The sequence below is a fragment of the Amphibalanus amphitrite genome, unplaced genomic scaffold (assembly GCF_019059575.1).
Source record: "Amphibalanus amphitrite isolate SeventyFive unplaced genomic scaffold, NRLGWU_Aamphi_draft 000390F_arrow, whole genome shotgun sequence".
Taxonomy (NCBI): domain Eukaryota; kingdom Metazoa; phylum Arthropoda; class Thecostraca; order Balanomorpha; family Balanidae; genus Amphibalanus; species Amphibalanus amphitrite.
In genome coordinates this window covers 6,770-150,948 of record NW_024881884.1, presented here as the reverse complement: position 1 = coordinate 150,948, position 144,179 = coordinate 6,770, and the positions used below count along the sequence as shown (strand labels likewise).

At 49.0% G+C, this 144,179-nt stretch overlaps 4 protein-coding genes and 2 long non-coding RNA genes across 7 annotated transcripts; all 6 read right to left on the bottom strand.

The window, feature by feature from the left end:
* Positions 1 to 50,989: 50,989 nt before the first annotated feature.
* On the bottom strand, positions 50,990 to 51,915 carry LOC122390295. The gene is made up of 2 exons (XM_043383058.1): positions 51,679 to 51,915; positions 50,990 to 51,149 (listed from the first exon to the last, which is right to left on the bottom strand). The coding sequence occupies exons 1-2, from the start codon at positions 51,882 to 51,884 to the stop codon at positions 50,996 to 50,998; spliced, it is 360 nt and encodes a 119-aa protein (XP_043238993.1). The 5' UTR covers positions 51,885 to 51,915; the 3' UTR covers positions 50,990 to 50,995.
* A 1,864-nt stretch (positions 51,916 to 53,779) lies between these two features.
* LOC122390299 lies at positions 53,780 to 71,436 on the bottom strand. Its single transcript, XM_043383063.1, has 5 exons — positions 71,147 to 71,436; positions 60,425 to 60,562; positions 59,235 to 59,444; positions 58,650 to 58,698; positions 53,780 to 53,789 (listed from the first exon to the last, which is right to left on the bottom strand). The coding sequence occupies exons 1-5, from the start codon at positions 71,307 to 71,309 to the stop codon at positions 53,780 to 53,782; spliced, it is 570 nt and encodes a 189-aa protein (XP_043238998.1). The 5' UTR covers positions 71,310 to 71,436.
* A 42-nt stretch (positions 71,437 to 71,478) lies between these two features.
* Positions 71,479 to 88,697, bottom strand: LOC122390294. 2 transcript variants are annotated; one of them, XR_006258127.1, is made up of 3 exons: positions 88,536 to 88,697; positions 72,150 to 72,478; positions 71,479 to 71,622 (listed from the first exon to the last, which is right to left on the bottom strand). It is a non-coding gene; the product is annotated as an uncharacterized LOC122390294 (long non-coding RNA). The 2 variants fall into 2 exon arrangements; XR_006258128.1 differs by having other exon boundaries at positions 71,479 to 71,619.
* A 22,195-nt stretch (positions 88,698 to 110,892) lies between these two features.
* LOC122390298 lies at positions 110,893 to 112,635 on the bottom strand. The gene is made up of 3 exons (XM_043383062.1): positions 112,622 to 112,635; positions 111,788 to 112,009; positions 110,893 to 111,084 (listed from the first exon to the last, which is right to left on the bottom strand). Exons 1-3 carry the CDS (start codon positions 112,633 to 112,635, stop codon positions 110,940 to 110,942), a joined length of 381 nt encoding a protein of 126 aa, XP_043238997.1. The 3' UTR covers positions 110,893 to 110,939.
* An 8,250-nt stretch (positions 112,636 to 120,885) lies between these two features.
* LOC122390297 lies at positions 120,886 to 129,349 on the bottom strand. Its single transcript, XM_043383061.1, has 5 exons — positions 128,908 to 129,349; positions 128,157 to 128,472; positions 127,371 to 127,505; positions 124,309 to 124,995; positions 120,886 to 120,895 (listed from the first exon to the last, which is right to left on the bottom strand). Exons 1-5 carry the CDS (start codon positions 129,347 to 129,349, stop codon positions 120,886 to 120,888), a joined length of 1,590 nt encoding a protein of 529 aa, XP_043238996.1.
* Positions 129,350 to 132,795: 3,446 nt separating this feature from the next.
* On the bottom strand, positions 132,796 to 142,311 carry LOC122390293. Its single transcript, XR_006258126.1, has 3 exons — positions 142,189 to 142,311; positions 133,410 to 133,738; positions 132,796 to 132,882 (listed from the first exon to the last, which is right to left on the bottom strand). It is a non-coding gene; the product is annotated as an uncharacterized LOC122390293 (long non-coding RNA).
* Between the last annotated feature and the right edge of the window lie 1,868 nt (positions 142,312 to 144,179).

The window sequence follows — 144,179 nt, the reverse complement described above, 5'->3', positions numbered from 1 at the left end:
AATCAAAACTGATATTCGCAGCCTGTGACACATGTTTTATGGGTAATTTGGGGCGTAGAACACGATGGTGACATTCATTTTATCATATATGTACGTGTTTGGCTCAAAAAGTTCAATTTAAGAAATGCATGTATCATGGTCGTAAAGTAGTCACGAGAAATTGCCAAGATTCAGTTCAAGATTTTGGAAAATGCGGAACGATAATCAATAATCGAAGATAGCCATTTGATTGTTCATGGTATTGGCAGTCTAATGGCGTTTACGGCATGTCTGTATGTCTATTGTGTGATTTTATATGATTTTTTGAACATATGCCGTTTTTGGTCGAAAACTCAGAAATCATGACGTCACTAAAACCTCGATATCTCAAAAATTTTCCGACCGATATTTTTGAAACTTTGTCACAATACACTTCACTCAATTCCCTACAGGTACCCAAAATTTGGCGTGCCTGCGGCGCGCCGTTTTTATGCTATGGCCCGGCGAAAAAAGTGGGGGCGTTTAACGCCCCCCCCCCCAGCAACTCGCGGGTTAAGTGTAGTCCATTTTGGGATTTTCAATTCTATTTTTAGTGTTTTTGTGTTTCTCTCGTTTTCTTCAATTTCGGCATGAGTTTTTGTTATATTTTGTTTTATTTTTCTGGGTTCTATCAAGGCCAGAGGAGGGTCGATGAAAGAATGAGTCGGTAAATGTCCGTTATTATAGGATGGTTGAGGGTTGAATGAAACATGGACTGCTGGTAGACGTGGCCTTGGTGGATGTTTCTTTAGGTTTGGGGGATTGGGCGTGGTGGTTTTGTTGGTTGGATTTAGCTGTACTGGTTTTTCTTCCTTCGGAACAGAACCCCGGACTTGACCATTATGCACTCCTTGTGAGTGAACTTGATGTCAGCTCGTGCTTTCGCGGCGTAGCAGCTCAGAGCGCACTGCCTGGCCGGCGTAGGGTATAGTGGCTACGTGGTGTTTGTTGGCCGCTGGTTGTGCGGAGTTACTGTTAACGCCAGACCCCTTGAGACCCTAATTTTTCGCGATTGCTTTTAAATGCGTGAAGGAATTTCAACCAAGCTCAGGACTTGGCCGTTTCAAGACAGGCCGAAACTTTTACAATTTAGATATTTTATCGCCATTTCAATATTTCAGGCACTTGTCATTGACTCGTAATGTTAAATTTCGAGCAAGATTTTCATCCGGTGTGTAGAGGCTATCACCAGTCAGTCTGTGATACGTTATGACGTCACAGCTAAGCCCCGCCTCTGTGGTCTTGGCCTGCGGCGGTTTCGGGCCGGCGCGCGGTCACTCCCCCTGTGGCGGGGAGCGGGGACGGGCGACGGTCGAGCGGTGCCGAAAGCCGGCGGAGTTGTGCGTAGCGTCTTGGCTGACAGTGCCCAGAGAGCGACATGATGACTAAGGAGTCATAAATGCTCAATGCGCATTGCTTCTACAATGCTGATATGTTTGATATATATATTTTTTTATAAGCTGCATATGAGGGCAGATGGCATATAACTGACATAAGGTTAGGAAATATTCACCTGTATTTAAAGCCTATGGCGTTGCAGATAATGCGATAATGGGATGTCGGATGTCACCAAGTAGCTGCCGATTTGTACATCGCTATGCAACCATCGAACAACGCAATAATAAGTTAATTGCCTGAGCTTCACATCATACGGCTCGCTCGTATCTCAAACAGATACCCTACATCGAAAATCGTATTTGTTAGGAATCGTTAACGTTTGTTCGAAGCACGACTGAGTAGTAGGTTGAGGAGTGATGGTCCTCTTGGTCCTATATACAAGAGTCAACAAGAGCCTAACATTTACTTGACCGTCTGCTGCAATTGACTCATAGCACGTGAAGCGTCAGCGAAATTCATAGTCCTTCACAGATGGCAGGGGTGTCGTTTGTACAGAGGTCGCTGATGGGCACGGGTCAATGCCGCAGTCGTGGGCGGAGCCTAATGTCATATGACGTAGAAAGCCTCTATCCAGGATGGAAAAACAGTTAACATTACGAGTCAATGACAAGTGCCTGAAATATTGAAATGGCGATAAAATATCTAAATTGTAAAAGTTTCGGCCTGTCTTGAAACGGCCATGTCCTGAGCTTGGTTGAAATTCCTCCACGCATTTAAAAATAATCGCGAAAAATTAGGGTCTCAAGGGGTCTGGCGTTAACAGTAGTAGAATTGCCGTTGTGGTGCCTAGTGTTGGTTGAAACGTGGCTCCCATACAGGTGAACGGTTACTGGCGTAAGGTGTGCCAGGTGGGCGTACCCCGTGGAGAATGAGCTGCTGGTGATGTTTGGCTCTGTCCGAGCGTGTCCGAGCAAGGTTTCTTTTAGTAGCGTAGGATGGGGTAACTTGACTGGCCGACCCCGCCTGTACAATATAAGACAAACGTCAATGAAATAAATCTAGCTTTTATTCATTTGTCATTGATGGACCAAACCCATGGATAAATTTTCAAACCTCTCCCTCGTAGTTTTATTCAAAATCAATAAAACATGAATTTCATTGGAAAATGGTAAGTTTTACTTCCTAATTTTTAATCGTTTGGATGGTTGGCATGAGTGAAGACATTATAGTCAAAATTGATGTGAACATGATCAATAACATGCCAAAAATTGTATTGGTTCTTTAGTTTACCAAAGAGAAACAAAAGAGACAAGCTTCCAACAACACTGTCATCATCAGGTCTGAGTTTTTTTTTAATTCCTGCACACACTTTACAACATACAAAAACATATTCGCACGGTACAATGCTAGAAATGATGGAGGAATGTTTTCCATCATTGTAGCGTGCGAATATGTTTTTGTATGTTGTGAAGCCTGGTTGTGAAGTGTGTACAGGAATTTAAAAAACTCAGACCATGATGACAGTGTTGTCGAAAGCTTGTCTCTTTTGTTTCTCTTTGGTAAACTAAAGAACCAATACAATTTTTGGCATGTTATTGATTATTTTCACATCAATTTTGACTATAAAGTCTTACTTCCGTTCTAAAAATTGTATGGCATGTAGAATTCGGGTTGTGAACGACTGTCGGTATTGAGGTGCCATTCTTTAGGTTATGCAGCGTTTTTAAGAGCAATTTCTTTTATTTCCGTATAACAGTAACGACTTTATAGACAAAACTTTTCAGAATGACATTGCGGGGTAATTTAGCTAGGCCTAATAGAGAAGCTTGGCCGGTGCTGTTAGGATCGTTATGCTGGGACGGCCGGTGTTGTGTATTTGCCTTGACCAAGCTGGCCGGCAGGACTTAAGCTATTGCAGTGTTTTAGAGGACGTGTCAGTTGTTGTCTTCCTTTTTCACGGGGCCTCTCTGTTGCCCATTTATGGTTGGTTGTTGTCAAGGTTGTTGTGTGTCCGACGTAGTGCCAGGGCCTCCTCTAACATACCCACTGGGTGGGCAAATGCCTACCCAGTCACCACAATTGCCCACCCAGTGGCGTCGATTTGCCCACCCAGAAGCAAATGCAAAAATAAAGGTCCGGCCAGACGTCCGGTAGGAACTACCACTTCGGTTTCCCGGGGGAAAAAAAACTTGCTAGCAGCCAGTGCCCCAGCCCCCAATCACTGCAGTGCAAGTTATTTTTTACAATGGATGCATCTGAATGCAGGGGCGGTAGCAGACTTGGCGTTTGGGGGTGGGGGCAACTTGGCAACTTTGCCAACCCTCGGAGGGGGGGGGGGCGGTGCTAGCTTACAGGGGCCCATGGCCATAGCGGCCTCAAAGGCCCGTATGGAACCCCAGAGGCCGATGTGGGCTCTCAGAGGCCAGTGCGTGACGCCTAAAGGTGTAAGCCATGGGTCCCCAGCCAGACAACAAAATAGGGCCATCAGAGACCTTATAGGCTGATTGGGGACTAAATAGGGCCTCAATTTGGAGCCATCAGAGGCAAATGTGGGCCTCAGATATCAGTGTGAGGTCCTTATAAGACTGACATTGGTCCTCAGAGACCGGCATCGATCCTTCAGAAGCCAGTACGGGGCCCTCAGGGGCACAAAAGGGTCAGTCTTGGATCTCAGAGGCAGAAAATGGGCCATCAGCAACCGGTGTGGGACCTTTAGAGGTCGGTTTGTGCCCTCAGAGGCCAGTTTAAGGCCCTCAGAGACCAGTACAGGGCCTGAAAATGGCAGTTTGAGGCCATCAGAGGCCGACTTAGGCTCTCAAAGGCTAATGCGGGTCCTTGAGGCAAGGATGGGACCCTCAGGGGTCAGTGTGGCACCCTAAAAGACAGGCTTGGGCTGGTGTTGGACCCCAGAGTCCAGAAAAGGCCAAGTTGAGCCCTCGGAGCCGATGCAGGTCCTTAACCCGCGCGGGGCTGGGGGGGGGTAAATTTTACCCCCCCTCGCGAATTTTTGCGATATCTCAAAAACGGCGGCGCGCAGCGCCGCCAAACTTTCAGTACCTTTTCTTACATCAATTTGACACGTTCCCTGAAAATTTGAGCGAAATCCGTCGGAAATTTTTTTGAGAAATTGACGTTTTAGTGACGTCATGTTCGCCATTTTCGCCTCAAAAACGGCAAAAGTTCAAACGCCGCTAACATCTTCATTTTTAAAGGAATCAAGACGTAACAAAAAAGGTTATACGTGATTTGACTTTGTCTATCAAATGGCTATCTCGGTTTTTTGAAAATTTTGGATTTTGGCCTAAATTTTTTCAAAAAACTGACTTTTTTGGGAAAATCATTATAAAATCCAAAATTTTGAGTGTATCAAAAAAACCGGAATATATGTCAGAGAAGTGGTCTATGTGCACCTACATACCAAATTTTGGAAGAATCGGTTCAAAAATGTGGGAGTTATTCAAAATTTTATGACGTCACGACACACAAAATTTTTGAAAAATGACTTTTTTGGAAGTTCTAGACCTCGCACGGAAACAAAAATAGCACCATTCGATTCGCCGTGAAAAACTGCATCAGATAGACACCTTTTTAGGCCTTAACAACCAACTTCAAAATTTGACCTCACTTGACCTGACCTTGACCTGACCTCGACCTGAAATTCATCCAGAGGTGGTCCATATCACTTATTGAGTGTGCCTATTGAATTCTATGAGTAAAAAGACCCATAAAACATGTGTCGCACATGCCCTTTTCTATATTTTGTTTTTTTGGTGACCTGACCTGACCTGACCTGACCTTGACCTTGACCTCTGAATGACATTGTATGCAACGAATATTGTCTTGGTAGCCTAAGAACACGTTTTGGGCGATCAGTCTCAGTCCATGACTCCATTCTTCGGCAACTACGGTGCAAGGCCGATACTGTAGAAACTTGCAATTTGTACCCTTGACCTGACCTTGACCTTGACCTCAAACTTTAAATTAAGTACATGTTTTTAGTAGTTCGTGATGAGAGCTTTCGATTGGCGTTTGAATTTTCCAAATCGGACCATTAGTTCGGGAGATAACAGGGGGGGTAAAATTTACCCCCCCCCCAGCCCCGCGCGTTCGGCTGGAGACCCCAGCCCCGCGCGGGTTAACCCGGCAGTTGCTGCCGCAGAGGCGTCGTTTTGTATAGGCCTGGTAGGGCCCGAGCCCTACCAATGTTTATATGGGCCCTATCAATGTTCCGTGAGCCCTACCAATCTTTTGTCAGATATCACTTAATGAAAAGGGCAGTTATGAACCGTTCGGTCCCTGATCGAGGTAAAGCTTCGCGGAAAAAAACGAGCGTGTCCTCTGACACAAATGCCTCTATAAATGCATGTTTTGTGCATTGGTTCGGTAGTACCAAGATTTCCAAGAAGTTTTGTGTTTTAGTTTTGATTGTCAAATTCAGTTTTCAAATTTCAAATTCAAAGCGGAAATATAAGTGGCCGAAATCCGATGAGAAAGGCAAATTTGGGGGTACCCTACCTTTGTAAGCACGTCATAAATGGCCGTCCACCGTTTTTGAGCCCTACCAATCATTTTCATAAAACGACACCCCTGGCTGGGGTATTTTGCCACCCACCGTTTGCTGGGGGGGGGGGGGGCGTTAAACGCCCCCAGCCGATAACTCGAGAAGCAATAGGCGCAGCGAAACGCACGAGGCGGCAAACGAAAGAACGCGAAGAGACGCTTCAGATGAGTACTTTAAAGTTGAATTTTGAGGTCACAGGTCGGGTCAAGGTCAGGTCAAACACCTGAAATCGGGCTTTCAGTAGCATGGACTTCAGGACTTCGCAATGAGTGTCTATCGCCATAAACTCTGTCAAAACGGTGCACAATCCATCTTATAAGGCCTACAAGAGTGTCAGCTCCATGTAGGGGTCAGTCAAGCGTAGGTCAGGGTCAAGGTCAGGTCAACCGGGTAGGCACATATCCCCGAAAATCAAAACTGATATTCGCAGCCTGTGACACATGTTTTATAGGTAATTTGGGGCGTAGAACACGATGGTGACATTCATTTTATCATATATGTACGTGTTTGGCTCAAAAAGTTCAATTTAATAAATTCATGTATCATGGTCGTGAAGAAGTCACGAAAAATTGTCAAGATTCAGTTCAAGATTATGGAAAATGCGGAACAATAATCAATAATCGAAGATAGCCATTTGATTGATCATGGTATTGGCAGTCTGATGGCGTTTACGGCATGTCTGTATGTCTATTCTGTGATTTTATATGATTTTTTGAACAAATGCCGTTTTTGGTCGAAAACTCAGAAATAATGACGTCACTAAAACCTCGATATCTCAAAAAAATTTCCGACCGATTTTTTTTTGAAACTTTGTCACAATAAACTTCAATCAATTCCCTACAGGTAACAAAAATTTGGCGCGCCTGCGGCGCGCCGTTTTTATGCTATGGCCCGGCGAAAAAAGTGGGGGCGTTTAACGCCCCCCAGCAACTCGCGGGTTATGATATGGTCAACTGACGCAACAGTGAATGAACAAGTAAGAAGAATGGGAAAACGTGCAGAAGAAGAAGCAGTGAACAAGGTGAAGTGGCAGAACAAAGAAAGAAATGAATCACTGAAGGAAAGAAGGAAACCATGGAATGTAAATGAAAGAAAGGGCCATGAAGATAAGAGGACATGGAAAAATGCAAATGGTCAAGGGAAGACATGGAAAATGAAAACAATGAAGAAAACAGGAAGTGGAAGTTAGAGAAAACTGAAAGGAGACATTGCTTCAGGTGTGGGAAAACGAACCACCTGATCAAGTTCTGCAGGGTACCACCCCACGTCAGATGCCACAACTGTGGGAAACAAGGACATCGTCACATCTGAAAGCAGCGTGCAGAAATGGAAAAACGCTGAATGTGGAAAAAGAAGACCAAGATGATGAAGTTGAAGAAAATCTGTGTGTGTACCAAAGCACATCAAAAGGGAAGGAAGCCATCAAAGTGAACATGGCTGTCAATGAGAAGAACGTCACGTTCATTGTGGACACTGGCTGTCCGCTAACCATGATTCCAGAAGAGCAGGCTGAAGGCCTCAACTTGAAGAAAACCAGATGTAAGCTCACATCGTACACAGGACATGAAATACCTGTCAGGCCAACACGATGCTGCCAAAATCGCGGCTCTGCGGCTGTTTTTTGCGAAGTTATTCACCAAAAACTGAACCGTACCTTGGGGCACTTGACCTGACCTCAGAGATCACCGGTTGACCTAGGACCTTAAAATCGGGTACCAATCTCTGCGTCTCGTAACGGCGCACACGCTCGTTTTTTCGGCGACGCGCTAGCTCCACCAGGGGCGAAACGGCGAGGGGGGGTCGTACCCCCCTCGGCCGGCGCGTATGTAGAAAACCAACAGGTCCGGCGAGGGTTAAGCATTTAGACCAGGTCGGGTCAGGTCAACCGGTAGGGGTTGTGACGGGTATTCGTAATACGTGTCAACCGCCTCTGACAGCTTCGTAACATGTTACGAAGGCACCAAAACTACTTCGTAAATGTTCAAATGTTTGCTAAATTCGAATTCAGCTCCAAAAACTAGCCTAGAAACATGTAAAACTCGAAAAAGTGAACCGAGGTCACCCGAGGTCATGAAAGATCAATGACCTGACCTGACCTTCAGGTGACCTTGAAACCCACCCTAATGTATGGGAGCAACATCAAATCACATGTTTGAACGTTTGAAACCACGAAAAGCTTGCAAACGCGCGGCTAATGCGAGCCGACATACGCCGAATCGCGATTCCGGCCAAACATGGTCTCGGAAAAGAGGTCACAGGTCAAAGGTCATTTAGTGTATAATTGATCAATGCGAGGGTACTGAAAGTTTCGTTGCGATCGGCCGCTTTTTACGCGAGTTATTCGCGAAAAACCTTAGGGGGGGGGGTGCATCAACTTCCCCTCCTGTGCCGGCGAGGGTTAATGAAATAATAGGCGGGGGTGGGAAAAGCTCAGCTGACAACTAAGTGACTGCGGCCGCAACCTTCATCTGGAAGAATTCCACCCCCCCTCCGCCTCCACTATGGGTTGCGAAATAAGATATAGGCGCGATTGGTGAGGTGTCTGTCATGAAGAAATTCTTTTATGACCTTGCACTAAATTTCCCAATAATCATCAGGTAGAAAACAGCTTTGACTTTGTGCATTGATGAGTACTTATCAGTTGTATATCATCCCTATACCCCAATACCAACATTTTCTAAACGTCATCCAGTACTTACAGCACTAGCTTCACTTTTATCAACTAAATACAAAACAATATGATTTACTTTATCAACGCAACATGACATCTCTCAACTCATGGCCTCTCAACCTGAGGACTGCAATTTGTTAGGGAATATCCAAGGCAAAATAAATACCTATCTATTAGATATAACCTTTTTCTTATGTTTGCTTTCTGCACCATATGATAATTACTAGCCATGGGCGTATAATTAAAAGGTCTACATTGGTTAGAGTTAACCTCACCTACTAAAAAAAGTGTATCATTCGACGCGCCTGAGCAAGGCAAGTACAATGATGCTAAAAATCACGGCTCTGCTCTGCGGCCGTTTTTTTTTTTGCGAAGCCATTTTCCAAAAACCGAACCCGTATCCTAGTCCACTTGACCTGAACTTAGAGTTTACGGGTTGGCCTGAGACCTTAAAATTGGGTACCAATCGCTGCGTCTCGTAACGGCGCTGTTTCTGCGAGGCTCCAGCTCCATCAGATGCGAAACGGCGAGGGAGTGGGCTCTTAGCGGCCAACGTGGGCGCTTGACCGCCACTAAAGTTCCCTCAGAGGTCAGTGTAGGACGCTCAAAGACCGGTGTGGGAGCTATATTAACCCTCGCCGGACCTATTGGTTTTCTACATACGCGCTGGCCGAGGGGGGGGGGGGCGGGTACGACCCCCCTCGCCGTTTCGCCCCTGGTGGAGCTAGCGCGTCGCGGAAAAAACGAGCGTGTGCGCCGTTACGAGCCGCAGAGATTGGTACCCGATTTTAAGGTCCTAGGTCAACCGGTGACCTCTGAGGTCAGGTCAAGTGCCCCAGGGTACGGTTCAGTTTTTGGTGAATAACTTCGCAAAAAAACGGCCGCAGAGCCGCGATTTTGGCAGCATCGTGTTCGCCTCGCTCAGGCGCGTCGAATGATGTATGTACTTTTTGTTCGGGTCAGGTCAACTTAGGGTGTTGACCTCAGGTCAAGGTCAGGTCAGCACCCCCCAGGTCACGAAGTTGGTCGAAAGAGGTCATGTCGCATATCATTCGATTCGGCAGGTCTTCCTGAGTCCATTGCTGGCTTTCTTAACCCTCGCCGGACCTATTGGTTTTCTACATACGCGCCGGCCGAGGGGGGGGGGGGCGGGTACGACCCCCCCCCCCTCGCCGTTTCGCCCCTGGTGGAGCTAGCGCGTCGCGGAAAAAACGAGCGTGTGCGCCGTTACGAGACGCAGAGATTGGTACCCGATTTTAAGGTCCTAGGTCAACCGGTGACCTCTGAGGTCAGGTCAAGTGCCCCAAGGTACGGTTCAGTTTTGGTGAATAACTTCGCAAAAAACGGCCGCAGAGCGCCGATTTTGGCAGCATCGTGTTCGTCTCGCTCAGGCGCGTCGAATGATATACTTTTTGTCCGGGTCAGGTCAACTTGGGGTGTTGACCTCAGGTCAAGGTCAGGTCAGCACCCCCAGGTCACGAAGTTGGTCGAAAGAGGTCATGTCGCATATCATTCGATTCGGCAGGTCTTCCTGAGTCCATTGGTGGCTTTCCCGACTCGCTAGCTCAATTTGATCAAGAGTTATTGACGAAAAACTAATATGACCTTGATGACGTCATAAATGACGTCACGCAAGGTCAACATTGCAAAAGTGACGCATCTAACCTTGCAAGGAATGCATCAAATCACGATTCTGTGTGCTTGAGATAGTTGGAGATCGTTCCCGGCGCCAGGATAGCAGTTTGAATTTTTCCCCATTGACTTATAATGGTGAGGTCACGAAAATGACCTGACCTCATATGACCTTTAGGAAAAATCCGAGATATACAAGTTATGGGACTCATAATGGATACTAGATCCTGCAAGTTTCATTTCCCTGTGACATCTCCTCTGGCAGTGAGGGCGTTGCGAAGTTGCGACATCTGAAGACCGTGCAGAGGTTCACTTATGACGTCATAGGTCAGTGACCTGACCTGACCCAAAAATGCGGTTGGTGTCAAAAGATGCGGCTTGGATCAAAGGTCAGGTATGCCAAGTTTCAGCTCGCTATCGCCAGCGTGTTCGGAGCTATCGCGAAAAAACCCTATGGGGGGGGCGGCACCCGCCCCCCCCCCCCCCCTCGGCCGGCGAGGGTTAACTCGCTAGCTCAATTTGATCGGGAGTTATTGACGAAAAACTAATATGACCTTGATGACGTCATAAATGACGTCACGGAAGGTCAACATTACAAAAGTGACGCATCTAACCTTGCAAGGAGTGCATCAAATCACGATTCTGTGTGCTTGAGATAGTTGGAGATCGTTCCCGGCGCCAGAATAGCAGTTTTCATTTTTCCCCATTGACTTATAATGGTGAGGTCACGAAAATGACCTGACCTCATATGACCTTTAGGAAAAATCCGAGAGATACAAGTTGTGAGACTCATAATGGATACTAGATCCTGCAAGTTTCATTTCCCTGTGACATCTCCTCCAACAGTGAGGGCGTTGCGAAGTTGCGACATCTGAAGACCGTGCAGAGGTTCACTTATGACGTCATAGGTCAGTGACCTGACCTGACCCAAAAATGCGGTTGGTGTCAAAAGATGCGGCTTGGATCAAAGGTCAGGTATGCCAAGTTTCAGCTCTCTATCGCCAGCGTGTTCGGAGCTATCGCGAAAACAAACCCTATGGGGGGCGGCACCCGCCCCCCCCCCCTTCGGCCGGCGAGGGTTAATAGCTTGGAGTGTTTTTTTTTTAGCCTCGTGACGATCGAATAAGGGCCAGGGCCCCATACACCTATGGAGACCCATCGGTTGTTTGAGGGGGGGGGGCAAATGATATGATGGCCCCCTTTATTGGCCTTTGGGGGGCATGGCCCTGATGCCCCTCCCCCCACGCGACCGCCACCGTGTACACATTACACACAGGCCTCTGAGATTGCATACTAGCTCATGCAAACTCTATGCAGGCCCCGGAGGTCCCACGCTAATCCTTAACCCTCGCCCTGGCAGGGGGGGTCGATGCGACCCCCCCCTAAGGTTTTTCGAAGATAGCGTAAAAACGGCGGCGCGCAGCGCCGCCAAATTTGGCACAGCCTATGGGGCAACCTTTTTACATATGACCTGAAAATTTCAGGTCCGGGTGACCTTAGGTCAGGTCACCAGGTCAGAAAAACCGGTACAAGGTCATGGTCAAATTTCAAATTTCTTTTTGCACCTGTCCAACTCACAGTTTTGCACCGATTTCCTTCAAACTTTCAGGATGTGCTAAGTTCACCGAGTTGTATAACATATAGTTCGGGTTTTTTTAGGTCACTGACCTGAGGTCAGTTAGAGGTCATTACGTCGTAATGTTAAGCCTATGGGAAAATACTAAATTCGGAAAATACTGGAGATATCCGCTTCGTTCTATCACTTTTGCGCTTTGAAACCACAGTACTCAACAGCAGGTCACTTGGTGCTTCTTTGCTTGGTGTACTTATCCATGGGTCAGGTCAAATGAGGTCAACTGAGGTCAAATGACGTTTTTGCCAATAACTTGGCACATAATGACGCTAGAGCTTAAAAAATGGTACCATTGTGTTCCTGGTGATCAGCCGAATCGAATGATATGCGATATGATGCAATTTGGTTAACTTTAACTTAATTTATTAATTTAAGTTTACTTAAAATTTAAGAAAAACTTTAAGTACACTTAAGCAAGATAAAAAGTATATCATTCGACGCGCCTTGACGTGCTGAGTTCACTGGTGCTTTTCTTTTTGCTCTATCTTAATTAGATCAAAAGTTATAAGCGAAAACTTTTGACCTGTTTTTAGCGAAATTTTTACATTTATACCCCCCAAAACCCCCCTAAATATTGACCTAGAGCAACCAAATTTGCACAGGGGCGAGAACTCCAGTGTGCCCACCTACCTGCCGAATTTGGTGTTTCTAGGTGCCATAGTAGCCAATCGCGAGGGGGGGTCGCATCGACCCCCCCCCCCTGCCAGGCCGTGTTATGAAAAATGCCCTGCCAGGGCGAGGGTTAACCCGCGCCCCGTAGGGCTACCGGCGGACCCTACCACCCGTAGGGGGGGGAGCCGTTTCGGCACCCCCCCCCTAAGATCTCGGAAAGTTACCGGCCGATTTTCAAAATTCAAACGGCGTTCGATAGCCCCACCCCGGAACTACCTTGTGACCAAATTTCATTGACCTAGGTCAAACCGATGACGTCACAGGTCAGGTCAGAGGTCAGATTTTCACCGTTCACAGGCATTTCAAGAAATGTGTTGTGAAATCGAGTTAACCCTCGCCCATGTAGGGGGGGGGGGTTGGTGCAACCCCCCCCCTGAGGTTTTTCGGAAATAGTGTAAAAACGGCGGCGCGCAGCGCCGCCAAATTTTGGGTACCTTATGGGGCAAACCTTGCGCATCTTTTGATAAAAAAAATTTGACCGGGTCATGTCAGGTCACGGAGTTATGACGTCACAAAGGGAACAGCCTCCGGCCGGATTTTCACAAACTGAGTGCCAACGCCCGAAGTTTCCTGCCGGTGGTACGGACATCGGTTGATGGATCGTGATGAAACTTCCCATGCATGTTGGGGCAAGTATTGGCTATCATATGGTATAAGAAACTTGACCGGGTCAGGTCAGGTCACGGAGCTATGACGTCACAAGAGGAACAGCGTCCGGTACTATTTTTGAAAAGCGCCCGAACCACTATTTTGCTAATTCTTGTCACCTCAATGGGAATATGCAGCAATATTAGCTTCTATAGGGAGCAAATGGACCTCCCAAATCCAAAAATACAATCAGATTTCAAAAATTTAAATTTTGATTTTTCGAATTTCTGCCGCCGACTGTGACCTTGCCGACTTCCGGCGCTCCCAACGCGCCATTTTTAGAGCTAGGGAAACGAAATACATACCAAACGATAGAGAATTGATCAAGGAACACGATAGTGAAGGTTTCAAGTCGATATCGCCCACCGTTTTGCCGCAATCGCCGCCGAAAGTTGAAAAAAGTCTATTTTTCCGAAAATTTGACCTTTGACCGGTCAAAAGTAGGTCAAATGTTGACCTAGGACCAAAAAATATACCACCAATCGCGAGATCTCGGCGAGAGCAATCCGATGGTCTTTTCCGCTAAGCTCTACGACGCTCCGTTTTCAAACGCCAAGGGGGGGGTCGCACCAACCCCCCCCCCCCCTGCATGGGCGAAGGTGGCAGATCGCCGTTTACGGGCGAGGGTTAATTGGTAATTTATTGAAAACCATCGATGGTACATTGTTCGTCAAACACATACTTTGCTATCTGAGGTCACTGATACCAGGTCAGGTCACAGCGAGGTCAGGTCACCGGGGGTCACAATATGAAAGTGTCGTGTGATACATGTTTTATGGTCCATTTTACATGACAAATGCGATTATGTGGGTTAGGCAGCCTTTGGGGCCAGCCTAGGTCACGTTTTGGTGAAGGTTAGGTCAAGGTCAGGTCAAATTAGGTCAAATTTCAAAGTTGATATTTTTGCATAAAATAGGTATCGATTCGATGCAGCTCGTCACGGGGAGTCTAATGGTGGTCTTTGTTTTGCTCTACGACGTCTAGAAGCGCCAACAATTGAGTTTGAAAAATTTGACGTCATCATTTTTGAACAGTTTTTTCGCTATAACTTGGCCAAAAAACGAGGTATTGATCTGAAATTTGGTATGTAGATAGAAGACGGTAGGTACTATCACATATATTCCGGTTTTTTTCGAAACTCAAAAAACTTTCGGATTTTTTTTGCTAATATATCCAAAAAATGCTTTTTTGATTTTTGTGGGTCAAAACTCAAAATTTCAAAAATCCCAGACAGCCGTTTTGTAGCCCTGTTAATTCTACACCTTTTATGTGTTGATCATTTTTCTGTATTTTCAAAGCTGTAGGCCTGGCAGGTCTTCTCGCGATGGTCTTTTTTCGGTCGAAAATGACAGAACATGACGTCATTCTGACGTCATTTGTGGTCAACCTATCATAGCCTCTGGAAAAATTTTTGGTCACAATTTGTAAAATTGATGCCCGGAAGGGTCCTGAAAGTTTGGTAACGATATCTCCAGCCGTTTAGGAGATATTGACCGAAAAGGACAGGGGGGGGGGGCGGTTTCGGCCCCCCCTTATGGGGCGCGGGCCCGCGCCCCGTAGGGGGGGGGGGGCGAAACCAAGCCGGCATACGGCGTCACCACCGGGCTTCTGAGGTGCACCGCACCAACCCATGAGGTCTTACTTTAGTGTCGTAGAGCCACGCTCATTTGGCAGGGCCCACCCGCCACTGCCGAAGAGGTTCTCATGCCAACCATTGCTGGGCCTACGAGAGCCTCAAGTAAACCCACGCTGATATTCCATATAAGATCCGGCCTTACTCGTGAACCGGTGCCAGCGATGCTGACCGCCAAATTGACAGAATGCGAAGCTGAGCCCACTCATGAGTAAAATTTACGTCCTTTGATGGCGCAAGAAAGAAAATGAAACATACAAAAAGCTTTCTAGGACTTTTGCTCGATCTGAAAGGTGGGGCCAAAAGATAGTATGGCCCCACCTTCAGCACCAAAGGGGGGTCATGGCACCCGTGGCCCCCTGGGACCGCCTATGTATCTATCAAGTATCTATGACCGTGACTGGGTGGCAGACGGTGCGGCACACACTGTTATTAGAGTTGCAGGCGTGTCCTAGACATGAGCCTCGTTGAGCAACAACGTAGTTTGGTAGGAACCCACATTCGTGTCATTAAACCATCAGCTTCCGCTGCAAACATTATCTGGCCTCTACCAACGATGAAAAATAGTTCTTCCTGTAAATAAAATATATTTAAAAATTTATCTAGTGAATATTCATTATTTGTCGCAAGTCGCAAATAATCTGAGAAAAGTGATATGCTCCCCTAAAAAAAGTCAGGCCCGTTGTGGGTTATACAGGAGCGAGAAACATGTAGTAGTTTAAAAAAAATGCTATCGATTTTAGTCCATCATGTCGATGACGAAGACCAACAAATATGTGGCCTACATCCGTTGAGAAAAGCAGATTTGGGGGTACCTTACCTTTAAAAGTACCTAACCACATACTAGGAATATCCCAACCCCCACTGGTCTGGACCCCCTGAAATTTTGACAGATCTCCACCTCGACCGATCTAGATCTGTGGAGATCTGAATAGCGGGAAAACGTCGGGGGGGGGGGGCGGATATCCGCCCCCCCGTCGGTGCACGTGTTAAAGGGACTATCCCACCTTTAACATGGGGTTTGAGTTGAGATAGCCAAGTTTGCGGCGAGGTTCAGAAACCACTATCTATCTAGGTTGCAGCCCCCGCGGCCTCTTGGTGTTGAAGAAATTCGTTCCCTTCATTTGAAAATGGGCCTTGCGCAAGGCCCTATCTTCAACATGGAGCGACCGTTAGTGTGACGTCACCTCGTTTAGTCATTCTGATTTAAATGGGTTTGTTCGTTGAAAAAATCGCTTAAAACTTGGTCTGAACTTTGTTGTGGCGCCTACAGAGTAAAAAGAATCAGCTTTATGACAGTAATGTGGCCTGGGGAAGGAGGTAATTTTGGGCTGTGACGTCACATATTTGAAAGTTTGTGTTTGGAATATGGGAAGCCTAAGATGTTTAATGAAAAATAAATGCCAGAACCGTGTTCCTGGTCATCCAATCTATAAAGTCGGGCACAATTTAACTGGTTTTAACAACATTTTAGAAGGTGGGATAGTCCCTTTAAGCTTCAAATGGACCCCTGTGGCGCCTGCTTTATTCGTTGCCTCGTCTCGATGATGCAATAACCACGTGTGTCGCCGGCCGGCACGGGAGTCCCCGGGCCGGCGCAGACCGATTCGCGCGCCGACTTGTTGTGACGTTGCTACCCCCCCCCCCCCCGGTGCTGGGGGCGGCCCAGGGCGCGCCAGTGAACATTGTACCCTTTCACGAGGCGACCGCGTGTCTGCAGCCTGCATTGCAGCAGTCTGCTGACCAATCCGCGCTCGATCCGTCGCCGCGTGGTCTCCGAGTGTTTCTGCGCATGTCTGGGGCCCAGCCCGCTGCGTCGGGCCGCGCGCTCCCCCGATATTCTAGGCCGAGCTCTTGACCCGAGCAGACGCGTCACGTCTCCATTAGGCCCGTTCTGTCCGGGATTTAGAACTGAGATTAGGCAGGGATATTTGGCAAACTTGGATTCCGTTCTCGTCTTTTGGTCACTCCACTGCATGATTCGTTGTTTCGGTTTTTGCCTTCGTTTTGGAACTTAAAATAACAACCCGCTCTTTTAATTAATTCTTTTACTTGGGGCCGTTTGGATCGAACTGATTGAATTTTTGGAACACGCACCAGGTTGATATTCTCCATTTCTGATTAACGTAAAAATCCAGTCACTGATATGTGGTGAACTGCCCCACAGCACCACATATTGGTGACCCCGACGTGATCACGTCGGGTGATCACGTGATCACGTGATCACGTCGATAATTACAGAAAAACATATGTTTTTCTGTAATTATCGCTGACGAAGCTCCAGGAGCGAAATATTCGATAACTTTAAATAACCTTTTGGCTCCTATTTCTGATTTATTATGAGGTTACTGGTTATTCTTATATTATTATTAAAAGTGAATGGGACGATAGTTCGAGGCCTGATCTATATCGCCCTTCCCCTTATATATAGGCACAATCTCGGCGATTTTCCACGCGTCCGGGAACGAGCATTTTATCATTGATGTGTTGACAATTTTCTGTGACTGTGGAGATCTGAATAGCGGGAAAACCTCAGGGGGGGGGGGGCGGATATCCGCCCCCCGTCGGTGCACGTGTTAAGCTTCAAATGGTCTGTAATGAGCCCTCACAGACCTGAAATGGGCCCTCTTAGGCCCGAAATGGCCTTCTCATGCCGTGGAACGGGCCCTCCTATGTAGGCCTTGGATTAGCTCAATCGGGCCTTGGATGTACCCTCCTAAATCATATAATGGGACTATAATCCTAAAGGCCTGAATCGTCAGGCCTGAAAAAGGCCTATCGTCAGGCTGAAAACTGTTTTTCAGTCCTATCGGACTTGACATTCGATGAAAAAAAAAATTGTCAGGCTGCATAACGTTACAGTTCGAATCGACGGTGGGCCCCTAGGATAAGAGACGGGGGTGAGATCTTACCCCTTTCACCCCCCTGGCTGCGCCACTCGGTACTAGAGTAAGTGATGGAGTTTGACAAGCAAAAGTATATTATCGGCCGCCGCGTCTGGCCGGTCACCTGAGCTGCCCACCGGCTCCAGCCGACATTGACAGGTCAGCCGGGCCGGCTCCGGCCGACATTGACAGGTCAGTCTCCGGCTTTTTTTTTGAAAAAAAAACGAGGCTAAATAAGGCGACAAGTAATAAATATCAGGCCAGTCGTAATCATTACAAATAAAAATAAGTTAAATAATATCAATCTTACGGTGCTTCCTCGTGGGCGAGTCACAATGGTCTGTATCAAGGCTAGCGAATTAACTATCATGTTGATAGTATCAACAGACAGACGAAACGGAGGCGGGCGCGAGCGGAAATGACGCAGTAAATAAAGACAATGCGCAGCTAAATCATAATACCCTTTCAGCGGTCACACTTACCTTACGTCTTCCAGCAGCACACATTTCGTCCTAGACCTCCAGTCTCTGTCTGGAGTCACAGAGTTTAAAGTTTAAACTGCTCAGTGCCTCCACCTGTGTCCCTTTGTGATGAGGCTGAACTCAGGGCGGAACATAGAGCATTGGGCGGAACTAGCCCATTGGTCCGGTGGGACGGTGCAATTATTTGATGACGTCAGCAGAGTGACCATGGTAGCGTGACAACACGAGCCGAGCGGTGTGCAGGCACCACCCTCCCCGGATATGCGGCATACCTATACCTACTTTCAGTGTTGGCAGCACATGCCAAGGCCCGTAAAAATGGGCGCAGCCCTACGCCGCCCAGGTGGTCGACTCGAGTGCGCTCGCCCTGACAACAAAGTGCAAACTCAGCGAATGTCAATGCTCAATAGATATAAGTGGAGGACGATAAATATACAAGGGAGGGCGATAGATATAGAACGGAGGACGATAAATACGTCATTATAACTTTACTCCGAACCTTTGGAATGGAAGGATTCACAAGGACAGAGCAGAGACTGCGAATTGCATTTCTGAGAGAGTGTGCCAGATATCGCGGGGGCCTCCTGGCCAAAAAGGGCCTTTTGTGTACCTATAGGGGCCTCCTATAGATCTGGTGAGTGAATGGACGGAGGGGTAAACGTATATCATCTAACCAGTGACGTCGCCACCGATTTTCGAGTGGGGGGAAGGGGCAGAGACTCAAGTAGCCAAACCTAGGATGCCCCAAATCCTGTTTTCTCACCGGATTTAGGCCGCTTATTTTTCATCACAGCCCTCTCACCATGAACTTTTTTTTTGAAACTAAAGAAAAAAATAGGCCATCCGATCCATGTTTTTACATTAGTTTGTAACTTCCTCACATTGCCCCACCAGACAGTAATATTCATACAAAGAAAGAAACCGTAGTTTTTTGAACCCACTTCACCTTTTCTTTTAAGCCGGTCATCTTTTGCCATTTTAGCCTCCCGTTAATCGGAGTTTCAATTTGGAGTTAAAAAACAATGGATCAATCAATCAATCGGAGAATCGGAGTTCAAAATGGAAGGAGCCAACTATGCTCTCTGTCGGCTCCAAATCAGCCTCTGTAGTCTGTTGGCCAACTGATAGCCAACTGACGTAACGCCAACTGACTACCGGCCAACTGGCCAACTGACGTAACGCCGCCGAGCAGCCGTAACGAGTGCAGTGTCTATGAGCGTGCATGACGGGCTCCGTGAAAGCCAACAATCAGGTCACGGACGATAAATTTCCGGACCTGCCCGTTCCATCCGGCGCCGGCCGCGCTCATACGATCGCCGCACAGGTGCGTCACAAACGCCGCCAGAGCGCCAGCCACCGCGAACGGCGGCGGATGCGCCGACTGAACGACGCTTTTGATTTGCTGCGCCATAGACTGCCTCATAGTGTTGCCTTTCCTCTGTCGAAACATGAGACTCTCCAAATGGCAGTGGAGTATATCATGGCGCTGAAACGTCTGCTGGCGAAATAAATGCCTACATACGGATGGCCCAGTCATTATCTCTCGGAAAACATGTTTTGGATAATTGTAACGAATCCATGACAGATGTAAAATGACGATAATAACTCAAGTTTATTGTATGTACAAGACAAAGCTTTCGATACATAGAGTATCTTGATCACTGTCAATGAGATGTAGAATATTTGAAAATTCACAAATAACAAAAACCGTAAAACGCCTTTTGGGCGAACAACGAGCGAGCGAGAGAGTGAGCCCTGCACGTGAGGAAGGGTGAGAGGGTACTTTCAACTGGCTAAAACGCCTTTTGGGCGAACAACGAGCGAGCGAGAGAGTGAGCCCTGCACGTGCGGAAGGGTGAGAGGGTACTTTCAACTGGCTTGTGCACGGCACCCTACTAGCCGGTCACTAGGGGGCCAAATTTGGAGGCAATCGACCCAGCTGTTCCTGAGATCTGGAAGCGGCACCTTGCACGTGTGCACGTGCAAACTGGGTCCAAAGTGACTTTTGCACGGCACCCTACCAACTGGCGCCTAACCGCGTTTTACGCCAAAAGGCGTAAAACGCCTTTTGGGCGAACAACGAGCGAGCGAGAGAGTGAGCCCTGCACGTGCGGAAGGGTGAGAGGGTACTTTCAACTGGCTTGTGCACGGCACCCTACTAGCCGGTCACTAGCGGTGTGCCAAATTTGGAGGCAATCGACCCAGCTGTTCCTGAGATCTGGAAGCGGCACCTTGCACGTGCGCACGTGCAAACTGGGTCCAAAGTGACTTTTGCACGGCACCCTACCAACTGGTGCCTAACCGCGTACCAAACTTGAGCGCAATCGGCCCAGCTGTTCTCGATATCTGGAAGCGCCCCCTGCACGTGCGCACGTGCAGTAACACCCTAATCGTAACACATGAGAATGCACTGCCTGGTGGGTGCCTACCTACATGCCAAGTTTCAGCGAAATCGCCCCAGTAGTTACCGAGTTATTGTAATGGGAACAAATTTGACACCTCTTATTGTTGCATTTTGCACGTGCAGTGGGGGTGACCCACATGCATTGCCAAATTGCGGTGTGCCAAATTTGGAGGCAATCGACCCAGCCGTTCCTGAGATCTGGAAGCGGCACCTTGCACGTGCGCACGTGCAAACTGGATCCACGTGGATCCACGTGCAAGCGGTGTGCCAAATTTGGAGGCAATTTGGAGGCAACTGGATCCACGTGGATCCACGTGCAAGCGGTGTGCCAAATTTGGAGGCAATCGACCCAGCCGTTCCTGAGATCCGACCCAGCCGTTCCGGTCCAAATTTGTCCAAATTTGTTGCCAAATTTGGAGGCAATCGACCAAGCCGTTCCTGAGATCCGACCCAGATCCGACCCAGCCGTTCCGACCCAGCCGTTCCTGAGCACGTGCAAACTGGATGCACGTGCATCGGATGCACGTGCATCCGACCCAGCCGATCCGACCCAGCCGTTCCTGAGCACGTGCAAACTGGATGCACGTGCATCGGTGCACGTGGATGCACGTGCATCCAGCGCACGTGCAAACCGGATCCACGTGGATCCACGTGCAAGCGGTGTGCCAAATTTGGAGGCAATTTGGAGGCAACTGGATCCACGTGGAATGCATTGCATTGCCTGGTGGGTGCCTACCTACATGCCAAGTTTCAGCGAAATCGCCCCAGTAGTTACCGAGTTATTGTAATGGGAACAAATTTGACACCTCTTATTGTTGCATTTTGCACGTGCAGTGGGGGTGACCCACATGCATTACCAAATTGCGGTGTGCCAAATTTGGAGGCTCCAGTTTGCACGTGCGCACGTGCAAGGTGCCGCTTCCAGATCTCAGGAACGGCTGGGTCGATTGCCTCCAAATTTGGCACACCGCTAGTGACCGGCTAGTAGGGTGCCGTGCACAAGCCAGTTGAAAGTACCCTACGCCAACGACGAAGTGGCGATTTTGAGAGGCCCATATCTCGGCAACCGCTAGGTCGATTGACTTGCGGTAATTTTTGTAAGGTAGTTGCATCCCTTCTACCAAACATAGGATACTCTCAATGCATGTGGGTCACCCCCACTGTACGTGCAAAATGCAACAATAGGAGGTGTCAAATTTGTTCCCATTACAATAACCTCGGTGACTACTGGGGCGATTTCGCTGAAACTTGGCATGTAGGTAGGCACCCACCAGGCAGTGCATTCTCATGTGTTACGATTTTAACATCAGTGTCATAGGGTGAATGTCACATGTTAGGAAGAAAGAAATGCAACGACTTGCGTCGGTTTTGGTTATTTGTGAATTTTCAAATATTCTACATCTCATTGACAGTGATCAAGATACTTTATGTATCGAAAGCTTTGTCTTGTACAATAAACTTGAGTTATTATCGTCATTTTACATGTTTGGATAAGTTGGTTTGCCGTTGGCTGACCTTCCACGTCAGGTCAGTGACTGTAAGATCAGGGAAATCGGGACCTGCTAGAACGTTTTGAGGTGAGCTTTTTTATGTGGGTTATGGAACCTTTGAGGCCAGTTTTAGGCTACGTTCTGGTGAAGGTCAGGTCAAGTTCAGGTCAAACTAGGTCAAATTTTAAAGTTGATATTTTATAAAATAAGTATTGATTCGATGCAGCTCGTCACGGGAAGTCTAATCGTGTTCTTTGTTTTGCGCTACTCGGTCAGAATTGCTAAAAATGTGTTTTGGAAATCATGCGTCATCATTATAATTTAAGAACAGTTTTTTCTGCTATAACTTAGCTAAAAAGAGAGGCATATATCTCAAATTTGGTACGTGGATAGAAGACGACAGGGACTATAATATTTATTTTGTTTTTTATTCGAACTTTGAAAACCTTGTGGAATTTTTTTTTTGCTATTTTATCCATCCTTTATTCTAAGTGGTCAAAATCCAAAATTTGCAAAAGTATGAGATAACAGGTTTATAGTTCTATTAATTTGCACAACTTTATTTACAAAATAAACTTTTTGTGTCTTCAAAACACAAAACGTCTTTCTGACGTCATTTGCGGCCAGCCTATCATAGTTTTCGGGAACTGTTTGGTCACAATGTGTAAAATGAATGCCCGGAAGTGTCCTGAAAAATTGGTGACGATATCTGACAAAACTGGTGTCTGGGCTGTATCAACTGGCGTCCGCGCTGTCTGCACTGCGGCCAGTGTCGCCCCGCCCTACTGTGATCACGTGATGATGTGACCGCCGGCAGGGTCAGTTCCCTGGCTGGCCGGGTCAGTTGGTGCTTGGCAGGCAGCCAATACAGGTCTCTGGTGGACACGGACCCTACACCCACGATGGCCTCACTGAAGGCCTATGCTGACCTCACAGGGCCCACGATGGCTCATGAGAGCCCTTGAGTAAGTCTCTGATGGCCCCCTCCGCTCTCAGGGAACCCATGCCGGTTTTAGTAAGCCTGTGCCGGCCTCTGAGAGGTCATGCAGGCATCTAGGGGTCCGTCTCGACCTCAGAGGACTTAAACATGCATAATGGCTAGTCTGACCGTCGAGGCCCTCGAGGTGGCCTCTGATGTCCCAACGCCTGCCTCTGAGGGCCCAGCGACAGCCTTATAATTCAGAGGACAGAGGGCTCCACGTTGCCAAAAAAGGCCCACATTGTCCTCAGATAGCCCCAAGCTGTTCTCAGAGGGCCCCAACCTGACCTCAGAAGACCCCACGCCGCTGGTCTTAGAGGAATCCACACTGGCCATAATCACATTTGTCAGGTAAAATGGACCATTAAACATTTATTACACGACACTTTCATATTGTGATCCTCAGTGACCTGACCTCTGTTACCTGACATGGAATCAGTGACCTCAAATAGCAAAATATGTGTTTCACGAGCAATTCGTGCGCGCGCGGGCTAACAAAAGGATCCGTTTTTTTTAACCTTCGCCCCAGTGGGGGGGGGGCATATGTTACCACCCTGTCGCGTTTTTTGCGTGTGAATAAAAAACCGCGGCGCGTAGCGCCGCGCCGCTTGGGGTAGCTTTCGGTACATCAATTTTGGACAATGTGTGAAATTTTTGACCCCAGGTCATGTCAGGTCAGGTCACCAGGTCACGTTGGTCAATATTGGGGTCACCAGAGGTCATCAAACTTCAAAATTTGTGAATTGTCATTATATTTTTCAGAAAACATGCCATATCTCAGGCACTATGATAGCTACAAAAACGCTGGGAAAAGCAATCGATAGCTTTTGAGCTCTTCTTTTGTTAAGGTCATCATCAAAATTGACCTCAGGTCAACGGTTTAGCCTCCAGAGAGCAAAAACTCTAAAAATAGCTGTTTCTACGAAAAGTGTTTTTCGACAATCACTTTTGACTTAAAAAAAGCTAGGACATTTATATTGCCAGAATCGTGTTCTTCTCGCCGAGACGCGTCGAATGAACTATAATTTGACCTTGAAAGATCAACTTCAAAATTTGACCTCAGGTCAAGGTCAAGACCTGACCGGAAAAGGTCATGTTGCACATCAGTCGATGCGTCTCAACAAGACAAACACAATGAGGCCAACCCCAGCATTCTATCTCTTTCCAATCGCGAGTTATTGACAAAAATCTGTTTGTAGCCTCAAATGACCTCGGATGACCTTTCTAGAGGCTATCAGCAAAAACGACACCTTGGTCGTCACGGGTGGTCCAAGTAATTGTGATTCTGAAATATTTGGACTGTTCCTATGCGTACACACGGATCTAGAGGCATTTTCATTTTTCTCCATTGACTTATAATGGTAAGGTCACGCCACTGACCTGACCTTAGGTCACGGATATAAAAAATCCGAGATATACAAATTGTAGGCGCCCATAACATTATGCAATCCACCAAGTTTAAAACCTTTCTGACAAACACTGCAGGCTGGACATGATTGCAAACTTTTTTAGGCTTGGTCAGCTAACTTGACCTGGTGACCTGACCTGACATGACCTGGAGTCAAAAAATTTACACATTGTCCAAAATTGATGTGCAAAAAGCTACCCCAAGCGGCGTGGCGCTACGCGCCGCGGTTTTTTATTTACACGCAAAAAACGCCCCCCCCCCCCACTTGGGCGAAGGTTAACATTTTTCTCTATCTTCAAAACTTTGGGTTTGACAGCTCTTCCCACCAAACCTCTTTTGGGTCGGAAAGGCCTGAACATGACGTCACTCTGACGTCATTTACGGCCAACCTATCATAGGCTGTGGAAAAAAGGTCAGAATGTGTAAAATCGATTTACAAGAGGGTACTGAAATTTTCGCGACGATCGGCGCATTAGTTTGAGAGATAATGCGAAACGACTGGAAGTGGGGGGGGGGGGGGGGCAAAAACACCCCCCACCAGGGTGCGGGCTAAAAAGTTTCCACTGGGTACCCTAGGGTAAAGGTAATCTCAAGATTGTGGATACGCCGCTGGATGTTCTCGTCGATATTAGACTAAGAACAGTGTAAACACGGGCGACAAAATATGAAAATGAAACAGAAAATTGATTGACTTTCACATCGGGTTTGACAGCTTGGAAAATATTTGAAGTGCCTTGTATTTACTCCTACAGGGTGTGCAAAATCTCGTCACTGCAGGGGCAACTGACAGCCACTGCGGGACATTTGCCCCCTTGCAGTAGCGCGGAAGACCTTCAATTAAGGGGGGGGGGCATTTTCGACTTTAAGTTCCATTTTTTTCATGCAACGCCCATAGGGCTTATGTTAAAATGCCGAAATCAAGGGGACACGGTTCCCCGTTGATAAGCGTTCTGCCGCTTATGCCCTCCCCTCCCCCCTAGTTAATGCATGTAAGCACAGACATCCAAACACTCAGACGGGTACCTACTACCTAGCACACGGGGCATTCCACGTCAAATCGAACAAAAATCGGCTGTTTTGCACCTTACCATCAGCGATTTCATTATAAATTTGTGGGCGAGTTCCTGTGTCGCCCCGGACATTACATTGATGTTTTTTGCACATTCTGACCACAGGTCTTCTAAATATAGCTCATCAAATTTTTACAAAATGTTGCATCTTCTTATTTTTGAACGACCATAACTTTGGTTGTGCTTGTTTGATTTGAATGAAATAAACCTTACCGTTTAGGTAATTTCTTATGCATTTGTTAAGAATTGCACCTACTTAAATATATGACCTTGAAATTTGCTTAACTCTGTTCTTAAGCACAAAAATTGAAATAGCAAAAAACACGCCACCTTCGATTTGGCTCATTTTCATATATTTTATTGCCAACCATATTCTTAACAACCTGTGAAAAAATTAGAGTGGGCCATTCATAAGTTTTGAAGAAAATGGCACATATGCAAAGGTATGTTAGCACGCGCAGTGGAGGGGGAAGAGCGAATTTCGCCCCACCCCTCCTGTTTTTCGCCAATATCTCATAATAGTAATGCGAAATTAATTATGGCTACCTGTCCAGAATTGAATTGCACATCTCATCGTGCAAGCAATAAGAAAATCGGTTCACAACTGGTCTAGTAATAGCGGTGTAAAGTGAACATCCTGTCGCCGCGGCGACGCGGCGACTCGGCAGCCGGCGCCAGCCGCTACGCCCCGCCTGAATTGTAGACTGTGCCGGGACGGAACGGAACGGTTCCGTCTTTACATCGCGCTCCTTACCGCTGATTACGTTCGATTCGCGTCAAATTTTGTGAGAAGACTAAAAACGGTACAGGCAATCTTATGGTGAAAGAATTTTGAAAATCGATTGGTAAACAATTGAAAAATGAACGTGTAAACAAAAAATTGTGATTGCTGCGTTTCCCGCGTCGGCCGATCCCGCCTCAGCCGGCGACATATACTCTTAGCAGGCCTGTAACTGCCATATTTATTATTGGATTAACTAGAAATTCCCCATACATACTCAAAAATGTATGTTCTTCGGTATAGCGAAGATAAAAAGACGTGAAGACATCGTTGCGTGATAATGTTTCCGTTGAATTTACTTCATGATGCATTTCCACACGGCTCAAAATTCACCGCAAAATACCGTTTGCCCGAGACACTTTTACTATGGAACTTGAACGCTTGACTACGATGACTATGCATTTCCATTCTCGCAGAGTTTGGGATATCACTAATCAGCAATCATTCATTTCAGAAAGTGTACACAACCAAGCATGTCTTGACTCTGTCATAGGTGTCGATTTGTATACTTTTGGGGGTGCCCGGGCACCCCCAATGCTGAGTTGGGCACCCCCCAAGGGGCTCTGGGCACCCCCAATCAAAGTTGGTACTGGCATCACTGTTACGATTCTTTAAACGCATTGTTTTCTCTAATTCATTCATAGGCGCGGGAACGGGGGGAGGGCAGTGGGGACAGTCTACCCCCCCCCCCCCAACTCTGGGGCCGTGAGGGTGGTGCCCCTACAGCTTTAAGACGGAATATTGCACCTTTTTGCAAATGTTTTCTTTTTATGAAAACGCCAAGGGATGAAAAATAAGTGGTCTAAAACCGGCGGGAAAACTAGGTTTGGGGGTACCCTAGGTTGGTTTCAATTATGGTGTGCCCCCCCCCCCCCCCCCCGTCTGAAAGAAGTTCCCGCGCCCCTGCTCTAATTACCGTACATCAGAATGCGTTGTAAAAAAATGGACACAATTTTTCGCTTTATTTATACCAGACAGCAGCACTTGGTAGTCATCGACGTATTCGTGCCGCGTCAATGGGTTTTCGGTTCCGGACGTCCTGAAGTTTTGCTTTGAGTGGCGAGATAGTCTTTTGGTCCGAAATAGCACCAACGGGGATCCGCATTCCGCGCTAACGTCACACCGACGGGGGGCGGATACCTGCTCCCCGTGATATCTCGAGAAGGAAGCAAGATGGAAACAAGCAGTAAATGGCATGGGAGACGGACAAAGTCTACAACGTTTACTGAAGTCATTTTCAGGTCAGGTAAAAAATGACATCACAGGGGTAAACAAGTCAAAATAGCGGCGCTAGACAGTTTTTTCACGAATAACGATTGAAGTACCAAATGTCTGTCACACCCACACCGAGTGGCTGATTGCTTTGAAAATTTCACCGATTGATAAGGCCAACAGTTTGTACAAAATGTATATCTCGAAACTTCGTTACCGGTGACCTAGGGTCAGGTCAATTTTGCCACCTCCCCATTACCTATAAGTCCATGGGATAATTCTTTGGAATGCTTGAGACGAGGCATTAGCACCACGGATGTTAGTTATCGGACTTTCATTCCCGTCTTGAGTTGAGATGTTAGTTTCACTGAAAATGACCTCAGGGGGCGAAAGTCCGATATCTATCATCAGTGTCAATGGAAGGAAATTAAAATGCGTTTTTTTTCTGGACGGACACCATTCTGAACACTTCCAAACACCTATTAACAATTCAACACGACACACTGAACTGGAAAATGACACCCGACGTGAAAATGACGTGACCCTTTCTCATATTCCTGAGGTCATCTCAGGTCACAAAAGGGAGCCTTAACAGTTTTTCGTTAATAACTTCTGGTAGGCGCATGTTAGAGCGATGATCGACTGAACGGATCGACTGACATGCAACAGAACCTTTTCCGGTCAGCTCCTGACCTTGACCCGGGGTCAAATTTCAAAATGAAATTTCAAGGTCAAACTATAGTTTAGGTATTCGACGCGTCTTGGTAAGAAGAACATGATGGCTGGCAAAATAAATGTCATGACTTTCTCGAGTAAAAAGCTATGGCAGAAAAAAAAAACTTTTTCATAAGTGGCTATTATTGGAGTTTTTGCCCTCTGGAGAGTTTATGCTAAGCCGTTGACCTGAGGTCAAATCTGAGGACTACTTTGGCGAAAGAGCGTTGAAAGAGCTATCGAATGCGCTTTTGCGCGGCGCTGCAGCTCTATTAGTTCCCAAATGATGCGCCAGGTTTTCGAAAATGTTTCAAACAATCCAAACTTGACCTTTTATGACCTCTGGCCACCTGAGCTTTGACCTGACCATATAAAGACCAAGTATTCTCGTCATTTTAACTGTCTTTCCAATGCCGCCTACCGCATGTCGCTACGCGGCCCAGGGGCCGAGTTAGACGGGGGTGTTCAGAGACACACCCCCGACCCGGCGCGGAAGGCGCCGAGCACCGGCCCAGCGCGGGTAAAACTGCTCCGTCTCCGTCTTTACTGGGTGGGCAAACACCATCCACTGGGTGGGCAAAAACTGCTACTGGGTGGGCGATTGCCCACCCAGCGCGATTGCCCACCCACTACCCAGTTAACATGTTATCCGAAGCCCTGGTACTAACACAATGCAGTTTTATCTAAAAGAATAGCATATGAGGTCTGCCTTAACCCTCGCCCGTATTGGTGTTTTTCCAGCCGCGAACGTACCTATAAGAAGGGGGGTCCGTTGACCCCCCCCCCCTTGCCGTTTCGCCCCTGATCGAGCTAGAGCGCGGGAAAAAACGAGCGTGTTTTCCGTGACGAGAGGAAGCCGATGATACCCAATTTGAAGGTCCTAGGTCATTGGTTGACCTTCCAGGTCAGGTCAATGACCCAAAAAAGGAAAATCGGGACCTGTTAGAACGTCATAGTGTGGCTGCTATGGGATTTTCGGGGTGCTGATCACGAATATTATGTTAGTTTTGATCACAAAGATGTCGTCATGCATTTAGGCCAGGTGGGGTCAGGACGGGTCAGGTCAACCAGTAGTAGGGGTTCTGCCGGGTATTCGTATTAGGTGTCAACCGCCTCTGACAGCTTCGTAACATGTTACGAAGGCACCAAAACTACTTCGTAAATGTTCAAATGGTTGCTTAATTCGAATTTAGCTCCAAAAACTAGCCTAGATACATGTAAAACTCGAAAAAGTGAACCGAGGTCATCAAAGGTCAATGGTCATCAAAGGTCACTGACCTGACCTGTCCTTCAGGTGACCTTGACACCCACCCTAATGCATGGGAGCAACATCATATCACATGTTTGAACGCTTGAAACCACGAAAAGACTGCAAACGCGCAGCTAATGCGAGCCGACATACGCCAAATCACGATTCCGGCCAAGCATGGTCTCGAAAAATAGGTCACAGGTCAAAGGTCATTTGGGTCAGGGTCATGAAATTTCAAGGGTAGGTGTAAAATTGATCAACGCGAGGGCACTACTGAAAGTTTCGTCGTGATCGGCCGCTTTTTACGCGAGTTATTCGCGAAAAACCGAGGGGGGGGGGGGGGGTCCGCTCGACCCCACCCCCCAATGCATACGGGCGAGGGTCAAAGCTCTGGGCACCCCCAACCATTTTCACAAATCGACACCCCTGTGACTGTCTTTCAAGGTCACGCGCGGTTGCGTGATGTTGATGCATAAAAACGGCGTTTGCCGCGAAAGTTATGAATGGCCCACTCCAATTTTTTTACAGTAGGAACATTGTGACGGACATATTATGTAAAAATTACCCAAATTGAAGGTGGCGTGTTTTTTGTTATTTAAATTTTTCTGTTTTAATTCAAGGTCAAATGTATTTCAAGGTCACTTTAATTTAATTTTATAATTAAAAATCAAAGCCTTATCAATTGCCTACAAGACCCTGTTAATATCATTTTGATACCAGAAAAGGAACCAGAGTTATAGACATTTAAAAAATTGATGTGTGGCATTTCTGGCTATATTCGATGACTTATATCTCAGCGACACGTTATCAAATTTCGAAAATATTACACGTAACTCAGTTTTGAACCATGCCCAGTCTGCCTACAAATTTTCAGAAAAATCGAAGGGGATGACGGATTTCGGTGTTTGATTTGATGTGGAATGTCCCACACAGAGAAGACACACAAAGACTCACAGAAACACATACACACCGTTACACAAACACATATAGTCTGACTATAGACACAGACGCACAAAACACACTCAGACAACAGACACAGGGACACACAGACCCCCCCCCCCCCCACACACACACACAGGTCGGTCCTGCTCACCTGATATTCGCCGCCTCCGCCGTGGTCGGCTCCGGTGGACAGAGCTCAGTACCGTCCACACACTGTTGGACCACCCGCTCTGTCCACTGACCCGGCCGGTGGACGCAGTGCAGCTCGTGCGGCTCCGGCTCCTCCGTCGGCCTTTGTCCCCGTCTGGAACTGCGTCGGACATCAACACCGCGAGTCGGTGTGTCGGCAGAATCGATCGTGTTCAGTGAGTCGGCGGCGCGGTGTCCTGGCCTGATGACGTCAGTGGGGGGTCACCAGGGTTACAGGGACAACACGGACCGCCGGTCGATGTGCAGTCCCCCCACCCCTCCCCTTCCCTTCCCTTCCCCAGTACCCGGGACAACTCTGCAACTCGGCAAAACAAAACATAGTGACGAGCAGACATGTGCAGGGATGGAAGAGGCGGGTCTATGATCTCAGTGGATATCTCGACAAAATGGAGGGTTCGGACCTACATCTCAGCCCTCGCCCGGTCAGGGATTGGGGAGGGGGAGATTGATTAACCCTCGCCCGCACATGGGGGGGTGGTAACCACCCTCCCCCCAGGCATAAGGTGGAGCTTTTCCAGGGAAGTTGGTGGGGCAAAAAGTCGTCAAACCCACAATGTCCGATTATAAAATTGCATTAAATGCCACACTGAATCAATTCCTATCATGACAGAATATTATTTTGCATTAAACAGACATTCGAAAGCTCTTCAATGCGAAAAAGATTAATTTGCAAAGCAACAAAGTCTTAGAAATCAGCTCAAGTTGGTGGGGAAAAACGTTTATTGGTGGGGCAAAATACCAAGTTGGTGGGGCAGCCACCAACTGTATAGGAAGCTCCGCCCCTGTCCCCAGATAGTCTTTCTGTTCTGCACTCAACATTTTTAGAGCTAGAAGCCTGATTTTTCGTATAGCTGCTCCTCTATACTTTCTTGATGTCCACTATAAATTTAAAGTTTCTGTGGTTTTTGGTTTCGGAGATAGGAGAGGGTGGCCATATTGCGCCACGTTAAGCGAAACTGGCTTCAGCTTGGAATACAAAGACAGCACAGGTTAGTTGTTTTCACATTATATTTAGAAACCTTTTTCCTACCTTTTTTAGACACTAATTTATCGCATACTTCAACTCATTACTAATTCATTAGCCAGACACGGTCTTTTTAGAAAGCGTTGCAAAGGGCGCAATTGTCGATTACCTTCGATAAATGCGCCCCCACCATGGCGCAATTGAATTCAAATGCGCCCACCGTAAATACATGCATAAGCTATGGGCTGTAAAGATAAGAGTGATAAGTAGGTAAGGCGTTGTATGATGTGTCATAATTTCATTAATTTACCATCTGTTTTTGAGAAATTTTATTAGAAGTGCACAGTGACCTTAAATTGCTTGTGTTTTTGTCATCTGCCTAAGCCTTTAGAATATTAGCCATCATTATTAATGTTACCCATTTCATTAACCCGCGCCCGGCTGGGGGTCCTGGATTTCCACGCCCTGCTGGGGGGGGGTGTTTGAACACCCCCCCCCCTTCTAACTCGGCTCCTGGGCCACGTAGCGATACGCGGAAGGCGGCGTTCGAAAGAGCGTCAAAAATAATGAGGAAATCACTTCGGTCAATTTTTTGGTCAGGTCAAAGGTCAGGTCACCAGAGGTCATTGAAGGCAAAATTTCGCCGATTTCCAGGTCGAATGTCGAAAATTTCCAAGAAGCCAACGCATAACTCGGGAACCAATAGAGCTACAGCGCCGCGGAAAAGCGCATTCGATAGCCCTATTAACGCCCTTTCTGAGTAATTCTCTCAGATTTGACCTAACGTCAACGGTTTTGCCTGCAGGGGGCAAAAACTGCAAAAATAGACGATTTTTTCGGAAACAGTTTTTCTGCAATAACTTTTGACCCAAGCATTGTACGAGCTTACTTTTACCGGCATCGTGTTCCTCTCGTCAAGACGCATCGAATGAACTATAACTTGACCTTGAAAGGTCAACATGAAAATTTGACCTCAGGTCAAGGTCATGACCTGACCGGAAAGGGTCATGTTGCATATCAGTCGATCCGTATCGTCGAGCTGAACACATCTAGGGCATTTTCATCGCTCTAGCATGCCTCTATCAAAAGTTATTTGCGAAAAAACTGTTAGATACCATTCGTGACCTAAGATGACCTCAGGGCATAAACAGGGGTCACGGACACCATTTTCATGTTCAGTGTGTCTAAACCACTTGTAATTCAGTGTTTGGGAGTGTTTATAATGTCTTTCGTCCAAAGGAGGCGCATTTCAATTTTCTCCCATTGACTTATAATGGGGAGGTCGCAAAATTGACCTGACCTTAGGTCATCGATATCAAAATTCTGAGATAAACATTTTGTACATGCTATTGCTCTTAGCAATCGCTGAAAGTTTCAAAGCGATCGGTCACTCGGTGTAGCTATGACAGACATTGAAACTTTTTATGAGGTGAGGTCACTTCAAGTGACCTGGTGACCTGACCTTGAATGACCTTGGTCTGAAATTTTTACAAAATGTGTAGAATTGATGTATGATAAGGTGTACCAAAAACGGCGGCGCGGAGCGCCGCCGTTTTTGAGATATTCGCGAAAAACCACAAGGGGGGGTGTTCAAACACCCCCCCCCCCCCCAGCAGGGCGCGGGTTAACATTAGCCCGGGTGTGGCGCATTTACCCCGGTCGCATTTGAAAAAAAAAAACGTAGTGGTGTGACAGTCGACAGAACATGGCGTCCCTATACACAGCAGCCACAATCTCTTGCATGGAGGTGCTCAAATCATTCAAAATAAACCATCTGTCCGAAAAATTAGCAGCACATGTGTCTAAACATTCACTAAACCTTATTCTACAGCTTTGAAGAATGTTTTTTTTTCGCTAAGAAACCCCAACATTTAAACAAAATCGTTACTTAAACCGGCGGTTGCTGGGGTATTTCGCCACCCACCGTTTGCTGGGGGGGGGGGGGGGTGCGTTAAACGCCCCCAGCCGATAACTCGAGAACCAATAGGCGCAGCGAAACGCACGAGGCGGCAAACGAAAGAACGCGACGAGACGCTTCAGATGAGTGCTTTAAAGTTGAATTTTGAGGTCACAGGTCGGGTCAAGGTCAGGTCAAACACCTTAAATCGGGCTTTCAGTAGCATGGACTTCAGGACTTCGCAATGAGCGCCTCTCGTCATAAACTTTGTCAAAACGGTGCACAATCCATCATATAAGGCCTACAAGAGTGTCAGCCCCATGTAGGGGTCAGTCAAGCATAGGTCAGGGTCAAGGTCAGGTCAACCGGGTAGGCACATATCCCCGAAAATCAAAACTGATATTCGCAGCCTGTGACACATGTGTTATGGGTAATTTGGGGCGTAGAACACGATGGTGACATTCATTTTATCATATGTGTACGTGTTTGGCTCAAAAAGTTCAATTTAAGAAATGTATGTATCATGTTCGTGAAGTAGTCACGAGAAATTGCCAAGATTCAGATTAAGATTTTGGCAAATGCGAAACGATAATCAATAATCGAAGATAGCCATTTGATTGTTCATGGTATTGGAAGTCTAATGCCGTTTACGGCATGTCTGTATGTCTATTCTGTGATTTTATATGTTTTTTTTTAACATATGCCATTTTTGGTCGAAAACTCAGAAATCATGACGTGACTAAAACCTCGATATCTCAAAATTTTTCCGACCGATTTTTTTTGAAAGTTTGTCACAATAGACTTAAATCAATTCCCTACAGGTACTTAAAATTTGGCGCGCCTGCAGTGCGCCGTTTTTATGCTATGGCCCGGCGAAAAAAGTGGGGGCGTTTAACGCCCCCCCCCCAGCAACTCGCGGGGGGGGGGGCTCATGCTGCTTACCTCTGCCAAGGTTCCACCGGAAAGGGAAGCATGATCGAGGTGGGCAACTTTTGCAACCACCACTAGGTACTTACGGTGTGCCAATTTTTCTGGAGCTTGGGAGGGCGCATTTATCTCGCGGGCGCAATTAGGGTACTCTCCCCTATGAACTTGTTTTTAAGGCCATGTCATGACCCAAATGACCAATTCTCAACATATTGCGTTGGCTATGGGCCTTGTGAGCATTTGTCACCTTGATTTTGGCCTTTTTTGCCAGTCTTACCTTCCACCTATCATGGAACATGTTGTTCGACGATGTACAGATGTCAAAGTCAGGGTCAAGGTCAACCTAGGTCATCTAAAATAATTGCGTTTTAGGCAAGCTGAATTTACTTTTCGTGAAGTTTTTTGACTGCATTTTTGGTAAAGCTTCTCAGATCAGGATTTCATGAAATATGGGCACATAAACAATCGGTGAACATATCAGTATACACACAGACACACACAGACATACAAACATGTGACGTGCTTCTCAGAATCGATGGTACCACCTTTCTCCGAAATTCCGAGGACGGAATTTTTCACAGGTTGTTTCTGATGTGACACGCCGTACTTTCTTTTGAACCGAAATCGATGTTATCACATTTTTTTTTCGAAATTCCGAGGACGGAATTTTTCCAAGGTTGTTTCTGATGTGACACGCCGTACTTTCTTTTGAACCGAAATCGATGTTATCACATTTTTTTCGAAATTCCGAGGACGGAAATTTTCCAAGGTTGTTTCTGATGTGACACGCCGTACTTTCTTTCGAACCGAGTTTCATGTAACACGCTGCCCTATCTCCGAGCCGTGTGGGCCGATCGATTCCAATCGATTCGCTCCGCTGCTCCCTATAAAAGCAGCGGCGACGCGGACGCGGGGGCACTACGCATTCGTTCACTCACGCTGGAGGACTGTCAGTCATTCGCGGTGTGTGATCGTTCGGTGTGAGAATCGGGGCTGACTGGTCGGCTTCTTGACCCCCCCTGCGACCGACAACTATCATGTAAGTCCGGCAGCGCGTCGCCGGTCATTCGGCGGCATTAGATTCTCCAGCCTATCGAATGCTTTATTTTTGGCCCACTAACATAAAATCTGAATCTGTCAATTGATTCAAATATCTCGGTAAATGGTCACTTACTCGTGGAGTTCAGACTTCTGCATCATTTTTGTGTGCGTACTGTTAACGTCGTCATAAAGAGTTGTGCAAATCTCGTACCCACTATAACGCCTTGCTTGCTCTGAAGTTAGTTTATGTCTGTGTGCATTCACGTGTGTATGACGCGGATTGTGCATGTCAAATATGTCGTGCTCCCACTGCCACCCCTCCTCCCCCCTCCTGAAATTAGCACGTAACATACAATATAACCCACTGACGAAACTAGACTGTGATGGCGAATGAGGGGCTATAACGAAAGGGAGATGATCGAAGCGATGGGTTGACGAGGTCGGGTAGATGAGTAGAGTAGAACGGGTTTCAGTAATTGTGGTCTATAATTGGGTAGCAAGGCTAACAAATGATATATCTCGGTCAAATATCAAGGGGAGTGGGTCGATTTGAGCGTTGAGGATCTGGGGGTTGTCCTCTTATTACTTTGCTATTAACCTGCCGTCATTAGCTCATTTTAACGCTTGGATGACGTCAACTGACAATACCAGATAATTTCAGTAATCAACATCTTGTTAAAAAATATCTTCAGAGCTCAGCATGCCATTTGACGGTAGTTTCCTGTATGCATTCGCAATTATCCGGATAGTTGTTACTTGCTAGTAGGTCTCAGTTCGCTTATTCATCAATTGCAGCTCAAGGAGGTTCAAAATGAAACACCTTCCCAGATTTGAAGTAATGATTGAGCGTTCGATGTTTCTGTTTTGTTTTTCGTAGATGACTCGTTAACGGATTAACGTATATTGTCGAGTAATTTAGGGTTCTAAAAATCTGCAACAAGTAATTCAATGGATTGTGTACAATTATAATTCACTGAGCCAAATCGAAACCGGTATACCATGGTGGCAATAAAATCGTTCAAGTAACCGGCCCGATTTACTGATTTCCGCGGTTCGAACTAAACATGTTTCGCCACATTCCCTCCTACATTGACGAGAGCCATATTTCATTTTGTACTAGCATACTTTACAATAGCGTGGTACTCAGAAACTTTGCAGTAAGTTCATTATTGATGAATTAAAAATCAAAGGCTGATTTTAACAGAACGAAAAGTAATGAAAACTTGAGTTACAGACCGTAATTACTAACAAATCGTGATTACAATCCACGAAACCTCTCAACATGTTACAAACAAGTTACGACAACCTTATAAATTACTAACTATTTCACCAAGAAAACCTTGCAAATTGACAACGAACCCAGAATCTATTATACGAAGTTTCGGAAGTTTAAGCAAACATGTCAAGTAATTTCCGCCATAAACTGAAAATTCCCCCTGGTACTACTTTTTCGTAGTTACAATCGTGTGAACGGGCAGCGATGTAAAACAATGAACAATTCTGGCTTAATTATTTATTACTATCATTTAAACTCCTACGTTTCCAACAAAGCAAATTACGCAATGCTGTCAGTCAATTACGCCCTACACACGCATTCAATGTTTTGCGGCTGAACGTTTTGCATTCTATTTCATATAATACGGCATGGTTAAGTGCGGAGTACGTTGATTTCCAACTTTACTATATTTCTCGGTAAAGGCACGTTTTCTAGATGAAACCCAGGCATAGAAAAACGCATGATCAGGAACGGATACAGTGTCTAGTTTTATTACTGGTTAGCTTTCCCTCAAAACGAAATCGCGATGCCCGCTTTAATTTTGTGATGAATTCTACCTTCGGTGCAGTGACTCTCAGCAGTGAAATTGATGCCAATGGGGCATTACGTAGATGTCAATTTATTCTATTGCCAATTTGTTCTGTTGTTCTTGTTGAAGAACCCTCTTATTGTCATTCAGTGTGACTGGTAGATTTGGTTAACTACGTCAATATAACTTTGCCTAATTCAGTAAAACTCCAGACGCGCCGTTCACCCAATTAGTCGCAGCCGCTTAGTTTCGGGGACGCCGTATCATTATCATTTAGTAATGTCCTATACTTGCTTAAGGACTATTCACCTAATTGACATTCAGTGCGTCTGGCACATTTGGTAAACTACGTCAATATCACTCCGCCAGACTCAACAGAATTCCAGGCGCGCCGGTTCGCCTATTTAGCGTCAGCCATTTGGTAGGGGACGCCGCATCGTTATAATTTATGTAAATTGTTAGTGCAGCAGATAACCGAACGATTTTGGGACCAAGTCAATAAGATAAACAATCATTGTCAGTTGGCTCCATCAGCGACTAATTTACGGGACAACAATTGTAGTGGTTAAGAGAGACGTAACGGCCTGGCGTTACACCAGCCGCCCTTACCAGGAAAATAGTTCAGTCGTTACCATTATATCGAATAGGGTAGATCATTACTACAAATAGTCAATATTGGCATCATGCCCTGCACCAGTGAGAGCTGCGACGAGTCCACTTCTAGGACACATGTAATAGTGTGTGACGCTTATTTACTGTAAAGTTTCTACAGCACCAGCCCAGATCTCCCGACTGCTCTGTGAGCGCTGGGTTTACTGCCCCCATAAATGAGACAGCGACGGCTGGCCATGCGTGGCCGTAATTACCTCTCTATGGAAGCGAGCTGAAGCGTGGTGGTATACGGTATACACAATCGATTGATTACACTTTTCAATTGCCAGGGAATGAAAAATAAGTGTGGTCCCCCCTGTTCTGGTCAAGGTAGTGCAACTGTACTTAGGCAGTGTTGGTCGTTGCATGGAGATACCACTTGCATGTCTCCACACATTTCTGAACTTTGGAGATGTGCCGTTGGCTGACACAGGGTCAGATCCAGTCTGGGGCCCGTACTGTCGTGACGGGCCGGCGTCGTTATTCGATTGCCTGTGCTGCCGCTGGTGAGGGGCGGCGGTACAGTGTGCGTGTCTCATTCACTGGCCCAGACGGGGGTGAGGATACGTTGACGCCGTTGTTAGATATTCCGGGTGCGTCCCGCGGTTATCATTCCGGGTACGTTCCGCGGTTATCAGTCCGGGTACGTCCCGCGGTATCATTCATTCCGGGTGCGTCCCGCGGTATCATTCATTCCGGGTGCGTCCCGCGGTATCATCATTCCGGGTGCGTCCCGCGGTATCATCATTCCGGGTGCGTCCCGCGGTATCATTCATTCCGGGTACGTCCCGCGGTATCATTCATTCCGGGTGCGTCCCGCGGTGTCATTCATTCCGGGTACGTCCCGCGGTATCATTCATTCCGGGTGCGTCCCGCGGTATCATTCATTCCGGGTACGTCCCGCGGTATCATTCATTCCGGGCACGTCCCGCGGTATCATTCATTCCGGGTGCGTCCCGCGGTATCATTCATTCCGGGTACGTCCCGCGGTATCATTCATTCCGGGTACGTCCCGCGGTATCATTCATTCCGGGTACGTCCCGCGGTATCAGTCATTCCGGGTGCGTCCCGCGGTATCATTCATTCCGGGTACGTCCCGCGTGGTTAGAGTTCCGTGATCCGCAATAGGTCACGACAAAGGGGTATCGCATGTAACGGGGCTATATGGTGGTGCCATAATTAGCCGTATGGAGGGGGCTATTAATTTCTGGGATCCACTTCCGAAGTATGGTTGCTGTGTGAATGTGGTTATTACTAGCTCGTCCCGGAAGCTCCTAATTGCCTTCAGAGTAGGCCAACTCTGTCGTCAATTTTGGCCATAGGCTGCTCCCAGTATGACCTAAATAATGAGCGAAAGGTGTATACATGCAATAATGTCAGTTGCGGAAGCCCAGAGATAATGACGCTAGCTGCCCATCCCGACCGTTTAACATGTGCCAATAGGTTGAATGGACTGCTCCATATAACCGGATCGATATTGTTTTGACCGCACTGAGCGGGCCTGTATTGCCCGGGTGTGTCCACCAGTCGCACAGCATCACCAGCTGCTCGTTATGACGCTGAACAGTGAAATCGATACGCAATCCCAGGGAGAATAGCACGGCTCTCAGTAAAGCCGACCGACAGTGTGCAGGTGCCACTGCACTCATCGCTTGGTAACAATCCAAATCGGTAATCGTTTTACAGCCGCGCCGAGCCGCGCGCGCCGCAGGACCGGCGAGGCGTCATTTTATTGTGATTGTTGTCTCGTTCCACCCAGTACAGAATTGACAAGTGTCACCACCACGTACTTGACTGATACAACTTTGGCTCGGAACGAATGAATTAGTAACTTGCCTTTAGCCTGCTCTCTCCGCGCGTCTAACAAAGTCTCATCAGGTCACCAAAGCCAACAAGTTTCGAGAGGAAACTGGTACTTGGACAAGTGTGGCCGTGATCACTCGTCGTGTCCGCCAGCCGTTTTATGGCATAAACGCCGAGTCGATAGTTGTCGAAACTAAACAGCCTCCTCTCTCTCCCTCTCTCCCACTCTCTCTCTCCCTCTCTCTCTCTCTCTCTCTCTCTCTCTCTCTCTCTCTCTCTCTCTCTCTCTCACTCACTCACTCACTCACTCACTCACTCATTCACTCACTCACTCTTATTCTCTCTCTTTCACTCTCCCTCTCCCTCCCTCTGTCTTCACAGTTCCGTAACGTGCTTGTAGCGGAACAGTGAATGAGGCTATTGAGTTTTCCTGGCATTATTGGTGCGCTTTGTTTGGTTTAATTTACCTATGATGCGTAGGCACTGAACGTTTACCGAGATATGAGAGTGCAAATTGACACAATTCAGACTTTAACAAAATTAGTCAGTCACGACAGCTTGTTGCTTTTATGCATTTTGGGCTTTGGGAATCTAAACTGCTTAATGATCTGCCGACAAACTGACGGGCGAGCGAGAGGCGTTACGCGGCGGCGATGATGTCGAACAAAGAAAACAGGAAGACTAGTTGAGAGCATCACGACCAGAACCAAAGGAAACAGGAAGGAGACACGACAAAAATCAGCATCGACACCCCATCTCATAAAAAAAAAATCAATGCGAAACGCCGCGTAACAAACACATATAATTGACCTTGACCTAACTTGACCTGAAATGACCTCAGCAGCAAAAACCTGGTCGGGTAGTGTGACAAAGAGGTTCAAGCTGGCTTGGCACCAGAAAACGGCATCATCATCGGTATATGATAAGCAGTAAGCACCGCACTTGATATCCAACGGTGACCCAAAACAGCAACATTTTTTAGTTTGACCTGACCTGGATTGTCAATGGCTGACCTGAGAAGGTAAAAATGGGTATCATTGGATTGGTCTCTTTCCAAATAATCCTTTTGGTCTTTACCGCGAAGCTCTATCTCCAACAGGTACGAAATGGCGCGGGGGTGGCAACTCCCCCCCCCCATGTGCGTTCTAGGATGGGAAAATGGCATGTGCGGGCGAAGGTTAAACCCCCGATCTGTTTTCGCTGATAGCGTGCCCCGCAAAATCATGCACACCGTCTGGTGCATCCTTTTGACATATTCTCTGAACATTTCGCGTCCTATCACTTTAGGTCAGGTCAAAAGGTTAACACCTGGTTTTGTTACTGCGAAACAGGGTTGTGCTCGACTAAAACAAATTGCCGACTCGACTTATCATTCAACTTCAGAAAGCCCTGACTCAACTCTGACTCAAACAAGAAGCTGATTTTTCCCTTGACTAGACTCATGACTTAAGCGGCTCAATGAAAATATGAGTCGACTCAAACTTGACTCAAATTTTTTGTTGAGTCAAGTGAGTTGACTCAAAATTGACTCAGATAAAAAAGTTGCTGACCGGGGGGGGGGGGGGGAAATCCGGCAGCAGGGCCTGGGCTAAGTTGTTAAGCGGGAGGGGGGGAATGAAAAGCTTTTATACATAAATCAGAAAAAGTATGTTCTTGAATGAAATGAAAACGGTTAAAAAGCACAAAATACGGTGGTCACAAATTCGTTTCACTGAATCGTTCTCGTAGGGCCGCGTCGGCCACGTCGTGCACCGGGCCGTCGCGCACCGGTGGAGTCCCGTCGAAGACTGTCGGGCCCCCGTCCCGTCTCAGCCCTCGTGGTAGCACAACACGTGGGCCTGAGAACCAGGACAGGGGCCAGATGACACATATGTGCGCGGCGCGGCGCGGCGGACCGATCGCCGCGCTCCGAGCGCCGGCCGTCTCTGCGAAAATACCTAAAAATACCAACGTATGTGCTCGCTAACACCTAAGTTTACCAATGTTGTACAGGAGGGACATTTTTATTGGTCCACCTAGTACTTCCCTTTAAATATCGTGTTTCTAGATGCCATATATGTCAATCGCCAGGGGGTCATACACCCCGCCTCCTGGCCGCTCGCGTTAGGAAAAAAACGCTCTGGCATTGAAAATAATCTGACACACCTACAGCGTTATGTCGGACTTACAGCGAAGTGATAGGTACTGTGTATTGCAGGGACCGTGACATTTTACACCGAATCATGTCACCTTGCATATCAAAACAATGTATTTCCAAACGAACAAAGAAGTAGCTGTTCAAACTACCTATGCATCAATGGGGGACGTACCGGCTGGGGACGTACCGGCTGGGGGCGTACCGGCTGGGGACGTACCGGCTGGGGACGGCTGGGGACGTACCGGCTGGGGACGGCTGGGGACGTCAGATTTCCCGGGTGTTTCGGAGACCATCTCGTCCACGACATGTCATCCCGGCCCCACCCCGTGCCGTGCTGCCACCACACCACCGAACGCCACTGACCAGCCCTAAGGTGTCGGCGGGTGTGCCTCTTTTCTACGGCCATCTTCCAGCGGCCGGCCGGAGCCAGTCGCGGGAGGCGCTGCTGATTGGTCCGTGCGTAACGCGAGAGCCGCAGAGGCGTCTGCTGATTGGTCTGTGCGTGGCGCGCGAGCCGCAGAGGCGTCTGCTGATTGGTTTGTGCGTAACGCGCGTGCCGCAGATTCTTCTGCTGATTGGTCTGCGCGTGCCGCACTGGCGTCTGCTGATTGGCCAGCTGCCTGGGCTGCGCCGTCTTCTGGCCGCCTTGGCCGGGACGCTCCACCTCCTGGTCAGTGGACGTGGCGCCAGCCGAGCGTAGCCGCAGCTAGGACCAGTGGCGGCCTCTGGTCCTATCTGTCCGTATAGTTTTGAGACACCAATCCGTGTTTTTTGTTCGAAAAATCAGACTTCTTTGTTTGAAAGAATGGCTTTTTACTACAGCAATAAAGAGTAATTTTCGCATCATTCATTTTCGCTGATGATAGGTAGCCGGGGAGGAAAGTCAATGAATTTATTATTTTTTTATGTGTATTCTCATTGTTAGCGATCAAATGCTTTGCTTTAGGTATTTTCGCAAATACGGCCGGCGCTCGGAGCGCGGCGGTCGGTCCGCCGCGCCGCGCCGGGCACATATGTGTCATCTGGCCCCTGTCCTGGTTCTCAGGCCCACGTATTGTGCTACCACGAGGGCTGACACGGGACGGGGGCCCGACAGTCTTCGACGGGACTCCACCGGTGCGCGACGGCCCGGTGCACGACGTGGCCGACGTGGCCTTACATACGACGCGGCCCACGTGGCCTACGAGAACGATTTAGTGAACCGCATTTGTGACCGCCGTATTTTGTGCATTTTAACCCGCGAGTTGCTGGGGGGCGTTAAACGCCCCCACTTTTTTCGCCGGGTCATAGCATAAAAACGGCGCGCCGCAGGCGCGCCAAATTTTGGGTACCTGTAGGGAATTGATTGAAATTTATTGTGACAAAGTTTCAAAAAAATCGGTCTAAAAAATTTTGAGATATCGAGGTTTTAGAGACGTCATGATTTCTGAGTTTTCGACCAAAAACGGCATATGTTCAAAAAATCATATAAAATCACAGAATAGACATACAGACATGCCGTAAACACCATTAGACTGCGAATACCATGAACAATCAAATGGCTATCTTCGATTATTGATTATCGTTCCGCATTTTCCAAATTCTTGAACTGAAACTTAGCAATTTCTCGTGACTACTTGACGACCATGATACATGCATTTCTTAAATTGAACTTTTTGAGCCAAACATGTACACATATGATAAAATGAATGTCACCATCGTGTTCTACGCCCCAAATTGCCCATAAAACATGTGTCACGGGCTGCGAATATCAGTTTTGATTTTCGGGGATATGTGCCTACCCGGTTGACCTGACCTTGACCCTGACCTATGCTTGACTGACCCCTACATGGAGCTGACACTCTTGTAGGCCTTATATGATGGATTGTGCACCGTTTTGACAGAATTTATGACGAGAGGCGCCCATTGCGAAGTCCTGAAGTCCATGCTACTGAAAGCCCGATTTCAGGTGTTTGACCTGACCTTGACCCGACCTGTGACCTCAAAATTCAACTTTAAAGTACTCATCTGAAGCGTCTCGTCGCGTTCTTTCGTTTGCCGCCTCGTGCGTTTCGCTGCGCCTATTGGTTCTCGAGTTATCGGCTGGGGGCGTTTAACGCCCCCCCCCCCCCCAGCAAACAGTGGGTGGCGAAATACCCCAGCAACTGCCGGGTTAACCGTTTCCGTTTAATTCAACAATAGACTTTTACATATATGATCAATAACTTTATGGTCCTCCGGGGGACGAAAGAGAACGAGTACAAGAACGAGTGAAGGATCACGAGCACGCACGAACATTTACGCATCGAACGGGTGAACTAAACGATTCGCGCGAACACTCATAGCTATGCTCTTTGCGAGGACGCTAAGAAGAATATCTAACTAATTAATTGGCGTTCATGAAATGCATACGGCTGTTTAGTATCGACATAGCACCAATAAAAATATATGCAAAATATAGGTGGAGAATTGTCATAATACCAGGGGGTGCTTTTTAAGCACCTGGCGAGGGGCAGAGTCAAATTATTGCGCAGCAAAGCACATATTAGCACGCTTTTCAACAACATCACTATTATCGCGACTTACGCAGAACATCTTGTGTCTCAGATGAAATGCAAGCAACCATTGGAGCATTATTACGTGGTAACCTTTGAATTTCAGGGGCGTGCTCGAGCACCCCCAAAATCCCTAATTCTCCACCCCTGATATGCACAGATGTAATTTATTCATATGACTCTTCTAAGGAAAGGCGTATCTTCAAAGGCTGCATTTTATTGTTCTTGGGACCCATCCATATGACAAAAAAAAATCGAGTATTACATAAGCATAGACGTCATTCAAATTGCAGTATCATACCACAACTGCGCTGTGTATCGTTATGCCACAGGCGATACAGTGGTCATGTCAACTACGATCAGACGTACGTACCCGTGAGTCCATCTACCGCTCGCTAAGCCTGTTGTATGTGAGTGAGTGGTCCGTACGGGGAGGCCGATGGCACGCCGCCGCCGGCCCGGCCTGACCAGTGCAGCGTCTGGCTATCGTCCAGCCGTGCACGGTGTGTTCCGTTTCCGGCGGGCTGAGTCCCTCGGCCGGGCCGGGCCGGCCGTGGCGCGTCTCGCCGTGGCCGTCTGTCCGATCGGCCGCGTCCCCCTCACCGACCCCTCCGGCCGAGACGGGTCGGTCTGGCGAGACGTTCCGAGCGGTGTGTCCATGTGGAGTGAATGCACTGCTAGCCACTGCAGCTATTTGGTGCCCGGCTGCCGGAAAAGAGTGTCGGAGCGGCGGCAGAGGAGTGACGGCAGCTGTTTGTGGTGGATTCTGACGGAGCTGACCACCGGCACAATAAGACTGCAGCGGCACCAGCCACGGGGAGGGGGCTGCAGCTGGGAGTGTCACCGGACCGCTCTCCGTGCCGGCAGCTGACACTGACCGGGGGCCGGTCTGACACTGTCAGGGGCTGCAGTGTCAGTGTGTCAGTTCAGCTGACAGTCGGAGCACCAGCAGCTGGACACAGCTGACACTGTATATGTATAGACCACTGTCACTCCGACACTGACACGGACTGGGACGGCACGACTCGGTGTGACGTCACACTGGCCTCCAACACGGCCTCCAACAGCTGCACCCGGCTGTGGGCACGGACACACCGGCTGCAGCCAGTAACGCTCGCCGCTGTGCTGGAGCCGCCCGCTGGCCACAGCAGCGACGGGGGCTGACAATCGTCCCGCACGGCAACGGAAAGGCCACACGACGGCAACGGGGGTGACTGCTGTGGTGGGATTTTCCGATAAATACGGGAATGGTTGTGAGCTCGGTGTTATTTTGTGTGTATTTGACGAGAGGTCATAGGGTGATTTTGTGAGTGCGTTGATGGACAGGCGAGGGTGATAAGTTGATTTTGTGAGTGCGTTGATGGACAGGCGAGGGTGATTAGTTGATTTTGTGAGTGCGTTGATGGACAGGCGAGGGTGATTAGTTGGTTTTGTGAGTGCGTTGATGGACAGGCGAGGGTGATTAGTTGATTTTGTGAGTGCGTTGATGGACAGGCGAGTGCCCGTGGTTGACAGCGAGACAAGCCCGCTGCTGGATGTGCTGTGACAGTGTGTCGGTGCTTGTTGTCGGTGTCGGGTGGTGCAGCTGGCGGCGGCCCGCTGCCATACGGGAGCGGTCGGTCGGCAGGCCGCTCGGCGGCTCGTCCAGCCGGTAGTTGGTGTCAGATCTCTGAGGCCGGTGTGTCAGAGCCGGTGAGCACGGTCAGGGCACGGCCGGCGCACGGCCACGGCCCCGGCGGCGGCACGGCGTGCTTGTCAGTGGGCCGGCCGTGACCTGGCGGTGACCGGTCGGTCTGTCTGCCGACCGACCACCGGTCGAGCCCCGACCGACCACTGGGACGGCACCGGTGGATGATCAGGGGGCGGGCGGGACATTTGAGACCATTGCGTTATGGAAGACCATCGTTATTCGTTCGTGACTGCTGATTACATAGTTCAGAGCGTATGTTGTGTATGTTTCTCGATAAACAGGGGATGTGTGTTGTATGTGAGTGAGTGGTCAGTACGGGGAGGCCGGCTGGCCGGCGGCCGATGGCACGCCGCCGCCGGCCCGGCCTGACCAGTGTAGCGTACTGGGAGCAGCGAGGTCTGAGGATGTCACCTCGGCGCCGCGGCCGGGGCAGCGTCGGCCGGCCGCCGCCTGCCCTGTCCTCTCCGGTGTGGACGGAGACGAACATCGGACATAGGAGCGTCCCCGGCGGCCGTTTGTCCCAGTTGTGGGGCCATGCCGGCGCGTCGGACGGCACGGAGGGGAGTCGGGTCGTAGTCATGTGACTGCACGGTGGTGTGTAAGGTCGATCGACGAATACAAGGTGCATTGGATAAGACAGTCCAGTTGACCACGTGACCTCGAGCGACCCTGCACAGCGGACTGGGGAGAGGAGAAGGACAGGGTTGGGGGCTCAGCGGCCGCCGCAGAAACGGACACTCACATATAGGGTAGGGACAGTCGGCAGAGACAGTCCCACCGGTCCCACTCATGGGGTAGGGACAGTCGGCAGAGACAGTCCCACCGGTCCCACTCATGGGGTAGGGACAGTCGGCAGAGACAGTCCCACCGATCCCACTCATGGGGTAGGGACAGTCGGCAGAGACAGTCCCACCGGTCCCACTCATGGTGTGGGACAGTCGGCAGAGACAGTCCCACCGGTACCGCCCTCAGAGGCTGATGGGCGACTCCCACTACCAGTCCCCGGTGGGTGATGGGACCGGTGTGCGACTCCCACCACGAGTCCCCGGTGGGTGATGGGACCGGTGGGCGACTCCCACCACGAGTCCCCGGTGGGTGATGGGACCGGTGGGCGACTCCCACCACCAGTCCCCGGTGGGTGATGGGACCGTCGGTGACCCGCCGGGCCGACGGTTGTTCCCGCTGCCCTCTGCTACCGCCGGCCGACAGCCAGCCGGCAGCTCTCTTGTGGCGGCCGTCGGCGCCGCTCAGTGACCCACGGGGCCGGCGCTGAGGTGCCGCGGCGCGCCGCCCCCCGAGCTACCCAGTGGCGGCCCGTGGACACGCGGCTGGTGACACACCGCCCCGCCGCGCCCCACCTGGGCCGTGACCTGGCCGGCGGCGGCGGCGGCTGCCGCGGCGGCGCGCCGGACGGTCACCAGTAGAGCTCCGACAGAGTCTCAGACCGACCGGACCGTGCAGCGAGCAGCGAGCCGGGCAGCCGCGCCGAGGGGCGGGCCGGGCGGCCGAGCCGGTCCGCACCTCTGACCAGTCGGAGGGGCGGGCCGTACGTCCGGTCCGCACCTCTGACCAGTCGGAGGGGCGGGCGGTACGTCCGGTCCGCATCTCTGACCAGTCGGAGGGGCGGGCGGTACGTCCGGTCCGCACCTCTGACCAGTCGGAGGGGCGGGCGGTACGTCCGGTCCGCACCTCTGACCAGTCGGAGGGGCGGGCGGTACGTCCGGTCCGCACCTCTGACCAGTCGGAGGGGCGGGCGGTACGTCCGGTCCGCACCTCTGACCAGTCGGAGGGGCGGGCGGTACGTCCGGTCCGCACCTCTGCCCAGTCGGAGGGGCGGGCGGTACGTCCGGTCCGCACCTCTGCCCAGTCGGAGGGGCGGGCGGTACGTCCGGTCCGCACCTCTGCCCAGTCGGAGGGGCGGGCGGTACGTCCGGTCCGCACCTCTGCCCAGTCGGAGGGGCGTGCGGTACGTCCGGTCCGCACCTCTGCCCAGTCGGAGGGGCGGGCGGTACGTCCGGTCCGCACCTCTGACCAGTCGGAGGGGCGGGCGGTACGTCCGGTCCGCACCTCTGACCAGTCGGAGGGGCGGGCGGTACGTCCGGTCCGCACCTCTGCCCAGTGGCCACTGCAGTGTCCGTGTATGGCCCCAGAACACGCCACGGGTGTCTCCCGAGCCGTGTGTGTCTCCGAGTCGGTAGTGTGTCCAGCCGGTGTTGGACAAGTGCCGCTGGCCGGCCGTGGCGGCTGGAATGGCGGGCCGGGCACGGGCCGGCCGGCTCATCCGCCGGCGGTGGGAGGCCCGGTGTCAGCTGTGGGTCACAGACCAGCACCGAACACTGCAGCTGTGAGGGGGACGGGTGCTGGCCATACAACACACACAAAACTGCGACAGGGAACTACTTACATGACACCAGAGTGGCAGAAACATATGTGTATTGGGCAGGGATCTCAGAAAAGGTATATGTGTGTTCTGATATCTGATATATAGTTATCGTGGTCTTGGATCCAATGGGATCCTAGATCCAGCCAAATGTCTCGAGACGGCAGCTGATTTACCAGAGGCGGCTCTCAGACCTGATCCCAAATGACGGCGGGTAAAACGGTGTGTCGTATACAGGTTATCGTCCGCCCGGCACCGGGGAAGGCGGTGAAATACGGCGAGTGGCGATCCAGCCAGTCAGTGTGTGGCCGCCGGTTAACGGTGAACTGCCACGCTGGGCCTGTATTATAGATATATACGACACCTGTTGATGATGTGCACGGAACAGAAGGACCGGGCCTCGACGGCCGACGGTGTGCTCTGGAGCCGGGACCGCAGCTCGGCAGGTCACAGCAGCGGCGGCACAGCGGCGCAGAAACACCCCCCCCCCCCTCCTCTGGTGGAGCCAAACTGTACTCAGGTCACCAGGACATTAGCACAAATGATGAGGTAAGCTCCGAAGGTAGCTGTTTTCCAGGACAAAGACTGGACATGTGTAAAATGTATTAGTCAAAGCGCAGCTGATTATCAGTAGCATGGCCAAGTGATAACTAAACTCTAAAAAGCCGTTCCGGAGTCGGAGTCAAGGCAGCTTGATCGACACGGACTCCGACTCCGACTCCCAATCGGTCGGTAGCCCAATTACCCCCCTGTACGAAGCAGAGGACACAAAACATGGCGGCGCGCTCCCGGGCCGTGACGGCGTGCTTCCGTGAACCGAGTCGGACAGACGCGAGGACACTCGTTATGACCGGTGCCGTCAGAGCTCTACACAATTCAGTAGCATCCAGCTGACTATATCCGACCGTCGAATAGCCGGCTATATCATACCCAGGGTTACATTGTCCACAATACCCGACCGGTAATTACCCACTACATCGCATCACTTCATCAAATTATCCATAATACTAGCCCGGTAACTAATTGCCCTAGGCTACAGATGGTACAGCTGAAGCGTCTCCTCTCGTGTATATAATAGACATTGTGTTTGACGTCTCGAGTCTCGGCGTGCGCCGGGCTCCGCCGGTGGAGAGCGGGGCAGCTGAAGGGCCAATCAGCTGACGGACCAATCAGCTGACGGACCAATCAGCTGACTGACCAATTAGCTGACGGACCACTCAGCTGACGGACCAATCAGCTGACGGACCAATCAGCTGACGGACCAATCAGCTGACTGACCAATGGTCAGCTGACTGACCAATGGTCAGCTGACTGACCAATGGTCAGCTGACGGACCAATCAGCTGACTGACCAATGGTCAGCTGACGGACCGGTCCCCGCCCCGGGCCGGGTGACGGCCGCCGGCCGGGACCGGAGCGGGCGGGCGCGGCGCGGCCGGCCGCCGTCTGAACTGGCACCGCGTGTATACTGCCAGCTCGGACGGCAGCTAGCCAGTAGTCGAGTAGAGCTGTCCGTGTGGGACGTGTCACAACACGCTCAGCACGGCGCTCAGCACCGCCGAGCCGAGGTGCAGCCAGACCCGGGGGGACGGTCACGTGACCGAGCCGTCCGACTCCACCGGGGGACGGTCACGTGACCGAGGCCGGCCGTGCCGCCGGGACCAGGCGCGGTGAACCGAGTCGGACCGTCAGAGAAGTGTGTTCTACATACAGAATAGCGTAATGCCACGATTGGTAGTCTCTCCAGCACATCACTTTTCACTATCCAATTACCCACAATACCCGCCCGGTAATTACCCACTACATCACATCTCCCGTCCAATTACCCATAACACCCACCCGGCAATTACCCACTAGGTCACATGATCACATCCCGTCCAATTACCCACAATACCCGCCCGGTAATTACCCACTGCATCACATCTCCCGTCCAATTACCCACAATACCCGCCCGGTAATTACCCACTACATCACATCCGTCTGCTTCTACTACATCTACACTACTACCACTACAACTACATGGCTACACTAGAGCGGACACGGGGGCCGTGTGCCGGCTGACCGGCGCCGCTCTCAGTGCCGGCTGGTGCAGCACACACGGCAGCAGTCAGCTGGCGGCCCCGGCCGACTGGCTCGGCCTCTCTGCAGTCAGCTCATCACTGCACGGTCGGTAGTGCAGCGCATCATTTCCCCCACTTCCCCACTATGACCCCAGCGCCTTGCTGGCTCTCCAGCTGACGGTACAGCTCCCCTGTGGACAGAGCAGAGACACGTCTGAGGTGGACACGTCACACACAGACAGACACACAGACAGCGGTACAGCCATGTCCACACACCGCCGGCCAGTGACGTCACACACAGGACAGACGGCTGACGTGACGTCACCGTCGGCCGTGGTGGCCGTGACGCGTCACGTCACCGTCCGTGACGTGGCCTCCGGCGGTGGTCGAGTGTGTGTGTCTGAGAGGCCGGTGGCGCCGTGCAGCGTCTGTTGTGAGGGACTGACTGGTCAGAGGCGCGGCGCGCGGCGCCCTCTCACCTACCGGGGATACGGAGATCGATGGTACGGGGCCGGCCATCACTGCGCCGGCCCAGGTCCGCCTCCTTCAGGGCGGTCAGCACGGCCCGGCCGGTGTCTGCCGTGCAGTGAAGGTACAGCCACCACAGCTTCCGACACGACTTCACCAGTCTGTAACAGAGCAGAGCAGCAGAGCCGTCACACACAAACACAGCGGCACCAGCCGGCCGGACGTACGAGTCAGTGTCAGTGTCAGTAGTTCAGTGCCGGTGTGTTGGTGACTGTGTCAATGTGTCGGTGTCACTGTGTCAGTGTCAGTGTGTCAGTGTCAGTGTGTCAGTGTCAGTGTGTCAGTGTCAGTGTGTCAGTGTCAGTGTCAGTATGCCAGTGTTAGTGTCAGTGTCAGTGTCAGTGTGTCAGTGTCAGTGTCAGTGTCAGTGTGTCAGTGTGTCAGTGTCAGTGTGTCAGTGTAAGTGTGGCAGTGTCAATGTCAGTGTGTCAGCTTCAATGTGTCAGTGTGTCAGTGTCAGTGTAAGTGTGTCAGTGTCAGTGTGTCAGTGTCAGTGTCAGCGTGTTACTGTGTCAGTGTGTTACTGTGTCAGTGTGTCACTGTGTCAGTGCCACTGTGTCATAGTGTCAGTGTCACTGTGCCAGTGTCAGTGTCTGACAGGACACCCCTCGCCAGTGTCTGCTGACTGACCTGGTGACCGCTGCTGCTGTGAAGGCCGTCTCTGCCGGCCGCTGGCGGTCCCCCAGTCTAAGGAACCTCAGCCCGGGGCAGCCGCTGAGACTGTCCAGCACGGCGTCAGGGACGCCGCCGGACAGGGTGAGATACTGCAGCTCAGGGCACCTGGTGAGTGGCTCCAGGCTCACGGTGTCAGGGACGCCGCCGGACAGGGTGATCATGTCCAGCTTAGAGCACCTGGTGAGTGGCTCCAGGCTGCCGGCCGTGAGATCAGGACAGTCTGGAAAACACACAGACACACATACAGACAATATCAGTCGGCAGGAATATATGTAAATATACGGAAAAAAACGAAACAGCTATGAATTCGCATGGTTTTATGGACACAGACGATGATATAACAATGGTAATATATGATATGCAATCAGTTCAACCAATGCATTGAACTGCATTGAACATTGCATTACAATCATTATGTGTACGTTCAACTAAGTCTAAACGAATATGTCACCGATTCCATGCCCTCACTGATTCACACCATGTTGGAGCTCAATTAGCTTCATTATTTCACAAATCACGTTGGCTATGCATCCAGAGGCGGATCCAGCTCAGAACTGGGGGGGGGGGGGGGGGCAAACCTTAACAATTTATCGATTCTTTCCATGCATCGTCCATAGGCGTAATGTTAAAACTATGCCGTTTGGGGAAGGGGCAAATGCCCATTTTGCCCCCCCCCCTGGATCCGCCACTGTATGCATCACACCTGTCTCAATGAGGTGCGACACCGGCACACCGTTACTCGGTGTCCGCCATTCGCTGAGCTCGTATATATCAGCGGCCTGGCCGTGCTGCCGCTGCTCACCGTATAACTCCAGTAGTGTGACCGTCCGTCCCAGGTCAGCCAGGTGACTGATGGTGTCGGCAGCCACCCCCTGGAGCGACACTGACAGACCACCATCACCCCAGTACCGTCCCGGCCACCTCGGCTCCGTCACCTCCGGCCCTGTCGGACAGAGCTATGTCAGCTGACTGCAGTCGGACAGAGCTGCCGCCAGCTCCCCGCTGCACCACTGACACCAGAGTGTCAGACACTGACACAGTCAGCATTGAAACAGACGAGCGGCCGCACAACAATTTTTTAGCAGCAGCAGTCATATGTAGAATGTGAATATGAACATAATACGTATATGCGAAAAGTATATGCGTAATACAGTAGCCTATGAAACAACTTATACTACTCTCATTGGTTGCACTATGTCTATAATCATTCCTCATTGGAATACGTGCTCACTAATTGTAGCAATGCCTGCATTCCTGTGCTGGCCGCCTTCGATCGTGGCGCCACCTATACTCTGTATAACCGCCGCGCCAGGGCCGCGGCCAGTCAGTCCCGTCAGTCTGCTCAGACTCGTCGTCAGCGAGCTCTCTGTGTAGTCAGTCAGTGTCAGTTGTCGATCAGGCGTGCGTTCGACATCCGGAAAATGAGGGATAATTATCCGGGATCACCGGTAATAATTTGGTATTGCAAGGACTATCGATGCAACAAGTCATATTTTTATATTGCTTTTGCTTCAGTAATGGCTCTTTTACTCATTGGCATGTGCGTTGTGCACGGTGTCAGCCTAAAACACCGAATGATCCCGTTGATCCAGGAAAATTATCCCTGATTTTCCGGATGCCGAATTCGCACTAATACTCAATACGTTTGTTCGGAAATTTGCTGCTTGTAACAATGCAACTATCGCTAGTACCTCAACTTTTAAATCACCCCGTGACGTTACACTAATATTCCACGCATATGCCACAAGCATGGACACTATCGAAGGGGATGCATTGAACCCCTTCCCCCTCTCACCACAATACGAGACGAGTAATATACACGATTAACGATGAAACTTGCTAGTTGAGGCTGATCAGTTCGTCCATTTGCCGTCTCCCCTGTTCATTTGCATATACCGGCATTACATGTGTGATCTGCGGTATCTCACCTCTGACATTGAGGCGCCAGAGGCCCTCCGGCAGCTGCCCAATCAGTCGCGGGAGGTCGGCGGCGGTGACTGATAGCTCCTGCAGCCCACGGCACCTGGTGAGGGGCTCCAGGCTGCCGGTCGTGTGATCAGTACAATCTGGAAAACACACAGACACACATACAGACAGGATCAGTTGGCTGTAATACATGTCGATATATGACAAAACGAAACAACACCTAATAATTCACATGGTTTCATGGACACAGTAGACAATGGTAAAACAGTGCTATTATATGATATGCAATGTTAAGCAAATGCATTGAACTTCATTGAACAGTGCAACACAATTGTTATGAGTATGATCAACTAACTCTGAACGAATATGTCACTGAGTGAACAGTCCTCCTCTATTTTGTTTGGAGCTCATTTAGCTTCATTTTATCGCAAAGCACATTGGCTATGTATCACACCTGTCTCCATGAGGTGCGACAACGGCACACCGTTACTCGGTGTCCGCCATTCACTGAGCTGGTATATCAGCGGCCTGTCCGTGCTGCCGCTGCTCACCGTATATCTCCAGTCCTGTGACCGTCCGTCCCAGGTCAGCCAGGTGACTGATGGTGTCGGCAGCCACCCCCTGGAGCGACACTGATAGACGACCCAACGGGTTCCACTCCGGCCACCTCGGCTCGGTCACCTCCGGCCCTGTCGGACAGAGCTGTGTCAGCTGACTGCAGTCGGACAGAGCTGCCGCCAGCTCCCCGCTGCACCACTGACACCAGAGTGTCAGACACTGACACAGCCAGCACTGACACAGCCGAGCGGCCGCACAGCAATTTTTGGCACCAGCACTCAGCAGTCATAAGTACCTAGGTATGTGGAATGTGAAAACATAATAAGTACAGCCCACCGCTAAAGTAATGTAGGGTTTTACCAATCTCAACGGTTGGCTTTGACTGGCGATTGTTTAATGCGGAGTGATCGAAAAGAAGATGTCAATAGCTGAAGTTGCAGCTGCAAGGGTGACGATACATATAAGCTACATTCAAAGTTTCATTGTAGTCAGGTTAATCAATCCTAAGCTTCAGAAGCAGAACATACCCATGACTGAAACAGCACATTACTTCTGCTGTGGACTGTACCTATTATATGCGATAAGTATATGCGTAATAATAAGTAATACAATAGCGTAAGTAACACAATAGTCTATGAAACTACTTATACTACTCTCATTGGTTGCACTATGTCTATAATCATTCCTCATTGGAATAACTGCTTACTAGTTACTAATTGCACTTTGCAGCAATGCCTGCATTCCCGTGCTGGCCGCCCTCGATCGTGGCGCCACCTATACTCTGTATAACCGCCGCGCCAGGGCCGCGGCCAGTCAGTCTCGTCAGTCTGCTCAGACTCGTCGTCAGCGAGCTCTCTCTATATAGTCAGTCAGTGTCAGTTCACTGGCGGATCCAGGGGGGGGGCCACGGGGGCCATGCCCCCCCCCCCCCCCCAAAGGCCTAAAGTGGCCTGTTTGCCCCCCCCCCCCAAAACGCCAGAAAAATTGCTAAGAAAATATACCTTGATGGAGGTTTTTAGCCACTTGGTGAAGTAAAGCTTTCCACAGCATAATATGGAAGCAATATAGTAGCAGTGAGGGTCAGTCAAAAGTTGCGCGAGCGGAGTCGACCTTAAAAAAAAGACTGTTGTTGGCACGTGTTTATGGCGCGGCAGCTGGTAGTTGGCGGTGTTTCGCGTGGTGTGGCATCACTGGCGGATCTGGGGGGAGAAGGGGGGGGGGGCACGGGAGCCTGAGGTGCCCCTGACAGGCCCGTGGTGCCCTTGCTAGGCCTGTGGTGCCCCTGGACGCTGGCAGGCCTGTGGTACAGTCCACAGCAGAAGTAATGTGGGGTTTCAGTCATGGGTATGTTCTGCTTCTGAAGCTTAGGAACGATTAGCCAGACTACAATGAAACTTTGAATGTAGCTTATATGTATCGTCACCCTTGCAGCTGCAATTTTAGCTATTGACATCTTCTTTTCAATCACTTCGCATTAAACAATCGCCAGTCAAAGCCAACCGTTGAGTTTGGTAAAACCCTACATTACTTTAGCGGTGGGCTGTACCTCTGGCGGGCCTAGGGTGCCCCTGCTAGGCTGCTGATGCCCCTGGGACCTGACAGGACTGTGGTGCCCCTGACAAGCCTAAAGTGCCCCCAACAGGCCCGTGATGCCCCCGACAGGCCCAAGGTGCCCCTGCGTGATGCCGTGATGCCTGCGAGGCCGGTGGTGCCCCCTGCGAGGCCGGTGGGGCCCCTGACAGGCCCATGGTGCCCCTGCTAGACCGGTGGTGCCCCTGGCAGGCCTGTGGTGCCCCTGCTAGGCCGCTGGTGCCCCTAGGCCCTGACAGGACTGTGGTGCCCCTGACAGGCCCAAGGTGCCCCTGCAAGGCCGGTGGTGCCCCTGTAAGGCCTGTGGTACCCCTGCTAGGCCTCTGGTGTCCCTGACAGGCCCATGGTGCCCCTGCGAGGCCGGCGGCGCCCCTGGCAGGTCTCTGGTGCCCCTGACAGACCTGGGGTGCCCCTGACAAGCCTGTGGGGCCCCTCACAGGCCCGTGGTGCCCTTGCTAGGTCTGTGGTGCCCCTGGCGGGCTGGTGGTGCCCCTACTAGGCCGGTGGTGCCCCTGACAGGCCTGTGGTGCCCCCGGGCACCAAGGGGGTCATGACCCATGTGGCCCCCCTTGGATCTGCCACTGATGCATAATATATTGATTTGTAAAGGCGTTATGGCTTATGCAATATGCAATTGCAGGCACTTGGTATCCCTCACTTATCCCTCATTGGGGCTCTGGCGGGCTCCTGAGGGCCCACGTCTATCTCCGGGAGCCCATATAGACAGGCTCCTTTGGGTCCTTTCAGTACACTATAGCATAAGAGGTCTCCATGCGAGTCCTATACATACATCTGAGGGCGTACCCTGATGTCTGAGGTACCCAACTGCAGCTCCAATGGTCTCTTCTTACACTGGCGGATCCAGGGAGGGGGCATTTAGGGCCATGCCCCCTTCCCAGAGGCCTAAAGTGGCCCGTTTTCCCCCTCCCCCAAACGATAATGAAACATAGTTCAATCAGGGCGTGGCCCAGGAGCCGAGTTAGACAGGGCTGTTTTACCACCTCCGGCCCGCAAAGGGACCCAAGCACTGACTCGAAGCGGGTTAAAGAGACCCTCCCACCTTCAAAAAAGTTAATGAATTGGCATGAAAGTGATGTCGCTAGGTTCAGAAAGGGCGAAAACGAATATCTACCAAATTTTATCGAAAAAAAATTCACCGGTTTTCAAGAGATTAGACTTTTATTTTTGTTTACTTTTTGGGATATCCGCTGCTGTTCCTAGCGACTTTATTTGAAAGTGCGGCATTTGTTGCGCGCAAAGCAGCCTATACCACCGCATGCTACCAAACGTTTTAGTAAAATATTAAAAAATCATTAGATCTCCGCTGACGTCACACATTCAGAGGGGTATCCAAAAGCATTAGCCCCTCTGAATCAAAATGCTGCAATTTTGAAATTCAATATTTCCGATTTAAGGCATTTCTCGATGTTGTGAGTGCGTGCCGAAACCGGTAATTGTGAGCCAGGGACCCCATTTTGGCTATCTCAGCTCAAATCTAATGTTAAGGTGGGAGGGTCCCTTTAACTGGTCGATAAAACAATGGTAAGTGTTTACAAAGTAATATAAAGGCATGGGTCGGGTGGGCTACCATTTATATATTTTTCTTTTTAGTTAAAAAAAATTCATAGTGTCAGGGCTGTGACGAAAAATAAGTGGCCTAAATCCGATGAGAAAACAGGATTTGGGGGTACCCTAGGTTTGGCTCCTGCATGAGTTGCCCCCCCCCCCAAAAAAAAAACGCAAGCCTGGATCCGCCAGTGTGTCAGTTGTCGATTAATACTCAATACGTTTGGTCGGAAATTTGCTGCTTGTGACAATGCAACTATCGCTAGTACCTCAACTTTTAAATCACCCCGTGACGTTACACTAATATTCCACGCATATGCCACAAGGTTGAACACTATCGAAGGCATGCATTGAACCCCTTCCCCCTCTCACCACAATGCGAGTAATATACACGATTAACGATGAAACTTGCTAGTTGATGCTAATTGGTTCGTCCATATGCCGTCTTCGCTGACCATTTGCATGTACCAGCATTACATGTGTGACCTGCGTTATCTCACCTCTGACATTGAGGAGTCTGAGGCCCTCCGGCAGCTGCCCCCTCAGTCGCGGGAGGTCGGCGGCGGTGACCGACAGCCGCTGCAGCCCAGGGCACCTGGTGAGGGGCTCCAGGCTCACGGCGTCAGGGACGCCGCCGGACAGGGTGAGACTGTACAGCACAGGGCACCTGGTGAGGGGCTCCAGGCTGCCGGCCGTGAGATCAGGAGAGTCTGGAAAACACACAGACACGTATACAGACAGGATCAGCGGACTGCAATACATGGCGATATATGAAAAAAAAAACGAAACAGCTATGAATTCGCATGCGGTTTTATGGACACCGTAAGCCATGGTATAACAGTGGTACTATATGATATGCCATATAAACATGAATGAATGTGATAACATGAATAAATGAACATGATAGCATGAATGTTCATGTTATCTATGGATATGCAATCAGTTCAGCCAATGCATTGAAGTGCATTGCACATTGTATTACAATCGAAATATGTAGTTCAACTAACTATGAACGAATATGTCACTGATTGTACAGTCTTCCTCCATTTTTGAGCTCAGTTGGCTTCGATTATTTCACAAGGCACATTGGCTATGTATCGCACCTGTCTCAATGAGATCCGACAACGGCACACCGTTACTCGGTGTCTGCCATTCGCTGAGCTCGTATATCAACGGCCTGTCCGTGCTGCCGCTGCTCACCGTAAATCTCCAGTCGGTTGACCGTCCGTCCCAGGTTAGCCAGGTGACTGATGGTGTCGGCAGCCACCCCCTGGAGCGACACTGACAGACCATCCCGGTACCGTCCCGGCCACCTCGGCTCCGTCACCTCCGGCCCTGTCGGACAGAGCTGTGTCAGCTGACTGCAGTCGGACAGAGCTGCCGCCAGCTCCCCGCTGCACCACTGACACCAGAGTGTCAGACACTGACACAGCCAGCACTAACACATCCGAGCGGCTGCACAACGATATTTTTAGCAACAGCATACATACGTAAATATGCAAATAGGAGCAACATAAGTATTACGATTTTTTCAAGGCACATTGGCCTAGGCACTGGGCAGCCAGTCATGGTATAGTAACGGATCAGGTAGGTAGACAACATAAATATATGGTTCGCAGTGGTTGCAATGAAACCATTTCAAATTACCATAATTGCTACAATAATATTTCATGCATGCACTTGATGCTCACACTATATGCAAATGCATGCATTGCATCACTCTAACAATACCATATAACACAAACAAGGCTGTAAGATGTTGGCTGAATTCGAACGGTTCGTCCATTTGCCGTCTGTCTCCCTATTCATTTGTATATCCATGTGCATTGTCCATTATACCGGCATTACATGCATGTTCCGTGGCATCTCACCTCTGACATTGAGGCACTCGAGGCCCTCCGGCAGCTGCTCCCTCAGTAGCGGGAGGTCGGCGGCGGAGACTGACAGCCGCTCCACAGTCTCCCGTGAGCTCCGCAGCTCCGTCAGCTCGCTGTCACCGACTCCGGCCGGAAGGATGACAGTGTTTGGGTCCACCCTGATGATGGCACCACGAAGTTGACTTGGAATAGTAGTTATTTGTGCTGGAAAGGTGATTGAACCAATGTCAGGCATTTGTCTAGGTCAAACATTGTACACTTACCTACAGGTGTAGACAACACAGAGTGAAAATTGTTTGTGGCTACAATGCTGTGATAATTCCGTGTCTGAGTAAATATGTACTTTATCAAAACGATGTGAATTTCATAAGTTACGGCGAATTTCCGTAACAGAATATTCAACAAATAAAATGATAATGGGTCTTTCACATATAAAACAAAAATCACCATTAATTAGTGCATTATATTCCCAACTAGGCATATTCTCATGATGTCAATTGATCAATATGACAGTTTTTGAAACCTTTTCACGTAAGTATTTTGTTCAGCACTTATGTGTAGCTAATAATAACAATTTTGTATCGTTATAAAATTTGTAGCGTAAATATTACGTCCAATAGAGGGCCAAATCATTGACCATCACCATTCACCACACGGCACACGACTTGTCATCCTACAGCTTGCCATGGCTTATGGCTTCCGTCTTACCTTAGGATGAGGCAGCATTACCTGCGATACATGTAATATGTGTTGTATCCAGTTATGCCTGGTTTGATTTAGGCTTCAGATTGTCGGGGATAAACTGGTTCTCCATGTTATTTATGAACATTTGCTAGAAAAAAAGCAGTTCCTTAGAGCAAAAATAACAAGCAAGGAGCGTTGACGCCGGCCTGTTTCTCCGTTCTTCGTGTCCCTGTGTCGCCCCTGGCCCCTGCCCCGTTCAGGAGCGCCCGGCAGCGCCACCTGCACCTGACCAGTCCGGCAGCGTTTGGGGTCGCCCCGCACCGCCGACAATCAGCTGACGCGGCCGGCAGCGCGTCTCAAGGTCACTTGAGGTCAGCCGGGCCGCGGAACGCCGGGGTGGCCGTGACGTCACAGCCAGCGAGCGCCGAGCGCCGGAACACCCACTGTTGGTTTATCCCTTCCTAGCCATTCATATATGAGTAACTTCAACCGCTGCTCACCATCCGTGACTAGTAGGGTAATCCGTGACCCCAGCTCCGTGGCCAGGTGGCTGATGGTGTCGGCAGTCACCCCTTGGAGAGACACCGACAGACCACTCCCGTGCCGTCCCGGCCACCTCGGCTTCGTCACCTCCGGCCCTGTCGGACAGAGCTGTGTCAGCTGACTGCAGTCGGACAGAGCTGCTGCCGGTCGGGAGGCGGCTCACACTGTGGTGTCAAACCCTTACCCGGTTTACATAGCATTTTTGACGAGGCTCTAGCTCGTTAATTTGGCGATAATTTCGATGCAGTGGTCTTCAAATATTTAGAGGGGATCATTTTGTAAACTATTCAGCACCATTGGCATCTTTTGCAACATCACGGACGGAGATATAAGCTTGCAACAAACCCTATGTAAACGCGTCTCCTGACACAGACGACACTGACAAAGCCAGGGTCGATCGGCACTGTTGGACAGTAATTGAACATTGTGCACAATGCATGCACTGCGCTTATACATGAGTCAGTTAATACAGTTCAGTACCTACATACAGGTCATACAGTCTCAGTACATACCCGAAGGTTGTTTCTTCATTAGACAAACACTATTCTTTTGAATGGTGTTTTTCTATTGAAAAACAAACTGAGGGTGGTTCCTTTTCGGGAAAGGATTCGTGTTTGGTGTGGGAGATCCGGGCACCTTGATAGGCTTCCAAACGAACCGATAGGTTGAGCGTGTCACACGGAGTGGTCCAGGGTTCGATCCTGGGCCCGGTCCTACTTTTGGTATTTACCAACGACTTGCCACAACATGTACCTGCTGAGAAAATCGTTATGTATGCGGACGACGCCCAGTTCCTCCACTCTGACTTACCGAACAACCTCTCTGACATGAAAATACGTTTGGAAACCAGCATGTCTGCTGCTCTAAAATGGTTTACCCAGAACAGATTAAAAATCAACCCCTCTAAAACTGAGATGATCATGGTAAAATCGCAACATTGAAAACCGAAACTGGCTTCCATATCCATTTTGGAAACTCAAATTTTCCCGGTACAGTCGGTGAGGGTGCTGGGCGTCGCCGTGGACCTCTTATACGGCCTTGGCCGTGGACGACGCCATGACATGGGACAAACACATATCATACATTTTGCGCCGGTGCTATAGTGTACTGATCGGTCTGTCAAGGATTCGACACCGCGTGCCGCGCGAGACCCGTAAGCTTGAAGCGCTATGATTGAAGCGCTAGTCTTCCCGCTAATAACGTACTGCATGTCTGTATGGGGCGGTTGCACAGTCACACAGCTGAGGAGACTGCAGAAATGCATAAACTTCTGTGTCAGAATCGTAACGAACCTCAGGCGTTGCGACCGTGTGACAGCGTCCCGCAAGGAACTGGGATGGCCTGCTGTACAGGAGCTACTGCGTGAGCATGATCTGCATGTTATATTTAAACTGATGCATGACTCGCATGCCCCTGATTCGATCCGCAGCCGCATCGTCCACCGTACTGCGGTGTCGAGCCGCAGCACTAGGGCAACCAGTGACGGTCAGCTTCATGTCCCGCGCGTGCGAACTAGAGATGTCAATCGGATACCAACTTTTTGGTATACCGATACCAAACCGAAACCAACTTGGTATTTGGCATTTCAATCGTAATGTGTTTGGTATTTTGTTGGTATCGTGAACCCTCACTAATGTATAAGAGGCTAAGAAATCGGTAAAAAGTTGGTATTTCTCTCATTTTCCCAAGTTGGTTTGGTTTCGGTATTTCCCCACGGTTTTGGTTGGTATTTGGTTTGGTATCGGTATTCCGATTTTCCGTTATTGACACCATTAGTGCGAACTGAGCTTGCCCGGCGCTCATTCATCTGTCGCGCAACTCGTTCATGGAATGAGTTGCCTGCGCCTGTTCGAAACTGCACCGGTCTGGCGGCGTTCCGTAAAAAGGTTAAGAAACGGCATGTTTAATCCGGCTGGTCAATGTGGTCAGTTTATCATGTGTGGTGTGTTTTAACCTCTATAGAATATGTCCTGTATGTATAGGTATGAGTTTTGAACTACTGAATGTATGACGTGGTTTACTGAAAACCCAATTTCTTGGATGTAACCGAAATATATGAGTATGAGTATGAGTATGAGTATAGATTTTGATGAAATTTTCAGGGCAGCTGCCCCCGTAGATTATCTACCACGAAACACCCTCAGCTAAGAATATAATTATTTTTCTTGCACGTGGCACGTGCACATGTTTTGGGCCCATAGGCTTCAACATTAGGTGTATTTTCGGCATCGCATTTCTCGCAGACGGGTGCTTGTAATGCGATGGTCTTCTATGTGCTGGGTGGCCGCCCCGGCATCTGCCATTAGCCGGCGGCGCCGTTTCGGGCAGCCTCGGTAAGGGGGTGCAAATTGCACATGCAGCCGTCATTGGTTTAAAGGGACTATCCCACCTTCTAAAATGTTGTTAAAACCAGTTAAATTGTGCCCGACTTTATAGATTGGATGACCAGGAACACGGTTCTGGCATTTATTTTTCATTAAACATCTTAGGCTTCCCATATTCCAAACACAAACTTTCAAATATGTGACGTCACAGCCCAAAATTACCTCCTTCCCCAGGCCACATTACTGTCATAAAGCTGATTCTTTTTACTCTGTAGGCGCCACAACAAAGTTCAGACCAATTTTTAAGCGATTTTTCAACGAACAAACCCATTTAAATCAGAATGACTAAACGAGGTGACGTCACACTAACGGTCGCTCCATGTTGAAGATAAGGCCTTGTACAAGGCCCATTTTCAAATGAAGGGAACGAATTTCTTCAACACCAAGAGGCCGCGGGGGTTGCAACCTAGATAGATAGTGGTTTCTGAACCTCGCCGCAAACTTGGCTATCTCAACTCAAACCCCATGTTAAAGGTGGGATAGTCCCTTTATGTATGTATGTATGTATGTATGTATTGACGATCAAGAGCAATCCACAATCGGCGTGGCGATTACACTCCGAGTCCGAGCTGGTTGAAGATAACACAAGAAATAGGCTTTAAGTCAATGGGATTTCTTGAAGAAAAAATACTTCATTAAAATACAAAAAATACCCAAAATCAATTTTGCTCAAAATTCCCACGCTAGATTTTGAAAATGTTTCAGTATGATATGCACCCACATGTCGCCTACTGCACGTGGCATAGGCCATATATGGGGCGATTGAAATGCACGTGCACGCTCCGGTCTTGTTTAACCCGCGCCCTGCTGGGGATCCTGGATTTCCACGCCCTGCTGGGGGGGGTGTTTGAACACCCCCCCTTGTAACTCGGCTCCTGGGCCACGTAGCGATACGCGGAAGGCGGCGTTCGAAAGAGCGTAAAAAATAATGACGAAATCACTTCGGTCAATTTTTTGGTCAGGTCAAAGGTCAGGTCACCAGAGGTCATTGAAGGCAAAATTTCGCCGATTTCCAGGTCGAATGTCGAAAATTTCCAAGAAGCCAACGCATAACTCGGGAACCAATAGAGCTACAGCGCCGCGGAAAAGCGCATTCGATAGCCCTATTAACGCCCTTTCTGAGTAGTTCTCTCAGATTTGACCTAACGTCAACGGTTTTGCCTACAGGGGGCAAAAACTGCAAAAATAGCCGATTTTTTTTGAAAACAGTTTTTCTGCAATAACTTTTGACCCAAGCCTTGTACGAGCTTACTTTTACCGGCATCGTGTTCCTCTCGTCAAGACGCATCGAATGAACTATAACTTGACCTTGAAAGGTCAACTTGAAAATTTGACCTCAGGTCAAGGTCATGACCTGACCGGAAAGGGTCATGTTGCATATCAGTCGATCCGTATCGTCGAGCTGAACACATCTAAGGCGTTTTCATCGCTCTAGCATGCCTCTATCAAAAGTTATTTGCCAAAAACTGTTAGATACCATTCGTGACCTAAGATGACCTCAGGGCATAAACAAGGGTCACGGACACCATTTTTAAGTTCAGTGTGTCTAAACCACTTGTAATTCGGTGTTTGGGAGTGTTTATAATGTCTTTCATCCAAAAGAGGCGCATTTCAATTTTCTCCCATTGACTTATAATGGGGAGGTCGCAAAATTGACCTGACCTTAGGTCATCGATATCAAAATTCTGAGATATACATTTTGTACATGCTATTGCTCTTAGCAATCGCTGAAAGTTTCAAAGCGATCGGTCACTCGGTGTAGCTATGACAGACATTGAAAGTTTTTATGAGGTGAGGTCACTTCAAGTGACCTGGTGACCTGACCTTGAATGACCTTGGTCTGAAATTTTCACAATATGTGTAGAATTGATGTATGATAAGGTGTACCAAAAACGGCGGCGCTCCGCGCCGCCGTTTTTGAGATATTCGCGAAAAACCACAAGGGGGGGGGGGGTGTTCAAACACCCCCCCCCAGCAGGGCGCGGGTTAAGGGGACCACCTCCGTGAAAATTTGACCACTGCTGGTATGATAGCCTGTGCCGCGAAAACAATGCGTGCCAGCGAAACCAATCGAGGTCAGTCGTCAAGGGGATGCTTTAGGGTAGTTGTACACCTCATCACGTGGTGCGCGTGTTTTCGCACGTGCGCCACGTGGGTGTAGCACTTTGGGGTAGGGAGCAATTGGTGCATAATTATGCTCAGATGATAACCTCACTGCATGGGTTTGAGCCAGAGTTCCAAGTCGGTTGCGACAATGACCAATGGTGTTGGGTCTACTACATGTCAAGCACGTGGCCGCCCGGGGTTCTTCATTCCGGAGATATTGTGACGGATAGTGAGGTAAGCCCCAATTTAAAGGTAGTGTGCCACCTTCGAATGATTTCACATTTTATTTTTCCTAGGATAAGAAGCTTCTGTTTTTACCTAATATCGCAAAGAAAATCCAAAATGGGCCTAAAATAGTGCTTTTTTCGCCTAAAGGTTTATCGGTTTTTCGATATGTATAACAACTGTAGTGGGCTGACCTGCAAACAGGCATCGGCAACAATCATGAATGCGGCACACATGTGACAATAAGCAAAGGTCAGTATAGAGTTACGACGTACGGGAATGAGTTATCAGCTGTCTAATCGTAGACAACACAATGTCGAATTTGAACTGTAAGCCTGTATTGGTATTGTTTCTTTAGTCTGTCTGTCAAACATTAATTCATGGTTTGAAATATTATTTTATGTAAAATAATTGATATGAAACAGCCGTCTCTAAAGTTATGACCCCATCTCACCACATGAAAGTGGCAGAAATGACAATGATCAGCTGACGCATTTTTCTTGGCCGAAGTCAGAGCGCGCGGCCCGACGCACCACCACCGCACCACAAAGTATGAGCAGAAGCCGCGCCCAAAGCCAGGGCCCCGGTAACGTGAGGTAGCCGAGTCGGGGCAGCGTGCACTGAACCAAGCCGGGGCCGCGGCTTTGGGCGCGGTCTACCGCATCCCCGCGGGCAGCCCCGGGCTATCACATGACACCGGGAGGACGCGCGGCCCCGGCTTGGGTCAGCGCACGCTGCCCCGACTCGGCTACCTCACGTTACCGGGGCCCTGGCTTTGGGCGCGGTCTACCGCATCACCTAACAGGCGTGTTCGAAACCGCAGGAGATGATGATGAACGGGTTTATCGAAACTTGATTGGATGAGCCTATCGGTAATAGCGATTTCAGTGTGTGCATTTATTGTTCATAGTGGTGTGAAATGTGGTTGGGGTACGACCGACAACCCGTCGGGGCGAATTTCACACTGGGGTACTCAAAATTTGAAGAATTTAAGACGTTTCCATGAGTTTTGAAGGTATGGGTAAGTTCTAAAAATCCGGTTCTCCTTATCTGGGCCATTAACTCCATACGGTCCAGGAAAGCTGGCACTACCTTTAAAAATTGGCCAAGTTTGATCGGCCAATGGGATGCAATGATGGCGCACCCAAAAGTTTGCCCATGAGCACTGACGACCTCTTTCATGTGGTACAAAAGGGTGGTCGTTATTTGTCCCTAAGCCGCACGTGGCACGTGGCACGTGGCACCCCACCTCGAGTGACCACGTGCACTCTCAATGTAAGGCGTTTTAGCCATAACTTTGCCTTTTATGGGCCGATTTAGACGAAACTTGTAACATTGCATTGATGCATTAAAATGACCTGCGCCACATACGGCGCAACGAATACAACAAAATGTGCGTCGTTTTTGTCTCTAGTGCGCTACTTTAGCTAAAGTGGCTAAAGTTTAGGAATATTACGTCTGTATATTTCGACTGGCCGATTTCTTCGAAACTTGCAACAGTAGTGCACTAAACCAGGCTGCGCCACATATGAATCGAGGCATAAAATAGGCTGTTGTGCGCCATTATTGTCTCTATTGCACCATTAACACGCGCACCGACGGGGGGAGGCGAATATCGGCCCCCCTTGAGGTTTTTCGCGAATAGCGGGAAAACCGCGGCGCGTAGCGCCGCGAAATTTGGTACGGCTATTCTCTCATCAATTTTACACATGGTGTGCAAGTTTGAACCTCCTAACTTTTAACCCTCGCCCCGTTGGGGGGGGGCATTTTGCCCCCCCCCCCTGTGGTAGCGCCGCCAAATTTTCAGTACCTTCCCGGGCATCAATTTGACACCTTCACACCAAATTTCAAGTCTTAGGTCACCTTAGGTCAGGAGTTATCCCTCGCGGGCCGGGGGGGCGTTTTTCGCCCCCCTGGCGAATATTTGCGATAACTCCCGAACGCTTAGGGATAGGAAGGCGAAACTTTCAGTACCTTTTCTCCCATCAATTGACATCTTCTGAAGTGAAAAATTTGGACCTAGCCCCCTTGATGACGTCACAACGTCCATTTCTCTAGACCCCTGCACGGCAAACTTCGGCGTCACAGACGCAAACTTCAAATAGCTGCTAAAAATAGAGTTTTAGAGATAAAGACAAATTACGAGCACGGCTGTGTAGCGTTTGACCTAGAAAAAAATAGAAAAATAGTTTTGGTGACCTGAGGTCAGAGGTCAGGTCAACGACCCCGAAATGTGGTTTTAGTTTTTCGCAAATAACTTCGACAAAAATGGTCCTAGAGCTACGGCAGTAGTGGTACCATCGCATTCGCCTTGTCAAGCCGCGTCGAATGATATATATTTTGTTCGGAAAAGGTCAAGTTTCATGTTGACCTCATGTGACCTCGAATGACCTCTGGTTGACCTTGACACATGAAAGGTCGTTTATGATGGATTTGTACCCGCTGATCACGAATCTGGCATCTATTTTCCTCTAAGCCTTCATTTAGAGCTTCCGGATGGCAAAATTGTCTTATTTATTATTACTAACTTGAATCAGTGAAAGAGCCTCTAGCAGGGATACTCTTCTGTGAACTTGACCTTTGAGCAGCCTTGTATCGTAAGATGAACCACAAATAGGGAACTGATAAGCCTCAAAACATTTCAAAACATCTTAGAATTTAGCACGCAAGATGTGCGAAAAAGTGCCAAGTTTGAGGTCAATTTTGAGCGTGACCTTGACCTTGACCTTTAATTTAGAGCACATTTTCAGAATCCTCAGATTCTCTTCTTTCGTTTGACACCCAATTTTTTCGGTTTGATGCAGCCTGCCGTCCTCTAGAAGGCTTATATTGAGATCACTACACATGTGCCGGTTTTGGCCTTTGACCTTGACCTCTGACCTTGAAAATTGACCTGAGGTCAAAAATTTTAGGTGCATTAGAATCGTCTCGTAAGGACCTTTCGTTTGGTATCGCTTTTGTTTCCGTAGCTCCCTTATTTACGGAGTTAGACAGGGGGGGGGGGCGAAAACGCCCCCCCCCGGGCTGCGGTGGTTGGGATTACCCCCCGGGCCCGGCCGGGTTATTGAGGTCAAACTGAGGTCATGCTCGAGCAAAAATGAGCAAAAAACATGCAATCTTGAAACGCTCACCAAATCTACAGTTATCAAGCAATTTCAAAGTTCTTTATATGGTCTAGTACACAAAAAGCGGCGCTACAAAACTCCTATCTCGGATTTTCAAAATTTTGGGTTTTTGACCCCCAAAAAATTCAAAAATTGATTTTTTTAGAAAAACTAAAAAAAATCCAAAATTTTCCGAATTTAGAAACAAACGGAAAATATGTAATAGTCCCTGCGCTCTTCTATATACATATCAAATTTCAGATCGATATCTCGTTTTTTGGCCAAGTTATAGCGAAAAAACTGTTCAAAAATGATGACGTCAAATTTTCGAACTCAATTTTTAGCGATTCTAGACGACGTACGGCAAAACAAAGACTACCATTGAACTCCCCGTGACGAGCTGCATCGATTCGATACCCATTTTATGCAAAAATATTAACTTTGAAATTTGACCTAATTTGACCTGACCTTGACCTGACCTTGACCTGACCTTGACCTGACCTTGACCTGACCTTGACCAAAACGTGACCTAAGCTGGCCCCAAAGGCTGCCTGACCCACATAATCGCATTTGCCATGTAAAATGGGCCATAAAACATGTATGACACGACACTTTCATATTGTAACCCCCAGTGACCTGACCTCTGTGCCATGACCTGGTATCAGTGACCTCAAATAGCAAAATATGTGTTTGAAGAATATTTCCCCATCGATGATTTTCAATAAAATGCATTTTACTCGATTTTACAACGCATTTCTTGAAATGCCTGTAAACGGTGAAAATTCGACCTTTGACCTGACCTGTGACGTCATCGGTTTGACCTGGGTCAATAAAATTGGGTCACAAGGTAGTTCCCTGATAACAGATAACAAGGTAGTTCCCTGATGATCCAACACCGTTTGCCGTTTGTCGCTAGGTTGCGTGGTTCTCGAGATCTTAGGGGGGGGGGGCCAAAATGCCCCCCCCCCCAACGGGGCTTGGCAGAGCCCAACGGGGCGCGGGTTAAGGTCAGGTCACCAGGTCACATTGAATGACCCAACCTCAAGTCGCTTTTTTGCAACTTTGTCACCGTGCCAGAGCTACAGTAGATGTCGGAGGCCTTTGAAGGTCGCAGGATGTTATTAGGTAATTAGTAGCTACATTTTTTTATCTCGGAATTTTGATATCGGTGACCTAAGGTCAGGTCAATTTCTCGACCTCCCCATTATAAGTCAATGGGAGAAAAATCAACTCCCTGTTTTTACCACTAAAACGGGTCGGAATGGCCCCATATACCATACATGACTTCATATACGATCAACCGACACTACCTTGAGGTCTGTTTTGCTGTTGGGCAGCTGTAAGGTCATGTGACGTCATCAAAGGTCACCAAAGGTTTTTTGCCAATAACTCCGTACAGGAACAAGATACAGCCGCGCAGATGGTCTCATTGTGTTCAGCTGGTCAAGACGCATCAAATGATATACATGATGACCTCGAGGTCACGTGACCTGAGGTCAACCTTTGACCATGACCTTTCGAGGTCAACATATATATCATTCGATGCGGATTGACGAGAGGATCACGATGATGCCCTTCGATTGTTCCTATCTTGACTAGTTCGAAAGTTATTCGAGAAAAACTCTTCATATCTAGCGCCGCCATTTTGATTTTTTGACCCCTGTGACGTCATCTTTGACATGACCTGAAAATGACCTGAGTAAAAATTGTAGACCTTGTCCGTGCGTATCTGATGCCGTTTACCGCTTGTCGCTATCATGCTTCGTTCTCGAGATCTCAGGGGGGCGGTCATCCGCCCCCCCCCCCCTGTGTTGGTACGAAGTTGGCGCAGACCCCCGTCGGTGCGCGGGTTAAGTGCCTAAATGGGCTAAAATTAAGGAATATTTTATCAGTTTCATGTATTAATAAATTACTGTCAGGTACGCATATACATACATGTAACGCCTCGCGTCACTTTGGTCTTAATTGCGTTGGCGTTTCGGGCGTGCGTTTTGCGCTTTTTTGCGTTGTTTGCGTTTTGCGGCGGACGGGCGTTTTTGCTGTGTTTGTGCTTAGCGGCGGCCGGGCGGTTGATGCGGGCGTTTTTGCGTCCTTTTCTATGTGAAGTTTGTTTTCTTTTTTGCGGCGGCCGGGCGTTTTTTTGCGGTGTTTGCGTTTGGGGGCTGGCGGGCGATTTTTAGGCGTTTTCGGTTGGTGGTTAGCGTGCGTGCGATGCGGGCGGTTTATTTTTTGCGGCTTTTTTTGCGTTTTTTGCGGTTTGCGTGGGCGATTTTTTTCGACGTATGCGTTGGCGTTTCGGGCGTGCGTTTTGCACGTTTTGCGGTGTTTGCGTTCTGCGGCGGGCGGGCATTTTGTGCTTTTTGCAGTGTTTGTGTTTGGCGGCGGGCGTGCGGGCGATGCGGGCGTTTTTTTTTTTTGCGTCGTTTGCGGTGTTCAATTTGTTGGCGGTTGGCGGCGGTTGGGCGCTTTATAGGCGTTTTCAGTTGGCGGTTAGCGTGCGTGCGATGCGGGCGGTTTTGCGTTTTTTTGCGGTTCGCGGCTGGCGGGCATTTATTTGTTTTTTTCTTGCGATATTTGCGTTGGCGTTTCCGGCTTGCGTTTTGCACGTTTTGCGGTGTTGGCGTTTTGCGGCGGGCGGGCGTTTTTCGCAATTCAAAGTCCCAACCTTCGGGCCGCAGCGCTGCTCGAAAAGCGCTGCCCTCGAGTACAGTGACTAATGTTTGTGTAGCATGTAGGTAGCATGGCACACGTATGTCGGCTGAATAGTTATCATTGAAGCCGATACGATATGTGCTATGTTTCACCATTCACCAATCACCATTCAGAAGTAATAGTACGCGTTTCCTCAACTATTTCTCACCGGCAACGTATAGCGTCCTCAGTGACGTCGGCAGCAGCCGCAGCCACCGCCCCGTTCCGAAGGACGGGACCCTGACGGTCAGCTCCTCCAAGTGGGGAAGACTCTGCAGGAGCGCCGTCAGCTGATCCTCGCCAAGGGCTGACGGAGCGTCGAACGTCGTCATGGTTACAAGGCCGAGCGACTCCTCAAGCGTGTTGAATAGACTGGCGACCGATGGCTGGGGCTCCGTCTGTACTGTGACGTCACAAGTTGCCGATGGCTGGGGCTCCGTCTGTACTATGACGTCACTGACTGCCAATAGTTGGGGCTCAGTCTGTACCGTGACGTCACTGACTGCCGATGACTGGGGCTCCGTCTGTACTATGACGTCACTGTGTGCCGATGGCTGGGGCTCCGTCTGTACTATGACGTCACTGACTGCCGATGACTGGGGCTCCGTCTGTACCGTGACGTCATTGGCCATTTTTCTAGCTCTACTGAAAAGAAAAAAAGTCTATAAATCCACTAAACAGGCATACCTAACAATTCCGCATTTATTGTCGGCTCATTCGATATTTCGATATACCTACCAACATTTCTATACCATCGTCGTCAGTAATGGTATGTCGTCAAATCTACTCGGCTGTATTAAATCGTTAAGAGTTGATTTGATACGACTGTGAACGATTTGATACGACCGATTAGATTTTGTGACACGATTGCCGATGAAGACATGTAAATACGTGCGAGATTGATGTCCCGAACTGGCCAACTTTATGCAGGACGGCTGTCGAAAACTGGAACAATATGATCGAGACTAGACGGCTGACTTGCAAGAGATGGCACGAATTCAAGGCATGTGTCTTTAATTGGGCGGAAATTACAATTACAAGCTACTCGACCTTCAAAGACCTAGTGGTGGTTTATTTCTTACACCTTCTACAAAGAAAGTTTACTTATCACCATGACAGCTCTCCGAAATCTATCAGCCCCCACAGCCACCCCTGCTGCCTCCCAGTCTCACCCCTGGGGACGGCCGGATGGCGCCGCTCGCCGGCGGACCTCCTGCCGCAGATCCTCCACCACGGTCTGGCGAGTGGTCCGCTCCTCGATAACTGCCTGCTCCAGGCAGACCACCGCACCGTGAAGTGCGGCGTTCTCCCCCTTGAGCTTCTCCGTGTCCGAATGGTCCTTCGCCACTACCTCATTCAGAATGGTCACCTTTTCACGAAGGGGGACCACCACTTCCCGAAGGGCGGACATCTCTTCACGAAGGGCAGCCACCACTTCACGAAGGGCGGACACCTCCCGGCGAAGGGCGACCAGGTCTTCACGCACATCTGTCATCTCCATCTGGAACACAGAATTACAGTTTTTTACGTTTCTACTAATCATACAAAGGTGACATAGTACGTAGTGTTACGTCGTACGCATTACGACATGTCGTGCAGCGTCGTGTCTAATCACGTCACAAAACGACATGTCATTACGTATTACGACATGTTTTGTCATGTAACCCGCATTGCTGCATACCGGACAAACAAGCTTGGCAGGCACGCAAACAGGTAACCAATATAGAAACTTTCTATCGTTATTAGTTTTTCGCAAAAAAAAATGAGATAATAAAGAAACGTTATTAGTACGTATGTTTACCCTTGGCCGGGCCTTTTTCATAATGCGGACGGTGAGGGTAGAGGGGCTGGTACGACCTCTGGCGGTTACCTCCTAATGCACTTAGAAACACCAGATGTATAGGGTGTTTAGGATGGATAGGATGTAGGATACAGACAGTCACACAGCAGGACTGACACAGTCACACAGCAGGACCTCGGCTAAGGAATTTCGACTGGGGGAAGGGGGACAAACCCGACTCCACAATGTCAGATACCACCTAATATACACCGTATAAGCGGACCTTTACACCACACCTAACATACATACCATATACCGTAGGTAAAGGTATACCAAAATCCTGCCTAATCATTTAAGCATCCGTAAACATGTCTAAACAAACTTCTATCAAAGGTTTGGAGGCCAGCGTAGGGCCCTCAGAAGCCGAAGTCGAGCCGTCGGAGGCTAGCATGGTCATTTAGAGTACGCTTTGGGGCCTTCGTGGGGCCCAAAGAAGTCAGTGCGTAGCCGTTTTAGACGAGCGTGGGGCAATATAAGGGCAGCGTGGGTTCCTCTAAGACCAGCGGCGTGGGGTCTTCTGAGGCCAGATTGGGGCCCACTGAGAACAGGCCAGCTTGGGGCTAAGGACAATGTAGGCCCTCTTAGGTTAACCCGCGCCCCGTAGGGGGGGCCGAAACGCCCCCCCCTGTCCTTTTCGGTCGATACCTCCTAAACGGCTGGAGATATTGCCACCAAACTTTCAGGACCCCTCCGGGCATCAATTTTACACATTGTGACCAAAAATTTTACTAGAGGCTATGATAGGTTGGCCACAAATGACGTCAGAGTGACGTCATGTTCTGTCATTTTCGACCGAAAAAAGACCTTCGCGAGAAGACCTGTCAGGACTACAGCTTTAAAGATACAGAAAAATGATCAAGACACAAAAGGTGTAGAATTAACAGGGCTACAAAACTGCTATCTCGAATTTTTGAAATTTTTGAGTTTTGACCCCCAAAAATAAAAAAAAACACTTTTTTGGATATATTCGCCAAAAAATCCAAAAAGTTTTTTGAGTTTCAAAAAAACGGAATATATGTGATAGTGCCTACCGTCTTCTATCTACATTCCAAATTTCAGATCGATACCTCGTTTTTTTGGCCAAGTTATAGCGAAAAAACTGTTCAAAAATGATGACGTCAAATTTTCAAACTCAATTTTTGGCAATTCTAGAACTCGTAGAGCAAAACGAAGACCACCATTAGACTCCCCGTGACGAGCTGCATCGAATCAATACCCATTTTATGCAAAAATATCATCTTTGAAATTTGACCTAATTTGACCTGACCTTGACCTGACCTTCACCAAAACGTGACCTAGGCTGGCCCCAAAGGCTGCCTAACCCACATAATCGCATTTGTCATGTAAAATGGACCATAAAACATGTATCACACGACACATTCATATTGTGACCCCCGGTGACCTGACCTCGCTGTGACCTGACCTGGTATCAGTGACCTCAGATAGCAAAGTATGTGTTTGAAGAACAATGTACCATCGATGGTTTTCAATAAATTACCAATTTACTCGCTTTCACAGCACATTTCTTGAATTGCCTGTGAACGGTGAAAATCTGACCTTTGACCTGACCTGTGACGTCATCGGTTTGACCTAGGTCAATGAAATTTGGTCACAAGGTAGTTCCCGGGTGGGGCTATCGAACGCCGTTTGAATTTTGAAAATCGGCCGGTAACTTTCCGAGATCGTAGGGGGGGGGGGGGCCGAAACGCCCCCCCCCCCCTACGGGTGGTAGGGTCCCCCGGTAGCCCTACGGGGCACGGGTTAACGTGGGGCCCTCTGTCTTCTGATTTCTAAGGTTGGCGCTGGGCCCTCAGAGGCTGGCGTTGGGCCATCAGAGGCCACCTCGAGGTCCTCGACGGTCAGACTGTAGCCCTTATGCATGTTTAACCCACGAGCCGCTGGGGGGCATAAAGTTGCCCCCCCCTTTACGTTTTGCAAAATATCTCGGAAACCTGATAAGCTACGAACGTGAAACTCAAGGTAGCTTCAAATGAATACCTAGGCAATGTTTGAGCAAAATTTGGTGGTTGTAGCACTTAAGATGGCGTCAGAGTGACGTCATAAAATATTGTCGTTTTCCTATACGGACCGTTTCTGATGTCGCTGAGCATGAAACTTAACTGTAAATGAACTAGACAGCACCTGCTGTCATCCTGAAACACCTAAATACACTTCCATCTAGTTCCTGACCAATAATCGGCCCTTTATATACGGTCCCATATATCTGATATATTGTGAGGAAACTGGAGAGTCGCAAATCTATAATTTCACTTATGACGTCACTGTGACGTCATTTCAGATGAAATCGACATTAAATTTGGACACAACCTCGGCTATGTATTCAGGAAGATATGTGCAAAGTTTCGCTTCATTATCTCTTCGCGTTGCGACGATATCGTCGCAGAAGTAAAGGGGGGCAACTATATGCCCCCCCCCCCCCAGCGGCCGGCGGGTGGCGCGGAGGCCCAGCGGCCGCCGGGTACTTTAACCCGCGCCCGGCTGGGGGTCCTGGATTTCCACGCCCTGCTGGGGGGGGTGTTTGAACACCCCCCCTTGTAACTCGGCTCCTGGGCCACGTAGCGATACGCAGAAGGCGGCGTTCGAAAGAGCGTCAAAAATAATGACGAAATCACTTCGGTCAATTTTTTGGTTAGGTCAAAGGTCAGGTCACCAGAGGTCATTGAAGGCAAAATTTCGCCGATTTCTAGGTCGAATGTCGAAAATTTCCAAGAAGCCAACGCATAACTCGGGAACCAATAGAGCTACAGCGCCGCGGAAAAGCGCATTCGATAGCCCTATTAACGCCCTTTTGAGTAATTCTCTCAGATTTGACCTAACGTCAACGGTTTTGCCTGCAGGGGGCAAAAACTGCAAAAATAGCCGATTTTTTCGAAAACAGTTTTTCTGCAATAACTTTTGACCCAAGCCTTGTACGAGCTTACTTTTACCGGCATCGTGTTCCTCTCGTCAAGACGCATCGAATGAACTATAACTTGACCTTGAAAGGTCAACTTGAAAATTTGACCTCAGGTCAAGGTCATGACCTGACCGGAAAGGGTCATGTTGCATATCAGTCGATCCGTATCGTCGAGCTGAACACATCTAAGGCGTTTTCATCGCTCTAGCATGCCTCTATCAAAAGTTATTTGCGAAAAACTGTTAGATACCATTCGTGACCTAAGATGACCTCAGGGCATAAACAAGGGTCACGGACACCATTTTCATGTTCAGTGTGTCTAAACCACTTGTAATTCGGTGTTTGGGAGTGTTTATAATGTCTTTCGTCCAAAAGAGGCGCATTTAAATTTTCTCCCATTGACTTATAATGGGGAGGTCGCAAAATTGACCTGACCTTAGGTCATAGATATCAAAATTCTGAGATATACATTTTGTACATGCTATTGCTCTTAGCAATCGCTGAAAGTTTCAAAGCGATCAGTCACTCGGTGTAGCTATGACAAACATTGAAAGTTTTTATGAGGTGAGGTCACTTCAAGTGACCTGGTGACCTGACCTTGAATGACCTTGGTCTGAAATTTTCATAACATGTGTAGAATTGATGTATGATAAGGTGTACCAAAAACGGCGTCGCTCCGCGCCGCCGTTTTTGAGATATTCGCGAAAAACCACAAGGGGGGGGGGTGTTCAAACACCCCCCCCCCCAGCAGGGCGCGTGTTAACCCTCGCCCGTAAACGCTGTTTTGCCACCTTCGCCGATGCAGGGGGGGGGGGGGGGTTTGGTGCGCCCCCCTGGCGTTTGAAAACGAAGCGTCGTAGAGCTTAGCGGAAAAGACCAACGGATTGCTTTCAACGAGATCTCGCGATTGGTGGTATGGCAGGCCCATGTCGTCCCCTATCTCCGCGTGTGTCCACTAACACGAATGACGTCACGCTTGTGGGCGGAGCTATGGGCGGAGCCGAACGCACGCGGCAGTTCAAGCCGCCATATTTGAATTTATATTTTAATAGAATCTTGCCGATATTTTGGTTGAAGTCAATTTATATGGATAGCTTGGTGACAGTTTAGCTATACGAATAATAATTTATTATGGATGTGCGTATATTCAGCTTGGAATTGCAATTTAAGTTCCGCACCGCATAGATTCGAACTCGAGACCTTTGGAATACTGCGCGGGCACGCTAACCACTACACTACCGCGACCGCGCGGCGGCCGGCGGCAGGGAGGTTGCGGAGACATGGGGGGACATTTTACGCTTTTGTGAAAAAAGCAAAAGATTTAGCAAAAAACACGTAATAGATAACTTGCAGAAAATTGTCTGCTCTTTCAGATAAGATGTAAGAAGGTTTGATATATCTTGTGCAGACTTCATTCTACAGTGCTTCGAAAATCGCTCATTTACATGGGGATTGAACGGGGCTTCGAGACTTGACTCCAAATGACGTCACGAGCTGACGTCACGAAAAGGTAGAATCGCCGGACGACCCTACCTGGTATATAGGGCCTTGGGTGGTATATTTTGTTTTGGTCCTACTATGCATTTCAGACCCCATGAGACCCTGTTTTTCGGCGATAATTTCTTCAATTTTTGTCCAATTAGCTTGAAGTTTTGGCAGACGATGTTTCAGCTCAAGCGCCAATTTTTGTCAGTATGGTCTTTTAACAAAATATCAAAATTTAGAGCACTTGTCGTTGCCTCGTTATGTTAAAATCGGCTCCGTAAATCCGTCAGTGGAGTAGAGGCTATCCGTACGTAGGCGTGACGTCACAAACACGTGACCATTAAGCTCCGCCCTCCCGGCGGACGGGGCGGTGACCTTGGCCGGTCAGTCGGCTGCGTGGAGCGGGCGGGGCAGTAGCTGTCGCACCGGGGCGGCTCGCATGGAACGTAGCTGCCGTGCAGTTGTCGGTGCAGCCGTAATTTCATCGAATGAGCTAAATAGCGCGCATAAGTAACGTGCTAGCTGAAGCCCTCGACTCTGTATTTATCACAAATGTTCGTACACCTTGTTCAGTCACAAAAAATATCTATTTCCAAACAAGATTCGGGGCTTGTGAAAAACCATAAAAAAGACGCTGTTTATTTCAAATGCTTGCGTAAAATTATGTATCGCGTCAGACTACGTCCAAATTGCAAAATAGAATCACCATTAATAGGATGCAGTTTATGTGTTTGATATATTAAATTTGATTAGGAATGTATGCCGGCATGATCGATTTATATCATCCCGGTGCAGCATAAGCATTGAACGCCTTCAGGACCAATCCATTTTATCATCGACTTAGGTTGAGGAGGTCGCCGGACTAAGTTTACCCCCATATCTTGTGTGTTGAAATGCAAACATGAAAAGTAAAAGCCTAGAGATAGTTACCTCACCATTGAGGACGTATAGGTACAGGGACCCGCAGTTGCTACTGTACACATATATTACCAATTTAGAATTGCGCTATTATTTGCTAAGTGCTGGCCATTGGAGAAATGAAATGTAGCGCAAAGTATGGAGGAATAACACATGTTTGCTCCTAGGACGTTTGTTTTGTATAATTCCTCTTACCGCAACAGATATTCTTCCAAAACTACAATCGTGCTATTTTTCCGCGCCGGTTGCCTCCCCAGAGCCCGTCCTTGGTATCGCCTATAGCTTCCGTTCCCGCTACGTGAATGAAAGTCACGTGACTACTACAGGTTTACGCTCAGTACTAACACACCTAGCCCGAGGGCCGGTCCGTAGCGGGGAGGGGTAGAACGCCAGAGCTCCAGCGCAGTGGAGGTGGTGGTGGCCCGTATCATAAAGAGGCAACCGTAAGCAGAACTACAATTGCCGCAGTATAAGATTATGATCAAGTTTTCTTTAGATGTATTGATTGACAAGAAAGTGCAATGCTTATCCGATATAATAAAACGGTGTCCAAGGCCTTGGAAGAACTATAAAACATATTCAGCAACGTATAAATTTATGATACAGGCCATGACCTTTCACCTTGCCTCCGGGGAGGACCGCTCAGGAAGCCACATACCGATCGAATCGAGGCCTTGCAGCGCGGCGGCAGAGGAGAGTGGATAAACCATCGCCAGATCTTTCGTTTACTTATGTTTCCAGAAGAAGGGGGGTGGAGGGTGAGGGCTGTTTTCAACCCACTCACCAATCCTTTCCTTATTAACTTATAGCTTACCGAAAAATGCAACACAATGGTGGCCGTCACGAGATGTAGCGAAGAGTGCCTCAGCCACACCGGCTTTGAGTAAACTTTAAGCATTGGAATTCGGGCCAGTGATCCTGAAGCGATATCTTTTTTTGGTCGTGCATAAGCTGGGATGACGTCGTCCAAGTTAATTGCGAAGAAACGGTTTTAGTTTCAGAACATTTATGAGGCTAGTCGCGCCAAATAGTATACGTTTGTTGCAAAATGTCAAATAGTGATACCACAGAGTTGACGTGCTATCGTCAACAAGTGGCATCGTTAGTCATCCTGCATACCTATAAATCGATTCGTCACCGTGGTTCGAGCTCAATAGTTCTTTTCGCGGATGATCGGTTTCGTTTTCTTTCCTTTTTGGGGGGGGGGGGGCGGGGGCGATTAATGAGCAAGTAACCACCCTCCCCAGTCCCCTAAACAACAATTGTTGACAAATACTGTGATGGCCTAAAAAAATGCCCTCAATTGTGTCACGTAGGGGAGAATGAGGTAAGTTGAGCCGTTTTTTTCGTAAGCTACAGGCTAACTTACTGATCATTTTTCTGCGTTTACGGGTTGGACGGACTTTTGGAAGGACTTTTGGTCATTTGCGCATGTAATGGTGGCCAGAAATGTTTCATACCGCTTATTTTTGTACTGAAAGGCTGCGTCAAAAATCATCTTGCACGTTGCTCATCTTACCCCATGGGCGGGGTAAGTTGAGACACGTCGTGGGGAAAGTTGAGCATGGATAGAAAAAGCGAACCTCTTCTTTTCCCGGGCGCGGCGAAGAGTGGGCTCTTTTATTTACTCCATGGCATACATACTTATGGCAACGTTTTTTCCTCCATCAAAAAGTAACTGTTTAAAGCCTCCCAATAACTCGTCAAGTTTTCTATCAAGGAAGAAATCATATTATCCTTCAGATAATCTGCAAATCACTTACAACTTGTGTAATCAACAAAGAAAAAACAATTTCCTACCATTTTTATTCAGCAGAAACAAGCGCAGCTCAGTTTGGTTTTCGACAGCGGAGACAACAATGGCTTATCTGGCTCATCTTACCCCAGGTGAAAATGGCTCATCTTACCCCACCCGTGGTCATTTTCGATTAATGGCTGACACCTGCTAAGGAAAATAACCATGCACCACAGATAACAACCATCTCATTTTAAAGGCAAAACATGTCTTAGTTATTAGGGGTGATACTGCACATGTTACCGGGGCTGAGCGCGAGAACGTTGCCGTCTCACGTGAAAGACGTGAAAGACGTGAACATCGTAAGCAAACGGCACATGGAAGCTCAAGTCAATTAGCGCCATAGGAGCTGAGAAACATGGGGTGGCTAAAATTGCCCCTTGGCTCATCTTACCTCACTCTCCCCTATTTGGGGCTCTCAACTTTGATTTGTTAAAGTTTTTGTCTGTTCATTATAAAAGCTGTGAAATTTGCCGTATCATTAAACTTTTATTGAGTTTGTATATTTCACACTTATCTAAAATGAACAATTTTGTCACTGGCTTCTTTTATGAATGGAATTGGATGGTCGCATGAATGAACGAATGAATAGCTCCATTTGAGCATCAGCTGAAATCAATCCTAAAATTTAATCTACCAGTCTGCAACGAAAAGGTTTAAAATTCAGTGCAAGTTAGGTGCAGTTTCTAATCTATGCCGTTTTTTATTAAGTGTCTCATAGCTCCTTAATCTTGAGCCGCAATTCTCTTACGATTCATTTTATGTGGTGCTTACATTGTTCAAGAAGTTATAGTATTTGAGCTCGTTGGTCTTAAAAACTGCTATCGAAGTAAATTAAAGTGTTTCGGGCTTCGGCACTTAAAAACCAATCGATATTTAACCCTCACCCACTTAGGCATTTCTTTTCAGCGTCTTACATGTAGCGGAGGGGCGTAGAAACCCTCAGCCATTCGGCCCTTGATAAAAATAGCCAGAGCTTCGCTGAAAAATAAAAAAGAGCGAGCTGCTCGTGACGAGAGAAATCCGATGATTTGAGGGTCCTGGTCATCGCTAACGAGAGAAAGCCAATTATTTTTATGTCCCGGTCAATGCTGAGATCCTAGGTTACTGGATGCTCCCAACGCATCATTTTTAGAGTTATGACATCGAAATACACACCAAACGATAGAGAATTGATCAAGAATCACGATAGTGAAAGTTTCAAGTCGATACCTCTTACCGTTTTGCCGCAATCGGCGCGGAAATCTGAAAAAGTTAGATTTTTCCGAAAATTTGACCTTTGACCGGTCATAAGTAGGTCAAATGTTGACCTAGGACCAAAAAATATACCACCAATCGCGAGATCTCGTTGAGAGCAATCCGTTGGTCTTTTCCGCTAAGCTCTACGACGCTCCATTTTCAAACGCCAGGGGGGGGGTCGCACCAACCTGCATGGGCGAAGGTGGCAAAACACCGTTTACGGGCGAGGGTTAAAGGTAATTTGGTTCAAAGATTTAAAATTCTCAGACAAGATGGACAAATAATAAGGGCTATTTAATTTTCTGGAAAGTTGTAAAATTGATTAACTCCAGGGCACCAAAGAATCGTCGCAATCCTTCGCTTTGCCGCGATTTATTGGTGAAAAACAGGGGGCGCGGTCTACTTACATCTACTTATATGTGTGGTGAGGGCTAATATTCATTTTATCTGTGTTGATGAATATGCAACAATTTCTACATGAACTGAGACCAGTCCATAAGAGTATGTTTTTCTCACGGACAATGACAATATTGGAGAAAAATAAGTGTATAGGTTTAACATCGATGAGAACTATATGCGGCACCGTCTCGGTCTGGCCAGCCGGGTTGCCGATAAAATACACAAATGTTTATAAGCTTCCATGATGCGCTTAAAAGACTGCTAAAAAGATTTAAAAAATAAAGATAACTACTTCATCGATTTTAGCGAAAGAAAACATGTATGCCTAATTACTTATTTCTTGCCACTGACGGAGGCACTTTTTTGTGCGAAACGTCTGGTTTTATTCGTATTGTTATTGTATTGTCATTCCCTGTGAGAAAAAAGGATAACTCTTCAGTTAGTAACCGTAACAGCGAAACGGCTCAATGTAACACAATTCACTGTGTATACGAAACCTATAATTGTCCCTAAGAATAATCCTATTTACAACTTTTAAAAAGATACAGCCTATACAGCTTGGGCATACATTTTTTTCTGCATTAAGATAATATTCATTTATCTCCACAGAATATGGTAAATTAGTGCTGCTGAAGTTCGCTTTCGAAGCGTCTCCTCCAGGCATTCCACAGCTCTCGTGCCATTTTGGATCACGGAACATGGCTGGGCGCAGGACAGGCCGTCTGCGAGCTTGGACGGACCACGTGACCACCTCCTCCCCTCCCCCTCACTCCCGTCCCCTTCCCCAGCAGGGCGTCCGATCTAACCGCGCCCCAGGCAGTCGGCTCGGTCCGACCCTCCCCTGGTCGAGCCACGGCCCGGTGCCGCCTGAGTTTGTGCCGGGTGCAAAACTGGAGCAGTAACTAGCGCCGGAACTAGTAGTCAGCACGACCATCGTCAGATGGCAGGAGTAAATGGAATAAGCGGTTCCAGGTTTCAGAAGGAATGGGGCAGGAAAAAGCGCTGAAAACAATGTTTTGCTGATATAGCCATTAAAAGTTCACTGAATTAGGAGAGCAGCACATCATTTTAAAGCCCTTCAGATGGTGGTTTTAATAAGCACACAATAATTTCCCAATTCGCCTCCAACGGTGTCACAGGCAAAGAATACGCTGAAATACTAGTGTGTACAGAAGCAACTGCGGGTCCCTGTACCTACTGTTACATAAGTTTTACAAAAAGATACGTGTTCCCTGACGATCGCTCTCGTGAAGTGCACAACGTCCGCCTGCCACATTCCTACTTCTTTATGTGCAAACAATATAACACACACATGACATTCTACCATACGACACATAACGCTTCTGCCCCACCCGGCGCCCCGCACCGCTTCACGAATCCCGAATACGGTCGTCTCGCTGGAGCAATGCCCCAGGCAATCGGCCGTGTCCGAAACTCTTCATCCTACTTTGTTGCTTTCTGCGCCTTCCTCAAAAACATTTATTGACGCTGCCAAATATAGGTATCAATATTTTTGGGTCATGCAGAGGCTTACGCATGATCTTATAGGTAATCGCGTAGTGTCTAGTGACCTGACCCAACCTGACGATGAGATAGGTGCAACTCCGGCTTAAATAAATGTTCAGAGCCCAAGAGTTATCTATCTTTCCTTCTACGGCCGGTTCCGTTCCAATAGATCCTACCTTGATTCTGATCATTCTGAAAATTCGGAAAAGAGGACATCAAATGCCCTCGAACGGATATTTTTTGGCTTTCGTCCCGAAACAACTTTGCCAGTTTCACATGTCTCCAGTATGTGGTCCCGCTGCGACCTCTCCGCGGTGCTGACACCGACTGAAGCGGCATAGCATAGACCCATCGCGGTCACGGCCAGTGGGCGGAGTCAAGTTGAGCACGGCGTAACGTGATTGGCCAGCGCTCCTATCCAATCCGGTGCGGTAGCGAGCGAGCCTCTATCCGGGTGCAAAAACTGATTAACATTACGAGCCAACGACAAGTGCTCTAAAGTTTGATATTTTGTTAAGAGACCATATTGACAAAAATTGGCGCTTGAGCTGAAACATCGTCTGCCAAAATTCCAAGCGAATTGGACAAAAATTGAAGAAATTATCGCCGAAAAACAGGGTCTCATGGGGTCTGAAATGCATAGTAGGTCAATATTTGACCTACTTATGACCGGTAAAAGGTCAAATTTTCGAAAAAAAATCTAACTTTTTCAGATTTCCGCGCCGATTGCGGCAAAACGGTAAGAGATATCGACTTGAAACCTTCACTATCGTGATCCTTGATCAATTCTCTATCGTTTGGTGTGTATTTCGATGTCATAACTCTAAAAATGATGCGTTGGGAGCATCGGAAGTCTGCAAGGTCATTTTTGCATTGGATCACGTCAGGCGTGTGACGTCACTGACCTGACCCTGACCCAAAATGAACTACAAGAAACAACCGACGATGCCTGAAATGGATAGCAAATTCGAATTCAGGGCATCAAAATACCCCGAAATGGCATACAAGTGCAAGAAGTCATTACAGGTCAACCGAGGTCACTGACGTTACCTTGACCTTAACCCGCGCGGGGCTGGGGTCTCCAGCCGAACACGCGGGGCTGGGGGGGGGGTAAATTTTACCCCCCTGTTATCTCCCGAACTAATGGTCCGATTTGGAAAATTCAAACGCCAATCGAAAGCTCTCATCACGAACTACTAAAAACATGTACTTAACTTAAAGTTTGAGGTCAAGGTCAAGGTCAGGTCAAGGGTACAAATTGCAAGTTTCTACAGTATCGGCCTTGCACCGTAGTTGCCGAAGAATGGAGTCATGGACTGAGACTGATCGCCCAAAACGTGTTCTTAGGCTACCAAGACAATATTAGTTGCATACAATATCATTCAGAGGTCAAGGTCAAGGTCAGGTCAGGTCAGGTCAGGTCAGGTCACCAAAAAACAAAATATAGAAAAGGACATGTGCGACACATGTTTTATGGGTCATTTTACTCATAGAATTCAATAGGCACACTCAATAAGTGATATGGACCACCTCTGGATGAATTTCAGGTCGAGGTCAGGTCAAGGTCAGGTCAAGTGAGGTCAAATTTTGAAGTTGGTTGTTAAGGCCTAAAAAGGTGTCTATCTGATGCAGTTTTTCACGGCGAATCGAATGGTGCTATTTTTGTTTCCGTACGAGGTCTAGAACTTCCAAAAAAGTCATTTTTCAAAAAATTTGTGTGTCGTGACGTCATAAAATTTTGAATAACTCCCACATTTTTGAACCGATTCTTCTAAAATTTGGTATGTAGGTGCACATAGACCACTTCTCTGACATATATTCCGGTTTTTTCGATAGACTCAAAATTTTGGATTTTACAATGATTTTCCCAAAAAAATCAGTTTTTTGAAAAAATTTAGGCCAAAATCCAAAATTTTCAAAAAACCGAGATAGCCATTTGATAGACAAAGTAAAATTACGTATAACCTTTTTTGTTACGTCTTGATTCCTTTAAAAATGAAGATGTTAGCGGCGTTTGAACTTTTGCCGTTTTTGAGGCGAAAATGGCGAACATGACGTCACTAAAACGTCAATTTCTCAAAAATTTTCCGACGGATTTCGCTCAAATTTTCAGGGAAGGTGTCAAATTGATGTAAGAAAAGGTACTGAAAGTTTGGCGGCGCTGCGCGCCGCCGTTTTTGAGATATTCCAAAAATTCGCGAGGGGGGGTAAAATTTACCCCCCCCCCCCAGCCCCGCGCGGGTTAAGTGACTTCAAAATGTCAACGGACATTGTGCCAATGTCAAATCAGCCAGTTGTGATTCTAAAACAATCCATCAGTGCGTCAGGTCAGTCGGCATTTATACCAATGTGAAGCAATCTCCAATTTAGCGTAAATCTGGCCGGAGGTTGTTCCCTTTATGACGTCATAACTCCGTGACCTGACATGACCTTGACAAAAAAATACCAAAAGTTGCGCAAAGGATGCCCCAAAGGGTACTGCAAATTTGAGCAGGCTATCTGAAACGGTTCGGCGTGTAGCTAAGAAAAACCTCAGGGGGGGTTGCACCAACCCCCCCCCCCCTATATGGGCGAGGGTTAAACAAGGATTACACGACACTTTCATATTGTCATCCTCAGTGACCTGACCTCTGTTACCTGACCTGGTATAAGTGACCTCAAATAGCAAAATACAGGGTGATTTTTTTAACTGTTAAAAAGTAAATGTCAATGGTGGTCCCTAAATCGAAAAATAGCGTGCAAAAAAGCAATGCACGTGATAGATAAATCTGGGACATTTTGTATGGTGTCATAATTTGTCCCTTTTAACCGAAGGCCTCGGCCCCAATGGAGCCTGAAAATGTCCCACCAATCGGGCACGCATGGTCCACCGCCGTTCAGTAAGGAAATGCACAAAACGATGATTTTGAAGCATTGAGGCAGTTCGAAGCATGCGATCATCGAGCAGACACCCCAGAAAGACGTTAAATAATGCACGAACAAGCTTGTAGTCATAAATAACCTTCAAACGGTTCATCTGGCGTATGTGCAGCCTCTGAAGAATCAGTCTTCAGGGAGAAAGAAAAACAACGAATCAGACACCACGAGGGCCGCCGGTATCGAAATCCTCGACCTGCCCTTCATAGACTTCTAGTTTTGGACCCAGCTATGGCAGATATAACAAGAAAACATTGGAAATATCTGGCAGAGCTGAAAATGGGTGATAGGAGCCTTCTCAGTCCGCCTAATGAGTATGTGAGTCCATGGTGCTGTTCAACACGTGCTCAGGCGGGCTGATTCGTGTTGGTGAGAGAGGGGGCAACTTCAAGCACAAGTAAAATACACGATGGACGTTCCTTCACATCGTGTCTGCATGAAATCAAAATGTCCCAGCATGCTTGTCATCCTGGTATATAATTTTGCAATATATATTTGTATTTTAATGCCACAAGACCCCATTACTTTTTAACAAGTAAAAAAAAATCATCCTGTATGTGTTTCACGCTCAATTTTTGCGCGGGTTAACAAAAAGATCGGTTTTTTTATTTTGTTTTACATTTTAGGGGATTATTTCAAAAGTCACTTTTTTAATTTGGGGTTCAAAATCAAAACAAATATATAACAAACAAGATAGCAGTTTTGTAGCGCTGCTCGTTTTATATCTTTTTGTTTTTCAACATTTTTCTTTGTCTTTAAAACTTTGGGCTTGGCAGCTCTCCCATCAAACCTCTTTTGGGTCGGAAATGCCTGAACGTGACGTCACTCTGACGTCATTTGCGGCCCACCTATCATAGACTGTGGAAGAAAATGTAACGAGGTGTAAAACCGATTTACAAGAGGGCCGGGTTCTGAAATTTTTGCGGCGATCGGCGCATTAACCCTATTAAAGGCAGGGGGGGGGGGGTGTTTTTATCCACCCCTCAGGTTTTTTCGGGAATATCTCCGAAACCGCTGAAGCTACGATGCTGAAATTTTCTGACTTTTCCTAAAACTAAATTGGGCACATTCCCTGAAAATTTCAAGTTCATAACTTTACCAGGGGCGACTCCAGTGCACTGGGAATTGGGGGTCCTATTCGTGAAGCGAGTCATTTGGGCGAAGATGACGATGCTGCACCAGTTTTACGAACAGTGAATGAAAGGTATCATGTGATAACATATACAAAGTTATTGTGCATCCTCTTTTGACACGTTTTTGCTATAATAGGCGGATCCAGGCGTCCAAAAAAAGGAGTTATTTTTTACCTCCCAACATAGGTGCCCTGACACCGCCTATGCATGACCAATACAATTTTAGTCGTTCTCTCATGAGAAAATTGTAACATAACAAGACCATTGCCACCCTTTTTAGAAACAGTACCAACAAAAACCTTATTTACTATACTTTTTGTGTACCCCCAATCTCAATGATCTGTATCCGCCTATGATTTTTGAAAATGCATATTTTTAGGATCCATGTGAATTCCTGGTTCATTCTCTATCGATCGGCAAAAGTTGCGTTAAGATTGGTTCAGAAACCTGGCCGTGATAAACAGTCTAAAATGTATCTGCAATTTGCCCGTTTTTACCCCCCTCTACCCCCCTATTGACATTTTTTAATTTTATTTTTTTTAGAAATGTAGATCTCGTTGAGCGAAATCGAATGCCGTTTGAATTTTGAAAATCGGCCCGTTAGATCTCGAGATATCAAGGGGGGTCGTAAACAGCCCCCCCCCCCTGCCACTAATATGGGGTAGCCAGGAGCCTGCCACTAATAGGGTTAATTTGGGAGATAGTGCGAAACGACTGGAACGGGGGGGGGCATAAAACACCCCCAACCAGGGCGCGGGTTAAAAAGTTTCCACTGGGTCCTCTAAAGTAAAGGTAACATCAGGATTGTGGATACGCCGCTGGATGTTCTCTACGATATTAGACTAAGAGCAGTGTAAACACGAGCGACAAAATATGAAAAGGAAATAGGATTGATTGACTTTCACATTGGGTTTGACAGCTTGGAAAATATTTATTTGAAGCGCATTATATTTACTCCGACAGGGTGGGCAAAATCTCTTCACTGCAGGGGCAACTGGCAGCCACTGCGGGACATTTGCCCCCTCCCCCAGTAGCGCGGAACACCTTCAATTAAGGTGGGGGGGGGAGGGCATTGCCGACTTTTGGTCCCATTCTTTCCATGCAACGCCCATAGGGCTTATGTTAAAATGCCGAAATCAAGGGGACACGGTTCCCCGGTGCACCCCCCCCCCCGTTCCGCCCCTTATGCCCTCTTCCCCGTTAATGCATGTAAGCACCCACATCCAAACACTCAGACGGGTACCTAGCACACAGAGAAGACACACACAGACTCACAGAATCACATACACACCGTTACATTAACACATATAGTCTGACTATAGACACAGACGCACAAAACACACTCAACAACAGACACAGGGACACACAGATCCCCCCACCCCCACACACACACAGGTCGGCCCGGCTCACCTGATATTCGCCGCCTCCGCCGTGGTCGGCTCCGGTGGACAGAGCTCAGTACCGTCCACACACTGTTGGACCACCCGCTCTGTCGACTGACCCGGCCGGTGGACGCAGTGCAGCTCGTGCGGCTCCGGCTCCTCCGTCGGCCTTTGTCCCGGTCCCGGAACTGCGCGGGACATCAACACCGCGAGTCGGTGTGTCGGCAGAATCGATCGTGTTCAGTGAGTCGGCGGCGCGGTGTCCTGGCCTGATGACGTCAGTGGGGGTCACCAGGGTTACAGGGACAACACGGGCCGCCGGTCGATGTGCAGTCCCCCCCCCCCACCCCTTCCCTTCCCTTCCCTTCCCCAATCCCCGGGACAACTCATGCAACTCGGCAAAACAAAACATAGTGACGAGCAGACATGTGCAGGGATGGAAGAGGCGGGTCTATGATCTCAGTGGATATCTCAACACAATGGAGGATTTGGACCTACATCTCATCCCTCGCCCGGTCAGGGGTTGGGGAGGGGGAGATTGATTAACCCTCGCCCAGATGGGGTCTGCCGAGCAACGCGGTCTGATGGGGGGCCATTTTAACCCCCCCCCCCCTCAGATCTCGAGAACCACGCAACATAGCGACAAGCGGTAAAGGGTGTTGGATAGCCCCAATGGGGAACTACCTTGTGACCCAATTTCATTGACATCGGTCAAACCGATAACGTCACAGGTCAGGTCAAAGGTCGAATTTTCACCGTTTACAGGCATTTCAAGAAATGCGTTGTAAAATCGTGTAAAATGCATTTCATTGAAAATAATCGATGAGGAAATGTTCTACAAACACATATTTTGCTATTTGAGGTCACTGATACCAGGTCAGGTCACAGAGGTCAGGTCACTGGGGGGGGGGGTCACAATATGAAAGTGTCCATGTGAATTGTGATACATGTTTTATGGTCCATTTTACATGACAAATGCGATTATGTGGGTCAGACAGACGTTAGGGCCAGCTTAGGTCACGTTTTGGTCAAGGTCAGGTCAAGGTCAGGTCAAATTAGGTCAAATTTAAAAGTTTGATATTTTTGCATAAAAAGGGTATTGATTCGAAGCAGCTCGTCACGGGGAGCTCAATGGTGTTCTCCGTTTTGCGCTACGAGGTCTAGAATTGCTAAAAATTGAGTTCAAAAATTTGAAGTCATCACTTTTTAAACAGTTTTTTCCGCTATAACTTTGCCAAAAAAGAGGTATCGATCTAAAATTTGGTATGTATATCGAAGAGCGCAGGGACTATCACATTTATTCCGTTTTTTTTTTCAATTTTTTATTATTTTTGGGGGTCAAAATCCCAAAATTTCGAAAATCCGAGAAAACAGTTTTGTCTTTTCTCTACACAACCACATAAAGAACTTTAAAATTGTTTGTTAACTGTAGAATTGGTGAGCGTTTCAAGATGTCATATTTTTTTGCTCAATTTTACTCGAACATGACCTCAGTTTGACCTCAATAACTCCTGACCTGAGGTGACCTGTGACTTGAAATTTTGTGTGAAGGTGTCAAATTGATGTCCGGTAAGGTACGCAAAATTTGGTGGCGCTGCACGCCACCGTTTTCCTCGCTATTTAAGAAAAACCACAGGGGGGCCAAAATGGCCCCCCATCAGGGCGCGGGTTAACCCGCGCCCTGGTGGGGTCTGTTTATAACGCGACCTGGTGGGGGGGGGCTATTTTTTGCCCCCCCCTCGTATCTCCGAAACTACTGGACGGATCCGCAAAATTCAAACGGCGTTCGAAAGGCCTGTCAAATTTGTCGAGGGAAACCAAATTTCATTGACCTCGGGGTCACCGATGACGTCACAGGTCAGGTCAAAGATGAAATGTTTTACCGTTCACGGGTCATCTAGGGAATGCGCTATAACACCGAAGAAAACGCATTTTGTCGAGAATCAGCGATAGGGCGTCAGTTGCCTAGTACATATATTGCTATAAGAGGTCACTGACATTACCAGGTCACAGGTCAGGTCACCAAGGGTCACAGGTCAGGTCACATGAACCTAACTTTAGGTACTAAGGTTGTGCGATGCATGTTTTATGGCCAATTTTTCATTTCCAACTCAATGGTGTTGGTTATAAGACTATCAGGTACGGCTTAGGCCACTTTCTGGTGGAGGTCAGGTCAAGGTCAGGTCAAAAAAGGTCAAATTTCAAAGTTGATATTTTTGCATAAAATGGGTATTGATTCGATGCAGCTCGTCACGGGGAGTCTAATGGTGGTCTTTGTTTTGCGCTACGAGGTCTAGAATTGCAAAAAAAATTGAGTTTGAAAATTTGACGTCATCAATTTTGAACAGTTTTTTCGCTGTAACTTGGCCAAAAAAAGAGGTATCGATCTCAAATTTGGTATGTAGATAGAAAGGCGGTAAGGACTATCACATATATTCCGGGTTTTTTCGAAATTCAAAAAACTTTTTGGATTTTTCGGCTATTATAATCAAAAAATCTATTTTTTGATTTTTGGGGGTCAAAATCCAAAAATTTCAAAAATCCGAGATAGCAGTTTTGTAGCCCTGTCGATTCTACAGCTTTTATGTCTTTATCGTTTTTCTGTATTTGCAAAGCTATAGGCCTGACAGCTCTTCCCGCGAAACCCTTTTTTGGGTCGAAAACGGCAGAACATGACGTCACTCTGACATTATTTCCGGCCAACCTATCATAGCCTTTGGATAAATTTTTGGTCACAATGTGTAAAATTGATGTCCGGGAGGGTACTGAAAGTTTGGTGACGATCGGCGCAGCGGTTCTGGAGATATATCGAAAAGTCTGGAGGGGGGGCAAAAATAGCCCCCCCCCCCACCAGGGCGCGGGTTAACCCTCTCCCGCACATGGGGGGTGGTAACCACCTTAGGTAGGTTAAAACGGTTGGAAACGTTTAAAATGCACAAAATACGGGGGTCACAATGCGGTTCACTGAATCGTTCTGGTAGGGCCACGTCGGCCGCGTCGTACGTAAGGCCACGTCACGTCGGCCACGTCGTGCACCGGGCCGTCGCGCACCGGTGGATCCCGTCGAAGACTGTCGGGCCCCCGTCCCGTCTCAGCCCTCGTGGTAGCACAACACGTGGGCCTGAGAACCAGGACAGGGGCCAGATAACACATATGTGCCCGGCGCGGCGCGGCGGACCGACCGCCGCGCTCCGAGCGCCGGCCGTCTTTGCGAAAATACCTAAAAATACCAACGTATTTTCTCGCTTACATCTAGGCTTGCCAATGTTGTACAGGAGGGACATTTTTATTGGTCCACCTAGTACCTACTAGTGATGTCAATTACAGACAATCGGAGTACCGATGCCAAACCAAATACCAACCAAAACCATGGGGAAATACCGAAACCAAACCAAGTTGTGAACATGAGAGAAATACCAACTTTTTACCGATTTCTTAGCCTCTTCTACATTAGTGAGGATTTATGATACCAACAAAATACCAAGCACATTAGGTTCGACCACTTACCCATGGGTAAGTGGTTATTCTGCATACCCAAGGGAGTTTTTGAGGGTGTCTAAACCTTTAACCGTGTATGACAGGCTTTATGACACTGTAATAAGTGTCACAGTACACATTTAAAAGTGTTTGACACTCATCATACACTGCAAAAACACCCCATCCCGTTTTTAAATTTTCTCAGTGAAGGTAGCCCGGGCTCCCAGAGCACCCAACGAAGCGAGGCTTGTTGTCGGGCGCTCCAAGGTCCCAGGCCGCCAAACAGATGGGGTGTGGCATATTACAGTATCATGAACACATCACACTTACACACTCATTTACACAAATAAATGATATGCACAAATCCAAATCCATCCATCCATGCACAAAAAAATGCGGTGCGAGCGACTTTAGCGAGTGTCATTCGAGCGAACGTCATTGAGCGAACCATTTTCAGCGAATGGCAATTCAGCGATTATCAAGTTAAGCGATTATCAAATATAACGATTATCAATTTTAGCGAAAGCTATGTTTCAGCGATACCTATTTCGTCGACTACAATGTGAGCGACTGTCAGTTCAGCGAAACACTTCATCGTCCTATTACGGTGTATTTTTTTCTTTTGCCAGCGCATACGTATGCCGAGAAAGCCAAGAAATACCGGAAATAAGAAATGCCGGAAAGCCAAGGACTTAAAAGCAAATTTATATTTTGCCGCGTGCAGCTTGAAGCATGACACCTACCAAACGGGTATTCCAAGGGCAAGAATTTCCGAGAAGTAGCAAATGATTGACTTTTGTCGCGTTCGGTTTCGCTGTAACTGCATCGCTCAATTGGTCTCCCATTGACCACCATATATGTACTCGCTCAATCTGGTATCGCTGATTCTGGTCCTTGCCAAAGTTGATAATCGCTGTGATTGAATTCGCGGACTTGACAATCGCTGAAAAGGTCAATCGCTTAAATTGATAATCGCTGAAAATGTTTCGCTCAAATGTCGTTCGCTGAAATGACGCTCGCTCAGGTGTCGCAGAACCAAATAAATGATATCATGCAAACCCAGCCAATGTAGGTATGCGCCCTAGTTTAGGCACATATTCTTACACACTTGTGTGTACTCAATTCAAGCATGATAAAATGCCATTATGAACGGTTGAAAAACAAAACCGATGATAGGCGTAAATGGGTAATGGTGAGCGGTGGCGCAAAAGGGCCGCTCGATTTGCATGGGCCGCGAAAAAAGGGCCGCCGCCGCCGCCGCCGCCGCCGCGGAGTCGCGGTGTCGCAGCCTGCAGCCGGCAGCGGCCCCTCCCCGTCGGAGCAGCGGAGGAGGGTGCGTGCCGCGGGGAGGGGAGCCGGCGGCGGGGGAGGGCGCCGGCACCTGCCGACCACCTGGTGCCCCGCGGCGCCCCGGCGCCCTCCAGCCAGGCGTGACCGCGCCGCCGGCGCCCTCCCCGCCCTTGACCCGACATAGACCCACCGCCGCCGCTGCGCCGCGACCGCCGCCAGCGCGAGCCGACGGTGACCATTGTGACGCACACCGGGCGGGGCGTGCGCCGCGCTCGCCCCCAGTGCGCCGCATTCGTGCTCAGCCGTCCGTGAAATCCCATTTGGCGCATTGTGCCAGCGGGAGACGCGTGCGGCGCCGGTGAGAACAGGTGGAAAGGTTTCCCGGCGCGGCGGTTGGGTCACAGCGCGCCGGTCAGCGGGCGGCCGCGGGCCGGGACGACAACCGAGGTCCTTCGGCGGCCCGCCGACAACGTTGACAAATCGCGTTTTGTATTTTACACTCGCACAAGGTCGCACACTGTGCGAAATTTGTTCTCAACGAGAATAAAGTGAGTCGGTGACAAACAAAAATCGGCACGGAGCACCGTACCGGAACTTACGGCCATTTAGCACGGTATGTCAGTTGACCCGCGGACCATGTAAAAGGCACAGTGGGTGGCGACATTCATTCTTCCACTGGTCGTTTGCCGCTAGCACTGTCAGGGAGCCGACCAAGGTAACTACCGCCCCCCCTCGATAACCCAGGAATTGAGCTGAGCTGCTCACACCTCGGTACATACCGAGAGACAATGGCGCGGCGTCTTCCGTGGGTGAAAACCGACAATTTTCTGGCTTTGAAAATTGCAGCCTGCATTTGAAAAAAATGCATTTGCATTTGAGCCTGCAGTGAAGTATGCAAAAGTCAAATAAATATGTGACGCCTCAATCAAAAATGAATTTATCGGTGCTTTTGATAAAGCTATTTTAGATTTACACCGAAAGAGTAGTACCTTGCTTGAAATAATCGTGCTTCTACCTCATGCTGCTTGTCACGGAAAATTTATTTTCTACCATGGATCTGGTAAAGCACTAATGGCTCTGTCTACCACCAACGGTAAGCTACCAAGGCTTGTGGTAGGTTATCATCACTGTAAGACATCATGGAATGCCACCAATCAGGGTGCAGTCACATTGATCTGTAAAGAGCTGCTGACGGGCCCCGGTAGCTCTGTTTGCTATACTCTTCGTCAGGCGTGTGACACATTCATGGCAGCTGGGACCTGACCGATAAACTGTGGCAAACGGTGGCGTGCAGATTTCTACCGTGAAACCCACCAAACCCACTCTTTCTCTTGATATGCAGACATTAACCCGCGCCGGGCCGGTGCTCTGAGATTCCGCGCCGGGCCGCGGGGGGTGTTTGAACACTCCCCCTTCTAACTCGGCTCCTGGGCCACGTAGCGACACGCGGTAAGCGGCAATCGAAAGAACGTCCAAAATAAGGAAGAAAACACTTAGGTCATTTTTGGGTCAGATCAAAGGTCAGGTCACCAGAGGTCACCAAAGGTAAAATGTTGACTATTTCAACATTTTGGAAACTGCCAGCGGCTATCTCGGGAACCGATAGAGCTACAGCGCGGCGCCGCAAAAAAAAAAAACGCATTCGATAGCCCTTTTACAGACCTTTCTGAGTAATGTTCTCAGATTTGACCTCAGGTCAACGGTTTAGCCTCCAGAGGGCAAAAACTCAAAAAATAGCCGTTTTTACGAAAAACGTTTTTTCGGCAATAATTTTTGACTCAAAAAAGCTATGACATTACTTTTGCCAGCTCGTATTCTTTTGGTACTTCATGTAGTTATAAATGCTATTGTTTAGCTAGGGCAGAGACATTCTAGCATAAAAATATTCAAAACACCAGCTTCGTTTATTAGTTACGGGAGCTTTCGAAAGACGTTCGTCTTTCTTCGTCAGCCTGTCTTAAAAGCATTTAACACGCGCACCGACGGGGGAGGGGCGGATATCCGCCCCCCTGAGGTTTTTCGCGAATAGCGGGACCATCTCGTCTACGACATGTCATCACGGCCCCACCCCGGGATTGGAGTGCGCATGCGCGGCGATGGCGGATCAGTGCTCGGGTGCTCCGCGACTTTTTGCTCGATTTGCCGTATCTGGCTCTCGTGCAAGCACGTATGAGGGACTGAAAGAACCGTGAGTACGCCGGCAATGTCGTGTTGCTGAAGGTTTCTGCGTGCAATACCCGTCAGACTTTTCCGAGAGCCGTTAAAGCGCGGAGCATCTGCGCCGCTTTTGTCTACCGGCGGATTTGTTTGCACCGCCCGCCTACCGACTGGCCCGGGCTGCACAAGAGGCGCTCAGGACGCCATCTATTGAGCGCCGTGTCGGCCTGAGTTCGGAGTTCTCCGCCCGATGTCGGGTAAAGGGTCTGCGGGCCGCTCGGGCAGCGGGGCTTCTGCCGCCGCCTCGCGCCCGGCCCGCTTGAACAGCGGCGAGTCAGGTGACCGAGCCGGAGCCGGGGCTGGTGGGTCAGCGGGCCCAGGCAAGGCCAGTCGGGCCGGGGCAGCTGCCGCGGCCGGCCCGGTCGGGGGCGGTGCACGGCAGGGTCGCGTCACAGACTATGTGCGGCGACTGAACTCTGGACAGCTGCACCGCTTCCAAAGCCCCGGGAAACGAGCGAGGACATCTGAGGGGAACGAGTGCTCTTCGGTTTCGTCTTGTGAGGATGTCTCCCGAGGCAGAGACCAGCAGTCGCAGCCTGGTTCCCTAATCACAGTGGAGGTGATGAAGGAACTGCTTCGGGAGGAGCGAGAGTCGTTGCGGGACTTTATCCGGGAGGAGATTTCACGCACTACAGAGACGTTCCGATCGGAACTGGCAGAGCAGAAGAGCAGGATTGTGGAGCTAGAGAGTCATGTGGAGGCGCAGGGTGTCTTCATCGACGAGCTGGAGCGCAGGTTGCGTGGGAGAGAGGATCGGACGGCGGATCTGGAGGCGGCGCTGGATCAGGTGGAGGCCGACCAGAAGAGCAGCGATCTCATCCTCTCCGGCTCGGCCATCCCGCCGCCGCCCCAGCCCGCGGAGGGCCGCGGTCCTCCAGAGGACGTCGCCGGAGTGGCCCTGGGCCTCCTGAGACGACACTTGCCGGCGGTGGAGCTGAAGCGGGAGGACATCGTCTCCTGCACACGCATCGCCCGAGGCAAGAAGCTCCTCTGTAAGTTCTCGCGGACCGGCCCTCTTTCCCCCCGATACCAGCTGTACGACAGCCGGTTCTCTCTGAAGGACTCGCGTAATGATGACAAGCTGTTCATTAGTGAACATCTGTCCAGGGTGCGGTTCGACATTTTTCAAAAACTCTTGCAAGAAAAACGCGCCAAGAGATTACACTCGGTGTTCAGCAAAAACGGTGTAGTGTTCTGTAGGGCAGTAATGCATGGTAGGAAGATTCGCGTGTCGCATGCTCAGCAAATCCCTGATGTGCTTAAAGGTTAAAGGATGCCTAGCGCCAACAACTGCTGAAATGTGCGACATTCAGTTATGGGTTCTTTTTTCTGCATTTAATTGTTTTGTTTCTGTTCTCTCTTCTGTCTTTCACTGTTTGCTTCGTCTCACAGATTGCTCCTACTGTGTTTCGTCATTGCTGTGTTTGCTGTCATTGCTGTTATTTATCGTTGCCATTACGGTGTTCGATATCGCCTGGTCTCCTCGGGGTAAACGGCGCCTCGGCTGCCTCGCGTTACGGGTGATATGGCGTGGTGATCTGCCTCCCTCTGCACGCGAATAATGGAGTTATCTATTGGTTGTATGAATGTTAGAGGAATCAGGAACCGTGAAAAGCGTCGCGACATTTTGAATTTTATGAGAAACAAAATTTTTTCTATAGTTTGTTTAGTTGACACGCACCTGTCTTGTGAAACATTTAATTTTGTGCGGGCTGAATGGGGAGGATCAGCTATATTCAGCCCCGGTACGTCTCATTCAAGGGGTATTGCGGTGTTCTTTCGTAACAATCTCGGCATTGAGGTGTTTAGCTCAGAAGTAGATGATCAGGGAAACTATATTATACTAGATATCGAGCTGGAGGGTCCCGGACGATGTACGCTGGCAGTACTGTACGGTCCTAATGATGATAACCCAGGTTTCTACAGGTCAGTGTTTTCTTTAATAGGGAATATCGATAATGACAATGTTGTTATTGTAGGAGACTGGAATGTTACGTTAACCCTCGCCGGCCGAGGGGGGGGGGGCGGGTGCCGCCCCCCCCATAGGGTTTTTTTCGCGATAGCTCCGAACACGCTGGCGATAGAGAGCTGAAACTTGGCATACCTGACCTTTGATCCAAGCCGGATCTTTTGACACCAACCGCATTTTTGGGTCAGGTCAGGTCACTGACCTATGACGTCATAAGTGAACCTCTGCACGGTCTTCAGATGTCGCAACTTCGCAACGCCCTCACTGCCAGAGGAGATGTCACAGGGAAATGAAACTTGCAGGATCTAGTATCCATTATGAGTCCCACAACTTGTATATCTCGGATTTTTCCTAAAGGTCATATGAGGTCAGGTCATTTTCGTGACCTCACCATTATAAGTCAATGGGGAAAAATGAAAACTGCTATTCTGGCGCCGGGAACGACCTCCAACTATCTCAAGCACACAGAATCGTGATTTGATGCACTCCTGGGAAGGTTAGATGCGTCACTTTTGCAATGTTGACCTTGCGTGACGTCATTTATGACGTCATCAAGGTCATATTAGTTTTTCGTCAATAACTCTTGATCAAATTGAGCTAGCGAGTCGGGAAAGCCACCAATGGACTCAGGAAGACCTGCCGAATCGAATGATATGCGACATGACCTCTTTCGACCAACTTCGTGACCTGGGGGTGCTGACCTGACCTTGACCTGAGGTCAACACCCCAAGTTGACCTGACCCGGACAAAAAGTATATCATTCGACGCGCCTGAGCGAGACGAACACGATGCTGCCAAAATCGGCGCTCTGCGGCCGTTTTTTGCGAAGTTATTCACCAAAAACTGAACCGTACCTTGGGGCACTTGACCTGACCTCAGAGGTCACCGGTTGACCTAGGACCTTAAAATCGGGTACCAATCTCTGCGTCTCGTAACGGCGCACACGCTCGTTTTTTCCGCGACGCGCTAGCTCCACCAGGGGCGAAACGGCGAGGGGGGGGTCGTACCCGCCCCCCCCCCCCCTCGGCCGGCGCGTATGTAGAAAACCAATAGGTCCGGCGAGGGTTAAATCCTAATGTGGACACTGAACACTATGTCTCTCAAGGTAACCGCCGGGCCAGGGAAGTGATTCTAGAGTTTATGGAGAAAGAGGGTATGGTTGATGTGTGGAGGGAGCAACACGCGTCGAAAAGGTCGTATACTTGGAGGCGATCGTCCCCTCTCAGACTTGGAAGACTAGATTATTTTTTAGTCTCGTTAGCGGTGTCGAGACTGGTTTCCAGCTCATTCATTTTACCAGGTTACCGGTCTGATCACAGCCTGATTAGCATTGTAATAAGTGAAGGAATGCAAAGTAAACGTGGACTCTATTGGAAGTTTAATAATTCGCTGCTGAAAGACTCCACCTACATTGACTTGGTGAATGCAGAGATTTTAGAGGTTAAAAGACAATATGCTGTTCCACTTTACACCAGCGATGAAGTTGAAGAGAGTAACGACATTGCATTAGTTATTGATGATCAACTCTTTTTTGAAGTCTTGCTATGCAAAATTCGTGGCCTGACTATATCCTACGGTGCACGGAAGAAACGGGAAAGAGATAGACGCGAGGAAGTACTGCTCTTGAAAATGCAAGTATTGGAAGGCCTTTTCGGGGAAGGGGAGATCTATCGTGAACGTTTGGTTTGCGCACAGCAGGAGCTTTCAGACCTCCGACGGATAAAGCTGGCCGGGGCGGCGCAGCGGGCGTGTGTCCGCTGGGTACAGGAGGGAGAGTCTCCAACGAAGTATTTTTGCGGGCTGGAAAAGAGGCAGAGTGTTGCAAAATACATCGCTTGCTTAAATGTCGAGGGTGAATTGGTAAACGATAATGCCAAAGTGCTAGACTGCATAGAGGCGCACTTTAGTAGCCTTTACAAGGCACGGGCACAAAAGAACATTAATCAATGTCAGAAAGAGATTGGTGAAGGCTATCCAAAATTGAGGTCTCTGACGAATCTCGTACGTTGGAAGGCCTATTAAATCTGAAAGAAGCCGCCCAAGCCTTACGCGAGTTACGAAATGATAAGTCTCCAGGGCCGGACGGGTTTAGTGTTAACTTTTTTAAGTTCTTCTGGAAGCAAATTGGCGGTTTTCTAGTTCGCTCATTGAACAGTGGTTACGACAAGAATCTTCTGTCGTGTTCCCAAAGACAGGGCATAATTACTCTGATTCCAAAAGGAAAGAAGCCGAAAGAATTTATTAAAAATTGGCGACCTATTTCGCTTCTTAATACCTCTTTTAAGATAATATCCAGGGTGATGGCAAACCGGCTGCGGTTGGTTATTGATAAATTGATAGGACAGGAGCAAAAGGGATTCATGAAAGGACGTTTCATTGGTGAGTGTACACGAACTGTGTACGATGTAATGTGGGAGGCGAAACATTGCAAGAATTCAAGTAGCCTAATGCTATTGTTGGCTGATTTTCAGAGCGCCTTCGACTCTCTAGATCATACCTTCATTCAGGATGTTCTAAAGAAGTTCAGTTTTGGAGAAAGCTTCAGAAAATGGATCCGGGTAATGTTAACAGGGGCCGTATCGGCCGTTTGCCAAAATGGTACGTCGACTCAATTCTTTAACGTAGAACGGGGCTGTAGACAGGGTGACTGTTGCTCACCTTTAGTTTTCGTTTTGTGCGTTGAAATTTTAGCGATCATGGTGAGAAACAATCCGCAAATTAGAGGCTGGGTCAGGGACGGCAAAGAATGTAAAATTGAACAATACGCCGATGACACGACTTTTATCTTAGATGGTACACGGGGAAGCCTGAGTGCCTGCTTGACTACGCTACAAGCATTTGGGGAGGTTTCAGGTCTTACTTTAAATGCTAAGAAAACTCAAGTGTTTTGGATGGGTTCCGGTCCGTCTCCCGCTTTTTTGGCCAGCACAGACCTGTTGGTTGCTGCTGAAAAATTCACACTTCTTGGCATCGAGTTTACCAGAACAATGACAGACATGTCAGAACGTAATGTGAGAAGGAAGGTCGTTGACATTGCAAATCTTCTCAGAGGATGGCTGAGAAGGCGTTTATCTTTTTATGGGAAGCGTACGGTAGTAAAGACGCTGGCGCTGCCAATGTTGACGCACATCCTAAGTGCACTGCCTTCTCCGCCGAAGTCGGTCTTTCATGATTTAGAGGTGATGTTTTTCCGATTTATTTGGAACAACAAGCAGGATAAAATCAAACGCTCTGTTATGTATACCAGATTTAAAGTGCCGAATGTCACAATATATGATAGTGCTCTCAAGGTTATGTGGATTAAAAGAGCTGTAATGAAGAGCGATGTATTTTGGAACATACTTCTGAGTTCAGGGGAACTTAGGCTCAAAGAAATGTTATGCACGGGCGATAGTAGTGCAAAATACTTTTTAAGCAGATCAAGAGATAACTGGGCAAGGAACTTATTTTGGCGAGATGTCTATCAATGTTGGGATGTTTTCAAGGCAAGTTGCGGACTTTCTGACACGGACGTTGATCCGATTCACCTAGGTACCAAGCTGCTGATTGGCGGTTCCCCATTCTGGAATAGAGCTTTATTTGAGGCCGGATGCAGGCAGGTTAAAGATCTTTACCGATCCGACGGTACTTTAAAAAGCTTCGAAGAGTTAAACCTTGAATTTCAGATCCCTTTCAGTCGGACAGTGTTGCAGGGTTTGATTAGGGCGGTACGGCGAACGTACGGGGCTCGTATAGAAGTACGAGAGTTATTAGGGCCGGAACGACCAAAAGCTCTGGAATGCTTGTTCACCAACGTAGGGGGAAACCGATCAGTTTACAGGTTGTTAATTGCCCACCAGTACCCCGCTTCTTCCGAACTCACTAACGCTGAAGTAAAGTGGAACAGAGACCTTAATGTTGAGATAGAGTGGTCGACAGTTTATTGGAGACACAGAAACTACACAAGAAATAAAAAAATAATTTGGTTCCAAGACAGGCTTCTGCACCGAATACTAACAACCAATTTGTTTATTTCCAAATTCACAGATGTAGATCCGAGCTGCACTTTTTGCAAAAATTTCAACGAGACGTTGCTTCATTTGTTTTGCCACTGCAATGCCGTTGTTAGACTCTGGTCTGAGGTAGAACGCGCAGCCGTAAGGTCGGGACTTTCAATTAACCTCGAGGATCAAAACATCATATTGAACGAAGATCTCGCTAGAGGTAACCTCTCTGATCTTCGGAAGAATTTGTTATGCCAGATAGTACTGCTCTTTAAATTTTATATATACCGTACTAAGGTCGCCTCCAGTAAACTGAGCTTTAAGCCGGCGTGTGCATATGTGAAGACTATGGTAATTGCTGAGCGCCCCACATTAGACCATGAGAGCTCGAACAACATGGCGCGCATTGACCAGGCATATCGCTGGGCTATTGATATGCTGGATCAGTGGATAGGCCAGAGTGGATAGGATAGTGGATAGGATAGGACAGGTTTAAGGTGTCGTCTCTCAAAATGGATTGCTGGCTTAGCCATATGTACTGATGTGGTGTCGGTGTGTTGTATGTTTTCGCTACATATGTTCCGATAGCAGATACGCGAAGAACTACGGCCTTCGCCCCTTTGCCCCACCGAGCTGACCCTAGACCCCCCGTCGTATGTTGCGGGGCCCGTCGGTCGGTCGGTCCGGTCCGCGGGGCGCTGGTCCGAGCACCGCGATCGTGTTGTGTGTTGCGTATTTCTTGTGTGTGTGGTAGGGGAAGCGGGGGTAACACCGCCCCCCTAAGCTTTTCGCCAAAATGAGAGAATATGTGTGAAGTCTCTTGGTAGTTATTGTCATGGTTACAATATTTAAACATTTTCTCACGTGTTTTAGGTACTTATTTTGCATGCTCCTAAAAGGTTTTCATGTATCACGTCTTTTAACCCTCGCCCTGGCAGGGGGGGGTCGATGCGACCCCCCCCCTAAGGTTTTTCGAGGATAGCGTAAAAACGGCGGCGCGCAGCGCCGCCAAATTTGGCACAGCCTATGGGGCAACCTTTTTACATATGACCTGAAAATTTCAGGTCCGGGTGACCTTGGGTCAGGTCACCAGGTCAGAAAAACCGGTACAAGGTCATGGTCAAATTTCAATTTTCTTTTTGCACCTGTCCAACTCACAGTTTTGCACTGATTTCCTTCAAACTTTCAGGATGTGCTAAGTTCACCGAGTTGTATAACATATAGTTCGGGTTTTTTGAGGTCACTGACCTGAGGTCAGTTAGAGGTCATGACGTCGTAATGTTAAGCCTATGGGAAAATACTAAATTCGGAAAATACTGGCGATATCCGCTTTGTTCTATCACTTTTGTGCTTTGAAACCACAGTACTTAACATCAGGTCACTTGGTGCTTCTTTGTTTGGTGTACTTATCCATGGGTCAGGTCAAATGAGGTCAACTGAGGTCAAATGACGTTTTTGCTAATAACTTGGCACATAATGACGCTAGAGCTTAGAAAATGGTATCATTGTGTTCCTGGTGATCAGCCGAATCGAATGATATGCGATATGATGCCATTTGGTTAACTTTAACTTAATTTATTAATTTAAGTTTACTTAAAATTTAAGAAAAACTTTAAGTACACTTAAGCAAGCTAAAAAGTATATCATTCGACGCGCCTTGACGTGCTGAGTTCAGTGGTGCTTTTCTTTTTGCTCTATCTTAATTAGATCAAAAGTTATAAGCGAAAAACTTTTGACCTGTTTTTAGCGAAATTTTTACATTTATACCCCCAAAAAACCCCCTAAATATTGACCTAGAGCAACCAAATTTGCACAGGGGCGAGAACTCCAGGGGGCCCACCTACCTACCAAATTTGGTGTTTCTAGGTGCCATAGGAGCCAATCGCGAGGGGGGGGGGTCGCATCGACCCCCCCCTGCCAGGCCGTGTTATGAAAAATGCCCTGCCAGGGCGAGGGTTAAAAATACCTTGCATATTTGCTGCCGATAAATTGTGTGGGTAACCCCGCCACCGGTGTTGATGTTAACCCAACCCATTCCTACGAAAGCTTTTAATTGTTCAGAGATCGCGTGCGATGAGTTTCCTGTCGGTAAGTGGTAATTTTCGCAAATAATCGGTAATGGACACCTAAATAGGTATAGGTTCATCAGCTGTTTGCCAGTTTTATACAGCTGACAAGTGGGCTTGGTCGGGATGCATGAAAAATAAAAAGTAAAAAATCAAATAAGCTGCTTATTCCCGACTTAGGAACATCTACGAACATAAATAAAGTGTGTCTTTGGAGTTTCATCACTTATCACGCTACAAACAGGAAACACCGCAACCTCAATTGGGGTAACACCGCCACGGGGTGGCGGTGTTCCCCAATAAGTGATCACAAGCAAAAATCGCCAGCGGCAAGAATGTACTACATGGTTCAAGCAAACCTATCTTACTGGACAAAGCCGATCAGTTATTTTTCGATGTAATCAAGTAAATCAAAATGAGTCTCTACTTAAAGACATTCAAAAGTGCTCCCAACTCATCGAATTTTTATAAGAGAATGTGCATTTTTCTTTAAATGCCCACATTGAGCTTCGATTACACTGAAACACCGGAACACAAATCAGAAGACGCTTACCTTCGTGCGGTTAATAGGAAATAACGGATTTTTACACTTCACATTTCATACTTTCGCCGCCAGATGGGGTGGCGGTGTTTCCCACAGTGGCGGTGTTCCCCCCGCTTCCCCTAATAAAAACTCGGCATGGAAAAAAAAACAAAAAAAAAATCACGGCCCCACCCCGTGCCGTGCTGCCACCACACCACCGAACGCCACTGACCAGCCCTAAGGTGTCGGCGGGTGTGCCTCTTTTCTACGGCCATTTTCCAGCGGCCGGCCGGAGCCAGTCGCGGGAGGCGCTGCTGATTGGTCCGTGCGTAACGCGCGAGCCGCAGAAGCGTCTGCTGATTGGTCTGTGCGTGGCGCACGTGCCGCAGAGGCGTCTGGTGATTGGTCTGTGCGTGGCGCGCATGCCGCAGAGGCGTCTGGTGATTGGCCAGCTGCCTGGGCTGCGCCGTCTTCTGCCTCCTTGGCCGGGACGCTCCACCTCCTGGTCAGTGGACGTGGCGCCGGCCGAGCGTAGCCGCAGGACCAGTGGCGGCTTCTGGTCCTATCTGTCCGTAGTTTTGAGACACCAATCCGTGTTTTTGTTCGAAAATCACACTACTTTGTTTGCAAGAATTACTTTTTACTACAACAATACAGAGTAATTTTCGCATCATTCATTTTCGCTGATGATAGGTAGGCGGGGAGAAGAGTTCATGGATTTATTATTTTCTATTTAAATTCTCATAGCTATGCTCTTTGCGAGGGCGCTAAGAAGAATACATAACTAATAAATTGGCGTTCATGAAATGCATACGGCTGTTCAGGATTGACATAGTATCTACCGAAAAAATATATGCACCATCTAGGTGGAGAATTGACATAATACCAGGGGGTGCTTTTCCAGCACCTGGCGAGTGGCAGCATCAAATTAGCTTGCGCAGTAAAGCACATATAAGCGCGCTTTCCAACAACATCACTATTATCGCGACTTACGCAAAGCAGCTTGTGTCTCAGATGAAATGCAAGCAACCATTGGAGCATTATTACGTGGTAACCTTTTAATTTCAGGGGCGTGCTCGAGTTCTCCCCAAACCCCTAATTCTCCACCCCTGATATGCACAGATATGCCATTTATTAATATGACTCTTTTAAGGAAAAGCGTATCTTCAGAGGCTGCATTTTGATTGTTCTGGGGACCCATCCATATTACAATAAATCGAGTATTAAATCAGCATAGACGTGCTTCAAATTGCAGTCTCATACCTCAACTGCGATGTGTATCATTATGCCACAGGCAATGCAGTGGTCATGTCAACTGCGATCAGACGTAGCCGGTGAGTCCATGTACCGCTCGCTAAGCCTGTTGTATGTGAGTGAGTGGTCAGTACGGGGAGGCCGATGGCACGCCGCCGCCGGCCCGGCCTGACCAGTGGAGCGTCTGGCTATCGTCGAGCCGTGGACGGTGTGTTCCGTTTCCGGCGGGCTGAGTCCCTCGGCCGGGCCGGGCCGGCCGTGGCGCGTCTCGCTGTGGCCGTCTGTCCGATCGGCCGCGTCCCCCTCACCGCCCCCTCCGGCCGAGACGGGTCCGTCTGGCGAGACGTTCCGAGCGGTGTGTCCATGTGGAGTGAATGCACTGCTAGCCACTGCGGCTATTTGGTGCCCGGCTGCCGGAATAGAGTGTCGGAGCGGCGGCAGAGGAGTGACGGCAGCTGTTTGTGGTGGATTCTGCCGGAGCTGACCACCGGCACAATAAGACTGCAGCGGCACCAGCCACGGGGAGGGGGCTGCAGCTGGGAGTGTCACCGGACCGCTCTCCGTGCCGGCAGCTGACACTGACCGGTGGCCGGTCTGACACTGTCAGGGGCTGCAGTGTCAGTGTGTCAGTTCAGCTGACAGTCGGAGCACCAGCAGCTGGACACAGCTGACACTGTATATATAGACCACTGTCACTCCGACACTGACACGGACTGGGACGGCACGACGGTGTGACGTCACACTGGCCTCCAACACGGCCTCCAACAGCTGCACCCGGCTGTGGGCACGGACACACCGGCTGCAGCCAGTAACGCTCGCCGCTGTGCTGGAGCCGCCCGCTGGCCACAGCAGCGACGGGGGCTGACAATCGTCCCGCACGGCAACGGAAAGGCCACACGACGGCAACGGGGGTGACTGCTGTGGTGGGATTTTCCGATAAATACGGGAATGGTTGTGAGCTCGGTGTTATTTTGTGTGTATTTGACGACGGGTGACCGGTTGATTTTGTGAGTGGGTTGATGGACATGCGAGGGTAATTAGTTGATTTTGTGAGTGCGTTGATGGACAGTCGAGGGTCATTAGTTGGTTTAGTGAGTGTGTTCATGGACAGGCGAGGGTGATAAGTTGATTTAGTGAGTGTGTTGATGGACAGGCGAGGGCACGTGGTTGACAGCGAGACAAGCCGGCTGCTGGATGTGCTGTGACAGTGTGTCGGTGCTTGTTGTCGGTGTCTGGTGGACTCTGCCCAGTCGGAGGGGCGGGCGGTACGTCCGGTCCGCACCTCTGTCCAGTCGGAGGGGCGGGCGGTACGTCCGGTCCGCACCTCTGTCCAGTCGGAGGGGCGGGCGGTACGTCCGGTCCGCACCTCTGCCCAGTCGGAGGGGCGGGCGGTACGTCCGGTCCGCACCTCTGCCCAGTCGGAGGGGCGGGCGGTACGTCCGGTCCGCACCTCTGTCCAGTCGGAGGGGCGGGCGGTACGTCCGGTCCGCACCTCTGTCCAGTCGGAGGGGCGGGCGGTACGTCCGGTCCGCACCTCTGCCCAGTCGGAGGGGCGGGCGGTACGTCCGGTCCGCACCTCTGACCAGTCGGAGGGGCGGGCGGTACGTCCGGTCCGCACCTCTGACCAGTCGGAAGGGCGGGCGGTACGTACGTCCGGTCCGCACCTCTGCCCAGTCGGAGGGGCGGGCGGTACGTCCGGTCCGCACCTCTGCCCAGTCGGAGGGGCGGGCGGTACGTCCGGTCCGCACCTCTGTCCAGTCGGAGGGGCGGGCGGTACGTCCGGTCCGCACCTCTGTCCAGTCGGAGGGGCGGGCGGTACGTCCGGTCCGCACCTCTGCCCAGTCGGAGGGGCGGGCGGTACGTCCGGTCCGCACCTCTGACCAGTCGGAGGGGCGGGCGGTACGTCCGGTCCGCACCTCTGACCAGTCGGAGGGGCGGGCGGTACGTACGTCCGGTCCGCACCTCTGCCCAGTCGGAGGGGCGGGCGGTACGTCCGGTCCGCACCTCTGCCCAGTCGGAGGGGCGGGCGGTACGTCCGGTCCGCACCTCTGCCCAGTCGGAGGAGCGGGCGGTACGTCCGGTCCGCACCTCTGCCCAGTCGGAGGGGCGGGCGGTACGTCCGGTCCGCACCTCTGCCCAGTCGGAGGGGCGGGCGGTACGTCCGGTCCGCACCTCTGCCCAGTCGGAGGGGCGGGCGGTACGTCCGGTCCGCACCTCTGCCCAGTGGCCACTGCAGTGTCCGTGTACGGCCCCAGAACACGCCACGGGTGTCTCCCGAGCCGTGTGTGTCTCCGAGTCGGTAGTGTGTCCAGCCGGTGTTGGACAAGTGCCGCTGGCCGGCCGTGGCGGCTGGAATGGAGGGCCGGGCACGGGCCGGCCGGCTCATCCGCCGGCGGTGGGAGGCCCGGTGTCAGCTGTGGGTCACAGACCAGCACCGAACACTGCAGTTGTGAGGGGGACGGGTGCAGGCCATACAACACACACAGAACTGCGACAGGGAACTACTTACATGACACCAGTCAGAGTGGCCAAAACACATGTGCAATGTGCAGGAATCTCAGGAAAGGTATATGTGTGGTCTGATCCCACGTAGTTATCCTGATCTTGGATCCGATGGGATCCTGGATCCAGCCAAATGGCTCGAGACGGCAGCTGATTTACCAGAGGCGGCTCTCAGACCTGATCCCAAATGACGGCGGGTAAAACGGTGTGTCGTATACAGGTTATCGTCCGCCCGGCACCGGGGAAGGCGGTGAAATACGGCGAGTGGCGATCCAGCCAGTCAGTGTGTGGCCGCCGGTTAACGGTGAACTGCCACGCTGGGCCCGTATTATAGATATATACGACACCTGTTGATGATGTGCACGGAACAAAAGGACCAGGCCTCGACGGCCGACGGTGTGCTCTGGAGCCGGGACCGCAGCTCGGCAGGTCACAGCAGCGGCGGCACAGCGGCGCAGAAACACCCCCCCCCCCCCCCTGGTGGAGCCAAACTGTACTCAGGTCACCAGGACATTAGCACAAATGATGAGGTAAGCTCCGAAGGTAGCTGTTTTCCAGGACAAAGACCGGACGTGTGTAAAATGTATTAGTCAAAGCGCAGCCGATTATCAGTAGCATGGCCAAGTGATAACTAAAATCTAAAAAGCCGTTCCGGAGTCGGAGTCAAGGCAGCTTGATCGACACGGACTCCGACTCCGACTCCCAATCGGTCGGTAGCCCAATTACCCCCCTGTACGAAGCAGAGGACACAAAACATGGCGGCGCGCTCCCGGGCCGTGACGGCGTGCTTCCGTGAACCGAGTCGGACAGACGCGAGGACACTCGTTATGACCGGTGCCGTCAGAGCTCTACACAATTCAGTAGCATCCAGCTGACTATATCCGACCGTTGGATAGCCGACTATATCGTATCCAGGGTTACATTATCCACATTACCCGACCGGTAATTACCCACTACGTCGCATCACTTCATCGAATTGCCCACAATACTCGCCCGGTAACTAATTGCCCCAGGCTACAGATAGCACAGCTGAAGCGTCTCCTCTCGTGTATATAGTAGACATCGTGTTTGACGTCTCGAGTCTCGGCGTGTGCCGCGCTCCGCCGGTGGAGAGCGGGGCAGCTGACAGACCAATCAGCTGACGGACCAATCAGCTGTCTAACCAATCAGCTGACGGACCAATCAGCTGACGGACCAATCAGCTGACGGACCAACCAACTGACTGACCAATCAGCTGACGGACCAATCAGCTGCCTGACCAATCAGCTGACGGACCAATCAGCTGCCTGACCAATCAGCTGACTATTCAACCAGCTGACTATTCAACCAGCTGACGGACCAATCAGCTGACGGACCAATCAGATGACGGACCAATCAGCTGACTGACCACAGCTGACGGACCAATCAGCTGACTGACCGATGAGCTGACGGACTAACCAGCTGACTGACCAATTAGCTGACGGACCAATGGCCAGCTGACGGACCAATGGCCAGCTGACGGACCAATCAGATGACGGACCAATCAGCCGACTGACCAATCAGCTGACGGACCAATCAGCTGACTGACCAACCAGCTGACGGACCAACCAACTGACGGACCAACCAACTGACGGACCAACCAACTGACTGACCAATCAGCTGACTGACCAATCAGCTGACTGACCAATCAGCTGACGGACCAATCAGCTGACGGACCAATCAGCTGCCTGACCAATCAGCTGACTATTCAATCAGCTGACGGATCAATCAGCTGACGGACTAATCAGCCGACTGACCAATGGTCAGCTGACTGGCCAATGGTCAGCTGACTGACCAATGGTCAGCTGACGGACCAACCAGCTGACGGACCAACCAGCTGACTGACCAATCAGCTGACTGACCAATGGTCAGCTGACTGACCAATGGTCAGCTGACGGACCAATGGTCAGCTGACGGACCAATCAGCTGACGGACCAATGGTCAGCTGACTGACCAATGGTCAGCTGACTGACCAATCAGCTGACGGACCAGTGATCAGCTGACGGACCAATGGTCAGCTGACGGACCGGTCCCCGCCCCGGGCCGGGTGACGGCCGCCGGCCGGGACCGGAGCGGGCGGGCGCGGCGCGGCCGGCCGCCGTCTGAACTGGCACCGCGTGGATACTGCCAGCTCGGACGGCAGCTAGCCAGTAGTCGAGTAGAGCTGTCCGTGTGGGACGTGTCACAACACGCTCAGCACGGCGCTCAGCACCGCCGAGCCGAGGTGCAGCCAGACCCGGGGGACGGTCACGTGACCGAGCCGTCCGACTCCACCGGGGGGACGGTCACGTGACCGAGGCCGGCCGTGCCGCCGGGACCAGGCGCGGTGAACCGAGTCGGACGGTCAGAGACGTGTGTTCTACATACAGAATAGCGTAATGCCACGATCGGTAGTCTCTCCAGCACATCACTTGTCACTGTCCAATTACCCACAGTACCCGCCCGGTAATTACCCATTACATCACTTCTCACTGTCAAATTATCCACAATACCCGCCCGGTAATTACCCACTGCATCACATCTTCCGTCCAATTACCCACAATACACGCCCGGTAATTACCCACTACATCACATCCGTGTGCTACTACTACATCTACACTACTACTACTACAACTACATGACTACACTAGAGCGGACACCGGGGCCGTGTGCCGGCTGACCGGCGCCGCTCTCAGTGCCGGCTGGTGCAGCACACACGGCAGCAGTCAGCTGGCGGCCCCGGCCGACTGGCTCGGCCTCTCTGCAGTCAGCTCATCACTGCACGGTCGGTAGTGCAGCGCATCAATACTACCACCCCAACACTATGACCCCATGGCCTTGCTGGCTCTTCAGCTGACGGTACAGCTCCCCTGTGGACAGAGCAGAGACACGTCTGAGGTGGACACTTCACACACAGACAGACACACAGACAGCGGTACAGCCATGTCCACACACCGCCGGACAGTGACGTCACACACAGGACAGACGGCTAACGTGACGTCACCGTCGGCCGTGGTGGCCGTGACGCGTCACGTCACCGTCCGTGACGTGGCCTGCGGCGGTGGTCGAGTGTGTGTGTCTGAGAGGCCGGTGGCGCCGTGCAGCGTCTGTTGTGAGGGACTGACTGGTCAGAGGCGCGGCGCGCGGCGCCCTCTCACCTACCGGGGACACCGAGATAGATGGTACCGAAGAAGCCCCGGCGCAGGTCCGCCTCCTTCAGGGCGGTCAGCACGGCCCGGCCGGTGTCTGCCGTGCAGTGAAGGTACAGCTCACGCAGCTGCCGACACGACTTCACCAGTCTGTAACAGAGCAGAGCAGCAGAGCCGTCACACACAAACACAGCGGCACCAGCCGGCCGGACGTACGAGTCAGTGTCAGTGTCAGTATTTCAGTGTCGGTGTGTTGGTGTCAGTGACAATGCGTTAGTGTCAGTGTGTCAGTGTCAGTGTGTCAGTGTCAGTGTGTCAGTGTCAGTGTCAGTGTGTCAGTGTCAGTGTGTCAGTGCCAGTGTGTCAGTGTCAGTGTGTCAGTGTCAGTGTGTCAGTGTCAGTGTGTCAGTGTCAGTGTGTCAGTGCCAGTGTGTCAGTGTCAGTGTGTCAGTGTCAGTGTGTCAGTGTCAGTGTGTCAGTGTCAGTGTGTCAGTGTCAGTGTGTCAGTGTCAGTGTGTCAGTGTCAGTGTGCCAGTGTCAGTGTGTTAGTGTCAGTGTGTCAATGTCAGTGTGTTAGTGTCAGTGTCAGTATGTCAGTGTGTCAGTGTCAGTGTGTCAGTGTCAGTGTGTCAGTGTCAGTGTGTTAGTGTCAGTGTGTCAATGTCAGTGTGTTAGTGTCAGTGTCAGTATGTCAGTGTGTCAGTGTCAGTGTGTCAGTGTCAGTGTGTCAGTGTCAGTGTGTCAGTGTCAGTGTGTCAGTGTCAGTGTGTCAGTGTCAGTGTGTCAGTGTCAGTGTCGGTGTGTCAGTGTCAGTGTCTGACAGGACAGCCCTCGCCAGTGTCTGCTGACTGACCTGGTGTACGCTGCTGCTGTGAAGGCCGTCTCTGCCGGCCGCTGGCGGTCCCCCAGTGTAAGGACCACCAGCCCGGGGCAGCCGCTGAGACTGTCCAGCACGGCGTCAGGGACGCCGCCGGACAGGGTGAGACGCTCGAGCCGAGGGCACCTGGTGAGGGGCTCCAGGCTCACGGTGTCAGGGACGCCGCCGGACAGGGTGAGAAACCACAGCTCACGGCACCTGGTGAGGGGCTCCAGACTCACGGCGTCAGGGACGCCGCCGGACAGGGTGAGATCGGACAGCCTAGGGCACCTGGTGAGGGGCTCCAGGCTAACGGTGTCAGGGACGCAGCCGGACAGGGTGAGAAACCGCAGCTCAGGGCACCTGGTGAGGGGCTCCAGGCTGCCGGTCGTGAGATCAGTACAATCTGGAAAACACACAGACACACATACAGACACGATCAGTTAGCTGTAATACATGGCGATATATGGAAAAAACGAAACAGCTATGAATTCGCATGGTTTTATGGACATAGAAGATGATATAACAGTGGTTCTATATGATATGCCATATAAACATGAATGAATGTGATAACATGAATGAATGAACATGATAACATGAATGTTGATGTTATCTATGGATATGCAATCAGTTCAGCCAATGCATTGAAGTGCACCAAACATTGCATTTTAATCGCAATATGTAGGTATGTTCAACTGACTATGATCGAATATGTCACTGATTGTACAGTCCTCCTCAATTTCGGAGCTCAGTTGGCTTCATTATTTCACAAAGCACATTGGCTATGTATCACACCTGTCTCCACGAGGTGCGACAACGGCACACCGTTACTCGGTGTCCGCCATTCTCTTAGCTCGTATATCAGCGGCCTGTCCGTGCTGCCGCTGCTCACCGTATATCTCCAGTCGTGTGACCGTCCGTGCCAGGTCAGCCAGGTGACTGATGGTGTCGGCAGCCACCCCCTGGAGCGACACTGACAGACCACCATCACCCCAGTACCGTCCCGGCCACCTCGGCTCCGTCACCTCCGGCCCTGTCGGACAGAGCTATGTCAGCTGACTGCAGTCGGACAGAGCTGCCGCCAGCTCCCCGCTGCACCACTGACACCAGAGTGTCAGACACTGACACAGTCAGCATTGAAACAGACGAGCGGCCGCACAGCAATTTTTCAGCAGCAGCAGTCATATGTAGAATGTGAATATGAACATGCTGCCGCTCTCGACAAAGCGCCATCTGTCGAGGCCACCCCGCCTGACCATTCGACAAACGCGGCAAGCGGCCACGCAGCGCCACCTGTCGCACACCACCATTTTGAAGATGGGTCATCTGAACGTGAGATCCCTGTTTGGACATCTGGACGAGGTCAATCACCTACTAACGAGCGAGGGACTAGACGTGTTGTGCCTCGGCGAGACATCACTGAAAACAAGTTGAAAGAACGTAGTGCAAAAGCATCTTAAAATATTCCACACTAAGGTTTTTTGGGTATTAGGGTAAACTGGCTTAGGGGCGAAGCAGAACGTCTGGTTCATGAAGAACACACACAGTGTTTCACATAGACCGAAGACACGTGCTGCTTCTTCGCGTGCAGTCTTAGCGGCCCCAGGGGGCTTCAACTCGACCAACACCGGTTCTTCTTCGTTCTCCCTAGTCACGTGATATTACGTCACACAAAGCGCGCGAAAGATAAACCCTTTGAAGGTTTTGCACGAACTAGCATCGGGTTTAAGAAGAAGGGGTTACGGTTTAATCCGTGTAATGGCTTTCATCAAGACCACACCCGCGGTACCACGTTCTAGCGTCTACCGGAAGCGATCGCCATTTTTCGATCGTGTTGGATCACGCTTTGTGCAGTGACGAGCGGCTGGTGCAAGATTGGGTGAATGGCAAGTAATCGAATATTGAAGAACTGAAATAAGGTTATTTTTTGGCTTGTCAAGTGTTGTGTATTATTTATATTACTTGTGATTGACAGTGATAAGCAATATCACAACGCTCTTCAAATGCATGGATGAATGCATTGGATGAAGAAAATTCATATGCAAGACCAATCAATGCAGTAAGTATTTATATGTTGTATAAATGCCCCATAGCTTAAATTATGCATGTGGTATTTAGACAAATCTTCCAAATGAAGATAAATCCGGAATAGAATAGAAGCAGGAATAGAAGCTTGCCATTTTGGGGGCAACTGATTTAGGTATAAATTTGACTGATTTTAATAAACATATGTTCTTGCAGATTAGTGCAATACTTTATCTAGTTGTACTTTATATGTTAAGTGCATTATTTTATTTTTGGAGTAGACTCATGGTCTCTGAAGTCAATCTGTTGAATAACGCATCCGCCCGACTCTTCATTCTAGGGGACGAGGCCATCTCCGCTCTGATTGAGGCCCTGGAGGCTGAGGAGAGCGTCCTGGCGCGCGGAGACGTCGACATCGTCGAAAACGCTGGCTTGAAGCTGGTGGTGGAAGGAGAAACTGTATGTGATTTGGGAGAATGCGATATCGCCACCCGGCTGCTGACATGGGCGATAGCGCATACTGTGTTTGGGAAAACATCCACTTGCTAAAGCTAAAGATGTGTTCATATTTGTACAGAAAGCAACCCTGAGCGTGAAGGAATCAACCTGAATAATTAAACATGCCCGAAAGGCTCTGGAGTTCTTTGGCTTGGATGTGTAAGGCAAGTGACACGGCCGAGGGGAAAGCGTTCTTGCAGGCTGATTGCGGGCTGATCGCAGGCTGAATGCGGGCTGGTTGCGGGCTGATCGCATGGGCTGGTTGTTCCTGACTGGATACTTGCAGGCTGATTGCTCAGAGTAAAGAGGAAGGTAATACATTTTAAGGTGTAGCAAATACTGTGTTTGCGCAGCAGATGTGACGGCGCAGGTCGATATAGCCATATGGGAGGTTCAATAGACGAATGAACGGGGATTTTGCGGTATTGCAATAGAACTGAAAGGGTTCTACAACCAATATTCAAAACACAGGGTGGTTTCCCTATAAACCTCAGGGACTTCTTCACAGACTCTTTGGGGTTCTTATCTAGGTGCTAGAAACGTTCTTATTATAAATCCTAAACCTCATAAATTTGGGGTTTCTGAAAAACGGTGGCATAACATTTTACCCCACAGGGGTCTAAATACCCATGTACGTTCTTAACGTTCTTCCAAAGTGTTTTCAGTGATGGCTCAGCGACCAGATCGACAGCCGCGCGCTGGTGTTTCCCGGCTACACCATCAGTAGGTGTGACCGACGGACCGGCTCCGGCGGTGGCGTGGCCGTCCTGCACCGAGACACTCTGGCCGTGGAGCCTCTCTCCATTCCATCCTCCTGCACCTCACTGGAGTCCCTCTGGCTGCAACTGAATTGCAGAACACCTCTCATCGTGGGCGTGATCTACCGTCCACCCGGAGGAGCCACTGCGCCCGTCATTGATGAGCTGCATTCTCAGCTAATGTGCATTCTGTCACGTAACAAGCCATGCTTCGTGCTCGGAGACACGAATTTTGACGTCTTACACCCTACTAAAACTGGAGTGACACAATATCTGCAGCTACTCAGAGAGCTGTCCATGAGTCAGCTGATCGACTCACCGACCCACCCGGGAGCCAATCCATCACTAATCGACCACATCATTACAAACCAGCCGGACCTGACGTCTGACGTGCGAGTCAGTCCCTGCAATATCAGTGATCACGATTTAATTCAGATGACCGTGACGGCCGCCGGACTCCGACCACGGCCGGCGGAGGTGACCATCAGGTCCACTCGACGCCTGAACCGTGACGCTCTGTGCCTGGACCTGCTGCAGGCCGACTGGGCGGACGTCAGTGCGGCCGAGTCAACAACAGATAAATGGGACGCCTGGCTGTCGATCTGGAGCCCCATCATCGACCGTCACATGCCGCTTCACAGATTCAAGATGAAGCATCCTTCCTACCCCTGGCTACAGGATGATGACGTCATAGATGCCATGGATGCGCGCGACCAGGCACGTGTTGATAAGGACCGGACTCCCTGTGAAGCTACAGAACGGGAGTATCGGCTCTGCCGGAACGCAGTCAAAAATGCGCTAAACCGTGCCTGTTCTGCCTACTTCTTGACTTCGTTCAAAAACCAGCGATCGACAACGTGGAAGGATATTCAGAGGTTCCTTATCGCCTCCAAGAAGCCTGCTCCAAGGACCAACAACGTGACTGATCAAGAGCCCCAATGGGCGGACAGGCTGAACCACCACTTCGCCCGGTGGGCCCCGACGTGGCGCAGGCCCTGGCAGCGTCATACGTCGGTGAGATCCTGCCGCCGCGGCCGCCGCGCGTGTGCAGCGGCGCGCTGTCACTGCGCCCGGCCACGCTGCCAGAGCTGTCGGCGGCGCTGCAGCGGATGAGCTCTTCGGGCGCTAGTGGAGCAGATGGGATCACGGTTAGCCTCCTCAGAGCTACGTTTCCCGTTGTTGGTCCCCACTTACTCCGCGTTATAAACAGTTCCATCGTAACGTGTGAAGTGCTGCCCCAATGGAAGTCGGCAACAGTGATCCCTTTGTTGAAGAAGGGTGACCCCAGTGATCCATGTAATTACAGACCAATATCTATTCTCCCTACTGTAGCCAAGCTATGCGAACGTGTGGTGTGTGACCAGCTGATGGACTATTTGTTATCACACAATATCTTGTGTCCTCAGCAGTTCGGTTTCCGTCCCGGCCAATGCACTGAGTCGGCTATGCTAGATGCCGTCATGTACGTGTCTGATAACATGGATCGTGGCTTGGTTACGTCGCTTGTCACCGCTGACACATCGAAGGCATTCGATAGTGTTGAGCACGACCGACTGTTAGATAAACTAGGGTGGTATGGCATAGACGATAAGTGGTTTGGCGCATGGTTGCGGGGTCGCACACAGTCGCTGCGTGGCGGGACTAGTACTCTGAATGTGACGCACGGCGTGGTCCAAGGTTCAATTCTGGGCCCTGTACTTTTTTTTTGGTGTTTACCAACGACTTGGCTCAAAGTATTCCTTACGGGAAACTGATAATGTACGCTGACGATGCCCAGTTTCTTGACGCTGACCTGCCTCAAAACACTTCAGATCTTCAGACTCGCATTGAACAAAACTTGGCCATTGCTGTAGATTGGTTTTCTCAAAACAGCCTCAAAATCAACCCCATTAAAACAGAGTTAGTTCTCATTAAGTCGCGGCGGCTCGCCACCAACGCGCAGTTCTCCGTCAACTTCGATGGCAGCTTTATAAGACCGTCGCACAGCGCCAAGATCCTGGGCGTCGCGGTGGACTCATGTCTGTCGTGGGAGCCACACATTTCAGCCATTGTGCGCCGCTGCTACAGCTTTTTGATCGGATTCGCCAGAATGAGGTACCGTCTCCCCGCTGAAACCAAGCGACTGCTGATCGAAGCCTTTGTATTCCCTCATGTGCGGTACTGTCTGTCTGTGTGGGGAAGCTGCACTGCTACCCAGAGGCGTCGTGTGCAGAAGGCTTTGAATTTTGCCGCGCGCATTGTCAGTAACGTTGGCTACCGCGAGCGAGTGTCACCGGTGTTACACGAGCTTAAATGGCTGAAAGTTGACGACCTTATCTATGAACATGATGTCTTGTTAGTACGAGCACTCCTCATGGACGATCGAGCACCGGAGCCTCTGCGCGAGCGAGTTGTTCGTCGCTCTGACGTATCCTGCCGCATCACCCGCTCGAGCATGGAAACACTGCTGGAACTGCCGCGTGTCCGCACTGAGTTTGGCCGCCGCTGTTTCTGGCCTCGTGCGTGTAGAGCCTGGAACGATTTGCCCACGGACTTACGAGCGTCGGCCGCAGGTAGCAGCGGCGCTTTCAAAGCCGCTTTGAGGTCATACCTGTTGGCTAGATGAGGCCCACCGAAGTAATACCTGTCGTTTATGTGCCGTGTCTTTTATGTGCGTTTTAAATCTTGCCCTGCTCTTGTCATACGCATTTTAAACCTGTATTTATGTTAACTGACGTGAATGCTCGAAAACCCACCATGTGGAAGCACCTAAATACATACATACATACATACATGCAACATACCTAATACGTATATGCGAAAAGTATATGCGTAATACAGTAGTCTATGAAACTTCTTATGCTACTCTCATTGGTTGCACTATATCTAATAATCATTCCCCATTGAAATACTTGCTCTCTGATCGTAACAATGCCTGCATTCCCTGCTGGCCGCCTTCGATCGTGGCGCCACCTATACTCTGTATAACCGCCGCTCCAGGGCCGCGGCCAGTCAGTCTCGTCAGTCTGCTCAGACTCGTCGTCAGCGAGCTATCTATGTAGTCAGTCAGTGTCAGTTGTCGATCAGGCGTGCGTTCGACATCCGGAAAATGAGGGATAATTATCCGGGATCATCAGTAATAATTTGGTATTGCAAGGACTATCGATGCAAAAAGTCATATGTTAATATTGCTTTTGCTTCAGTAATGGCTCTTTTACTCATTGGCATGTGCGTTGTGCACGGTGTCAGCCTAAAACACCGAATGATCCCGTTGATCCCGGAAAATTATCCCTGATTTTCCGGATGCCGAATTCGCACTAATACTCAATACGTTTGTTCGGAAATTTGCTGCTTGTGACACAATGCAACTATCGCTAGTACCTCAACTTTTAAATCACCCCGTGACGTTACACTAATATTCCACGCATATGCCACAAGCATGGACACTATCGAAGGGCATCCATTGAACCCCTTCCCCCTCTCACCACAATACGAGACGAGTAGGGGAAGTTGGGGCAATGCCGGAGTTGGGGCAAAGCCGAAATTCGAGATATTTCGAAAACCGTAAGACATGGATGCCACCTGTCAGTGATGCTCTGAAGCTTAACCCGCGCCCCGTTGGGCTCTGCCGAGCAACGCGCCCGGTTGGGGGGGGGGGGGGCCATTTTGGCCCCCCCTAAGATCTCGAGAACCACGCAACATAGCGACAAGCGGTAAACGGCGTTGGATAGCCCCAACGGGGAACTACCTTGTGACCCAATTTTGTTGACCTAGGTCAAACCGATGACGTCACAGGTCAGGTCAAAGGTCCAATTTTCACCGTTTACAGGCACTTCAAGAAATGCGTTGTAAAATCGAGTAAAATGCATTTCATTGAAAATCATCGATGGGGAAATGTTCTTCAAACACATATTTTGCTATTTGAGGTCACTGATACCAGGTCAGGTCACAGAGGTCAGGTCACGGGGGGGGTCACAATATGAAAGTGTCGTGTGATACATGTTTTATGGTCCATTTTACATGACAAATGCGATTATATGGGTCAGGCAGCCATTGGGGACAACTTAGATCACGTTTTGGTCAAGGTCAGGTCAAGGTCAGGTCAAGGTCAGGTCAAATTAGGTCAAATTTCAAAGTTAATATTTTTGCATAAAATGGGTATCGAATCGATGCAGCTCGTCACGGGGAGTTCAATGGTGGTCTTTGTTTTGCCGTACGTGGTCTAGAATTGCTAAAAATTGAGTTCAAAAATTTGACGTCATCATTTTTGAACAGTTTTTTCGCTATAACTTGGCCAAAAAACGAGATATCGATCTGAAATTTGGTATGTATATAGAAGAGCGCTGGGACTATCACATATATTCCGTTTTTTTTCGAAATTCGGAAAAATTTTGGATTTTTTAAAAGTTTTTCTAAAAAAATCAGTTTTTTGAATTTTTTTTGGTCAAAAACCAAAAATTTTGAAAATCCGAGATAGCAGTTTTGTAGCGCCGCTTTTTGTCTACTAGACCATATAAAGAACTTTGAAATTGCTTGATAACTGTAGATTTGGTGAGCGTTTCAAGATTGCATGTTTTTTGCTCATTTTTGCTCGAACATGACCTCAGTTTGACCTCAATAACTCCTGACCTAAGGTGACCTAAGACTTGAAATTTGGTGTGAAGGTGTCAAATTGATGCCCGGGAAGGTACTGAAAATTTGGCGGCGCTGCGCGCCGCCGTTTTCTTGCTATTCAGGAAAAACCACAGGGGGGGGCCAAAATGGCCCCCCCCAACGGGGCGAGGGTTAAGTGACTACAATTATCGCATGTTTGTTACGAGTCGTCATTCGGAATACTTCGACTGTGAGGGCGCCAAGAGCGTTTTCAAGGTACGTTTCCCTTGTACTACATGCGCCTTTGAAGCTGCATTTTTTACTCATTATGCTACCGTTTGTCTGGCCAATTCGGTCAAGTAATCTTTAGCATGTCTTTGCATAAGTGTGCTGCCTATTTGAAATTTATACAGCACGTTGAAAAGTTATGGGCCTGCAAATGAAAGTATGGCTGGCTGGGGTAATGCCGAAAACGTGCGATTACCTACGCACGTGTTAAAAGCACGCTACGTGGACTTTACTGCTGTAGAATAGCAACGCGTATTTTTAGTCACACAAATTACACTTTCAACCGACACAACGGCCTGTCACCTATAAGGAATTATTTACCTGGCATTTTCTTATTATATCACACAATTATAACTTCCAGTGTGCACCGCGTCCTCAAGCTCTTGAAACGTGTGTCAGCTTTGATGAATTCTGGATAAAGTTTGAGATAAAATGGCAAAACATCAATGTCGGCATTCCCCGTAGATCATTTCTCCCATTTTCGGCTTTCCCCGCAGTCCGGGGCAACGCCGAAAAAGTCACTTCTTTGATATTTTTAGTTTGTGCGCTTAACGGTATGCGAATTCATCAAATGCGCCTGGTATTTTTGAAAGGCAAAAGACTGGCCTCTCGAATGACGCCAACAAGAATAGCGTATGTTGTCTACCTTGCGTGCTACGGGCGTCAGAAAAAAAAGTATTCGGCGTTCCCCCAACTTCCCCTAATATACACGATTAACGATGAAACTTGCTAGTTGAGGGCCTGAGGCTGATCAGTTCGTCCATTTGCCGTCTCCCCTGTTCACTTGCATATACCGGCATTACATGTGTGATCTGCGGTATATCACCTCTGACATTGAGGCGCCAGAGGCGCTCCGGCAGCTGCCCCCTCAGTCGCGGGAGGTCGGCGGCGGTGACTGATAGGTCCTGCAGCCCACGGCACCTGGTGAGGGGCTCCAGGCTGCCGGCCGTGTGATCAGTAAAATCTGGAAAACACACAGACACACATACAGACAGGATCAGTTAGCTGTAATACATGTCGATATATAACAAAACGAAAAAACACCTGATAATTCACATGGTTTTATGGACACAGTAGACAATGGTAAAACAGTGCTATTATATGATATATGCAATCAGTTAAGCAAATGCATTGAACTTCATTGAACAGTGCAACACAATTGTTATGAGTATGATCAACTAACTCTGAACGAATATGTCACTGAGTGAACAGTCCTCCATTTTGGAGCTCAATTGGCTTCATTATTTCGCAAAGCACATTGGCTATGTATCACTTCTGTCTCCATTAGGTGCGACACCGGCACACCGTTACTCGATGTCCGCCATTCGCTGAGCTCGTATATCAGCGGCCTGTCCGTGCTGCCGCTGCTCACCGTATATCTCCAGTAGTGTGACCGTCCGTCCCAGGTCAGCCAGGTGACTGATGGTGTCGGCAGCCACCCCCTGGAGCGACACTGACAGACCGCCCCACGGGGACCGTTCCGGCCAGCTTGGCTCCGTCACCTCCGGCCCTGTCGGACAGAGCTGTGTCAGCTGACTGCAGTCGGACAGAGCTGCCGCCAGCTCCCTGCTGCACCACTGACACCAGAGTGTCAGACACTGACACAGCCAGCACTAACACATCCGAGCGGCTGCACAATGACATTTTTAGCAACAGCATACATACGTAAATATGCAAATAGGAGCAACATAAGTATTACGATTTTTGCAAGGCACATTGGCCTAGGCACTGGGCAGCCAGTCATGGTATAGTAACGGATCAGGTTGGTAGACAACATAAATATATGGTTCGCAGTGGTTGCAATTAAACCATTTCAAATTACCATAATTGCTACAATAATGTTTCATGCATGCACTTGATGCTCACACTATATCCAAATGCATGCATTGCATCACTCTAACAATACCATATAACACACACAAACAAGGCTGTAAGATGTTGGCTGAATTCGAACGGTTCGTCCATTTGCCGTCTGTCTCCCTGTTCATTTGTATATCCATGTGCATTGTCCATTATACCGGCATTACATGTATGATCCGTGGTATCTCACCTCTGACATTGAGGCGCCAGAGGCCCTTTGGCAGCTGCCCCCTCAGTCGCGGGAGGTCGGCGGCGGAGACTGACAGCCGCTCCACAGTCTCCCGTGAGCTCCGCAGCTCCGTCAGCTCGCTGTCACCGACTCCGGCCGGAAGGATAATAGTGTTTGGGCCCACCCTGATGATGGCACCACGAAGTTGACTTGGAATAGTAGTAACTTGTGCTGGAAAGGTGATTGAACCAATGTCAGGCATTTGTCTAAGTCAAACATTGTACACTTACCTACAGGTGTAGAAAACACAAAGTGAAAACTGTTTGTGGCTACAATGCTGTGATAATTCCGTGTCTGAGTAAATATGTATGTACTTTATCAAAACGATGTGAATTTCATAAGTTACGGCGACTTTCCGTAACATAATATTCAACAAATATAATGATAATGGGTCTTTGACATATAAAACAAAATCACCACTAATTAGTCCATTATATTCGGAACTAGGCATATTTTCATGATGTCAATTGATCAATATGACATCATGATGAGTTTTTGAAACCTTTTCACATAAGTATTTTGTTCAGCACTTATGTGTAGCTAATTATAACAATTTTGTATCGTTATAAAATTTGTAGCGTAAATATTACGTCCAATAGAGGCCCAAATCATTGACCATCACCATTCACCACACGGCACACGACTTGTCATCCTACAGCTTGCCATGGCTTATGGCTTCCGTCTTACCTTAGGATGAAGCAGCATTACCTGCAATACATGTAATATGTGTTGTATGCAGTTATTCTTGGTTTGATTTAGGCTTCAGATTTTCAGGGATAAACTGCTTCTCCACGTTATTTATGAACATTTGCTAGAAAAAAGCAGTTCCTTAGAGCAAAAATAACAAGCAAGGAGCGTTGCCGCCGGCCAGTTTTCCTGTTCTTCGTGTCCCTGTGTCGCCCCCTGCCCCGTTCAGGAGCGCCCGGCAGCGCCACCTGCACCTGACCAGTCCGGCAGCGTTTGGGGTCGCCGCGCAGTGCGCACCGCCGACAATCAGCTGACGCGGCCGGCAGCGCGTCTCAAGGTCACTGGAGGTCAGCCGGGCCGCGTATTCGCAAACTGTGTTAGACGAATCGGCTATCCAACTAGCGACATCTCTAGTGTGACGTCACAGCCATCCAACGCGATAATGCATGCATTGAGGCAGATTTGAGTTGTAACGTTTTGCAAAGTTGAAGGAAGATGAAGATAAGTCGCCGTAGCCGAGTGGTTAAAGTCTCGGTCTGGTAATCGAGAGAGGGGTGGATCCATTCCCACTGAGTCCATTGTTTTCAATTAAAGACGTCGGTCGTAGACACGCATTTTTGGCCCCCTTCGTTTGCACGCCGATAGCGCACGCCCAAAAATCTATGAAAAGTATTCATCTGATTAAGGAATATGTTGTCAAAGAACTTGTACCAGTTTGGTTGCAGTCTGTACACGAATTACCCATTTTGTTACGGCACTGTCGATATTCGTCAAAGTTGGAAGAGCTATTACGAAACACACCCGAATGACAACGGATTGCTGTATTAAGTCATAGATAAACGTACCTACAAGATATGCAGTATTTGTACAGTCACAGTTGTAAAGCAATGCATATGAACACAGCCGAATAGTTTCATAAAAGGTGCTTCCATACTGCATATCCAGCATAACATGCATGCTTTCACAAACGCACAAGACATGCAGTATTTGTACAGTTGCAGTTGTACAGCAATGCATATGAACACAGCCGAACAGTTTCATAAAAGGTGCTTCCATGGTGCATATCCAGCATAACATGCATGCTTTCACAAACGCACAAGACATGCAGTATTTGTACAGTTGCAGTTGTACAGCAATGCATATGAACACAGCCGAACAGTTTCATAAAAGGTGATAAGCCAGCAGCATATCCAGCAGATAAGCCACGTGCTATCTATGCAAATACACACCAATACAAATCACCAGTTGGTAGAGAAGTCACGTATCAATGCCCAGCACCATGTCCTTTCGCATTCGGCACGTTAGCGCTAACGTTTCCAGCCAGGCATCGGCGGCGCTTTGCAGGCGCCGTGGCTCCTCCGCAATCCTTCGGGCGCCGCCCCTTTCCCAGCCGAGCGGCGCCACGCGGCTGCCCTTCAGGCCGCCGACTGATTGAAGTGGGCTGGACGCGTATCTTGCCTCGCCCAGCACCACCCCTGCTCAGGCACTCTGAGCGCGGTCCAGCTGACTGCAGATAGCTGTTCAGCTGGTTGCTCGTCTTCAGTGCAGCCACCGTACCTGTCGCCCTTATCAGCGCACTGTTCGTTTGTCCATCCCCGTACTTGAGGAGCGCACGCCGCATGGTAGACCAATATCCGTCGATCACCTCCGTCGATGGTTTCTGCCCGACTGAAGAGTCTCGTCGGAGCTCGGACGGGCTCACATCGACGGTCTCGGAGGCGTTCGCTGACGATGACGGTCCTGGAACCGCGGCTTCAAAGTCGTCATCGTCCCAGATCGCACAGGAAGCATCTTCAGTTCCACCTGGGTGGCCCGAGTCGCCCTCTGACGGTTTCGGAAGAATGGGCTCAGTCGCCACTTTCTCGCTTATTGGCGCATCTGTCAACTCTCCAAAGAAGCTGACGTCTGGAGCTTTGTCCTCACCCACCGCCACGCACATCAGCCAGCGTCGGTTCTCGGCAGAGGGTTTGAAGGCTTGTGGCAGAGTCATGTTTGTCACATGAGAGCAGGCCAGCTGATGCTTGCAGATGGCACCCGATTGCCCCTGGGGGCACGAGCAGACTCCCACGTCCATAGCCACATCGTATGTGACGTTCGGGTGCGATTCGCTCGCCACACGGAAGTGGTGGTCGTCTACTCTGGTGATGGAAGCCTCGTTCATGGTAGGTGGTGCCAAACGTTTGCTTTGGCGACGGCCAAGAGCGAAGTCGATCAGGCGCTGCACCATGTAGCCGTTGTAGATCTCGTCCATGAGCATGATAAGCTCGCATGCGTTGCGCGCTTTACACCTGCGAAAGAAATCAGAAACAGATGAGGAATGTGTTAAGACTTGAACGCAGTTCGGTGTCGTAAGGCATGTCCAGACTTGGTCCAGACCAATCCAATCGTGGCAACATTCACCAATGTATTTCATGTCGCAAGCATGTAAGTAAGCAATAAGCAAGCCACGCCAAGGGCGGTAATCCGATCGTAACACACGGGGGTGAGGGGAGGGGCGTTTTACGTCCTCTTTAACACATAAACAAAACAAGATTTGTTCATATGCCGTGGGGAAATAAAGCTAGAATGCCCCCCCCCACACACACACACACACACAAAGAAACATCCGATTATAGATCTGTTTGTTACTTTGCATATGTTTGTTCAGGTTTGAAAAATTAACCCGCGCCCCGCGCCCCACTGGGGGGCTATTCATAGCCCCCCCTCCCGTTTTTCTGCAATAACTTCCAACCCGCTTGACGTATCGACGCCAAACTTTCAGTACCTTAGGCTGCATCAATTTGACACCTTGTGTAAAATTTTGAACTTCGTAACTACTATAGGTCGGCCGGAAATGATGTCAGAGTGACGTCATGTTCGGCCGATTTCGACGCAAAACATTGAACCACGGCAATCGCTCCCAAGAGCTCAGTTTTTAAGCTAGATCCAATTTCTTTGCATGAGAGGACTCAGAATAGACTGCGCTATCAAACTACTATCTCGGATTTTCGAAATTTCAAAAATTTTGAAAATTTAATATAATAATATCCAAAATCTATATTTTTACATTTTTTCAAAAGGTTTTTGACTTTTCGAAAAAAACGGAATATATGTGATAAAACGCATTATTATGACTAACTCTAGCAAGTTTTAGCTAAACATCTTCAAAAATGGGCAAGTTTTACTCATTAATGCAAAAAATCACAATTATTAATTTTTCAAATCAATTTTTCAGCACGTATTTGATATCGTACGCCAATATAAATAGCACCATCGTGTTCCTGAGCTCAAACTGCATCCAATAGACACCGTTTTTGTTGAAACATTAAAACTTCAAAATTTGACCTTTTTTGACCTGAATGTGACCTGACCTAAGCTAAATTCGACTCAAAATGACCTCGAATGACACAGACGACATCAAATTCGAAATCTCTGACCTAAATGGACCATAAAACATGTGTCACGTGACCGACGCATGATATAATATTTTCGTGACCTGTGATGACCTGACCTTGACCTGAAAATCAAAGTACAGGTCTCGCGAGATTAAGCGGTAGGTTTTGCACTTTTACAATTCCGGTTATATCTCAGAAACTAATCGATCTACGATGAAGCCATTTTACACGATCATGGCCGGCTTGTTACCCAACAAGTCGATGGCATCTTCAACACTTAAAAGCTTAAGACGACGAAGATATAGCCTGAAGTACACTAAATTTTCTAGGTGCAAAACCTACCCCTAAAAACCGCGAGACCTTTACAAGTTTGGTACCCTCAGGGTAACTAGAGCATCTGTTCCCGAGTGTGTGATCCAAAAATGAGCCTGATCTGACTTGTAAGACGGCGGCCAGAGCCCAAAACGTGAACAAGCCAAAATGCTTATAATTTTGACTTTGACCTGACCTGTGACGTCATCGGTGACCTCGAGGTCAATGAAATTAGGCTTCGCTCGACATTTTTTTCCGGGGCTATCAGACGCCGTTTGAATTTTGACGATCGGCCGAGTAGTTTCGGAGTTAGGAGGGGGGGGGGCTATGAATAGCCCCCCCCCCCCAGTAGGGCGTGTTATACGCAGACCCCAGTGGGGCGCGGGTTAACACAGGACTCGCAAAATTGATCTGCCTTAGATCAAGTCATCAATAAAATATGAAACTTAAAGTTCCATGCAGCCTGTCACCATAATCAAACTCTGAAGCACTGCGTTTCAAACTCATGGGTGATAAGCTGTAGGAATGACAGGATCACATTTTTAGAAGCATTGCTGCTAAACTTGACCTGGTGACGTCACCTTGGGTGGGTGACCTTGGGTAAAAATTTCATACACAAAGCAGAATTGATGCAAAATTGCAAAAAGCTGGCAGCAAAAATTATCATGAAGTGGTCCCAGAAAGGCAGTTTTATACTCATATTCTAATATAAGTGTAAGGCACTGCGAGTTGGCCAATAATTACGGACAGAAGAGATGACGACATAACATCGGGGGATCGACTGTGCGACTGGAGTGGTAGGCTGTATAGTGTATAATATTCAGTGAAACATTCGCATGCCGCTGGTCCATCACTCAAGGTTCGTGTGAAGAAATACCATCATTAATGTATGCTACAGCGAATAAGAAGGGAAACATACCTTGAACGAAAAAAGCAAAGCAGATTAGAACGGAACTGATGTAGGGGCTGATAATTACCTGTTCATGACGATGTCTTTGATGATGCACATCGTGGCCTCCGCATAGTTGTTCGTGTGGTTCCCTCGAAGTGCGGATCCTTGGCGGTACGCGATCGCCCATTCAGCGCGCCTTTCGATGAGGCCCTCCATGTACCTGAAAGACGATCAGTTCAATACTACATGAACTTGCTCGCTTAGCTTCTAAAGCAAGTGTGGACCCACTGTTCGTGTACTGTTCGTGTCAAGAAAAGGGTTCAAACAGCTTAACTACCCTCATCTTCGCCCTCAACTCGAGTTGAACGGGGCGCATTCTACCGAAGTGTGACGGTTAGGTCGTTCTGACACCTGTCAATCTGAAGCTGGGAGCACACAAGCCTCATCTAAAGTTCTACTTCCTTTGAAACCTTATTTTGGGACCAGAAATACATGAATAACTGCCGACTTCCATTGGTTGAATACTGATTAGGTGCTAGGGCGTACACAAAATCAAAACTAATATCGTTGCTGCATTAGCCGTCATCAGTGAAATCAGAAATATAGCATATCAAATCCCGTTTGAATTTTGACAATCGGTCCAGTACTTTCGGAGATGGGGGCAGGTTCTGTAGAGCACCCCCCCCCCCCTCAGTCACCCGTGTGTTGGAAAATTTCCTAGTCATCGTGAGCTATTACGAAAAATTGTGTGGAATTTGATATAAAATATTCATTATTACCCATAATTTGGCCTGGGTTCAGTGAAGCTGTGAGTAATGATCAGCATACGCAACTTGGATCAAATATTAGGCTCGTGACAAGATCCACTAACCTGGCGAAACCTTCATGGGTTATGTCTTCTGCAGCCAGGAGAGCCTGAAAGCGTTCTGGGCTTTCCGCATACACCAGTTTCTGCATGATGCGCATCAGTTCCTGTCGTTTGTCCTTCGGGACGCCGTGTTTGCTGTCTAGGAGCCACCTCCAGACCTGCTGCAGTACATGAAAAACGCAGAGGAACTGTTCGGCTTCAGGCCAGACGGTCCGCAGTGCCCTTCGTTCAGCATCGCAGTTGTCCGTGATGAAAGCGGAAGGATGCCCTCGTCCATTGAAGGCTCCACTGCCGACAGCTTTCTGGAGGAGCTGGAAGCCTGCAACAGATAAAATGGTTCCTGTTGGAGGTTTATACGATGGTGGGGAACTATCAGCCATCTCCCGTTGGCAGTGTTAATACAGCGGAAATAAATGGTGACCCTGGAAATATAACAGTTCGTATTCCCCATCACGACACACACACACAAAAACATCTCACGACATTACTGCACAAATGCAGCGCTGAACGCACAGCTCCATAAGCATCTAGTAAGCATTTCATGAGATTGTCTTGCCATTCACGAGGTTCACGAGCAGCTCAGCTGATCATAAGGCGCGGGGAAACACGTATCCTTGCAGTGGCAAATGTGCCCCAGAAGATCTTAAGCAGTTGCGAGGGACAGTCATTGTCAATGACAAAACACTTGAAAACCAAAGCTCCATACAATAAACGTAACGTCATGCAAACATGTAACGAAATGGGTCAAGCATACCTGTTGTCAGTTGAGCCTCGTCTTGAGATGAGGAGAACACCACTCCCAAAGGCAGGGCTCCAGCAGGGCTGCAGCAGAGCAGCGGCAAGACCGCGGTGTTTAGACGATCGACAGAAGCTGTGGCGTCAACAAACACCACCTCTCCAGCCTCTCGGAGGGCATGGACGCGCTTCATGAACGGCGTCACCAGAGCCACGCAGAATGAGCCCGAGCTGCTTCTCTCAACCTCGATCACGCTTTTAGTGGTAGCTGCGTACCTTTTCAGCGCGTCGAACATGTCTTCGTCGTTGTAGCCTCCAACAGTTGCTTTGGCCCACTTCTCTCGCATGTACTGTACGGCTCGGAGCGTCGGGTTGGTATCGGCGCGGGCGTGCTCCATCCAGAACTCCGACCCCAGATCGAGCTTCAGGCGATGGTACCGCTGCGCCTCTGCTGCGCCCATGCCTGAGAAATAGAAGTTATTTTACTTAGGTATCTGATGAAATAGTTGTTTTCTACAACGCCAATGCAATTCCTTTGTGTTGTTATTTTCATTGTGTATACCATTTCGATTGTGGTTTCCTTGCCTTCCCAGTTTTCTTAGGTTCCACTTCCGTCACATATACCTAATGTTTTTCGATACAATGTAATTACTAGATCAAAAGTCGGCTGTCACAAAGAACGGAACATTGCATGTCGCTTTAATTACATCGATCAATAACCGTTGGTACAAGACACTGCTTGTCTGCTTATTTGCATTGGGTAGGTACTGATAATGACAACATGTCAGGAAAGGAGAAATCATGTTAACAAGGACAAAACAAGTGAGGATTGGAGAAGGAAGAGCGGATGCCTCATCATAACTTTACTTACCTCGGTGAAAGTATTCAAAAAACTCCTTTTCCACCTCAGGGAGCACTCGAAGCTCTTTCAGCGCCTTTGCACACGCTGCATGGTTGTGCTCTCCAGTCACGACGATGATACATGGATGAGTGTCGAGCAGTTTGTCGTCCTTCCTCTTCCGCGTACTCGCTTTCTTGATCTGGATATGCATCCTGAAGGAGCATCTGTAAATAATCATTTTAGTTATGACATGGCGTGAGTTATTTTCCATGCAGTTTAATAAGGCTACACCCAAATCTCTAAATCAAAGGAGGGTTGAATGGACCTCCTTTCGCTGGAGGGAGGGGGGCTTGGGGGGAGGGCTGATTGTACCTCCCTCAAGTGCCGAACAATTATCGTAGAAATGCGGGTAACACATCTCAAAAGCTCTTAGCCCGTGCCGTGCTGGTGGTCTGAATTTTCCGTGTCGTGCTGGGGAGGGGGGGGGGGGTCACGCCCCCGTGTAACTCAGGTCCTGGGCCACGTAGCGACACGTGGTTAGCGGTATTCGAAAGAGCCTCAAAAATAATGATGGAAGTACAGACTTCCGTCATTTTTCCAGATCAGGTCAGAGGTCTGGTCACCAGAGGTCATCAAAGGTCAAATTTTGCCTATTTCAACAATTCTCGAAATATCCAACGCATAGCTCGGGAGCCAAAAGAGCTACAGCGCTACGGAAAAGTGCATTCCACAGCTCTTTTACAGGCATTTCTGAGCAATGCTCTCAGATTTGACCTCAGGTCAACAGCTTAGCCTCCAGAGGGCAAAAACTCCAAAAATAACAGTCTTTACGTAAATTGTTTTTAGGTAATAACTTTTGACTCACAAAATCTACCACATTAATTTTGCCACAATCAAGTTTCTCTCGTTGAAACGTGTCCGACCTTTGAAAGGTCATTTTGAAAATTGAAAATTTAACCTCAGATCAAGGTCAGGACCTGACCGGAAATGGTCATGCTGCATATCAGTCGATCTGTGTCGTCGAGCTGAACAGATCTAGCGTGTTTTCAGAGCTGAACACATTTGACGTGTTTGCACTGCTCTCGGCCATCTTAGTCGAAAGTTTTAAGTTATGGTAAAAAACCTGCTAGTGGCCTTTCATGATATTTCATGCTGCCTATTTCATTTTTTTTTTTACATTACATTTCACTCCACCAACTGATGTTTGTCGATGCTTATGCTAAAATCAGTAGTATTTACTTACCCTGTGTTGTGCTTCTTCACTCCCTTGTGTCTTTTATCTCCAAATTGGCACAGCAGTTTTTGGCTAAAAAATATGCGTTCACCGACAGGGTTTCGTGAGTAAATTACGTTGAGTGAAGTTTTTGATGCGCGGCAGTACAGCTCTTTCCACAGAGCAAGCTCTGCTTCGCTGCTGACGTTCGTTCTGAGAATTTGGCTTCCAGTTGCAGTGGATTTGACGATGACGTTGTCGAAGTTACTGTTTCGGAAAAGTTCGGAATGCAACACATCCATATTGAAATATCATAACCTGAACCCAGACGCACAAGCCGTAAAATTTAGAACACCGAACGTGAGTAGTTCCTAGACTGAGACTTGACCAGACTGCTAGAGACTGTTACGACTGTGGGCGCTAAGCAAACGGAACATGCGCGATATCTGCCGCACTTCCGTGATTCCAAACTATTGCTTCCAAATTCGCGTGAAGGAAAGTCTTTGACGATTCCATTTTAACAGTATCAGTAGTGCCGCAACAGTCCATGGTAGATCGGTTGGACTGTAAACATTTCTCTTATGCAGCATATTCTTTGCTGAAGAATACTTACCTCTGATTTCTTAGTTGTACGCCGTTGCGAACAAAGCCAAAAAGCATATATTGACAGATGAGACGAAAACGAAATTTAGCGATGGGATTCGAACCACCGACCTCCAGATCACCATTCTGCTGCTCTGACCACTCGGCTACCGCGATCACGAGGATCGTACGGCTTAAATATTGTTAAGATAAAACCTAGCTTCAATACACGCAACCAAGACCGCAGTGTATGACGCTGCCTTGACGTCACTCAAGAGGCACGCTATTGGTCGGCCGATTCGTCTAACACAGTTTGCGAATACGCAGCCGGGCCGCGGCCCGCCAGGTGGCCGTGACGTCACAGCCAGCGAACGCTGAGCGCCGGAACAGCTACTGTTGTTTATCCCTTCCTAGCCATTCATATATGAGTAACTTCAACCGCTGCTCACCATCTGTGTCAAGTAGCGTAATCCGTGACCCCAGCTCCGTGGCCAGGTGACTGATGGTGTCGGCAGCCACCCCCTGGAGAGATACCGACAGACCACTCCCGTACCGTCCCGGCCACCTCGGCTCCGTCACCTCCGGCCCTGTCGGACAGAGCTGTGTCAGCTGACTGCAGTCGGACGGAGCTGCTGCCGGGTCGGGAGGCGGCTGACACTGTGGTGTCAACCCCTGACACAGACGACACTGACAAAGCCAGGGTCGATCGGCACTGTTCGACAGTAATTGAACATTGCGCACAATGCATGCGCTATGCTTATACATGCGTCAGTTTATTAACACAGTTCAGTGCATACAGGTAGGTAACACAGGTTCAGTGCATACAGGTCATACTCGTTTGAAAGAGTAAAAGTAGGTACAATACAGTGGCTAATGTTTGTGTAGCAGGTAGGTAGCATGGCACACATATGTCCGCTGAACGTTTATCACTGAAACTGTTACTTTATGTACCATGTAAGTACCTACCACCATTCAGAAGTAATAGTACGCGTTTCCTCAACTATTTCTTACCGGCAACGTATAGCGTCCTCAGTGACGTCGGCAGCAGCCGCAGCCACCGCCCCGTTCCGAAGGACGGGACCCTGACGGTCAGCTCCTCCAAGCGGGGAAGACTCTGCAGGAGCGCCGTCAGCTCATCCTCGCCAAGGGCCGACGGAGCGTCGAGCTTCGTCATGGTTACAAGGCCGAGCGCCTCTCTAAGCGTTTTAAATACACTGGCGACCGATGGCTGGGGCTCCGTCTGTACCGTGACGTCACTGTGTGCCGATGATTGGGGCTCCGTCTGTACTATGACGTCACTGACTGCCGATGACTGGGGCTCCGTCTGTACTATGACGTCATTGGCCATTTTTCTAGCTCTACTGAAAAAAAGAACAGAAGTCGATAAATTTACTGATCAGGCATAACAATTCCGCATTTATTGTCGGCTCATTTGATATTTCGATATACATTTCCATATCATCGTCGTCAGTCATGGTATCGTCAAATCTACTCGGTTGCATAAAATCGTTCAGAGTTGATTTGATACGACTCTGAACGATTTGATACGACCGATTAGATTTTGTGACACGATTGCTGACGAAGACATGTAAATACGTGCGGGATATAATGCCCCAAACTAACCAACTGTATACAGACTGCAGGACGTCTGTCGAAAACTGGAACAATACGATCGAGACTAAACCGCTGACTTGCAAAAGATAGTACGAATTCAAGACATGTTTCTTTGATTGCGCGGAAATTACAAGAACAGGTTACTCGACCTTCAAAGACCTGGTGATGTTTTATTTCTTACACCTTCTACAAAGAACGTTTACTTCTCACCATGACAGCTCTCCGAAATATATCAGCCCCCACAGCCACCCCTGCTGCCTCCCAGTCTCACCCCTGGGGACGGCCGGATGGCGCCGCTCGCCGGCGGACCTCCTGCCGCAGCTCCTCCACCACGGTCTGGCGAGTGGTCCGCTCCTCGATAACCGCCTGCTCCAGGCGGACCACCGCACCGTGAAGTGTGGCGTACTCCCCCTTGAGCTTCTTTGTCTCCTTATTGTCTTTTGCCACCACCTCGTTTAGAATGGTCACTTTTTCACGAAGGGGGGCCACCACTCCACGAAGGGCGGACATCTCTTCACGAAGGGCGGACACCACTTCACGAAGGGCGGACACCTCCCGGCGAAAGGCGGCCAGGTCTTCACGCACATCTGTCATCTCCATCTGGAACGCAGAATTACAGTTTTTACGTTTCTACTCATCATAAATCAGTGGCCTAGTACGTAGCGTTACGTCGTACGCATTACGACATGTCGTGCAGCGTCGTGTCTAATCACGTCACAAAACGACATGTCATTACGTATTACGACATGTTTTGTCATGCAACCCGTATTGTTGCATACCAGGCAGGCAAGCTTGGCAGTCAGGCAGACAGGTCTTATGTATGTAGGTAACCAATATAGAAATTGACTATCGTTACTAGTTTTTCGCAAAAAAAGAGATAATAAAAAAAACGTTATCACTTCGAAAGTCTACCCCTGGCCAGACCGTTTTCATAACGCGGACGGTGAGGGGCCGGTTCGACCTTAAGCGATTAGCTCCTGACCTGATGCACTTAGAAACACCAGATGTATAGGGTAAGTGAACTCATACGACATCTCGCCGCTGTTCAAATCTAGTGACTGACACAGTCACACAGACAGTTACACAGACAGTCACACAGACAGTCACACAGACAGTCACACAGTCACACAGACAGTCACACAGATAGTCACACAGACAGTCACACAGACAGTAACACAGACAGTCACACAGACAGTCACACATACAGTCACACAGCAGGACCTCGGCTAAGGAATTTCGACTGGGCAGATGGGGACAAACCAGACTCCAGAATGTCATATACCACCTAATATACACCGTATAAGCGGACCTTTACACCACGCGTAACATACATATTATATATACCGTAGGAAAAGGTATACCAAAATCCTGCCTAATCAGTTAAGGCATCCGTAAACATGTCTACACAAACTTCTACCAAAGGTTTCGAGGCCAGCGTAGGGCGCCCATAAGACGAAGTCGAGCCCCAGGAGGCTAGCAATATGGCCCTTTAGAGTCCGCTTTGGGACCCTAAATGGCCAAATGTGGACGTGGGGCCCAAAGAAGCCAGTGCGTAGCCCTTTTAGACCAGCGTGGGGCAATATAAGGGCAGCGTGGGTTCCTCTAAGACCAGCGGCGTGGGGTCTTCTAAGGCCAGATTGGGGCCCACTGGGAACAGGCCAGCTTAGGGCTATCTAAGGACAATGTAGGCCCTCTTAGGTTAACGTGGGGCCCTCTGTCTTCTGAATTCTAAGGCTGGTGCTGGGACATCAGAGGCCATCTCGATGGCCTCGATGGTCAGACTGTAGCCCTTATGCATGTTTAACCCTCGCCGGACCTATTGGTTTTCTACATACGCGCCGGCCGAGGGGGGGGGGGGGCGGGTACGACCCCCCTCACCGTTTCGCCCCTGGTGGAGCTAGCGCGTCGCGGAAAAAACGAGCGTGTGCGCCGTTACAAGACGCAGAGATTGGTACCCAATTTTAAGGTCCTAGGTCAACCGGTGACCTCTGAGGTCAGGTCAAGTGCCCCAGGGTACGGTTCGGTTTTTGGTGAATAACTTCGCAAAAAACGGCCGCAGAGCCGCGATTTTGGCAGCATCGTGTTCGCCTCGCTCAGGCGCGTCGAATGGTATACTTTTTGTTCGGATCAGGTCAACTTAGGGTGTTGACCTCAGGTCAAGGTCAGGTCAGCACCCCCAGGTCACGAAGTTGGTCGAAAGAGGTCATGTCGCATATCATTCGATTCGGCAGGTCTTCCTGAATCCATTGGTGGCTTTCTCGACTCGCTAGCTCAATTTGATCGGGAGTTATTGACGAAAAACTAATATGACCTTGATGACGTCATAAATAACGTCACGGAAGGTCAACATTGCAAAAATGACGCATCTAACCTTGCAAGGAATGCATCAAATCACGATTCTGTGTGCTTGAGATAGTTGGAGATCGTTCCCGGCGCCAGAATAGCAGTTTTCATTTTTCCCCATTGACTTATAATGGTGAGGTCACGAAAATGACCTGACCTCATATGACCTTTAGGAAAAATCCGAGATATACAAGTTGTGAGACTAATAATGGATACTAGATCCTGCAAGTTTCATTTCCCTGTGACATCTCCTCTGGCAGTGAGGGCGTTGCGAAGTTGCGACATCTGAAGACCGTGCAGAGGTTCACTTATGACGTCATAGGTCAGTGACCTGACCTGACCCAAAAATGCGGTTGGTGTCAAAAGATGCGGCTTGGATCAAAGGTCAGGTATGCCAAGTTTCAGCTCTCTATCGCCAGCGTGTTCGGAGCTATCGCGAAAAAAAACCTACGGGGGGCGGCACCCCCCCCCCTTGGCCGGCGAGGGTTAAGCCCTCTGAGGTCGAGACGGACCCCTAGATGCCGGCATGACCTCTCAGAGGCCGGTACAGGCTTACTAAAACCGGCATGGGCTCCTTGAGAGCGGAGGGGGCCTTTAGAGGCTTACTCAAGGGCTCTCATGAGCCATCGTGGGCTTTGTGAGGTCAGCATAGGCCTTCAGTGAGGCCATTGTGGGTGTAGAGTCCGTGTCCACCAGAGACGTGTATTGGCTGCCTGCCAAGCACCAACTGACCCGGCCGGCCAGGGAACTGACCCGGTCGGCGATCACAACATCACGTGATCACAGTAGGGCGGGCTGCCACTGGCCGCAGTGCAGACAGCGCGGACGCCAGTTGATACACCCCAGATACCAGTTTTTCAGATATCGTCACCAATTTTTCAGGATACTTCCGGGCAGCACAGAGAGGAGGACCGAGAGCGTGTCACGCGTCGCTCCTCACGAAAGCCGTCCGCAAGGGTCGGTGGTGGTGGGTGTGTCGGCGGATCAGCCTCTGAGTCGAGTGGCGGCCCCGCAACTGGCTCTTCTTCCGGTGCCTGGAGTGACTGAGGGATCCTGGTCGGGGTCAGTCCGGACGATGGCGGCGGCGACGGTCCCGGTCTGGTGCCCACTGCTGGCCTGGCTGTGGCCAACACAGAGGCAACGTTACCTCTGGCAACAGCGATGGAGACTCTTTGTCAGAGCCAGACTGTTTCGCGCTTGTCACCGGTGCGGGCTGTCAGCCGACTGCCAAGCTCCTTCGTGAGACAGGCTGCAGCCGGACCCAAGACACCAGACGTTTCGACCGCAAAAGGGACGAAGACGTATCGCTCACAGAGAGCTGCATATTGGGTGCGCTTGCGCTCTTCCGCACAGCGGGCGGCGCTCCCAGGATTCAAGGCGGAGCTGATGATGGCCGTTGATGAGTAAGTGTCGCAGCAGGTAGCGTCCCATACGAGGCTCATTCGCCGGCTGAAAGGGAAGAGTGTAATCCCATCGGGACGTCGGCCATCTCATCTGTCAAGGCCGGTGGGCTCCAGCACACTCTCAAGTCCTGCACTGCTGAGTGCTCGCCGTAGCACGTCATTAAGGTTAGCGTGACGTGCGTGGCGGCCAGCACTCTTGGCACATGAGAGACCGTGGTGTCCCAGTTGGTCAACAGGGCGATGGCAGAGCTGACAGTTATGGACAGACAGTTCGTGAGGAGCGACTTGTGACACGCTCTCGGTCCTCCTCTCTGTGCTGCCCCGGAGCATGCGCATGTCCCACTTTCACAAGTGGGTCTAGGGCTTGAAGGCCCCAAGACATGCCTATTTTTGAAAGTTGCTGCTGCGATGTCTAAAAATACCGCTACTGTGTTCCGGGCGTTCATTTTACACATTGTGACCAAACAGTTCCCAAAAGCTATGATAGCCTGGCCATAAATGACGTCAGGAAGACGTCATGTCCTGCCATTTTCGACAAAAAAAAGGTATCGTGGTAAGAGATGTCAATTGACAGGCCTACAGTTTTGAAGACACAAAATTTCTTTTTTATCAATAAAAGGTGCAAAATTAATAGAACTATAAACCTGCTATCTCATACTTTTGAAAATTTTGGATTTTGATTCCTTAGAATAAAGGATGGATAAAATAGCAAAAAAATATTCCACAAGGTTTTCGAAGTTCGAATAAAAAAACGAAACAAATATTATGACCCTATCGTCTTCTATCCACGTACCAAATTTGATATACATACCTCTCTTTTTAGCTAAGTTATAGCGAAAAAAACTGTTCTTAAATGATGACGCATAATTTCCCAAATACATTTTTAGCAATTCTGACCACGTAGCGCAAAACAAAGACCGCGATGAGACTTCCCGTGACGAGCTGCATTGAATCAATACTTATTTTTATAAAATATCAACTTTAAAATTTCACCTAGTATGACCTGAACTTGACCTGACCTTCACCAGAACGTAGCCTTAAACTGGCCTTAACCCTCGCCCGCACATGCCATTTTCCCATCCTAGAACGCACATGGGAGGGGGGGGGGAGGGGGGTTGCCACCCCCGCGCCATTTCGTTCCTGTTGGAGATAGAGCTTAGCGGTAAAGACCAAAAAGATGCTTTGGGAAGAGACGAATCCAATGTTACCCAGTTTTACCTTCTCAGGTCAGTCATTGACCTTCCAGGTCAGGTTAAACTAAAAAATGTTGCTGTTTTTGGTCACCGTTGGATATCAAGTGCGCTGCTTATCATATACCGATGACGATGCCGTTTTCTGGTGCCAGGCCAGCTAGAACCTCTTTGTCACACTACCCGACCAGATTTTTGCTGCTGAGGTCATTTCAGGTCAAGCTAGGTCAAGGTCAATTATATGGGTTTGTATGTCTGTGTGTGTCTGTGTGTATGCTGATGTGTGCACCGATTGATTATGTGTCCATATTACATGAAATCATGATCTGAGAAGCTTTACCAAAAATGCAGTCAAAAAAAAATCACAAAAAGTAAATTCAGCTTGCCTAAAACGCAATTATCTTAGATGACCTAGGTTGACCTTGACCCTGACCTTGACACCTGTACATGGTCGAACAACATGTTCCATGATAGGTGGGAGGTAAGACTGGCAAAAAAGGCCGAAATCAAGGTGTCAAAACCTCACAAGGCCCATAGCAAACGCAAGATGTTGAGAATTGGCCATTTGGGTCATGACATGACCTGACAAACAAGGTCATATCTCCGAAACCAAAAATCTCAGAAACTTGAAATTTTCAGTGGACATCAAGAAAGGATGGAGGAGCAGCTATACGAAAAAACAGCCTTCTAGCTCTAAAAATGTCGAGTGCAGAGCAGTAACACTACCTAGGGGGTGGCACCCCCCCCCATGTGCGGGCGAGGGTTATACCTCGCCCGCACATGCCATTTTCCCATCCTAGAACGCACATGGGGGGGGGGGGTGGTTGCCACCCCCCGCGCCATTTCGTTCCTGTTGGAGATAGAGCTTAGCAGTAAAGACCAAAAAGATTCTTTGGGAAGAGACAAATCCAATGATACCCAGTTTTACCTTCTCAGGTCAGTCATTGACCTTCCAGGTCAGGTCAAACTAAAAAATGTTGCTGTTTTGGGTCACCGTTGGATATCATGTGTGCTGCTTATCAAATACCGATGACGATGCTGTTTTCTGGTGCCAAGCCAGCTAGAACCTCTTTGTCACACTACCCGACCAGAATTTTGCTGCTGAGGTCATTTCAGGTCAAGTTAGGTCAAGGTCAATTATATGTGTTTGTATGTCTGTGTGTGTCTGTGTGTATACTGATGTGTGCACCGATTGTTTTTGGGTCCATATTACATGAAATCATGATCTGAGAAGCTTTTACCAAAAATGCAGTCAAAAAACTTCAAAAAAAGTAAATTCAGCTTGCCTAAAACGCAATTATCTTAGGTGACCTAGGTTGACCTTGACCTTGACCTTGACCCCTGTACATCGTCGAACAACATGTTCCATGATAGGTAGGAGGTAAGACTGGCAAAAAAGGCCGAAATCAGGGTGTCAAAAGCTCATAAGGCCCATGGCAAACGAGAGATGTTGAGAATTGGCCATTTGGGTCATGACATGACCTGAAAAACAAGGTCATATCTCCGAAACCAAAAATCACAGAAACTTGAAATTTTCAGTGGACATCAAGAAAGGATAGAGGAGCAGCTATACGAAAAATCAGCCTTCTAGCTCTAAAAATGTTGAGTGCAGAGCAGAAAGACTACCTGGGGGGGTGGGGGTGGCAACCACCCCCCCATGTGCGGGCGAGGGTTAAAGGTTGCATTACCCACATAAGCACATTTGTCATGTAAAATGGACCATTAAACATGTATTACGCGACACCTTCATATTGTGATCCTCAGTGACCTGACCTCTGTTACCTGACCTGGTATCAGTGACCTCAAATAGCAAAATATGTGTTTCACGAGCAATTTGTGCGCGCCAACGGGGCGCGGGCTAACAAAAAGATCCGTTTTTTTATTTCAGGGGATTATTTCAAAAAACACTTTTTTATTTTGGGGTTCAAAATAAAAACAAATATATAAAAAAGAGGATAGTGTTTTTGTAGCGCTGCTTGTTTTATATATTTTAGTTTTTTTAACATTTTTATCGATCTTCAAAACTTTGGGCTGGACAGCTCTTCCCACCAAACCTCTTTTGGGTCGGAAATGCCTGAACATGACGTGACTCTGACGTCATTTACGGCCAACCTATCATAGGCTGTGGAAAAAGGTCACAAGGTGTAAAATCGATTTACAAGAGGGTACTGAAATGTTCGCGACGATCGGCGCATTAGTTTGAGAGATAATGCGAAACGACTAGAAGAGGGAGGTGGCAAAAATACCCGCCACCAGGGCGCGGGCTAAAAAGTTTCCACTGGGTATCCTAAGGTAAAGGTAATCACAAGATTGTGGATACGATGCTGGATGTTCTCTACGATATTATACTAAGAACAGTGTAAACACGGGCGACAAAATATGAAAATGAAACAGGAAATCACATCTTCCTGATTTTCACATCAGGTTTGACTGCTTGAAGAATATTTGAAGTGCCTCATATTTACTCCTACAGGGTGGGCAAAATCCCGTCACTGCAGAGGCAACTGGCAGCAACTACGGGACATTTGCCCCCTTGCAGTAGCGAGGAACACCATCAATTAAAGGGGCATTTCTGACTTTTAGCTCCATTCTTTCCATGCAAAGCCAATAGGGCTTATGTTAAAATGCCGAAATCAAGGGAACACGGTTCCCCGGTGCCCCCCGTTCCGCCCCTTATGCCCTCCCCCCCAGTTAACCCGCGCGGGGCTGGGGGGGTAAATTTTACCCCTCCTCGAGAATTTTTGCAATATCTCAAAAACAGCGGCGCGCAGCGCCGCCAAACTTTCAGTACCTTTTCTTACATCAATTTGACACGTTCCCTGAAAATTTGAGCAAAATTCGTCAGAAACTTTTTGAGAAATTGACGTTTTAGTGACGTCATGTTCGCCATTTTCACCTCAAAAACGGCAAAATTTCAAACGCCGCTAACATCTTCATTTTTAAAGGAATCAAGACGTAACAAAACGTTATACGTAATTCTACTTTGTCTATCAAATGGCTATCTCAGTTTTTTGAGAATTTTGGATTTTGAAGCAATTTAAAAAAAAACTGACTTTTTTGGGAAAATAGCTATAAAATCCAAAATTCTGAGTGTATCGTAAAAACCGGAATATATGTCAAAGAAGTGGTCTATGTGCACATGCTTACCAATTTTTAGAAGAATCGGTTCAAAAATGTGGGAGTTATTCAAAATTTTATGACGTAACGACACACAAAAATTTTGAAAAAATGATTTTTTTTGAAGTTCTAGACCTCGTACGGAAGCAAAAATAGCACCATTCGATTCGCCGTGAAAAACTGCATCTGATAGACATCTTTTTAGGCCTTAACAACCAACTTCAAAATTTGACCTCACTTGACCTGACCTTGACCTGACCTCGACCTGAAATTCATCCAGAGGTGGTCCATATCACTTATTGAGTGTGCCTATTAAATTCTATGAGTAAAATGACCCATAAAACATGTGTCGCACATGCCCTTTTCTATATTTTGTTTTTGGTGACCTGACCTGACCTGACCTTGACCTTGACCTCTGAATGATATTGTATGCAACGAATATTGTCTTGGTAGCCTAAGAACACGTTTTGGGCAATCAGTCTCAGTCCATGACTCCATTCTTCGGCAACTACGGTGCAAGGCCGATACTGTAGGAACTTGCAATTTGTACCCTTGACCTGACCTTGACCTTCACCTCAAACTTTAAGTTAAGTACACGTTTTTAGTTGTTCGTGATGAGATCTTTCGATTGGCGTTCGAATTTTCCAAATCGGACCATTAGTTCGGGAGATAACAGGGGGGGGGGGGGAAATTTACCCCCCACCAGCCCCGCGCGTTCGGCTGGAGACCCCAGCCCCGCGCGGGTTAATGCATGTTAGCAGAGGCCAGACACGCCAACATACAGTATACAGGCAAATGAAGCACAGACATCCAAACACATCAAGACGGGTACCTAGCACACAGAGAAGACACACAAAGACTCACAGAATCACATACACACCGTTACATAAACACCTATGGTCTGACTATAGACACAGACGTACAAAACACACTCAGACAACAGACACAGGGACACACAGACCCCCCCCCCCCTCACACACAGGTCGGTCCAGCTCACCTGATATTCGCCGCCTCCGCCGTGGTCGGCTCCGGTGGACAGAGCTCAGTACCGTCCACACACTGTTGGACCACCCACTCTGTCCACTGACCGGCCGGTGGACGCAGTGCAGCTCGTGCTCCTCCGACGGCCTTTGTCCCGGTCTGGAGGCTCTCTCTATCGCCTGGATAAAAATAGGCCCCGCCCATCCCAATCAGCTGCTGCATGACGAGTTGATGACGACAACCACTGCTTACCAGCAACCAATCTAGGGATAGCGTACGTGACAGTAATGGTGCAGCGGTTGCAAAATATTACATTGTTATTCAAACGGTTTTTTGCTTTTAGGGCCTTGTTGTTTTTAACCCATCTGTGTTAGATTGTATTGAGATATGTGATAAGTTGAGGTGTTGATGAAGGCAGGTATTTTTTAAAATATTTTTTTTTCTGACAATTTTTGCCCTTGTGGCTTGTTCTACTTAATAGCTGAACCCGGGACCACCTGAAGTCTAAACCTTATTTTATATAACATGTCAATGCTGAATGCTGATGCTGTGTGAAATGTGAAATTTAGACAATGGTAATAGGAATAATGAATAGCAATTTCACCAACAACTTGTTAATCTCCAGGAAGTGCAATTAAAATTAAAATCACTGTCTGCCACACTGCTCCGATCCTGGTCATGCAACCAACGTTCATGGGTGGTGTTTCGCGCTGCGTGTGTCAGAGCATTGGGTTTCCATGGCAGTGTCAACAAACTTCACTGTGACGCTAAGCTATGACAGCATCTCAGAACGCTAGCACGCTGCGGTACCAGCACCAGCAGCATGCTAGCAGTATTTGAACTCAAACCTCTGTTCTTGGTACGGTTTTTCAGAACCTCTCACTCTGTTCCAAACGTGATTCATCATAAACTAAGAGATCACATGCAACGTCATTTGAGTAATGCTATGGTATGCCGTAGCTACCAGTGCACACAGTGTCTGGATGGTGAAACAGGGCCATTATTAATCACATTTGCTTTGCTTTGTTTCAGCAGAAACCTGTCTGCACATGGGAGGAGCGCAACAAAAGCCCATCAAGTTCATGCATGGCAGTGGATCTCAACCGGAGAAAACCAGAAAGAACATGGATGCTTGTAGATTGCAGTTGTACACTGCTGTTGTCACCTGATGTGCGTGGCTGGCATTGCTCCTGGCAAGAACCACCTGCAAGTGATGAGATGGTGCCTCAGTCGTTGAGTGTGCTGCAGTGTGAGAGGCGCCCTGATCTCTACTTTGTGATGGGTTTCCATTGGAGGTTCAACTGAGAAGTGAGAACTGACTGTGACCATGCTCGAGCATGCCAGTGGAGCTTTACATGCTTAGGGCAGCTTTTGAACAGATGCTGACCATGGCATGTCCCATCCAGTTATCACGTGCACAGAATGGTGGGGGGATGCAACTCTGGGCTCTTGAGTCAGCCCTACTGCATTGGGGGTACAGATGGCCGCTTACGTTTGGTGTGTCCTGGGGGCTGTTCACGGGCCCTGTGTGCGGTCGAACCGCACACAGCCTCCAAGCTCCGCCCACTGCGTCCCTACGTCAGCCTTCCGTCACCGCACACAGCGATCGCTGTGGCCGGTCGGGACTGGCCACAGCGGACCGTCCACCGCACGCAGCCGTGACGTCAGCACCGCCTACCCATCCCCTACCCCCACGCCTGCTGGACGCACCGCACACACCGCACGCAGCAGTGTGCGGTGCCCGTGAACACCCCTCAGCACTGCATTATCAAGCCCAGTCTGCTGCCACAGGCAATGGGTCGGGCTGCACTATATTAAAGGCAGACTATCTTGCAAAGGAGGCTGGCATCCTCTCCCATAATGACACACCAATTGACAATCATCGCTGCGATGATCACGAGGGTGTCCGCTTATCTAACATGGTGAGGTGGAGACTGGAGAGCCAGCTCAAGCTGGCCTGAGGGATGGTTTTACTTCATCTGAGGTCCCCTTTCCCTGCCTGCCAGG

Excerpts from the sequence above, each read along its gene's own strand:
- LOC122390297 (XM_043383061.1), bottom strand. The coding sequence starts at position 129,349 with ATGGGCGCAGCAGAGGCGCAGCGGTACCATCGCCTGAAGCTCGATCTG. Across the intron at positions 127,506-128,156 it reads ACCCATGAAGGTTTCGCCAG|GTACATGGAGGGCCTCATCG; the intron begins GTTAGTGGATCT and ends ATCGTCTTTCAG. Across the intron at positions 124,996-127,370 it reads AAAGACATCGTCATGAACAG|GTGTAAAGCGCGCAACGCAT; the intron begins GTAATTATCAGC and ends TTTCTTTCGCAG.
- LOC122390299 (XM_043383063.1), bottom strand. The coding sequence starts at position 71,309 with ATGACGACGTTCGACGCTCCGTCAGCCCTTGGCGAGGATCAGCTGACG. Across the intron at positions 60,563-71,146 it reads GAGGACGCTATACGTTGCCG|GGCCGGAGGTGACGAAGCCG; the intron begins GTGAGAAATAGT and ends TCTGTCCGACAG. Across the intron at positions 58,699-59,234 it reads CGAGTGCCTCAATGTCAGAG|GGCCGGAGGTGACGGAGCCG; the intron begins GTGAGATGCCAC and ends TCTGTCCGACAG.
- LOC122390298 (XM_043383062.1), bottom strand. Across the intron at positions 111,085-111,787 it reads ACAGCAGCAGCGTACACCAG|ACTGGTGAAGTCGTGTCGGC; the intron begins GTCAGTCAGCAG and ends GCTCTGTTACAG.
- LOC122390295 (XM_043383058.1), bottom strand. The coding sequence starts at position 51,884 with ATGATCACCCTGTCCGGCGGCGTCCCTGACACCGTGAGCCTGGAGCCA. Across the intron at positions 51,150-51,678 it reads ACAGCAGCAGCGGTCACCAG|ACTGGTGAAGTCGTGTCGGA; the intron begins GTCAGTCAGCAG and ends GCTCTGTTACAG.